At 39.6% G+C, this 144179-nt stretch overlaps 1 protein-coding gene, 1 long non-coding RNA gene and 2 pseudogenes across 3 annotated transcripts; 1 reads left to right on the top strand and 3 right to left on the bottom strand.

The window, feature by feature from the left end:
- Positions 1 to 978: 978 nt before the first annotated feature.
- LOC119515306 lies at positions 979 to 50529 on the bottom strand (annotated as a pseudogene).
- Positions 50530 to 71864: 21335 nt separating this feature from the next.
- LOC119515650 lies at positions 71865 to 73991 on the top strand (annotated as a pseudogene).
- A 4727-nt stretch (positions 73992 to 78718) lies between these two features.
- Positions 78719 to 79160, bottom strand: LOC119515740 (40S ribosomal protein S24-like). Its single transcript, XM_037811880.1, has one exon. The coding sequence runs from the start codon at positions 79130 to 79132 to the stop codon at positions 78734 to 78736; it is 399 nt and encodes a 132-aa protein (XP_037667808.1). The 5' UTR covers positions 79133 to 79160; the 3' UTR covers positions 78719 to 78733.
- A 26817-nt stretch (positions 79161 to 105977) lies between these two features.
- On the bottom strand, positions 105978 to 115887 carry LOC119515736. Of its 2 annotated transcripts, none has more exons than XR_005213134.1 (3): positions 115289 to 115887; positions 114879 to 114970; positions 105978 to 106906 (listed from the first exon to the last, which is right to left on the bottom strand). It is a non-coding gene; the product is annotated as an uncharacterized LOC119515736 (long non-coding RNA). The 2 variants fall into 2 exon arrangements; XR_005213133.1 differs by having other exon boundaries at positions 114879 to 115025.
- Between the last annotated feature and the right edge of the window lie 28292 nt (positions 115888 to 144179).

The raw sequence follows: 144179 nt of genomic DNA on the forward strand, positions 1-144179 counted from the left end.
ATCTGTTAGATGTAATACTTCTTTAAAAAGAGAAACTTTCCCTTCCCAATTATTTGGCAACCACAAAGAACAGTTCATATGGAAAAGGCATAATTAATGCTTGATTCTTTCTCATTATTTTCCAGTTTTCAAAGCAGCCCCCAAAGATGACCGGTGATTTTTTTTTTTAAATTCAGTTTTATTGAGATATATTCACATACCATCCAATCATCCATGGTGTACAATCAACTGTTCCCAGTACTATCTTATAGTTGTGCCTTCATCACCCCAATCTATTTTTGAACACTGGTGATTTTTTAATGGTTTTTTTTTTTTTTTTTTTTTTTCATCCCTGGAAGAATCCCTACTGATTGTGATTATTATTCTTTCAGTGTATTTTTGGATTATATTTCCTGGAGCTTTATTTAAGTGTTTCATCTATATTCATAGATGAAATTGATTTATGGCAGCTTCCTGTTTTTACACAAGTACATGAATGCACACACACAGGTTGTGTGTAAAACCAATCTAGTTAATAATCTCTGTGGGTAATGAAAGAATCATGCATTTATGGGGCAGGAAAAATTACCTTGGATAGCAAGCATTCAGTGCACTGGAACCTTTGCATAATCACTGATAAAGAGGCCACAGAGACTCATGGGATGTGGAGTCTTGCATTACCCAGAAGAAGTCACTAGGAATAGATGTCCAGCAGCTCTTTCTGCACATGTGAAGTTCCATTTTGGGGCAATAGGCTGCTCTTGCTTTGGGGGGAGATTCCACATCTTTGTGGTCCAAAGTATGGCCCTAGGAACCAAACTGGAAAAAAGGGGGGTTGAAAAGGACCTCTGCAGAACTTGGGGGCCAGAGAAGAGTGGTGGATGGGACTGACTTATGCCCCTGTAAGGTTGAGACAAAACAATGAGGATTCTTAGCACATGCTTGTTAGGCTGTCCTGGAGTTGGTCTCAGAAAAAGGCAGGAAAGAGCTGTCTTGGCTCTAGCCCTTCTGGTTGTAGGACTGGGTGGTGAAAAAGGGTGGAATGGGCTTAAACACTTAAATAAAACTCCAGGAAACAGAATCCAAAAATACATTGAAAGAATAATAATCACAATTAATAGGTTTGGATTTGTTTCTTTCTCTGAAACAGGGTAATAGTAGGAGCCCATGAAGGTGCATCAAAAGGCGTAAGAGATGATTCTAGAAATCCTGCTTTTGCTACTGTGGCCTGGCAACATGCAACCGGGTCCTCTTAAAGGTAGAGCAGCTTGACTGTGTGTTAAAACTTCGACTTCCATGTGAGACCAAGGGAATAGATGTTTATTTGGTGTACGATCTATATTTTCTAAACAGTTTAACTTCTGCAGTCAGTTTGTACAAACACCACAATTACATGGAACTTTGAATAGGAAGTGAGATATGGTGGGTTTGTATAGGATAGAGGGAAATAGCAGCACATCCCAAAGTAATCTGGGCAGAGAATAAAAATACATATGCAGAGTTCCCCCGAGGAGCTGGGGGAAAATGTGGGAGTGTTGGACTTCCTCACCTGGACTGCTCCTGATGTTCTCACAAATATTGGGGACTGACAGCTTGGTATGCTGAGCCCTCTATCTTGGGACTTGCCCTTATGAAGCTTGTTACTGCAAAGGAGAGGATAAACCTGCTTATAATTGTGCCTAAGAGTCTCCCCGAGTGCCTTTTTGTTGCTCAGATGTGGCCCTCTCTCTCTCTCTCTCTCTCTAACTGAGCCACCTTGGCAGGTGAACTCACTGCCCTCCCCTCTACATGGGACCTGACTCCCAGGGGTATAAATCTCCCTGGCAACACAGGCTATGACTCCCGGGGATGAATCTGGACCCGGCATCGTGGGATTGACAACATTTTCTTGACCAAAAGGGGGATGCGAAATGAAATGAAACAAAGCTTCAGTGGCTGAGAGATTTCAAATGGAGTTGAGAGGTCACTCTGGTGGACATTTTTACATGCTATATAGATAATACTTTTTAGGTTTTAATGTATTGGAATAGCTAGAAGTAAATACCTGAAACTACCAAACTCCAACCCAGTAGCCTGGACTCTTGAAGACGATTGTATAACAATGTCGCTTATAAGAGGTAACTGTGATTGTGAAAACCTTGTGGTTTGCACTCCCTTTATCCAGTATATGGATGGATGAGTAGAAAAATGGGGACAAAAACTAAATGAAAAATAGGGTGGGATGAGGGGATGATTTTGGTGTTTTTACTTTTATTTTTTATTCTTATTCTGATTCTTTCTGGTGTAAGGAAAATGTTCAAAAATAGATTGGGTGAAGAATGCACAACTATATAATGGTACTGTGAACAGTTGATTGTACACCATAGATGATTGTATGGTATGTGAATATATCTCAATAAAACTGAATTTAATTTAAAAAAAAAATGACCTGATTGTATACTTCTGATGGTTTGTATGGTGTGGTGTGTGAATACATCTCAATAAAACTGCAAAAAAAAAAAAGTAGGGCAAGAATGTTGGCGCCAGAGACATGAGTTTAACTTCAGGGTCTGCCACTTGGCTCTCCTACAACTGCCGTAATTAAGGAACATCTACAAGCTTTGTTTTCCTCCTCTGTAAGATGAACATGGAAATAGAACTTACCTCATAGGGCTGTTTTGAGGATTAAATGTGATATGGCACATACACTCTGCTTGCTACATAACAAGATCCTAAAAAAAAGGCCTTGCTAGTACTACTACAAGGTACTTTGCTTGATTCTTTTATTTAAGCATCCCAGTGAACCCTCATATCTGCTGTGAGGTTGGCATCACCATTCTTATTTTAACCACTAAGGAAAATGGATGCTCAGAGGGGAGAAGTAAGTCACTTAACATCAAAAAAGTAGCTGGGGGAAGTGCTGGGATTAGATCCACCTTCTTAAAAATTTCAATCTCCAACCTTTTTTACATACATACGCTATGCTTCCTTCATTGTCCACTCACTCTTTCCAGGTTGACCTGGCCCCATGCCCATCCCATCTTCATCCTTAACTTTGGCTTCTAAGGAGATGCTGGTCACCCTGAAGATTGACATATAAAAGTTTAAAATGATAGTACTGGAAAAGCATTTTACTATTATCTAAATATACCTCTTCATAGTAAAGATTAATAAAATTGGGGTGGACTACATCATACAGTGAACTTTATATAAAGTGAAATAACACTGTATTGATATTTTTGGATTTCATTCAACATTGTGGTTTTAAGGTATAATCATGTTAAGGTGTTTAACTGAGGTTTAATTTTCACTAGAGCATTTTATTCCCACTGTATGACTCTATACCAACACTTACTTATCTAGTCTATTGTTATTGGATATTTGGTTTTCTGGTTTTTTTTTTAAGTTGCTATTACAAAAAATATTGTAACAAACATTCTCATACAAGTCTGTGGGTACAAATGTAAAAGAGTTTCTCTAGAGCAGTTCTCTGTGGTGGAGCTACTGGCAGCCTGGATGAGACCCTCTCCTGCCCCTTCACTGACACCTTGCAGGACACATGGCATCTTTGTGCCTCCTACCTACTAAATGACCACAGCACCCCCAGTCATGGTGACAACCAAAATATCCCAATATTTCCAAACACTCTTTAGGATGCCCAGTTGAGAACTATGTTTTAGGTTATATATCTTGCAGTAGAATTGTCAGGCCACAGGCTGTGTGATTGTTCAGTCTCATAATTTATATAGTATTGTTGAGATTCAGAGAGAGTGGTGGGTTTCCATATGCAAATCCAACATACACATAATTCATGTTACATAGCACACTCATGCATTATTTACCTATATACAGCCCAATACATCTCAGGAACTCTTCACATATATTTTTAGTGCTGTTGGGCCAATAGTTTAAGTTATTCATGCTTTAAAAAAAGCTTCACGTTTCACAGTTTATTAAGAACAGAATATTTTCTGTTATCCTTTTTATAATAAATTTGGTATCACATCTGAATAATTCTAGAAGAACATTTTAATACACATTCCCTAAAATGAATATATTTCCCGTCAGTAACTTTGAATAGTTGTTGAAAGCTTTCACACATTCAAAGTATTCATAGGGTTTCACTCCTTTATCAATGCCCTTCTATCCAATTAGTTATAACCTATCAAGGAAGACTTTCAACATGTGCTATAATTAGGGTTTCCGACCTGTGATTCTGCTGGTATTCAGTGAGTTGGCTTGTTGATGAAGCCTTCTGCACTTGGACAGTATTGATAGGAGTTTTTTTCTTGTGTGTTTTTCTTTGATGTTTGGTGAGGGCTGACCTCTGGCTGAGGATATTTCTACATTCATTACATTCATAGGGTTTTTCCCCAGTGTGAATTCTCTGATGTTTTGTGAGGGTTGACTTTTCATAGAAGGTTTTCTCATATTTGGGACATTTGTAGGGTTTCTCTCCTGTATGAGTGCTCTGATGCACAATGAGATTGGATTTCACACAGAAACATCTCCAGCATCATTACATTTATAGGGTTTCTCTCCTGTGTGGGTCCTTTGATGTTGAGTAAGGTTTGATTTCACATGGAAAGTTTTCCCACATTCATTACATTCATAGGGTTTCTCTCCTGTGTGAATTTTCTGATGGTTTGAATGTATTATGTCCCCCAAAACACCATTATCTTTGATGCAGTCTTGTGTGGGCAGATGCATTAGTGTTGATTAGATTGTAATTCTTTGATTGTTTCCATGGAGATGTGACCCACCCAACTGTAGGTGATAACTCTGATTAGATAATTTCCATGGAGGTGTGGCCCCGCCCATTCAGCATGGGCCTTGATTAGTTTACTGGAGCACCATATAAGCTCAGACAGAAGGAGTGAGCTTTCTACAGCCAAGAGGGACACTTTGAAGAACCCACAGGAGCTGAGAGAGGAGCTGCAGCTTACAGATACATTTTGGAGATGGCCTTTGAAAGCAGACTTTTTCTTCAGAGAAGCTAAGAGAGGACAAATGCCCCAAGAGCAACTGAGAGTGACATTTTGAAGAGGTGCTATAGCCTAGAGAGGAACGTTCTGGGAAAAAGCCATTTTGAAACCAGAACTTGGAGCAGACGCCAGCCACATGCCTTCCCAGCTAACAGAGGTTTTCCAGACGCCATTGGCTATTCTCCAGTGAAGGTACCTGACTGCCGATACATTACCTTGGACACTTTATGGCCTTAAGACTATAACTGTGTAACCAGATAAACCCCCTTTATAAAAGACAACCCATTTCTGATGTTTTGCAAAAGGACAGCATTAGCAAACTGAACATACGGTGAGGGCTGATTTCTGGCAGAACTTTCCGCATTCTTTACATTCATATGGTTTTTCTCTTGCGTGTGTTCTCTGATGCTCAGTGAGGTTAGATTTCACAAAGGAAGACTTTTCACATTCATTACATTCATAGGGTTTTTTTTCCTGTGTGTGTGCTCTGATGTTGAGTAAGGTCTATTTTCTTACAGAAGCTTTCCCCACATTTATTACAGTCATAGGTTTGCTTTCCTTTGTTAGCTCTCTGATTTTGAATAATATGTGATTGCCTATTTAAGTTCCTCCCACTTCCATTATTCTCATCAGGTTTTTCCCCAAGTGTGTTCTCTGATGTTCAGCGAGATTTAACTTCTTGCAGAAGAATTTCTATCTTTTATTACCTTTTCAGGTTTTCTCTCCTGCGTGAATTATCTGATTTAGAGTGAGGTGAGACTTGTGCTTTAAGGCTCTCTTGCTCTCATAATCACTGGGTTTTTCTCTTGCGTGAGTTTTCTGATGGTGAGTAAAGCTTGATATTTTGTGGAAGGATTTCCTACATTTTTTACAGTCATAGATTTTCTCTCCTGGGTGAGTTCTCTCATTTTGAGTATTGTCTGACTTCCTTGAGGCTTTTCCACTTTCATTAGTCATCAAGTTTTTCTCCTGTGTACATTCTTTGATGTTGAGCAAGGTTTGACTTCTTGCCAAAGGATTTCCCAAATCTATTTCATTCATTGTGTTCTACCCTAGGTGAATTCTCTGATGTACATGTTTTGACTTCATGCATGAGGATTTCCCACTATTACTAGATTCATGTGGCTTTCTCTCTTTAGGATTTCTCAGACAAGCACTGAACTTGAACTTCTGAATGAAGGCTTGTCCATATTCATTATTTTCAGAGGATTTCTCTCCTGTATGAGCTCTCCTGTGTGTAATGAAGGCTGTCTTTGTGGGAGGCTTTCCCATGGTCATTATATTCAAGAAGTTTCTCCAAAGCTGGAATTATCTGATGCTGAACAGTCCTCCTCATGACTATGGGGTTTCTTTTTTTTTTTTTTTTTTTTTTCTTTTTGGTCATTTTCACAGGGCTTGTTCCCCAAATGAGATTTCTCATGTTTGGTATCAAGGAAGCCACATCCATTGAAATCACCAGACTTTTTTCTTACATGGCTTCTATTCATAATATTTAATTCTGAAACACATTTCAGGTTTGTTCCAAATGAGTCACAGTTATGGGATTTTTTTTTTTTTTTTTGAGGGCATTGGATTTGTGGCCAGATTAAATGCTTCTCCTAAAGTCTTACTTTTCTCTGCAGTCAGTATTTTGTTGTTGAGGAATAAAGCTTGCTTTGAATGTTTGCCTTCATTTTCCTGGCTTCTCTCTTTCATGTTACTGGCATTCTGGACTTCCATAAATATGAAAATGTAACCATACACTATAAATCTTAACACATTTCTTAAGGAATGGAGTTGTACCCACGTGTCTTATGTTGAGTTTATTCTTAGATTTCAGACACAGTCTCCTAGGATGAAAGAAGTCCAAAGAAAACATTTCTCCTACTCTTCTGGGTTGGTAATATGAGAACAGACACAAAAACACTAACTGTAGTAGAAATAGGGAGAGAAACTTGCAAATTAACTCAAGTAACTTTGGCCTGTTACAGATAAGATCTCAAAATGGCTACAGAATTTGAAACAAAATATAAGGAATAGTGAGTGAGAACAAAAGATGTTTTGATCCAAGGATGACTGATTCAAGGATGGAGGACACTCAGAGAATGGAGAGAATCCTAATAAAACAGGGGGGCACTGAGTAGGGAGACAAAGACTGAAGGGTGATCTGGGGGTGTATCAAACCAAGGATTATGTTTGGAGTAGATCAGAAACTAGTTCCTTATTACTCTCTCCCTGTATCTTAATACTGCAGTAGGATTCCAGTTTTCACACTTCCAATCCCTTTTTCTTCTTTTCCATTCTGCATAGCAACCCCAAATTAAATTTATGAAATCAGTAATTTGTGTCTATATGTTGGTCCTATAGTTCAGGCTGTATCTCTCTGTTAGCTGTGATTTATAGAAAAACAGTCACAATACTATTTTTTTTTTTAATCTTCATTTTATTGAGATATATTCATATACCACGCAGTCATACAAAACAAATCGTACTTTTGATTGTTCACAGTACCATTACATAGTTGTACATTCATCACCCAAATCAATCCCTGACACCTTCATTAGCACACACACAAGAATAACAAGAATAATAATTAGAGTGAAAAAGAGCAATTGAAGTAAAAAAGAACACTGGGTACCTTTGTCTGTTTGTTTCCTTCCCCTATTTTTCTACTCACCCATCCATAAACTAGACAAAGTGGAGTGTGGTCCTTATGGCTTTCCCAATCCCATTGTCACCCCTCATAAGCTACATTTTTATACAACTGTCTTCGAGATTCATGGGTTCTGGGTTGTAGTTTGATAGTTACAGGTATCCACCACCAGCTACCCCAATTCTTTAGAACCTAAAAAGGGTTTTCTAAAGTGTGCGTAAGAGTGCCCACCAGAGTGACCTCTCGGCTCCTTTTGGAATCTCTCTGCCACTGAAGCTTATTTCATTTCCTTTCACATTCCCCTTTTGGTCAAGAAAATGTTCTCCGTCCCACGATGCCGGGTCTACATTCCTCCCCGGGAGTCATATTCCACGTTGCCAGGGAGATTCACTCCCCTGGGTGTCTGATCCCACGTAGGGGGGAGGGCAGTGATTTCACCTTTCAAGTTGGCTTAGCTAGAGAGAGAGGGCCACATCTGAGCAACAAAGAGGCATTCGGGAGGAGGCTCTTAGGCACAACCATAGGGAGGCCTAGCCTCTCCTTTGCAGCAACTGTCCTCCCAAGGGTAAAACCTGTGGTAGAGGGCTCAACCCATCAAACCACCAGTCCCCTATGTCTGTGGTCATGTTAGCAACCATGGAGGTGGGGTAGGCGAATACCCCTGCATTCTCCACAGGCTCCTCAAGGGAGCACTACATCTCTTTTTTTTTTTCCTTGTTTTTCTTTTCTTTTCTTTTTTTTTTTTTTTTAACTTTCCCTTCTTTTTTAAATCAACTGTATGAAAAAAAAGTTAAAAAGAAAACAAACATACAATAAAAGAACATTTCAAAGAGACCATAACAAGGGAGTAAGAAAAAGACAACTAACCTAAGATAACTGCTTAACTTCCAACATGTTCCTACTTTACCCCAAGAAAGTTACCTAATATAGCAACATTTCTGTGAACTTGCTCCTACTATATCCATCAGAAATTAACAGACCATAGTCATTCCTGGGCATCCCCAGAACGTTAAATAGCTTATCTGTTCTTCTTGGATTATTGTTCCCCCTTCCTTAATTGCTCTCTATTGCTAGTTCCCCTACAATCTACATTATAAACCATTTGTTTTACATTTTTCAAAGTTCACATTAGTGGTAGCATATAATATTTCTCTTTTTGTGCCTGGCTTATTTCGCTCAGCATTATGTCTTCAAGGTTCATCCATGTTGTCATATGTTTCACCAGATCGTTCCTTCTTACTGCCGCGTAGTATTCCATCGTGTGTATATACCACATTTTATTTATCCACTCATCTGTTGAAGGACATTTGGGTTGTTTCCATCTCTTGGCAATTGTGAATAATGCTGCTATAAACATTGGCGTGCAGATATCTGTTCGTGTCACTGCTTTCCGATCTTCCGGGTATATACCGAGAAGTGCAATCGCTGGATCGAATGGTAGCTCTATATCTAGTTTTCTAAGGAACTGCCAGACTGACTTCCAGAGTGGCTGAACCATTATACAGTCCCACCAACAGTGAATAAGAGTTCCAATTTCTCCACATCCCCTCCAGCATTTGTAGTTTCCTGTTTGTTTAATGGCAGCCATTCTAATCGGTGTTAGATGGTATCTCATTGTGGTCTTAATTTGCATCTCTCTAATAGCTAGTGAAGCTGAACATTTTTTCATGTGTTTCTTGGCCATTTGTATTTCCTCTTCAGAGAACTGTCTTTTCATATCTTTTGCCCATTTTATAATTGGGCCGACTGTACTTTTGTCATTGAGTTGTAGGATTTCTTTATATATGCAAGATATCAGTCTTTTGTCAGATACATGGTTTCCAAAAATTTTTTCCCATTGAGTTGGCTGCCTCTTTACCTTTTTGAGAAATTCCTTTGAGGTGCAGAAACTTCTAAGCTTGAGGAGTTCCCATTTATCTATTTTCTCTTTTGTTGTTTGTGCTTTGGGTGTAAAGTCTAGGAAGTGGCCGCCTAATACAAGGTCTTGAAGATGTTTTCCTACATTATCTTCTAGGAGTTTTATGGTACTTTCTTTTATATTGAGAACTTTGGTCCATTTTGAGTTAATTTTTGTGTAGGGGGTGAGGTAGGGGGTCCTCTTTCATTCTTTTGGATATGGATATCCAACTCTCCCAGCCCCATTTGTTGAAAAGACCATTATGACTCAGTTCAGTGACTTTGGGGGCCTTATCAAAGATCAGTCGGCCATAGATCTGAGGGTCTATCTCCAAATTCTCAATTCGATTCCATTGATCTATATGTCTATCTTTGTGCCAATACCATGCTGTTTTGGCAACTGTGGCTTTATAATAAGCTTCAAAGTCAGGGAGTGTAAGTCCTCCCACTTCGTTTTTCTTTTTTAGAGTGTCTTTAGCAATTCGAGGCATCTTCCCTTTCCAAATAAATTTGATAACTAGCTTTTCCAAGTCTGCAAAGTAGGTTGTTGGAATTTTGATTGGGATTGCATTGAATCTGTAGATGAGTTTGGGTAGAATTGACATCTTAATGACATTTAGTCTTCCTATCCATGAACATGGAATATTTTTCCATCTTTTAAGGTCCCCTTCTATTTCTTTTAGTAGAGTTATGTAGTTTTCTTTGTATAGGTCTTTTACATCTTTGGTTAAGTTTATTCCTAGGTACTTGATTTTTTTAGTTGCTATTGAAAATGGTATCTTTTACTTGAGTGTCTCTTCAGTTTGTTCATTTCTAGCATATAGAAACATTACTGACTTATGTGCATTAACCTTGTATCCCGCTACTTTGCTAAATTTGTTTATTAGCTCTAGTAGCTGTATCGTCGATTTCTCAGGGTTTTCTAGATATAAGATCATATCATCTGCAAACAATGACAGTTTTACTTCTTCTTTTCCAATTTGGATGCCTTTTATTTCTTTGTCTTGCCGGATTGCCCTGGCTAGCACTTCCAGCACAATGTTGAATAACAGTGGTGATAGCGGGCATCCTTGTCTTGTTCCTGATCTTAGAGGGAAGGCTTTCAGTCTCTCACCATTGAGTACTATGCTGGCTGTGGGTTTTTCATATATGCTCTTTATCATGTTGAGGAAGTTTCCTTCAATTCCTACCTTTTGAAGTGTTTTTATCAAAAAGGGATGTTGGATTTTGTCAAATGCTTTTTCAGCATCTATTGAGATGATCAATTGATTTTTCCCTTTTGACTTGTTAATGTGTTGTAATAAATTGATTGATTTTCTTATGTTGAACCATCCTTGCATGCCTGGAATGAACCCCACTTGGTCATGGTGTATGATTTTTTTAATGTGTCTTTGGATTCGATTTGCAAGTATTTTGTTGAGGATTTTTGCATCTATATTCATTAGGGAGATTGGCCGGTAGTTTTCCTTTTTTGTAACATCTTTGCCTGGTTTTGGTATTAGATTGATGTTAGCTTCATAAAATGAGTTAGGTAGTGTTCCACTTTCTTCAATGTTTTGAAAGAGTTTGAGTAAGATTGGTGTCAGTTCTTTCTGGAAAGTTTGGTAGAATTCCCCTGTGAAGCCATCTGGCCCTGGGCATTTATTTGTGGGAAGATTTTTGATGACTGATTGGATCTCTTTGCTTGTGATGGGTTGGTTGAGGTCTTCTATTTCTTCTCTGGTCAGTCTAGGTTGTTCATATGTTTCCAGGAAATTGTCCATTTCCTCTACATTATCCAGTTTGTTGCCATACAGTTGTTCATAGTATCCTCTTATAATTTTTTTAATTTCTTCAGGATCTGCAGTTATGTCACCTTTTTCATTCATTATTTTGTTTATATGGGTCTTCTCTCTTTTTGATTTTGTCAGTCTAGCTAGGGGCTTGTCAATCTTGCTGATCTTCTCAAAGAACCAACTTTTGGTGATATTTATCCTCTCTATTGTTTTTTTGTTCTCTATGTCATTTATTTCTGCTTTAATCCTTGTTATTTCTTTTCTTGTATTTGGTTTAGGATTGGTTTGCTGTTCATTTTGTAGCTTCTTCAGTTGATCCATTAGTTCTTTGATTTTGGCTCTTTCTTCCTTTTTAATATATGCGTTTAGTGCTATAAATTTCCCCCTTAGCACTGCTTTTGCTGCATCCCATAGGTTTTGGTATGTTGTGTTCTCATTTTCATTCGTCTCCATATATTTAGCAATTTCTCTTGCTATTTCTTCTTTAACCCACTGATTGTTTAGGAGTGTGTTGTTTAACCTCCAGGTATTTGTGAATTTTCTAAGTCTCTGATGGTTATTGACTTCTAATTATATTCCATTGTGGTCAGAGAATGTGCTTTGAATAATTTCAATCTTTTTAAATTTATTGAGGCTTGTTTTATGTCCCAGCATATGATCTATTCTGGAGAAAGTTCCATGAGCACTAGAAAAGTATGTGTATCCTGGTGATTTGGGATGTAATGTCCTGTATATGTCTGTTAAATCTAATTCATTTATCAGATTGTTTAGGTTTTCAATTTCCTTATTGGTCTTCTGTCTGGTTGATCTATCTATAGGAGAGAGTGATGTGTTGAAGTCTCCCACAATTATTGTGGAAACATCAATTGCTTCCTTTAGTTTTGCCAGTGTTTCTCTCATGTATTTTGTGGCACCTTGGTTGGGTGCATAGACATTTATGATTGTTATTTCTTCTTGTTGAATTGCCCCTTTTATTAGTACGTAGTGGCCTTCTTTGTCTCTCAAAACATCCCTGCATTTGAAGTCTATTTTATCTGAGATTAATATTGCTACACCTGCTTTCTTTTGGCTGTAGCTTGCATGAAATATTTTTTTCCATCCTTTCACTTTCAGTTTCTTTGTGTCCCTGTGTCTAAGATGAGTCTCTTGTATGCAACATATTGATGGTTCATTTTTTTTGATCCATTCTGCGAATCTATATCTTTTAATTGGGGAGTTTAATCCATTTACATTCAACGTTATAACCGTGAAGGCATTTCTTGAATCAGCCATCTTATCCTTTGGTTTATGTTTGTCATATTTTTCCCCTCTGTCTATTAATATCCTTTATTGTACCCATACCGAATCTCTTTAGTACTGAACCTTTCTCCAAGTCTCTCTGTCCTTTCTTTGTTTCTCTGTCTGTAGGGCTCCCCTGAGTATCTCCAGTAGGGCAGGTCTCTTGTTAGCAAATTCTCTCAGCATTTGTTTGTCTGTGAAAAATTTAAGCTCTCCCTCAAATTTGAAGGAGAGCTTTGCTGGATAAAGTATTCTTGGCTGGAAATTTTTCTCACTCAGAATTTTAAATATATCGTGCCACTGCCTTCTTGCCTCCATGGTGGCTGCTGAGTAGTCACTACTTAGTCTTATGCTGTTTCCTTTGTATGTGGTGAATTGCTTTTCTCTTGCTGCTTTCAGAACTTGCTCCTTCTCTTCTGTGTTTGACAGTGTGATCAGTATATGTCTCGGAGTGGGTTTATTTGGATTTATTCTATTTGGAGTTCGCTGAGCATTTATGATTTGTGTATTTATGTTGTTTTGAAGATTTGGGAAGTTTTCCCCAACAATTTCTTTGAATACTCTTCCTAGACCTTTACCCTTTTCTTCCCCTTCTGGAACACCAATGAGTCTTATATTCGGACGTTTCATATTATCTATCATATCCCTGAGGTCCATTTCAATTTTTTCAATTTTTTTCCCCATTCTTTCTTTTATGCTTTCATTTTCCATTCTGTCATCTTCGAGGTCACTGATTCATTGTTCAACTTCCTCTAGTCTTGTACTATGAGCGTCCAGAATCTTTTTAATTTGGTCAACAGTTTCTTTAATTTCCATAAGATCATCCATTTTTTTATTTAGTCTTGCAATGTCTTCTTTATGCTCTTCTAGGGTCTTCTTGATTTCCTTTATCTCCTGTACTATGGTCTCATTGTTCATCTTTAGTTCTTTGAGAAGCTGCTCTAGGTGCTGTGTCTCTTCTGGTCTTTTGATTTGGGTGCTTGGGCTTGGGTTATCCATATCGTCTGGTTTTTTCATATGCTTTATAATTTTCTGTTGTTTTTGGCCTCGTGGCATTTGCTGAACTTGATAGGGTTCTTTTAGGATTTGTAGACCAATTGAAGTCCTTATCTCTACTTTATCAGATCTACAGCTTCGTGGAGTACACTTTCTCTAACTAACCAGCAGGTGGCATCCACGAGCCACCTGTTCTCCACAAGCCAGTTCTCCCCTGCTTAGCCTTTTTGGTGAGTGGGGGAGTGAGTCTTGTGGGGTCCAATTGGTGTACCAAGCTTGCGTGTGTAGTTGGTGTTGCCTGCCCTGTATATGGGGCGTGTTTCTGGGCGGTCAGGGAGGGGGGGTGGCTCTAACAATCAAATCTCCCTGGTGATCCTGGAGTTTTAAAGCTGCTGCAATAGTCTAATCCTTCAGTTCAGTCCTGCCACAGTTTGTCTCTGCCACTGACCCACAAGTCCTTGGTATTGGCGTATGGCTCCTGAGACTTGCGAGTGGGCCCCTCTTCCAGGCCGTGCACCCCGGGTCCTCTGTTGAGGGATGACTGTGCTATGTCACAGGTGAGTGCCGTCCCCCCAGGGCAGTTCTGGGCTGCTGGGCTGTGTAGGGAGGCTCCCAGTCTGCTGAAATGATGGCTGAATGGGGCTTTGTTAATTCACACTGCTCTACCTTCCCAACTCTGGGACAATCAGCTGAAGTTGCAGGGAAGGCTAATGTCCACGCCCAGTTTTGTGGTGTGTGCCTGTTATTTGAAGCACTTCCGTCACACTGGGTTGTCTGGGGCAGTTCTGGGCTATGGGGCTGGCGTTGGGCAGGAGTGTTTCCTGTCCACCAGGATGATGGCTGTGAGTGGACACCCCCCTTTTCTTGGGAAGTTGTGGTGTTTAGTGAATTTTCTCAGCCACTGGATTATTGCGTTTTGTCTCAGAGCTCTCCTAGTTCTGCTCTTGACTTGACCTGCCCAAATAGTAAGTCTTTGAAGCTTTCTGTATTGGGCTTCTTAGAGCAGTTGTTTTAGAAAAAGAAAAAAGGATTAAAAAAAAAACAAAAACAAAAGCAAAAAAAAAAAAAACGGGCCCTCCTCAGAGATCTAATGGGTTATTGAAATGCTAAGAGACAAAGCAACCAGGACCATTAAGGAAAGGTCCACAGGGCAGAGAGATCAGCTTTTCTTCGGGATTTGCATATGCGCCTCAGGGCCCTTCCCCTTTCTATGTTCACCAGAACTCCAAAAATCCTCCGCTTTTATTTTGGAGTTTTTCGTGTTGTTTTTTTTCTATGCCTGTCTCCTCTCTGCTGGGCTGGCTGCTCTCAGATTCTCTGGTGTCTGGTCTCAGTCTATCTATGTTTGGAGTTTGGATCAGTAGAATGAGTTTCTGATAAGAGCTGCCACTGCAGTTCTCCTTTCTCCTTCCCGGAGCTGACAGCCCCTCCTCCCCCGGGACTGAGCCTGGCAGGGAGGGGCGCAGGTCCCCTGGCCACAAAAACTTACAGATTTTGCTGATCTCAGCAGTTCCACATTTTCATGAGTGTTGTATGAAGTATGCCCAAAGTCAGATTGCTCTGTGGTGTCCAGTCCACGCAGTTCCTGGCTTTCTACCTACTTTCCTGGAGGAGTAACTAAAACATACAGCTCACCAGTCTGCCATCTTGCCCCGCCTCTCACAATACTATTTTTTAATTCAGCATTTATAGCATGTTTTCCTCCTCTCTGATTTTTCTTTTCTGTGAGAACTAAAACATCTGGTTACTCAAGTTGGTCCTAGGATCTTTATTAAGTTTTTCTTTATTTGTCTTAAAACTTTTGGTGATGGGTGATTACTGTTCTCTTCCATACTCACATTTTATGCAGGAGCATCAGTTGTATGCTTAAACACTTAGGACTTTTCTGCAGTGGATGAAACAAATAGAAGAAAATATGCCAGCAAGGAAAATTTTATATTAGATTTTTATGCTTAGATTTTATACCTAGAATTTTTGCACTAAGATTTTTATACCTAGAATCACAATACATGATCAAGTGATCATCCCACAGGTTCACATTATCATTTAGCAACAATCAGGTCAGGCTATTTAACTCCATGAATTACGCGTTTCCAACCACAAGCCTACTCTCATGTTCTTTGCTTGGCATATATTTCATCCTTAACTTGACTCAGAACCTAGACATCGTTCAGAAAAATGCATCTGCCCCATTGTTAAAATCTCTTCACCACTTTAATTTCCATTTGTGGTACAACTGACAAATAAATACTATCTGTATAGTATGTTTTTTTTTTTTTTAATAGTTTTGGCTGCTCATTGATTTTTTTTAATTAAATTCAGTTTTATTGAAATACATTCACACACCATACAATCATCCATGGTATACAATCCAGTATGATAACATAGTTATGCGTTCATCACCACACTCTATCTCTGAACATTTTCCTTACATCAGAAAGAACCAGAACAAGAATAAAAAATAAAAGTGAAAAAAGAACACCCAAATCATCCCCCCATCCCACCCCATTTGTCCTTTAGTTTTTATCCCCGTTTTTCTACTCATCTATACCCTAGATAAAGGGGGTATGATCCACAAGGTCTTCACAATCACACTGTCACCCCTTGTAATCTACATTATTATATAATTGTCTTCAGGAGTCCAGACTGCTGGGTGGGAGTTTGGTAGTTTCAGGTATTTACTTCTAGCTATTCCAATACATTAAAACCTAGGACATGTTATCTATATAGTGCATAAGAATGTCCACCAGAGTGACCTCTCAACTCCATTTGGAATCTCTCAGCCACTGAAACTATTTTGTCTCATTTTGCATCCCCTTTTTGGTCAAGAAGATACTCTCAGTCCCACGATGCCGGGTCCACATTCCTCCCCGGGAGTCATATTCTGCATTGCCAGGGAGATTTACACCCCTGGGAGTCGGGTCCCACGTAGGGGGGAGGGCAGCAAGTTCACCTGTCGAGATGGCTCATTTAGAGAGAGAGAGGGCTACATCTGAGCAACAAAGAGGTACTCAGGGGGAGACTCTTAGGCACCATTACATGCAAGTTTACACTCTCCTTTGTGGTAAGGAGCTTCATAAGGGCAAGTCCTATGCTCGAGGGCTCAGCACATCAAACCGCCAGTCCCAATGTTTGTGACAACATGAACACCAGTCCAGATGAGGAAGTCCAACACATCCGCACCTTCCCCCAGATCCTCAGGGCTGGGGAGGGGGAGGCTGTAAATACATTTTTTATTATCTGCCCAAATTACTCTGGGATGTGTCACTATTTCACTCCAGCCTATACTAACCTACTGTATCTCACTTCTGTACAGTAGGTTTTAACACTATATTCCAAAGCATTGGGTTGTACTGTGCTTTCTCTCTAGTTCTTCTACCATGACAAAGCCTGATAACTGCTTTTGGCAGTTTTTGGGATTTCAGCAGACTCCAACTTCCAATGAAAATGGGGTTAGCATTTTAATTTTTTTTAACTTTCCTGGTGGCTTTTAGATAATTTGCAGGAAAAGAAAGGGGCAATGCTGACTTTTTTTGATTTTTCACATTGGAATTCACCCTCCTTGTTAAACCTTCTTAGAACATTTTGCTTGCACAGTTTCTCGAACCCCACTCTCTCCTGGTTCTCCCCCTCCTTCAGTGAGTGCTCCTCCTCAGTCTCCCTTACGAGCATCTCTACCTCTTCCTGACCTAAGGAAGCACTAAAGGTATAGTCCTTGACCTCTTCTCTTTCCTGTCATCTTACTGAGAATAAACTTCAAAATCTTAACAGGCCTATAAAGCCTTGCCCCCAGCAAGGCCACAACCTCCTGCCCCTTTCTCCTCACTCAATCCCTTCTGTTCCAATGAATTTCTTGCTGTTCCTTGATTACACCAAGAACAATCCTGACTCAGGCTTGGCAACTGCTGTTTCCCAACCTGGAAATCTCTCCAATAGCCCCATGGCTCATTCCTTCCCTTCACTCAAGGCTTTGTTCCCGTTTCTATAAAATGTTCAGCTCCTCAAGGGGCCTTCCCTGACCTCCCTTCCTAAAACAGCTCTTCTTGTCGGTCTCTATCCCCTTTGTCTCAGTTGAATTTTTCATAGTGCTGATTACTACTGGACATAATATGTATTTATTTGTTTACTGGATCTATTTATAGGAGTAGAGACTTTGCTTCTGGATCCCCTGTGCTTAGAATGTAGCTGGTACAATAGTAGGTGCTTAATAAGTTTTTGCTGAATAAAGGAACATACAAATAAATGCATTTTAAGAAACAGAAAGGAAAACAATGGCCATTGCTGAACAAGAGAATAACCAAAAAATAAAGGTCTAGGATGACGAATGCAGCAATTGAGTCTATAAAAATCAAGCAAACTTCTGCAGTGGATGAAGACAGGGATTATAGCATAAATATAAATATAAATGGTATAAATATAAATATAGTTATTTATATTTATATAAATGTATAGTTCTTTCATGAACTACAGTATAAATATAAATATATATTTATATGAGTATAAATATATAGTATAAGTATAAATATAGTTCTTTATATTTATATAAATATAAATATAGTTTTTTCATGAACTAGAACAAATATATGTCACTATTGCAAGGAGTTAGTAATAGAGTGATACATGGGAAAAAATGCACCTATTGCAAACTATGGGCTACAGTTAACAGTAATATTTTAATATTGTTTTATCAACAGTAACAAACGTACCACACCAATGCTAAGGGTCAATAATAGTGGGGGATAAGGGGAATGGGATGTTTTGTTTTTTTGTTTTGAGTAATGAAGATGTCCTAAAATTGACTGAGGTGATGAACGTACAACTATGTGATGATACTGTGAATCACTAATTGTATACTTTGGATGGATTGTATGGTATGTGAATATATCTCAATAAAACTTCTAAAAAATCAAGCAAACCTCACTCTATAAGTCAAGAAAAAACAAAGAATATACAAATGAGAGTGTTATTTGGAGGTTTGATGCCCAAGATATAGTGGTCATCTGTCCTCTGCCACTTCTAAAAGTCTGGGAGACTAAAAAACATTTCAAAGTTATAAACTCTGGAACTGGCCAACTGGGATCCAATTTCCACCAGCTTCATTCTGTCTGACCTCACTCACTCACCTGTGTGGCTCTGACTTTGGAGCTCTCTCTTCATAATCCATGGTTCTTCTCCTTGCTCCAGCTTGAATATCAGCTCAGGTTTGGTAACACAGTGCCCTGATATGCAAAAAGACACTGCATTTGGCAAAGCTGCTTAGGGTTCAGGCCCTTTGAAGGATGAGAAGGGAGATGCTTTACAGCTGCAGAGTGATGGGACCCAACTGTGCCTTATCTAAGCAGACCTTTTCACCAGGGAGGTGAGAACACAACATTCCTTCAAGTGCCTTAAATGGGTCCTTGAACCCAAAATCTTAAGCCTAAAGCTCAATACATTCTACAATAATGTGGTTCCTCAGAAAGGAAATGCACACTGTTGGGAGGTGCATGGGCAGCTGTGTTTACCCTGTGACGTCAGGTGCCTACAGTTCTCCAGCATCACATCCCTGTACAGGAGCCTCTGAGAAGAGTCCAGCAGCTGCCACTCCTTCTGGGTGAAGTCCCCAGATACATCCTCAGGCAACACTGATCCCTGTAACAACCCATTCCTGCTCAATCTGAAGTGCTGAGGACCAGATGGCATGGCAAATATGTATGGGAACTAGTTCCTATTGTGTTCATTGCTGTGAATTTACCAGAAAATGGTAAATTCTACCATGTGCCTTGCTTCACTTTTGGGAGAAACAGAAATCCCAATAGAAATACTCTGTCTCTATATTTACTTAATTCATTTATTAATCCATAAATCAAGGTGGGTTCCCTCTATTTGCCTGGAACTGTTCTAGTTGCCAACAGTACTAGAGTGAATAAGACACTGGTCCTGCTTCTAAGGAGCTTAGAGAGTGATGAAACATAACATAACACGCAATAATGAACTATGGGAGCTGTACGTGTAAAAGGTAGAATGAGGTCACAAAGGGGAAGGAAAGTTAATTCTTGTTTTTTCAAGCTCCCACTTCATTGAAGAGATAGAGATTTGATTGCACACCAAAAGTGAATTTCATGTGAATATGAGGCAAAAAATAAGCAAAGGCATAGAAACATTAACATGTTAAACTGAAGGAATTTCAAGTAGTACAATGTGATAGAATAAAGTTGGGGGCTTTGTTGAGATACACAGCAGTAGAAGTATTAAGTGATCAAAGACAGAAAAATTGTAAACTTTCTCCTTTAGACCAGTTACTTCCAAAATACTTAGTTGCTCCATCAGTAAAAATTCCTGAGTACTCCTCAATATATTTATTTATCAATTAAGGAAATGACTCTGAAGTCATATATCAAAAGTAAAGCGTAACAACTTTCTTAGTTTAAAAATTTTTTTCTTTATTAAAAATTTTTTTCTTATACCACTTGATTGTTCCTTGGGGTGTATACCCCTACTTTGGAGATCATGTCCATGGACAATGGGGACATATAAATAAGTAACATGATTAGATTTATATATTTTGAAAGTATTGCTCCAGAAGCAGAGTGGAGAATGTTTTAAAGCAGTAGTTTTCCATCAAAATTCATTTTGCTCCCCAGGAGTGCATTTGGCATTATCTGTAGACTTTTGATTGGCACAACCAGGTTGGGGGAGGGGTGCTCCTGGAATATAGTGTGTAGAAGTCAGGGATGCTGCTAAATATCCTACACTGCATGGGACAGTCCCCAACAACAAAGACTGATCAGTCCAAAATGTCAATAGTGTCAAGATTGAGAAGTGTTTTAAGGGGAAGTGACAGAGGAAGATAACAGCCTGGTATGAGAGATGCCTCCTACTTTAATGCAGTAGCTGTGGGGGATTTAGAGGCAAGAACTGATTGTACATGGAGTTAACCAGTAATTGGTTATGCAGTGAAGGACCAATGGAGAATTCTTCCCAGATCATCCGCAGAAGCAGCTGGGTAGATGCTGGTACTGTAAACTGAGCTTGAAAAAACAGGAGAATGAATAGGCTGGGCAGAAGGAGAGAGTCATAAATCTTGGACACATTATAGTCAAGGTATCTCTGGAACACACAGATGAGGAAGTCCTGGTCACAACTGGAGATAAGGTTTTGGTGCTCAGGAGGGAGGCCTAAGAGTAAAATAAATACTTGGAAGTCAGGATTCTGTCAGTGGTAGCTGAAGCCATCAGGAAAAAGAACTTGCTTTTTAACTTTCCTGGTGGCTTTTAGATAATTTGCAGGGAAGAACAACAAGGAGATTGAAGGGACAGAGCCTGAGGAACAGGAGAGAAGGACGAGCAGGCCATGGAGACCAACACATCTTCTAAGGCAGAACTCAACCAGGAGGAGCAGCTGTGTTTGCAGCACCTGGAACAGTCTTGATCCACAACACTGCCCAATAAGCAGCTGTTGAACAAATGAAGAAGCTCAGAAACCACTGGTGGTGACAATTTCAAGAATAAATGATGACACTTCTAATTCAATACAATGGACTGGGCATGCATTTTTTACCACCTGTGTCTCCAAAAATACAATGGGGAGAAACAGGAACACTCCTTTTGCAGAGATATGCAGGAAAGGGTGCCAGCAGCACAAGAGAAATTTCGAGAAGTTTCTGGAAGACGGAATAAGAATCAGATATCAGAAGCATTGTGCTCACTCCTTAGTAAAAGCATAGAATGTGCAAAAGTCTCAGGCTTCTCTTCAGAGCTTAGCAATATCTCCCAGCTCAAAAGCAGCTGTAGCTGAGAACTACAGTGAGCACTGGGCTGAAGAAGTGCAAGTGGAAGGATCGACTGAGCGTTAATGCTTAAGGGATGCATTCCCAACAAAACAAAACAAAACAAAACAAAACAAAACAAAACAAAACTGGGGACTATCTCTAGGAGTCTGGGTGAACTTTGAGACTAAAGCAAGAAGTGGGGTACTGCACTTAGTCCTCCAAGATGAGAATAGCTTTTCTTTTAAGGCAACTCTGGGGACATAGATGGACATGCTCTGCCATCAAGTAAGGTACTGCCCCCTTTGTCAGTTGAAGGGATCTCCTTCAGTTTATCTTCTTACTCTTCTCTGTACAGCCCGAAGAGAAGCCTTCCTGGACACATCTCCCAACAATTCAGCTAAAAGGCCCAGAAGTCTTTCCGTTCAAGGGAAACACTTGCCTTGGAAACAGACCTCTGCACTGTCTCTATCTATACTGATCAAATAAAGTTTCTACTTTCATATTGACATGGAAGACAAAAAACGGTCAGACACTAGAGGAAAAACAGCAGTCTGAAAAATAAGCATCAGGAAGAACAGCCTTGAAGACTGCTAAACAAATTTAATGTAAATGAAAAACAGATAAGCACCAAGATGAATCGATTGAAGACTATGAGAACAAATTTAAGGTAAGATATTGAAGGGCATAATTTTTAAAAATTCAAACTGGTGTCCCCAAATTGAGGTAAGGAATCTTCCATAAAATGAGAACAGTCTGTTATGAAAAAAGAAAAGGGACATAGGTATTAAATATTTTGTTGCTGACAAAAAACAAAACTTTCAAGAGGAGTCTCAAAAACAAAATGACAAATGGGTGACACAAGTGAGCAAATCTTTCCTCCCACAGAAAAATGGAAATTATGAAAGAAAAGAAAGGAACATAGATGGCAGATTGAGAAGAGGCCCTAACATTCTAACGGGATTCTAGACAGCAAGAACAGAGAGGAAGGAGGGAAGGAAATAATCACAGAAATAACTGAAAATCTCCCTGAGCACATGAGGTTTCATTTCATGAGGACATATCCAGTTACCAAACAGGCAAGCTGAAAAAAGAACAAATAACCAGCTACAGGCCAGTGTAATATCTGAAATCCAAGCACAAAGAAAAACTTACAAGAAAAATAAAAACAGGTTTCCTATAAAGGAATGAGAATCAAACTGCCATATGACTTCTCCTCAGTCTCTCCAAATCCTAAGAGATAGTGATTATCTTGTCCAAACATTTGAGGAAAAGGATTTATAAACAGAATCCTATAACCAATCAATCCCTCAAGTAAAAGGGCAGGGAAAAGACATTTTCAAATATCCAAAGGTTTAGAAGGTATACCAACCACACACCCATTCTTTAAAATACTTGGTTAAAACTCAGTAGAATCCAAGAAAGAGCACATGACTTACAGAAATAGTGGTGAAGGGGCAGAAGAGACCAGCAAGAACTGGTTTATGGTAAAGCCAAAGGGGGCCAACTAACTCAACAGGAAACACTGCTTTTTATTTTAAAGTTATTTATAAAGGGTATGTAAGCAAAGTGCTTACAGTCTTTGATAATGCGACATATTTTGGGTACGAAGCCTGAGAATTTCTGAAACTTTGGAAGAGGAGCTGTGAAGCTGAAACAAGTCACACCAGTTCACCAACGGCCCACCTGGAATGATAAAATAAACCATGGAAGACAAAGCCATCTGGTCCTCTGCCTTAGCCATGATCTCAGCCCTAATGGTCAGCAGAGGGAAACTTAAAGCCCCTTTCAACCTAAGTAGGGTTGCCAGATTTAGTAGACAGAAATATAGAACACCCAGTAAAATCTGAACTTCAGATAAACAATGAATAATTTTTTTAGTATAGATATATCCCATGCAAACATTTGTTTTATGTGTTCTGTGTTTTATCTGGCAACCCTATACCCAAGAGACCTCACATTCCAAGTTCTTGGGCAAGTTGGAACATAAGCAGATGATAACTTACTCCCGACAGTGGGTGGAAAGCTCACAGTGGACTGAGACTCGATGAGGTCTCCAACTGGCCAGACATCTAATGATGGTTCAACTATTCCAGCTAAAAACTCTTGAGAAGTTACTTAAATTTTTGTAGCCCTCAGGGTTCATCAACTGTAAAAATGGTATGATAAAATTACCTACCTCATAAAGTTGTTGTCAGAATAATAAGAGCTAGTCCAGGTAAGGAATTTAACAGTGACTGCAACATAATAAGCAGTCCTAAATTGTATGCAATATTATAGCTGACCAACCATTGTAATTTTGTCACTCTGTCTTCAAGCTTGGGACAGCAAATATACCCAGGAAATATATATTCAAATTTAAGTAATTATTGTCAAAGTAGATGGAAGTTCTAATGCGATTGTTAATAAAGGATTCCAAAAATAATATTTATTCTATGAAATGAAAAAAAGAAAAATGTTTGGGTTATTTCCACAAAACCTGAGATGAGGGGAGAGGGCATCTTGTTTAGGTGATAGAGATGAAAACGATTCTAAATATTGATAGAAAAATATGTCTAGAGATGTGTAAAACACATCAAGGGTAAAAACAAAGTAAAAGAGAGTGTAGACCTTCAAAATCACTGGAGGAGGAACAAAAGTAAAACAATAATGCTAAAAAAGGTCAGTAAATGAAAAAAAGGAGAAAAACATACAATTAACAAGAAAGCACGGTTAATAAAAATGCAAAGTAATTCTTAAATTTCACTGAAAAAGGTGAGCATAAACGGACAACTCACTTGGGCTGTGTTCATTTTCTTCCGTTCCTGGAAAAGTTTAGAAACTGTGCACAGAGCTGGAAGAGAAGAGCAAAGAAATCATGAGAAATACAGCTGACCTTGAAGGTCCTTGTAACACTTGCCTAGAATCCACACATACCAGTTTACAAACAGCCCCTGCCACCTGGTGGAGAATGTCTCTCCAAATGCGGGGAAGGAGGGTGGGGTAGAATGTAGAGGGGACTAACCCTGGTGTGACCATATGGAGCTAAGAGAGGCAGACTTTCCACTGGGGAAAGTAAATACTTTTTCTTACTGCTTTCTTAACAGTTTATAACCTCCTTTGATTTAGTAGCAGACAAATGTAAAATTACCTCAAATTTCAATGAACAAAGACACGGTTTAACAAATTATAATGTGGCAAAGGGTGAGAGGCCATGCCATGGTCCATCCATTACTATATATGTTACACACTAAACTTTTTGATGTCTGGAATTTACTTAAAAATAGTCTGATAGAGGAAAGTAGGAAGGGAGAAAGTGTGTGTGGGAGTATAGATGAAATAATATTGCCCATATGTTACTAAGTTCTGACGCCGAGTGATAAGTACATTTGAGTCATTAAATTTTCTTTACTTTGTGTATTTGAATAGTTCCATAATAAAACGTTTTAAGAAATGATGCAGAAATACCTGACAGAGAGCTGCTCGTTTACTTTTCTACTTATGTTTTTAAATCCTTGAAGTTAAACAATCAGTGGGAACCTCTGACAAAAATGAGTTTGAGTTTTTGTTTTAAATAAAGGTTTGTTCTCCTTTGGTTGCAGTGTCTCCAAAAGACTTTTTAGTAAGAAACTTGTTTTGACTTAACTGAGACACAGTGGTCAAAACAATGCCTGGTGGATGATTGTACGGTATGTGAATATATCTCAATAAAACTGAATAAAAAAAAAAAACAATGCCTGGGAGGCAGGGACCACTAACAAAGAAGGTAAACACAAACTAATAATCCCATTGTAATAATATTAACGATACTGACAATACCTGTACAGTGCTTAATTACAGGCATCGTTGTAAGTACTGCACATATATTAAGTCACTTAAAACTTAAACTAAGATAAGAAGTAGGAACCGTTATTATTCCCATTTTATAGATGAGGAAATTGAGGGAAAGAAAGTTAGTAAACTGGATGCACTTAACCACTATGCTAATTACTCTCTCAGGTCCATATTTTTCACCTTTAAAATGATGAACCACATAACCCCCAAAACCCTTCCTATGCTCCTATAAAGGTAGGATGGGGATTGGTGCAGGTGGAGAACAAGTGCATTCCTGAAGGCATGGTTTGAGGGCTGCACAGAATCTGGGAAGTGGGACTGGAGAATTAAGGGCCAGAGGAGGAGTTTTGGGGGAGGAGTAGAGATAGTGTTTTCTTGGCTGTGGCTGGTGACCTCTTTCTCCTAGACCATGTCCTTACCAACCCTCCAGAGAAGTCCCCCTTCTGGGCCTGCCACTTGCCCACCACCCCGTCCCGTCTCATCTCTCTTTTGAATACTGACCCACACCTTTCACTGACTCACTGTTCTTGACAACCTCTGGATGTGGTGACATGACTCAGGACAGAAGGATCAGGAATAGCTTCAGACCATGCTTCAGACCATGCTTCAGACCAAATCAATAAAGAATCTGCTTCTTTCCTGGACTCTGCCCGGCCACTCTGATGAGTTGTATCTGGGTAGGGTGGGGATCTTCCGGGTGGGATTCCTGCTCCTGGCATCCGCTTTTCTTTCCTCACAAGAGCTGAGTGAATCAGGAAATTTGGATCTGGCTTGAGGGGATAAATTCAAACTGGAATCTTCAGCCAGGGTCCCCATTCTCTTTGGATTCACTCTAGAAGAGTGGTTCTCAAAGTGTAGTCCCGAGGTGAGCAGCAGCAGAAGCACCTGGGAATGTGCTAAAAATGCAAATTCGCAGACCCCTCTCAGACCTAGGTAATCAAATTCTGGCAGTGGAGTCTGGCAGTCTGTGTTTTAACAAGCCCTCTGAGTGATTCTGATGCATGCAAGTCTGAGAACCACTGCCAGAAAATTAGGCTGGGAGACTGTAAACTGCTATGGGTACATATGGAATAGACAATGAAGGAGACTAGCAGCGTCAATTATGTAGTAACCCAAGGGTTCTGAACAGATACAAAGAAATCCCCAAGAGCCACCACCTCAAGAAAAGATTCAGTCCTCACACACCCCATCTAGGTATTTCCTGTGGCTCTTAGGGAGGAGTCTCTCTGCCAAGTGCTGTTGGATAAAACCCAGCATGAGATTTGGAAATAAAACTCTTTGGGGTTTGCATCCCACTCCTTCCTTGCTAGCCTTGTGACTTCACCTCCAGAGTCTCGGTTTTCTTCTCTGTTAAATGGTATTGGTAAAACCAACTTTACAGCAAGTCTTTGAGAATTAAATGATAATACTTAATGAAAAGCACAGTGATAAAGACAGCTAACATTTCCCAAAAAAAAGCCAAGACCCGTGCTAAGTGCTTTATAGGCACTATCTCATTCAATTCTCAGAACAACCCTGCGGAAGGATTTAGGAAATTCATTTTACAGATGAGAAAACTGAGTCTTAGACGTTAATCATTTTGCCCAAGGGAGACTCAGTGTCAGAGCTGGAATTTGAACTCACTTATCTTGCTTCCAAACTCAGGCTCTTAAATCAGTCTGTTTTACTGCAGATCCTGGGTCCGCCCTTAGTCTGCAGACATATAATAAATGCTATAAAAATTCATTTTCGTCCCCGTGTGGACTTGACACGTTCCTGAATGAATGGTCGGTCAGGGCAGATGCATATTTGAGGAGCTTCTGGAAACAGCGCTTTAACATTTGGATGGCTCTGCCTAGAGCGCTTTATTCTGACCAAGAAACCCGTGCCCTCTCCCCCTCATCCTCTTCGTGGAACGTGCAGATACCGAGCTAAGCTCCGCTGTTGCCTGACTTTCTCTCCAGGGCCAATGCAGGACAGACTTGGAAACAAGTGCCATGGGGTCTCGGTCTGCGTAGAATTCGCGTAAGTTTTTGCTTCCAACAGGTGTGGGCACCAACCAATCCCAAGCCCGGCAAAGCAAGCCTCTCACCTGTAGTGCACATCTTCTGCGCAGGATCCCGTCACTGAGCGATGTCTAGACAGACTCCACGAGTATCTGCGGTGCAAAGCTGGAGACCAGGGCAGGGGCGGAACAATGGGGGAGAAGTGCACAGGCGCAGAAGGAGCAGCGAAGGCTCAGTTTCCAGGACCCTCCTCAGGGTAATCCATCAAATTCGGGACTCCGTTTCCCATAAGTCTCCGCGTCCCCTTCCTTAGGGAATGTCTGAAATGTCTGAAGAGTATCTGCTTGATTTGGTGAGTTGGGTGATTTGCAGTACAAAATCACTTCTTTGTAGTACTAGTTCCTTCACTAACCCTCAGGGTTGGGGATTTGAACCGGGTTTCACCTGCAACTTGTGTCCATTTAGAGGCAAAGCTGCCGCAAGAAGGAAAGTTGCATGTCAACTGCATATATGAAAACATAAAAATTTTTTTTTACAAAGTACTAGAAAATAAACCCAACAATATAGTAAACAATTATTACTTGCAATCAGCCACTTTTTCTCTCAGGAATGTAAACAAAACCTCCACCCGAAACTGGCTTTTCAGAATTTCAAAAATAATACACTAAAACTATAGATAAAACAGCAAAAACACATGAATCAAAGGAAGAAAACAGAGAGCATTCATAATCTCCATTCCCAGAGATGAAAATGATCAATGTTAGGTGATACTTTTATAAAAATAGACCTAAAGTCTCAGTGTGTTATTTTCATCTTTTCATTAAACAAATAATTAATTAAACAAATTAATAAGTTCCTTTCTTTTTTTAATCTTCTGTTCTGAAAAATTTCAAACCTATAGAAAAGTTGGAGGAATGATTCATTCTCAATGAGCAACTGTAAACCCCTCACTTAGATTCACCAATTCTTAATATTTGACCACATTTGCACATAGACTCCCCCTCCCTCCCTTCCCCCCCCCCCTCGTCCTCCCCACCATTTGAGAGTAAGTTGCAAACATCATGAACTGTCACCCCTCAAACTTAAGCATTTATCTTCTAAGAACAAGGGCATTGTTTTACACGACTAACCACACAATTATCAAATCCAAGAAATTGAACACTGATGTAATATTCCGATATGTGGACCATATTCGGATTTCGTCATTATCTCAATAATATCCTTTATGACATTTTTCTTTCTGATCCAGTTTCCAATTGAGGATCATTCATTACATCTGGTTATCATGTGTGTCCTTTTTGAGGGGGTGGGTTTGTCTGATTGTTTCCTCACAATTAGACTCAGGTTGTACATTTTTGGCAGGAATTCCACTTAAGTAATGTTATATCTTTCTCATTAAATCACACCAGGAGGCACATGATGCCAGATTGTCCAATTTTTGGTGATACTAACTTTGATCCGATGATTAAGATGATGTGCCATTCAGTATACTTTTATAATATCAATTATTTCACTTATGCCAATGATAAAATAGGAAATAAGTTCCATTTGCAGTAGCTTTCAATATCTAAGACTAAATGAACAAGAATTGGGCAGAACTTACACAAAAGAAATTATGACACTCTGCCGCGTGGCATTAAAGAAGAAGTAAGTAGAGACACATACCACTTTCCTAGGTGGGGAGACTCAATATTCTTTGACGAAATTCCATTCAAAACCCCAGGAAGTTGTGTGTGTGTTTCCTTTATTTTTTGTTTTATTTATTTATTTTGTACTTGACAGAATACATCCAAACTTCATTTGTATGGAAGAATAAAAATCTCTAGGATAATAATCAGGACTTTATTTTTTTAAATCAGAGTGTTTAAAGAAGACAGTAATGTGTTAAAATATTAATATAATATTTCAGAAGTTTGCCATTGGCTCCATCGAGGAAGAGGTATAGACCCAATATTTCATAAGAATTTAGAGTATGATAAAAAGTGGCATTTCCAAGCCAGGGTGGAGAGGGGAAGATGATATCTATAGCATTTACATGTAATAACAAATAAATTTCACTTGGACTCTTGATTTAACATTTTAACAATAAATCACTAAGTACCTAAAGAAAATATAACAGAATTTTAAAAATTTAATTTCTGCATAGGGAGGCAAGACCTCAAATTTTTCTTTAGAAACATAGAAAAATCTTACTTTCAGGAAAAAAAATCAAGTAAAAACACACTTGGCAAATTTATTTGCTAAGTTTATGAGAGGAAGAGTTTATTAACTTCATTTAATCATCTCTTACACATTATTAAGATTGCACTTCCATAAAAATGATTTATGGATATGAAGGAGCATTTCATAAAAGGGAAAATGCAAATGAGGAATAAATATGTGAAAACTGCCTATAAACTATAAATAAAAGTGCAAATTATTAAACATATTTTTTGGCCTTCAAAGTTGACAAAGGTTATAAGGAAAAAATGATTTCCAGGGAAGGCATAAGTTAAGGAAAATGTTCATTCTCATAAAATTCTATTTTAAATATAATATTGAAAACTATTTGGAGGCCACGCTGCATCAAGATTTAAAAAGAGCAAGCACTTTAACATACCCACTCTATTTCTAGGAACATAACCTAAGGAAATAATTGTCCAAAGATATATGATAGGTATGTTTCCCACAGTTTCTGTTGATAGCAGCAATAAATTGTAAAAAAGCTAAATGTAAAAAAAAGATAAAATAACTTGTGTGAAGCCATAAATTGGGATATTAGGTAACCATTAAGTTATAATGCAAAAATATACTAATTAACATGGAGAGGTTTTTTTATATATGTATATTTTATGTGTATATAAATTTAACAATATATTTTTAAATAAAAGCCACTTTACACAAGAATATAAGGCATTAAACTATTCTTTTTTGTAAAAATCCCATACATATCTCTTAAGGGTTTAAAAACAAATGTGAAAAACAAATACAGGAACAAAATCAAACCAAAAATAAATTAATCCACTTCATTTTCACATCTAACAACAGAGTTGTCCAGGCAAGGATTTTGTTTATAAAAACCTGGAAAGTTTCAAACCTTGCATCAATCATTCAATAGAAATATCCACAGGGAAATACTATAGATGTAAAGTAGGAAGGACACATTCTTAGGGAGCACAAGTTTTCATCCTTTGTGGAATATTTCTGCTTTAATGCAGCCTTCTGAAATTTTCTCAGCATTAGCTCTGATGTTGCATAAAGTATTCTCCACCAGCCTAACTGCACGATATGTTATGATGTTTGTTTAAGGGTCTTTGTAACATATTATAACACCTAATTTCCACCTCAAAGTCATTGATTTTCATGAATTTTTTTCAGCTCCCTACTAGCACTACCGTTTATTTAAGATTTAGATGCTAAACTTGTAGTAATTAGAAGATTTTAAATTTAAATTTTTAAATTTTAAATTTTAAAATTAATTGCTGTTATAGTAACTGCCCAAGCTACAAAATCACTGAAAATAGTCTAAAGTATTAATAACAGTGTGTTCATTCACATGACACTAACAATCATGAACTTGATTGTTAAATGGATTACTTTTAGTTTATCTGCTAAAGTGACACTGCCAAGTGGCAATAATATAAAACACAATTCAGTGACAATTCACTGAATTCACAGTTCAGTGCTTTTTACTGCTTAGAAGTTATGTGGCTCCTTACAATTTTTAGAAATTTTGGAAGACATGCCTTATTTTGAAACTTGTACCTAACATGAGGCATTATTATTAATATCGTCATTCTCTGGCTTCATTTCAAATTTGCATAATTGAAATTCTCATATCTAAGTGGCACTGTACTAAATATTTTCTCTAGTTTCATTTCAAATATGGATATAAATGCTTGGAAATAAAAGTCAGGAAGACTATATACTGACCTGATTATGGTACTTATTTCTGTAGAGAAGATTGACATTAGTGGTGGTCAAAGGGGGCTTATTGCCAGTATTTCACTTTTTGTTCAACAAAGATAAATGCATTCATTTATTTGATGTATAATTTAAAATTAACCATGTAAAAATAAAGAGGACATTACTAGACAGCACCCTACCGTACTTGCTTATCTATGTTAAGGATAGCTCAGAGAATGTCTGCTGTCTTTTTCACTAGACAGTGACTTCCCATATTTGGTATTCACAATTTATAATATTCTCAACACTTGGGATTCTCTATATAAAATATGAGCACTTCTAGCACAAGATTTATCTAATATATCGAGGTGCTCCATGAAAGAACGAGCTCCCTCTGATGTACAGAGGAAGAAACCAGGGTCAGAGGGGAAAAGAGAGTTTCCCCAGGCCCCAGAGCAATCTTGATCAGCTATGGCTGCAGTCTAGGTCTCCTGGCAGAGCTGCCCCTCCCGTCTCCACTAGAACATCACTCCCTGCCCCTCTGCCCCAGGTGGCCCTTCCAGGTGAGAAGGCTAAAGCAAGAGCACTTCTTTCCAGGTCTCAGTTTTCTCCTTCCCTGTCCCACTCTGTGACCCATTGAGGTGTCCCAGCTGTCTGCATTAGTGATCCGAGCTGGAGGAAACTGCTTTACAAGCTCTGACCCCTTCACCTCTGCCCTGAGGCCTTGAGCCTTCTGTGAGAGAGGTAGAGGGGACATCTTACTACCAGTGGAGTCCTGAGTGTGATCTCAAGGTACATTGCAGATGGGACTCGCTGTACTCATTTCACAGGAGAGGAAACCAGGAGACACAATGGATTGAGGCAGGTTCAAAGGTTAACACTGTCCTGACTTTTATGGTATTGGATTCTTGCTTGTCTTTATACTTTTACCACCTGTTCTGGTTTGCTAATGCTGCTCTTATGCAAAATACCAGAAATGGATTGGCTTTTATAAAAGGGGTTTATTTGGTTACAAAGTTACAGTATTAAGGCCATAAAGTGTCCAAAGTAAGGCATCAACAATAGGGTACCTTCACTGGAGAAAGGACATTGGCATCTGGAAAATCTCTATTAGTTGGGAAGGCACGTGGCTGGCGTCTGCTTGCTCCCAGGTTGCGTTTCAAAATGGCATTCCCCAAAATGTCAGTGTCAGCTTTCAAGGGCCATCTTCAAAATGTATGTCTAAGCTGCAGTAGCACTGAGCTCCTTCTGTCTGAGCTGTTACAGGGCTCAGGCTAACTAATCAAGACCCTCGTTGAATGGGCGGGGCCACACCTCCATGGAAATAATCTAATCAGAGTTATCACCCACAGTTGGGTGGGTCACATCTCCATGGAAACAACCTAATCCAAAGCTTCCAACCTAATCAACATTAATACATCTGCCCCCACAAGACTGCATTAAAGAACATGGTGTTTTGGGGAACATAATACATCCAAACCAGCACACGACCTAATTATGCATTGTTAAATACTATAATTTAGCTTTGCCTGTTTCTTTGAACTCTATATAATGGAAACATACTGTATTCTTATGCTTAATATTATATTTGTGAGATTTCTCCATGTTGTGTTTAACTACAGGATGCTATTTTCATTACTGTACAATATTTCAGTATATGAATATACTGCCATGTATTTATCTAACTCTTGATGGATGTTTTGACTTTCCCAGTTTATGGGTATTATGGCTATGAACATTTTTGCACATAAATTCTGGTGCATAAAAGCATGTATTTCTGTAATATATTACCTAGGAGTATAATTGGTAAATTATACTTCAACTTTAGTGGATAATGTTAAAATATTTTCTAAAGAAATTGTAAAAGTACACTCTCACCAAAACTATATGTGATTTCAGGATGTCCTCTCTATCCTGCTCATATTTATGAGTTTCTTCCTCCTACATGTTCAAAATTAGTGTCGTCAGAGTTAGGGTGTCTCCTGTGGCAATCATGAGGGACCAGGCTTCAGTCAGTTAGAATTAACCCCTGGGCATGTTGATAAACAATGGCACTTAATTGAATCCTAAATCTTTGTTAGTCTGTTTTACAGTCATCTAATAGGGTGATGGTGTCCTCTGGCCCTTTAAGAGTGGTGGGGGGAAGCATTCAGGGTTGCTTTTCATAAGGGTCTGTGCCATGGGGGTGCCATGGGTATTTTTCCCTATAACTCTGAGGATCAGGATCTGTTTTGGCGACATTGACATATAGGGCCGGCCCAGCAAAGGTTTTCCAAAGAGTCCTAGTGAGCCATCTGCCTTTAGGGATGTGGCCCTCAGCATGCCAGATGGTAACTTCTTTTTCTCACTCAATGGGTCCCTTTGCTGCACTGGGTGTCTTTCTTCCCTAAGTGCTCTGTAGAACAGATTGAGAGAAACAACTGACAGTCACAAGCTGGGAGCCATTCCCGTGAACCTGTGCCAGACATGGGTTATGCTGGAATGAAGGCACAATTCAATCCAAGGCACAGAGAGGTCTGGGCTGAGACAAATGACCCAGGAGGGCCCCGATCCCATACTCTTGTCGTTAAATGCACTTCCAATTTAGGCTGATTAAATTTATAACGGAGGCTCGATAGGACTCAGCAAATACAGCACAAAGCAGCACAGCTCAAAGTGTGCACTAGCCAGCAGGCAGCAGCTCGAATGCATGCTCACCAGGAAGCAGCAGACCAGCTAGCAAGCCAAAAGCAAGAGAAGAAAACTCCCCACGGTGGTCATTGCCTGCACCATACTGCTCACAGTGCCAGCTGCTTTGTGGTTGCCTGTGGACAGCGGGTTTAACCCCACTACCCAAATTTGGTTCAGATGTTGACATTGATGACGCCACACGAACACCAAGAAGGTATGAATAAGATTTCTTACTCACATAATGAGGATTTCTGGGGAAAGCAGAACAGACACCCATCTGGTCCATTGGCTTGAACCATGGGAAGAGGGAGTGGCTGGTTTTTATTATGGTTGGGGCTGGGAGTGAGGTAGGTCCTGCCGGCCAGTGTTCACATGGTTTGAATTTCCCCAGCAGCACGAAAGGAGGGGTGCACGTACTTTCTTATCAGCTTCTCCAGATGTGGGCAGAAGGGGAAAGGGTTTCTGTGGACAAACATCAGAAAATGGAGTCAGACTCTTTATTACAACATGACACAGGAAGGGTAACTGAAGGAGGCTAATAATGTAATCTTCTACATTTTTTACTGCTTTTTACAATTGTGTGTACTATATTTTCATGTTTTATGAAAATTCTTTTATACACATTGGGCTGACCCAAATCCACCTGAAAATAGTGCCGTCTTTACTAAAGAGGTAGATTTAAAGTATATGAAAAGGCAAATAATTATACTTGTTAATTACTACTTCAGTGATTCTTCAGTGTGTTAAGATATCAGAAACCAACTTGGAGTTGAAACTGTTGGTATTAAGTCCTACAGAGGGTGGGAATATCATATTTACAGTTATGTTATAGTTATAAAAATTCATAAAATTCATGCAAACAAATCTACATACATACATATTTTGTGGCCTGATCTCTTATATATCTAGTAGACTGTGTGTAATATATTCATGAGTTAAAAATGCTTCATGTCACACCAACTTACAATATAATATTATTTCTGTGAGAATATGTTTATTTCATATTTTTTAAACTTGTCAAGTGAATTATCAATATGAATTATGATGTACGTTCAATATGTTCATAATTTTTTATTCCTGTATAAAGTCTCAGAAATGGAGGCTTCTTGATAAAGGTGTTCCCTAATTTGTCACATTCTCAAGGTTTCTCTCCAGTGTGAAGTCTGTGATATAAAATGAGAGTTGAACTCTTACTGAAGGTTGTTCTACTGATAGGATATTCATAGAGTTTCAGTCCTATATGACTTCCCAGATGAACACAGAGACAGAATTTGGGCTGAATGGTTTTCCAAATTCAGTACACGCTTAGAATTTCATTCTTGTATATCTGATCAGATATTTACTGAGGACTGACATCTGGCTGTATCTTTCCCCACATTTAGTACTTTCACTGGGTTTCTCAACTGTACGAATTTTCTAAAGTGCAATGAGTTGTGACTTCTGGGTAACACTGATATTACATCAGAAAATGTACTTATGATATTACATCACATTCATTACATCCATAGAGTTTTTCTCCTTGTGAATTCTCTGATGTACATTGATAGCTGATTTTGTCGAGAAAGGATTTTTTACATTGATTGCATTCATAAGGTCTCTCTCCTGTATGAGTTCTCTGATGTCTAAATGACTCGTGATCTGTGGGCAGATGCCTTCCCACGTGCATTAGGGCTTAGTTCCTGTGTGAATTCTGTGATGTTTGACAAAGGTTAATCTGTAGGTGAACTTTTTCCCACATCTGGATATTCATCAGGCTTCTCTCCACTGTGAATTCTTTGATGGTTAATGAGATTTGACTTATCAAAGAAGGCTTTCAGACACTCACTACACATAGAGGTTTTATCTCCAATATTCATTCTCTTATGAATGATGAGGAGGGACTTAGAGAAGAAAGCTTTGCCACATTCATAACATCCATAAGGATTTTTTTATTGTAGAATATAACATATATACATAGAATTGATAACTTTCCAAGTGCAATTTACCAAGTAGAGAGAAAATTTCAAAGAATATTATGGGTTACAGCTCCACAGTTTCAGTTATTTCCTTATTGTGAAATGTAACACATATACAAAAAGGTAATATCTTTCAAAGTATGATTTAACAAGTAGTTATATAGGAAATTTCCGAAGTTGTTATGAGTAACAGTACCATAGTTTCAGTTATTTCCTTATTGTGAAATATAACATATATACAAAAAGGTGATAGCTTTGAAATTACAATTTAACAAGTAGCTATAGAACAGCTTTCAAAGGATGCTGTGGGTTACAGTTCCAGCATTTTAATTCTTTCCTTCTAGCTATTCTAATACCCTAGCAACTAAGAAAAAGAAAATTATATAGAGATTCAGTATTCACAATCCTTTGTTAAATTCCATCTTGTCTGTGGCTACCTCTTCCTCTAGTTTAATTGCTTTCCCCATCTTTAGGGATGTCTAGGCAGTGACCACCCTAACTTGTTCATGTTGAAAAGGGGTGTCAATTTTATTAGAAAAGGGTACACATTTAGTTGATGTTCTTGAAGAGGCTGTTGCCTCTGGGTTTGGGGACTTAGTTGGCATAGGAGTTCTCTGAAGGATTTAAGTTTCTGAAGAATAAACTTAGTGAGGGATCTCAGGTAGGGATCTGGGTATTCTTTAGGGTTTTCAGGACTACTGTTGACTTGGGCTTATCATACTGTGGCCATTTAGCATATCTAGCTGAAGCTTGCATAGAAGTAACCTCCATGACAGCCTCTCAACTCTATTTGAATTCTCTTAGCCACTGAAACCTTATTTTGTTGCCTTTGTTTTCCCCCTTTTGGTCAAAAAGGCATTCTCAGTCCCTTGATGCCAGGGTCAGGCTCATTCCCAGAATCCATGTCCCACATTGCCAGGAAATATAAATGCCAGTACCATTATATTTTTGCTTTGTAACCCCACTTTTTACTTCCTACAAGATCTAAAAGAAAAATGCCTAAAATGTAAAGATAAATCAATGGTTTTGGACTAATAATATATAAACGTACATAAAGGTGGGGGACAGAGGTATAGAAATATATTTTGTGTATACTGTTGAAGGTAAATTGGTATCAAAGCAAATGGGATTATTATAGGTTTGGGATGTCAAATGTATGCTCCATGTTAACTACAAAGAAAATATAGGAGAATATGCAAGCTCAGAGAGAGAGAAAATAGAATACAGGTTGCCAGGGGTGCAGAGTGCGGTCGCAGTTGACTCGTCTGGGGGAGGGTGGCGGCCGGTTGCTAAATCCTAGGCTCTCAGGATTGCTCCGAGGGTACCGGCGGCGGGGGCTCTTTCCCGGAGGCGAGGGCGAGGCGGGGGACTTGGCCAGGTCCCCGGCGGGAGGCGTGCAAAGTATGGAGGGCGGCGAGAAAGGAACAGGCGGGACACGGTTCTTTTAGGGTGAAGAAACCAAGAGAGTTTATAGGGGAGAGTACAAGCTTATATCGGGCGTTTAGAGGGCGGGGTAGCTGTAGAGGTTAAAGGCTTGGATTGGTTCTGAGAGGGCGCGGAGGTTGATTGAAAAGGGGCGAGAGTTGCTCCCGTAACGGTGTCCGGCAACAATGTATGCGCACTGGTGGTAATGGGAGTTGCACTGGGAACGGGGAGTGTCCGGGCAAGATAAGGGGGTGGGGAAAAGGCGGTTCCCTCCGGCAAGCCTCCCCTAACATTGGTATTTTGGGTGAGGAAATGGGGCCTGCCTCCGGCCTCACTTTCCCAGGCCCGGGGGGCTGTAGAGGGCGCTGTCGCCCGTGCCCACTACCCTCCCCAGGGGTGGATCCGGTCCCCCAGCCCAGGCCCGCCAAGTTGAAGCACGTAATCAGTGTCCCGCACAGAGTAGGGGGACAGGGTGTTAATGCATAATGGGTGAAGGATTTCTGCTTGGGGAGATGGGAAAGTTTCAGTAACTGTAATGGAAGGTGGTGAGGGTACTATATTACTGTGAATGCGATTAATCCCATTGAATGGTATGCTTGGGAGTGGCTGAGATGGGAAAGTTTATGTTGTATAAATTTTCCCACAATTAAAAAAAGAGAAAGAGCAACTAAAAAGACAATGACAATTAAATGCAATACCTGATCCTGGATGGGATCTAGCAAGGGAGGAGAAAAGGCTCAAAGGGACATTTTTGGGACATATGAAAAAACTGGAATACAGACTTTAAGCTTTATATCAATGTTATATTTCTTGAAGTTGATAAGTGTACTTAGGCAGTTACATAAGTGAGCATCCTTGTTCTTAGGAAATGCACATGGCAATATTAAGTGTTCAAGAAGCATGATGTATACATCGTACACTCAAGTGTTCAGAAATGGATTGATAAATAGAAAGGAAGGAAGAAAGGAAGGGAGGAAGAAAGGGCAAACATGGCAGGATGTTAAAATTGTTGGATCTGGGTATCTGGGGTGGGGTGGGGTAGGTGTATGTTGGAGTGTTGGAGTTCTCTGTATGGAGTTTGTACTATTTTTGTAACTGTCCTCTAAGTATCAAAGTATTTTAAAATAAAAAACTAAAAAAGTTAAATATAGAATTACCATATGGCCTGGCAATGCTGTTAGGTATATACCTAAATATATAAAGACAGAAAATGAAGACAGGGTCTCAAACAGATACTTGTACACCAATGTTTATAGCAGCACTATTCACAATAGCCAAAAGGTAGAAACAACCCAAGTGTCCATAACAAATGCATAGATAAAATGTGGTACATACACACAATGGAATATTATTTGGATATTATTTGGAATGAAGTTCAGAGAAATGCTGCAACATGGAAGAACCTTGGAAACATTATGCTCAGTGAAATAAGCAAGGCACATATGGACAGAAATTACATGATATCACTTATAAGAGGTGACTAGAAATAGCAAATTTGCAGAGACAGAAATCAGATCAGAGGTTATAGAGGGGTGGATAGGAGGGGGAATAGAGGAATTTATATTTGTAAAAAAAAAAAAGTCCACGATGATAGAGTTTATAATGATAAAAAAAAACAACAAACAAAAAGTTATTTATCACCATTGGGAAATGCTAGGAAACCAATTCTTTATTTTAAAAGCTGATTTTAAAAAAGGAGAAAACAATGATGAGGTGATATGAGAAAAATATCACAACGTATCCTTTCACTTTTTTATTGCCATTGGATATTGTTTGCAGATTTAAATTTCCAATCCTTATGCCTTTTATTTCTTTTTCTTTCCTTTTTGTATTGACTAGGACATTCATTATAATGTTGAATAGAAGTGATGATAGCAGGTGTCTTTAACTCATTTCTGATCTCAAGGGGAGAATTTTTGATATTTAACCATTTCTTATTTAGAAATCAAACTGTTTCATTTCATGTTTTCAATGTGATATTAAGCGTCTTTTTTCATGGAGTGTTCTTCACTTCTCCCTTTCTTGCCTCAGAAATTAGTTTTTAAACAGGTCTCTTAATCATGGAGCAGGGGAGAGGTGTTTGTCTGGTGCCACCTCCCAGGCCTGGCTGACTTCTGCTGGGCACAGCTCACCCTGCTTGGTCTTTGGGTTTGGCTTTTTTCCTGCTGGTGTCACTTGGTCACCTTGGCCTTTGGGCACAAGTGAGCATCTGGGCCTGATAGCCCTTCCATGGCCTCCAGTCCAGTCCAAACCCTGTGGCCATTCTCAGTCTGTGGCCCTCCCAGCACTCTCAAACCTGCTCTGGGGCAGGTGGCACATGCTGGATCCCCCAGGCCACAGATGAGCCATGGGAAAAAGGAGGTGCTATTTTACACACCTCCCTGCCTAAAGGTGCCAAGTTGCCCCTTCTTCTCCACTGCAGCTGCCTCATGTGGGTAAGGACCGCCAGGTGACATCTCTCCTCTCAAAGATTCTAGTGGGAAATGGGTCACAAACCTCACTGGGTCTATGTATTGTAGACATTATAATTGAGACACATATCGGGCATTACTAAAGAATAATCTTAATTTTTCATCCTACACCTTGTTTAGTCCCTTATCCACTGGTTTTCAAAGTATGAGCCTCAGCATCTCCTGGCAACTAATTAGAATTGCAAACTCTTGGGTCCCACCCCAGAGCTACTGAATCGGAAAATCCAGGTGTGGGGCCCAGCAATCAATAGCTTAAAGACCCCTCCAGGTGATTTGGATGCATGCTCAAGTTTGAGCACCACTGCCTTCACCCCCCTCTCCTCACTACCCTGTGGGGCCAGAAGCGCCAAGCGATGTGCAGGCAAGTGATTGGCCCTGATTGAGAGACGAGATCTTGGGTGTATGTCTCTAAGCTCTATTTAAACAGGTTCAGGTGTGGGCTGCTCTTGCCGTAGCTGGGTTTCTATATCCGAGAAGGTGAGTTCACTTCCTGGTCTGTTGGGTACTAGAGGAGGTGTCATTTTTCAGGGCAGGTTTGGTGAGTACGATTTCAGACTCTGAATCTTCAGGGCAGCCTGCTGTACCCCAAATCCTGGCTGCTGTAGGAAACCCTGTGAGGCCATTATGAAGACTGTTTGAAGAGGTGAATCAGACAAAGTTGGGGAGGCTGTTGCACATTCTCACTTTCCTCTCTGTGTGTTGGGGACGGGGAACTGTAATTCCTGGTCTCATATGATTTTGTTTTCAGTTCCAAGGTGTGGCTTCTCAGTGTTCTGCTCTTCTCTAGTAAGGGAACTCAGAAGAAGAGGAGGAACAGAAAATGGCTGTTTCATTTTTAAAAATCATATCCCAGGTGATGTCCCAGGTGAGTTAACTTCTAATTCCCTTTCTGAACTACTGACATCCAGTTCCTATTCCAGTAGCTTTTGGTTTCCTGAGCTTTCATATAGGGCCGTGTCTGGTGGTATGTTTCCCAGGTCTATCTGTTCAGGTGAAACTGGTCCGAAAGCAAAAGTTCCTTTCCATTGCCCTCTCCTCTCTATCGGTATTCACATGTTCATTTGACAAACTACTCAAGGAGTTACTGACCAAGGAGGTCAGAAGACAGACGACTAAAGGTCAGCAAAGGCAGAGAATTTATTAGGATGCCCACTGCAGAGCTGCAGCAGAAAACGAATGAAGTATTGGAATTGGGAATGAAGCTGGACAGCAAGTACTGGTCAGAAGCATCACTTGGGAACTTGTTAGAAATGCAAACTAATGGGCCCAACTCCAGACCTACTGAATCAGAAACTCTGATGGTTGTGGCCAAGCATATGTTTTAACAAGTCCTCCAGGTGATTCAGATGCCTGCTAAAGTTTGAGAATCTTTGTTTTAGGTTGGCTGTTAAAGTGTGGTCCCAGGACCGGCAGCCTCACCAAGGAACTGGTTAGAATTCTTAGAACTCGTTAGCATTGCAAATTCCCAGGCCAGAAGTTGCATCTGTTGCTCCGAAATTTCCCGTTTATCTGAAGCAAAGCAAATGGTTAGTTAGGAGTCATGGAATGGACATATTCTCATGCCAGGATACATCTGGATAGGAAGAGAAATTTAGGGATTACGTGCACTACCAAATTCTTTTATATGCATCACCAAGGAACAACAAAATAAAGGAGTGTAAAATTGGCCATAATGGTGAGAGCTAAATACAGCAACAGTGAAAGTTTAGACACTAATCAATGTAGGACAGAAAGATTAAGTAAATGATTAAATGAAGAAAGTTGCATTTAACATAAGAAGACAAAGCTTAGTCAATGCATGATATTAAAGAATTGGAAACAAACCCAATATCTTAATGTAGAAGATAGGACTCTGTTTCATCATACTTAATTTGTTCAAAATATCCCTTAAAATGTTTAATTGATTTTCACCAATAATATATACTTGACATTTTTGAGGAAGTATTATGTAGAGGTTATTAAGCTGGTCTTGAGAATCAGACACAGCTAAGTTGGGATATCACACTTCTGTTTTTCAATTTCCAAATAGTAAGAAACTTACAAATTCATTCTTGTATCAATGGAAAAATGCAGGATAAAAAGTGAAATTCCTTGTTAATCCATAACCCTTGTTTTGATTTGCTAAAGCTGTCGGAATATATCAGAAATGGGTTGGCTTTTTCAATGGGGATTTAATATTACAAATTTACAGTTCTACAACCATGAAAATGTCCAAATTAAGGCATCAAGAGGGAGATACCTTCTCTGAGGAAAGGCTGATGGCATCTGGGGTTCTTCTGTCACATGGCAATGTCTACTGGTCCTTTTTCTCCTAGCTCTGGTTTCGATGGCTGTCTCCAAATGTCTCTGGGCATTTTCTCTCTAAGTGTCTCTGAGCTTTCTCCGTTTCATCTGGATCTGGCTTTTATCCTCTTGTAGAAGACTCCAGCAAGGGAACTAAGAACCACTTTGAATAGGCTAGGTTACATCTCCATGGAAACAAGCTAATCAAAAGGTCCCACCCAACAATAGGTCTGTCCCTCAAGATTGGATTAAAAGGATATGGCTTTTCTGGGGTTCATAACAGATTCAAACCAGCACAACCCTATCTTATTCTCTCCAGAGTTCTATGGACTGTGCATTTTTATGCATTTACAAATGTATATGGGCATAATTTGTAACACTTTCAGGTTTTCATATAAAAGTGGAATTATCTTATATGTAATATCCTATTATTTTATTTACCCTCAAAATGTTCTGGAGATATTGCTATGGCTATCCATAGAGATCTCCCTAATTCCTGTAATTTTTGCATGGAATTCCACAGTGTGATTATCCCATAGTTAAACTATTCTCCAAGTTATGTCCCTATATGATATCAACAATATTTTACTGTTGCAACCATCTGTTGTAGGTGTCCTGTGTGTGAGCAAATATTTCTCTAGTATCTAGAATTGGAATTCTGAATCAAAAGACATACGCTGTTACTGTCTTCAGAGGTATTGTCAAGTTATACTCTGAAAAACATGGGCCAGTTTTTAAACCCATCCCTAGTGTTGGAGAGTTCTTGTGTCTCACGGCCTTGACAATAGTAGATATTATCTGTGTTCAGGTATCATGTCTTTTTTGCCAAGAAATTACAACTCTTGGATAATTTATCTGCATTTTCCTGATTTCTGTTGGATCTGATCATCTTTCCCCTTATGAATCCTTTGCATTTTAAAAGTTAATTGTTCCTGCAGTCTCATTCATTTATAAATGAGCAGCTTCTCCCTCTCTAGGTTATTTGAGATTTGCATATATTCTGGATATTAACTTCGGCTATACCCTATGCAAAGACTTCTCCAAATTTGTTGCTTATCACTTTGCTTCCAGAAAACTTTTCCAACTTGAATGCAATCAATTTTATTAGTCATCTCTGCTTTTTCCTGAACCTTGAATTTTGCTAAAGAAGCTCTCTACTCTGTGACTTTTAAATGGTATGATTTATTGAAACATTTGTATACTCTTCTCCATGTTAGCTTCTTTTTCACCTGGGATTGTTTCTGTGGATGACACCAACAAGGGGCTTTATTATTTTTCCTAAGGATCTTCAGTTTTCTCTTTGTTGTCGATGGAATCATTTTACAACTAACATGTGAGTCTCTGGGCTTTGTTACCAGATTGCTTTGATCTGCTCATCCATTTCTATGCCCATATCACACAACTTTAATGACTCTAGTTTTATAATATGCCGTGCATGCAGGAACCCCTTCCTTATTCTCTTTTTAAAAAATTCATATCCCACATTCTCTTGCATGTGAATTTCAGCATCTGTTTTTCAAGTTCCATTAAAAATCTTTATTTTTATTGGCACTTCATTAAATTTATGGACAAATAAATGAATTTCATATTTCCAGTATTAATATTTGCTTCCAAGAAATTGACTGTTAATATATTCAGATCTTCTACATTTTCTTCAGATCTTCTACATTTTCTTCAGATCTCACTTTTTGGTCTCTCCATCGGTTTTACACAATTTTAAAATTTATCAAATACTTAATAAGGTATAATGGGGGGCTTTGCTGTTGAGAATGGCAATTTTTTTCTTCTCAGATTGCTCATTTTTTTTCATGCACAGGGAAACTCCTGACTTATGCAGATACATCAATAAATCTGCTTACATTTTAATTTTTTCTGTGTTGTCCTGGGTTGGTTTTGGTTGATTTTTGATTGTCAAATTATAAATACGATAGTTTATTTCCTTCATCATTTTATTTTGGTGTATACATATGTGTTTCTTGTTGCCTTGGCCAAGACTTTTCAAAGAAAGCGAAATGACAATTTAATTGCATTTGGGAGCAGCCTAAATGTTTTTGCCACAATAATGAAACTATTCCCAGTATTCCATCAGGATGTCAGATGTTTCTTGTAGGAATGTTTGTTCTCTAGTTAAGGGATTTTCCTTCCATATTTGCAAATAGTATTATTTTTAAAAGTGGCTAAATCTTATCATATTTGTATTTTGCTATCCATTGAGAGTTTTTTCCTGTTAGTGTGCTAAAACTTCAGTAACAGATTTCCTTATATAATTTGATTATTATAATCAAATAAACAACCTTAACATTCCTCCCAAGGGCAGAGTTTATCAATTATATAGCAAAATAATTTAGCTAATACTATATTTAGAATTTGTATATATGTGATATTCTTGTTCTGTTTGCTTTGGGAGTGTGTCTCCTAGAATACTGTGGAAAGGTTCCCATTTATTCTTCTATTTTGTGTAATAGTGATTTATGTGTGAAGTTTTGTTTGAAGTTTTGATAGGATTAATGCATAAATGGTACATGGCCATGAGTCTTATATATATTTATATACATATACCACTCTTCCTGCCTTAGAAAACCATTATTGACAGTTTGTATATTACTTTCTTTCTTTTTTTTTTTTTAGAGAAGTTGTAGTTTTACAGAAAAATCATGCAGAAAATTCAGAGTTCCCACATAGCCCCTCCTCCATTATTAACACTTTGCATTAGTGTGGTAGTTTTGTTACAACTGATGAACGAATATTATTAGAATTGTACTATTAACTATAGTCCATGGTTTACTTTAGGGTTCGCTGTGTTGTACAGTCCTATGTTTTGTGAATACAACCTTTTATTTCCCCTTTTAACGGCATTCAAATATGTAATTCAATGCTGTTCATTACATTCACAACGTTGTGCTGCCGTCACCGCTATTCATTACCAAAACTTTTCCATCAACCCAATTAAAACGCTATACCAATTGAGCATTAATTTCCTTTCCCAACCCCCTCATAGCCTCTGGTAATCAATATTCTAATTTCTGACTCTATATGAGTTTGCTTATTCTAATTATTTCGTATCAATGAGATCATACAATATTTTCCTTTCGTGTCTGGCTTATTTCACTTAACATGATGTCTTCAAGGTTAATCTGTGTTGTCACATGTATCATAACGTCATTCCTTTTTTTAAAAAATTCAGTTTTATTGAGATGTATTAACATCATACAATCATCTGTGGTGTACAATCATCTGTTCACAGTACCATCGTGTTGTGCATTCATCACCCCAATCTATTCTTTGAACATTTTCCTTATACCAGAAAAAGTAAAAATAAGAATAAAAAATAAAAGTGAAGAACACCCAAATCATCCCCCCTACCCACCCTATTTTTCATTTAGTTTTTGTCCCCATTATTCTACTTATCCATCCATATACTGGATAAAGGGAGTGTGATCCACAAGGCTTTTACAATCACACTGTCACCCCTTGTAATCTGCATTGTTATACAATCGCCTTTAAGAGTCAAGGTTACTGGGTTGCAGTTTAGTAGTTTCAGGTATTTACTTCTAGCTATTCCAATACATTAAAACCTAAAAAGTGTTATTTATATAGTGCATAAGAATGCCCACCAGAGTGACCTCTCAACTCCATTTGAAATCTCTCAGCCACTGAAACTTTATTTTGTTTCATTTTGCATCCTCCTTTTGGTCAAGAAGATGTTCTCAATCCCACGGTGTTGGGTCCAGATTCCTCCTTGGCAGTCATATCCTGCGTTGCCAGGGAGATTTACACCCCAGGGAGTCAAGTCCCACGTAGGGAGGAGGGCAGTGAGTTCACCTGCTGAGTCGGCTCAGCTAGAGAGAGAGAGGGCCACATCTGAGCAACAAAGAGGTGCTCAGGGGGAGACTTAGGCACAATTTTAAGCAGGTTTAGCCTCTCCTTTGCAGTAACGAGCTTCATAAGGGCAAGTCCTGTTATAGAGGGCTCGGCACATTAAACCGCCAGTCCTCAATATTCGTGAGAATATCAGCAGTAGCCCAGGTGAGGAAGTCCAACACTTCCACATTTTCCCAGGGGGGCCCTGCATATATATTTTTATTCTCTGCCCAAATTACTGTGGGATGTGTCGCTATTTCACACTAACCTATACGAACCTACCGTTCTCGCTTCCTATTCAAAGTTCCATGTAATTATGGTGTTTGAACAAATTATGTGAGTTATATTGTTTAGGTAATATACATTCTGCACCAAATAAATATCTCTTCTCTTGATCTGACATGGAAGTTGAAGTTTTAAAACATATTCAGTGTCATCCTTTACCCTTTGGCCCGATTTGCCCTAGTCCTAACCAGATCTGCTTCATTCATATCTCTAATTGAAGTGTGGACATTTTTCAGCTTTTTAAACAGTTGCTGTATGCGGTAATACTGACATTCATATCTGCCGAGCTCTAGCTCTGAGTTTCAGGTTAGCTCAGTTGGTTAGAGCGTGGTGCTAAGAACGTCATTCCTTTTTACAGCCAAATAATATTCCATTGTATGTATATACCATACTTTGTTTATACATTCATCAGTTGATGAACACTTACTTGGGTTTCTTCCATCTTTTGGCAATTTTGAATGATGCTGCTATGAACATTGGTGTATAAATCCCTGTTTGAACACCTGCTTTCAGTTCTTTTGGATATATACCTAGAAGTTGATTTTCCAGGTCATAGGGTAATGCTATACTTAACTTTCTGAGGAACTGCCAAACTGTTTTCCATAGAGGCTGCACCATTTTACATCCCCACCACCAATGGATAAATGTTCCTATTTCTCCACATCCTCTCCAACACCTATAATTTTCCATTTTTTATTGGAATATTAAACATTTTAGTAGGTGTGAAATGGTATCTTATTGGGATTTTGATTTTGATTTTGCTAATAACTAATGATATTGAGCATCTTTTCATGTACTTTTTGGCCATTTATATATCTTACTTGGAGAAATGTCTATTCAAGTCCCATATTTAAAAAAAATTGGGTTGTTTGTCTTTATGCTATGGAGTTGTAGGATTTCTTTATATAGCCTAGATATTTAACCCTTATCAAATATGTGGTTTCCATATATTTTCTCCCATTTTGTAGGTTGTCTTTTTACTTTCAAGATGAACCCTTTTGCACAAAAGTTCTTAATTTTGATGGAGTCCCATTTATCTATTTTTTTCTTTTGTTACTCATGCTTTCAGTGTAAAGTCTAAAAAACCATTGCCTGACACACAGTCCTGAAGACACTGCCTGATGTTTTCTTGGAGTTTTATAGTTCTAGTTCTTATATCTAGATCTTTGATCCATTTTGAGTTAATATTTTATCATTTTTTTATTGTGGAATATAACGTATATACATAGAATTGATAACTTTCCAAGTACAATTTAACAAGTAGCTAGAGAGCAAATTTCAAAGAATCTTATAGGTTACAGTTCCACAGTTTCAGTTATTTCCTTATTGTGAAATGTAACATATATGCAAAAAGGTGATATCTTTCAAAGTATGATTTAACAAGTAGTTATATAAATACATAGGAAATTTCCAAAAATATGAGTTACAGTAACATAGTTTGAGTTATTTCCTTATTGTGAAATACAACATATATACAAAAAGATGATAATTTTCAAATTACGATTTAACAAGTAGCTATAAAGCAAATTTCAAAGAATGATATGGGTTACACTTCCACCATTTCAATTTGTTCCTTCTAGCTATTCTAATACTCTAGCAACCAACAAAAAGAAAATTATATAGGGATTCAGTTATTTGTAATCCTTTGTTAAATTCCATCTTGTCTGTTGCTACCCCTTCCTCTAGTTTAATCACTTTCCCAGTCTTCATGGATGTCTAGGCAGTGACCACCCTAACTTGTTCATGTTGAAAAGGGGTATCAACATTATGGGAAAAGGGACACATCTGGTTGATTTTCTTGAAGAGACTGTTTGGGACTTAGCTGGCATAGGAGTTCTCTGAGGATTTAAGTTTCTGAAGAATAAACTTAGTGAGTGAAACTTTTATAGATCTCAGATAGGGACTCAGGTATTCTTTAGGGTTTTGGGGACAACTATTGACTTGGGCTTATCATACTGTGACCATTTGGCATATCTAGCTGAAGCTTGATAAAAGTAACCTTCATGACAGCCTCTTGACTCTATTTGAATTCTCTTAGTCACTGAAATCTTATTTTGTTGCCTTTCTTTTCCCCTTGTTAGTCAAAAAGCATTCTCAACCCCTCTATGCTAGGCTCAGGCTCATTCCCAGAATCAATATCCCACATTGCAAGGGAGACTTACTCAGCTGGGGGGTCCTGTCCCACATTGGGGGGAGGGTGATGAATTTATTTGCAGGGTTGGGCTTAGAGAGAGAGAGTCCACATTTGAGCAACAAAAGAGGTTCTCTGGAGGTGAATCCTAGGGGTAATTATAGGGGGCTTAGCCTCCCCTTTACAACCGTAAGTTTCACAACAGCAAGCCTCAAGATTGAGGGCTTCACTTATGAAGTAGGGGGTTCCTAAGTTCACACAGCGTATGTTATGTCCATGATAATCTATCCATATCTTATATTATCATCACTTAGTTGTACAATCCTCATCACTCTCCATTTTAAACAATTCTCATGACCCAAAACACCACATAGCTCTTTTCAGCCCTTAATTATTTGTCTCTAGTATTTGGGTGGTACTAGTAAGGTATTCCTATCAATTATAGTCCCTAGTATGCAATAGGTAGATTTTACCCATATACTATTTTGTTGTCAACTCTCTGTACTAGAGTCATACTTTAGAAGTATATCATGCAAACAGCTATCTATATTTGTAGTGCTGATTTGTGGGATATATGCCTTTAAACAACCCCTTTCAATCCTATTCACCTTCAATACAGCTCTGATACTCATAATCCCATTAACAAACAATCATCACCCCTATCCATTCCCCTACCTTTGAATTCACCCTCATTAACATATCTGAACATATCAGATTATCATTCCCTCTCCACTAGCTTCTGTCTATCACTAGTTCCCAATATTCTACATTATAAGACATTGATTTTACACTGTTCAGGGAGTTCAGAGTAGTGGTAACATACAATATCTCTCTTTTTGTGTCTGGCTTATTTCAATCAGCATTATGTCTTCAAGGTTCATCCATGTTGTCATATGTTACACAGCCTTGTTCCTTCTTACTGCTGTGTAGTATTCCATCATGTGAATATACCACATTTTGTTTATCTACTCATCAATTGAAGGACATTTGGATTGTTTCCATCTCTTGGCAATTATAAATAATGCCACTATGAACATCAGTGTGCATATATCTGTTCGTGTCACTGCTTTCAGATCTTCTGGGTATATACCAAAAAGTGAAATTGTTGGATCGTATGGTAACTCAATATCTAGTTTTCTAAGAAACCTCCAGAGTGGCTGTAACCATTATACAGTCCCACCAGCAATGAATAAGACTTCCAATTTCTCCACATCCTCTCCAGCATTTGTAGTTTCCTGTTTGTTTAATGGCAGCCATTCTAATTGGTGTGAGATGGTATCTCATTGTGGTCTTAATTTGCATCTCCCTAATAGCTAGTGAAGATGAACATTTTTTCATGTGTTTTTTTTAAACTTTGTATTCCTTCTTCAGAGAAATGTCTTTTCATCTCTTTTGCCCATTTTATAATTGAGTTGTTTATACTATTATCATTGAATTGTTGGATTTCTTTATATATGCAAGATATTAGTCTTTTATCGGACATATGATTTCCAAATATTTTTTCCCATTGAGTAGTATATTTTTAATTTGATCAACAGTATCTTTCATTTCCATAAGATCTTTTACTTTATTTACTCTTTCAAATTCTTCTTTATGCTTTTCTAGAGTCCTCTTGATTCCTTTATGTCTTTAGCTATCTCACTGAATTTGTTTTGGATATTTGTGTGTACCTCTTTAATTAATTGCTCCAAATTTTGTGTCTCTTATGGCTTTTTAATTTGTTCATTTGGCTTATACATGTCTTCTAGATTTTCAAGTGCTTTATGATTTTCTGTTGGCTTCAGGGCATTTGCTTATCTTGATAAGGTTGTTTTGGGAAATGCAGGATTATTTGAGCATTTATATATAATTTGGCAGAGCTACAGTTTGCTGGAGTTCAGTTTCCCTATCCTTCCAGTAGGTGGCGCTCTTGAGCCACCTTTTACGCTGAAGCTAGTTTTCCCTGAACCTTTCCTATGTGCTGGACAGGATCCAAACTGGGTGGGTAACCAATCAGTGCACCAGTTCTCCATGTGCACCGGTGACTGCCTGTCCCGGTGGTGTGATTGGGCCCTGTGCAGGTCAGCAGGGAGTCCATTTAAGGACATCCTCCAGATCAAACGTGCCCTGTTCCCTGCCTGCCGTGTGCTCTGAAGCCTCTGGGGTGTGGGATGCATCCGTATAGTGCCCTTTCCTATCCCCACTTCTTTCCGGTGTGCCCTCCAGACTTCGTGTGGGGTGGGGGGAGTAAAGGCTGCCTCCTGGGTTCCATCATGGGAGCTGTCAGCTGTGTCGATGTGGTGGATCACCTCCCCGGCTAACTGCCAAGGTGGGTGCACAGGAGTGGAGAGCTGCTGTTCTCTCCCTTACTTGGTGGCTGTCTCGCTGCTGCCAGCCCCGGGAGGCATTCCCAGCCTCAAAAAACTCACCCTGTCCCTCGGGGTGCTGTCTCTCCACATTTTTGTCCACATCTCCACCACGTATTGTAGAGGCCCCACTATGGCCAACTCTGAAACCATGGTCCCGGGCTTCCTCTGGTCTCTCTCTAGTTTGTTTCATGGAGGAGAAACCCCTTCCCCTCACCCTCTCTGCCATCTTCCTGGAAGTCCTCTTGAGTTAATTTTTATATATGATGTGAGGTAGGGGTCTACTTTCAGTAGTTCTCCCAGCCCCATTTGTTAAACAGACTATTATTTCCCAATTGAGTGATCTTGGCAGCCTTGTGAAAAATCAGTTGGCCATAGACATGTTTATTTCTCAACTTTCAATTCAATTCCATTGGTCTGTATATATGTTCTTGTTCCGGTACCATGCTGTTTGGTTTTTTTGTATTTTTGTTTTTTAAATTTTATTTTGAAATAAATTCAAACTTACAGGAGCAGTTGCAAAAACAATACAAACCCCATACACAGAACTCCAGCATACCCTGACCCCCCTTCCCCAATAACCTGATCCACCAACTTTAACATACTGTACACCACCATTTCTTTCTTTCCCTCCCGCTCTCCCTCCCTCCCTCCCTCCCTATCTATCATCCATCATCTATTGCTCTGTCCTCTGAACATATGAGAGCAAGCTGCACACATCTTTGAAGAAACAATATAATTCACACATACATTTCCCATGAACAAGAACATTCTTTTATGCAATCCCATTAAGCGCAGCTAAGAAGTTCAAGAAATTCAACATTGATACAAAGCTTATATTCTGTATTTCCTTTTTTTTTCTTACATCCCATCTGTGTCCCTTTGAGCCTCCTCTCTTCCATCCTCAGATCCCATCAAGGATCATCCTTGGCATTTAATTGTCATCTATTTAGACTGTCTTTTTTTTTTCAATTGTGGAAACATATATACAGCCTAAATTTTCCCATTCCAACCCCTCCCTAGCACTCCATTAGTGGGATTAATCACATTTAGAATGTTGCAGTGCTATCACCTTCCCACCATCCATTACTAGAAATTTCCCTTCATCCCAAGCAGAAACCCTACACTCATTTCTTAACTCCCCATTGCCCCTTCCCCGACTTCTCGTAACCCCTACTCTACTATTCATCTCTATGGTCATATTCTCTGATACTTTCTTTGTGTTTACCGTGGGGCTTAAATTTAACCTCTTAAATCTATAACAATCTTGTTTTTCTTTGATACCAACTTAAATTCAATAGGACACATAAACTATGTTCCTATACTCCATCATTCCCCCACCTTTATGTAGTTCTTGTCAAAAATTACATATTTTACATTGTGTCCCAAACCACTGATTTCTCATTAAAGTTTATGTATTTTAGATCCTGTAGGAAGTAAATAGTGGAGTTACAAATCAAAAATACAGTAATATTGGTATTTATATTTACCATGTGATCTTTACTGGAAATCTTTATTTCTTCATGTAGTTTCAGTCAATTGTTTAGTGTCCCTTCCTTTCAGCCTGCTCAGCTCCCTTTAGCATTTCTTATAGGACTGATCTACTGGTGATGAAGTCCCTCAGCTTTTGATTATCCAGGAATGTTTTCATCTCCCCCTCATTTTTACCCTCCAGGTGTTTGTGAAGTCTCTGATGGTTACTGACTTCTATTTGTATTCCACTGTGGTCAGAGAATGTGCTTTGAACAAATTCAAAATTTTTTTTTTTAATTTATTGAGGCTTGTTTTATGTCCCAGCATACGGACATAAAATTCTGGAGAAAAGATCTGTGATCACTAGAGAAGAATGTGTGTCCCGGTGACCTGGGATGTAATGTTCTATATATGTCTGTTAAAATTCTCTATATCTCTCTCTCCTTTCTTTGTTTCTCTTTCGGTAGGGCTCCCTTTAGTATCTGAAGTAGGGCAGGTCTTTTATTAGCTAAATCTCTCAGCATTTGTTTGTGAAAAATTTAAGCTCTCCCTCAAATTTGAAGGAGAGTTTTGCTGGATAAAGTATTCTTGGTTGGAAATTTTTCTCTTTCAGAATTTTAAATATGTCATTCCATTGCCTTCTCACCTCCATGATGGCCGCTGAGTAGTCACTACTTAGTCTTATGTTGTTTCCTTTGTATGTGGCGAATTGCTTTTCTCTTGCTGCTTTCAGAACTTGCTCCTTCTCTTCAGTATTTGAGAGTCTGATGAGAATATGTCTTGGAGTGGGTTTATTTGGATTTCTTCTATTTGGAGTTTGCTGGGCATTTATGCTTTTTGTATTTATATTGTGTAGAAGGTTGGGGAAGTTTTCTCCAACAATTTCTTTGAACTCTCTTTCTAGACCTTTACCCTTCTCTTCCCCTTCTGGGACACCAATGAGTCTTAAATTTAGACGTTTTATTTTATCTATCATATCCCTGAGATCCATTTTTATTTTTTTATTTTTTTCCCCATTCTTTCTTTTGTTCTTTCATTTTCTATTCTGTGGTCCTCGACGAGGCTGAGTTGTTGTTCACCTTCCTCTAATCTTGTATTATGTGTATCCAGAGTCTTTTTAAATTGGCCAACAGTTTCTTTTATTTCCATAAGATCTTTCTATTTTTTTATTTACTCTTGAAATTTCTTCTTTATGTTCTTCTAGGGTCTTCTCTATGTCCTTTCTATCCTGTGCTATGCTCTTCTTTGTGTCCTTTATATCCTGTGCCATGCTCTTGTTGCCTGTCTGTAATTCTTTGATTAATTGAGCCAAGAACTGGGTATCTTCTGATCTTTTGATTTGGGTGTTTTGGTTTGGGTTCTCCATATCGTCTGGTTTTATCATATGCTTTAAGATTTTCTGTTGTTTTTGGCCTCTTGGCATTTGCTTTACTTGATCCCTAATTTGACAGAACTGCAGCTTGGTGGCGTACACTTTCTCGAACTAACCAGCATTCGTGAGTCACCTATTCCCCTCAAGTCAGTTCTCCCCCACTTTGTCTTTGTGGTGTGTGGGGGTCTGATTCTTGTGGGGTCCAACGGGTGCACCAAGTCTGGGTGTGTTGCTGGTGCTGTCCACCCTGAATGTGGGGCATGTGTCTGGGTGGTTAGGCAGGCAGGGCAGCTTTAATAATCAAACCTCCCAGGTGTTCCCAGAGATTTAGGGGTGTTGCTGGAGCCTAAGCCTTCATTTCAGTCTTTCCACTGATTGTCTCTGCCGCTGACCCACAAGTCCTTGGTATTGGCGTAGGTTCCCTGGGATTTCCAAGCGGTTCCCCCTTCCCAGCTGTGCTCTTCCAGGACCTCTGCTGAGGGAGGGCTGCGCGACGTCACTAGTGCGCGCTGGCCTGCCAGGGAAGCCCTGGGTCACTGGGCCGTGCAGGGGCACTCCCAGCCCGCTTCAAAGATGGTTGAATGGGACGCTTTAACTTCCCCCTTTTTGCACAGCTCCGCCCTCCCAGCTCCGGGACAATCAGCCGTGGGTGTATTAAAAGCCACTGTCCACGGCCGATATTGTGGCTTGTGTGTAGTGCTGCAGGAAAGATTCCCTGTCACACTGGGTTTCTTGGTGCAGCTCTGGGCTGTGGGTCTGGCCCTGGGCAGGAGTGTCCCCCACCCACTGGGGAGATGGCTGCAAAGAATGTGGTTTTTTTTTTTCTCCTTTTGGCTCCCCTCTGCCCCTCTGGTCTCCAGACAATCAGCAGCAGGTGTGGGAAGGGGTATCCTCCACACCAGACACCGAGGCGTTAGCCCAGCCCGCTCCCGCCATGCTTCACTGCGTGGCTCTCCCCGTCGTATCTGCAGCCGCTCCCGGGCTTTTTTTTTTAAAGAACTAGTCCGTCTCCAAATGCCAGCCCACCGTTTCCCCACACCGCAGCACAGTTGCGGGACTTTCAGCCGACTCACTCATTTCAGAATGCAGGCTCCTGGTTTCACTGAATGCACGTTCCCTGTGGATTTAGCAGACTTTGTCCGGCTGGTACATCGCTGGCAGTGGTGTTCTGGGTCACTTTCTGGTTTTTATCTAGTATTTTTCACGGAGGTGTTTTTTTACCCTGTCTCACCTAGCCACCATCTTAGATTCTCCTCTCTAATCGTATCTTATATTGCATTACTACTATTTAAGTTTGTTAATTCAGCTTAAGACTATGCATTTCTTCAGATACTTCTTTGACCACATCCCACAAATATTGATAGGTAGATCTCATATTTAACCACCATTTCTAAATAGTTCATATTCTGAGTTAATTCTTCTCTAGCTGTAGTTTTTAACATTTTTCCAGATAACATTTTTCATTATTTTGCTCTCTGGCTTTTTAAAAAATGTAATTGCTGTTTGGGCAGAGTATCTGGTTTATAGAATTTCTGCCTGTGGAATTTGTATATATTTTCTTTTGTTTCTAATACATAGCCATGTTTAAAAAGATAATAATTAACTGATTTTTGGACATAAACTTTCTTTTGTAACATTTAGATCAAATTTGTCACATTCTTGCTTTGTGCTTGTCTGTTTGAACTGTTTTCTGAGATAGATGTAAAATTCTCTCACAGTGATTGTTTTTAGTTTCTCGGCTGCTAAAACAGATAATATATAATGAGTTGGCTTAATAACAGGAATGTATTGGCTCATGGATTCAGAGGCTAGAAGGGTTCCTCCTGGGGTTGGTATCTTCTGGCTGGCTGGCAATCTCCGGGGTTCCTTGGCCTTTCTATCACATGGCAATGCACCTGGCAGCATCTTCTTTCTCTACCAGGTTCTGTTGACTTCCAGCAGCTTGCTTTTCTCATTGCTTTTCTTTCTGCATGCAATCTCTTTTGCTTATAAGGTCTTCAGCCATGTTGGACTAAGGCCCACCCTCATTTGGTTGGACATACCTGAACTAATAACATCTTTATAGGTCCTAATAACAAATGGGTTCACACTCATAGGACCAGGGGTTGGAACCTGTGCATACCTTATGTGGGGGACATGATTTATTTTCATTCCCTAAAAGTGATTTTAGGTTTTTCATGCTGTTTCTATTAATTTTTCAATGCAATTTTATTGAGATACAGTCACATACCATACAAACCAACCAAGCAATGGCTCACAGTATCATCACATAGCTGTGCATACATCCCCAGGATCAAATTTAGAACATTTTCATTACTCCAGAAAAGATGTAAAAATAAAAAAACCCAAATCCTTCCATACAACCTACCCCCCCCATTACTAACCCATAGTATGTGGTACATTTATTACTGCTGATGAAAGAATTCTAAAATATTACCATTAACTATAGTCCTTAATTTGCAATAGGTACATTTTCACCATATATCCCTCAATTGTTAATTCCTTGCAGTAGTGTCATACTTTTGTTCTAGTTCATGAAAGGACTTTTCAATATTTGTACAGTTAATCACAGTCATTGTCCAGCACAGAATTCACTGTGTTATACATTCTCATGATTTAACCTCCAGCTTTCCTTCTGGTGACATACATGATTCTAAGCTTCCCCTTTCCACCACATGCACACACCATTCAGCACTATTAATTACTCTCATAACAATGTGCTACCATCACCTCTATCGATTTCCAAACATTTAAGTTCGATCTAGTTAAACATTCTGCACATTAAACAACCACTCCCAATTCTTTAGCTTCATTCTATATCCTCATAACCTACATTCTATGTTATGCCTATGAGTTTACATATTATAATTAGTTCATATCAGTGAGATCATACAATATTTGTCCTTTTATGTTTGACTTACTTCACTTAACATAATGTCCTCAAGGTTCATCCATGTTGTCACGTGCTTCAGGACTTCATTCATTTTTACTGTTGAGTAATATTGCATTGTATATATATACCACATTTTGTTTATCCATTCATCTGTTGATAGACACCTGAGTTGTTTCCATCCTTTTGCAACTGTGAATAATGCCACTGTGAATAGCAGTGTACAAATGTTTGCGTCCCTGCTTTCAGATATTTAGGGTATATCCTGAGTAGCGGGATTGCCGGGTCATAAAGCAACTCTATATTTAGCTTCCTGAGGAACTGCCAAACCATCCTCTGCAGTGGCTGTAACATTTTACATTGCCACCAGCAGTGAATAAATGTTCCAATTTCTCCACATCCCCTCCAACGCTTGTAGTTTCCTATTTGTTTAACAGTGGCAGTTTTACTAGGTGTGAGTTGAAATCTCACTGTGGTTTTGAAAAGCTGAGCATCTTTTCACGGGCTTTTTGGCCATCTGTATCTCCTCTTTGGAAAAATGTCTATTCATTTTTTTTTTTTTTACCAGTTTTTTAAATTGGCTTGTTTGTCTTTTTATTGTTGAGCTGTAGGGTTTCTTTGTATATTCTGGATATCAAACTTTTACCAGGTATGTGGTTTCCAAATATTTTCTCCCATTGAGTTGGTGACCTTTTCAAGCTTTTGACAAAGTCTTTTGAAACACTGAAGTATTCAGTTTTGAGGAGGTCATATTTATCTATTTTTTCTTTTATTGCTTGTGCTCTGGGTGTAAAGTCTAAGAAACTACTGCTTATCACTAGATCTCGAAGATGTTTCCCTACATTTGCTTCCAGGAGTTTTATGGCACTGGCTCTTATATTTAGGTCCTTGATCCATTTTGAGTTAATTTTTGTATAGGTTGTGAGATAGGGTCCTCTTTCATTCATTTGGATATGGATATCCAGTTCTCCCAGCACCATTTATTGAAGAGACTCTTGTGTCCCAGTTGAGTAGACTTGGCAGCCTTGTCAAAAATCAATTGACCATAGATCTGAGGGTCTATTTCTGAACTTTCAGTTTGATTCCATTGATCAAGATGTCTATCTTAATGTCAATACCATGCTATTTGACTGCTGTGGCTTTATAATATGCTTTAAAGTCAGGAAACATGAGACCTCCTACTTCATTCTTTTTCAAGACATTTGTGGCTACTCAAGGCCCATTACCCTTCCAAATAAAATTGATAATTATCTTTTCCATTTATGCAAAGTAGGCTGTTAGAATTTTAATTGGTATTGCATTGAATCTGTAGATCCGTTTGGGTAGAACTGACATCTTAAAATTTAGCTTTCCAATCCATAAGCACGGAATGTCTTTCCATTTATTAGGTCTTCTTTGATTTATTTTAGCAATGTTTTGTAGTTTTCTGTATACAAGTCCTTTATGTCCTTAGTTCAGTTTATTCCTAGATATTTGATTCTTATAGTTGCTATTGTAAATGGAATTTTTTTCTTGGTTACCTCCTCAGATAGCTCATTAATATTATATAGGGTTTCTATTAATTTTTTCTTGATTTCAAGTATATAATTTTGGTGCATAAAGTTTAAGACTGATGTTTATCAATGTAAAATTCTTCTTTGTGTCTTTAAATGACTTAGAATATTTGCCCATTAATTTAACTTCCTGAACTCTGGTTTTATTACCATACATTGGCATTGAAGGGTGGAGGGAACTCTGACAGGGAAGGAGATCGTGCAAAAGGAGTATTTTAACAAGAACTTAACTAGTGTTTATAAGTTACATTTAGCAGAAAAGGAAGAAGTATGTCCTTATTCATAATGAATTCCTACAATTACGCTATGACTGCAATATTTAACTTACTCTGTATGGGCCATCTAACTGTGTAGTGATTTTTTTTTTTCTGGTCTGGCAATTAAAAGTGTTCAGTTGTGTACCTTGAATACTTTAACTGCACCAGAAAGAACATTCCAAAAAATGTAGTTCTGGGTAACTTCCTTCCTAAAACACAGCTGTGTCAGTTACCCCAGGCTCAAGAATTTGATCCTTTCTCTTAACCAACCCTGAAAGTCCTGGACAACTGTTCTGCTTCCATTAAAATAATACTTTAAAGAAAAAGTTAATACCTATTCAGCAGCAAACATTGGAGTTATAAAGAAAAATGCATCTTTATGGCCACAATTTCAGACAGCCACTATTAACATTATATAATTTTTCCTATGACTCTATATATTTTTCTCAAAATCATATCACAAAATTTATAATTATACTTATCAGTTTAACATGAAAAATTTTACAAGTCATTAAGTATTCTGTACCACTAATTTTAATGACTGTATAGTACATCCTATGAATAAGTAAAATTTAGCCAATCCACCAAGGCAGGTAGTTTTTCACTTTTTTCACTTTTACAAAACACTGCTATGGACATTCTGCTAGCTAACTACTTGTGTATTCATTATCTTAGGGTACGATTCTGGGAATTTCCCTTTTGTTTGGTCTTGCTTTCTTTTTTCATTTATGATGCAATTCAAATTGCCTTCCTCTCTGAAGGCACTCCCTCCTACACAAGTTTGTGGTCTTACTTTTTTGACATCCCTTTCCCAATGGTAACATAGCATTTAGCACTATTGTCATGTTATTTTAAAATGAAAACAAGTAATTCACCTTCCAAAAACCTTAAATTTTATAAGGGTAAAATGTTCTTATAGTTTTCAGTTTATGTCGTAATTTGACAAGTTAGGGGCATTTATGCTACCTAATAATCCAATGCCTCAAGACTCTTAACATGTCTTTATGTTCATATTCAACTGCATATTCTTTAAATTTTTAGTTTGAATTACAGATTCACAGGAAGTTACAAAGATAGTACAGAGAAGTCTCTTGTCTCCTTCACCCAGTTGCTTCCATTGGTTACATCTTATTTAAGTATAATATAATATCAAAACCAGGAAGAATGTAAATGTATAGTTCTATGCCATTTTATTACATGTAACCACCATAGCATCTCGGATACAGAACTAGTCCATCACCACAAAGATCTCCCTTACAAAACCTTTATATACACACCCACGTATTTCCCCCACTCCATCTGCAGTGATAGCCCCTATTTCATTCTAGATACTGATAATTTGTGTCTTCTTTTTTTTCTGAGTCAGTCTTGCTTTATAGTTTATGCTCACTTTCAGTGTTGTATTCTTTTATATCCCAAATAACTGATCTCTCTAGGACCACTTTGCTTTTTGGACAGTTGGAGAATCGTGACGTATTTGTTATTTCAGGGGTCAGTGAGATTTGAAGAGGTGTTTGTTGATTTAACTCAGGAGCAGTGGGAATGCCTAGATTCCGATCATGGAGACCTGTACAAGAGGGTGATGCTAGACATCTACAGACACGTGATGACTTTGGGTAAGAATATCTTTATTAGTTCCTAAGCTGCCCATTTTGAGATTTTTCTTCATCTTGTACAAATATCTAAAGAACTCTTTAAGTGCTTGTCTAAATTTCAGCTCCCTGCTCTTAAATAAATTGTTGGAACTTTCTGAAGGGAGAAATGGCCAAACTCATGCTACAAACACTGAAGCTTAATATTTCCTAGTCTCCTCAATTTTTTATACCTTTCTCATTGATAATAGTCCTAGAGCTAAGATGGAACCAAAATTGATTGGTGAATCATTTTTTAAAGATAGGTGGTTTGTGGACAAAACTGTGAAAGGACATTCCTCTTGGGCTTCCTGTGCAATCTCCTCTTTCCTTATCTAGTGTCAATATCTAACTTATCTTTCATACAAATGGTACTTGAAAGTGAAAGGGAATGTTACAGGTAATTATGTTGGGATAACCAAGGCAAACTGACTGTTCCAAGCAAACTGGGACCTACGGTCACCTTGCTTATGGTCAAAAGATTGGGTCTAAATTCTCTAATGGCCACAACATTGACAAGATCAGTTTATTTTTCTATATGCAGGACAATGGGCTTTCAAAGCAGATGTGATGTCTTCTTTAAAGCAAGGGAATGATCCCTGGATGCTGATGAAAGAGGGGACAAGAGCTCCATGCTCAGGTAATTGAGAAGCAGTGAGCAGGTAAAAGCCATTAAAATTCACACACCAAATGGTCAGGGTAACCAGGACACCTGGGAAGATGAAAGCTGAGCTTTCCTAATATTTTTTTTTTGTTACAGTATATATAGATCAATGGAATAGAATTGAGAGTCTAGAAATAAACCCTTATATTTATGGTCAATTTATTTTTGGAAAATATAAAAAAAATCAGTGGGGAAAGGATAGTCTTTCTTTAACAAGTGATGCTAGGACAATGGGATATCCACATGCAAAAAAGATTAATTTAGACCCTTACATCACATCATACACAAAAATGATCTCCAAATGGATCATAGATCTAAATGTAAGAGCTAAAACTATAAAACTCCTAGAAGAAAGCACAGGAAAAAATCCTTGAATTTGGGTTAGGTAAAGAGTTCATAGATAAAATACGAAAAGCATGATTAATACAAAAGTTTGATAAAGTGGACTATCAAAATTTAAAACCTCTGCTTTTTGAAAGATGCTACTAAGAAAATGAGAAGACAATCTATGGACTAGGGAAAAATATTTGCAATTTTTTGCAAATATCAGATAAGACATATCCAGAATATATAGATAAATTTCAAAAGTCAATAGTAAGACAACCCAATAAAAATTTAAAGTATCCATAAGATTTGAATAGACATTTTGCCAAAAAATATGCACTTCTGACTTAAAAGCTCATGAAAAGTTGGTGGTCAACATTATTAGTTGTTAGGAAAATACAATTTAAAATAATGAGATACCACTAGACACAAATTAGAATGGCTAAAATTCAAAAAACTGACAATTCAAAGTTGTGTTAAATCAACACTTGAAAAGATTTGTCTGGACCTCATTGTACTTTTGTCATTTGTTGTTTTATGTCTTATCCATATGTTTGAGACTTCAGTAGACTCTCCATGGTTGGGATGCAGGAAAGTAACAGGATCCCAGGCTAGTTCCACTTCTTGTTAGTGGTGGAGAGTTTTATATTTACTTCCTTAGAGCTTTATAATTTATTTTGTTTTATCTCATTAGGCAAAAAACAAAAATATTTTTAGCAGCTGAATCAATACAAATAAAAAGGGCAATGATAAAACTTTGTATCAGATTAGCAAAAAATAAAATATTAGTAGAACCAGGGCTGTAGAAATAGTTAAACACAAGTGCTAGAATTTCAAATATAAATTGGCGAGAGCTTACTTGAGTATCGTTCCTTAATATTCAGCAAATAGATAACTGGCATTCCTCGTTCAAAGGAGACCTTCTGTCTTTCCAAATACGGAATTGGGATTCCTCTTTAAAAGGGTCTAAATTCATTCCAGGACATTAAATATAATATGGTGGTGGTCAAATTCATAAAGGTCTATATACAAGTTAGATCCCTATTTGCATTAACAAATGAACACAATGCAAAATCCTTGTATTAGATCAACGGATAAACCAACGATGGCATCCTAATGTTAGTATTCAAGTAGCTTTAAAATCAGTGTACTATATTTCTATTTAATCACATGTTAACTTGTCCTAAAATCAGTGTACTACATTTCTATTTAATCACATATTAACTTGTACAAATTTGTGGCTAAAATAAAAATTTGAGAGTATAACCCAATTAACACTATCTGTTGTGTCAAGAACTTTCAATGGGCAATTCTTAGGGAAAATTATTTTCAGTTCAAAGAAATAATGACATCAGTACCTTCTTGTTTATTTAAAAAGTATTGATGTAGGTTGTTAATGATATCTATAAAATGCATAGTTGCACCACTCACTTTTCATGCCCATGCACTGCCACTTCCCAACCACATATTGCTACCTCGCCAACCCACAACCACTATATTCTTATGTCTCCCATACATATGTGCGTACACAAAAAATACTTATCATGATACATATTGTGATATAAGAGTCTAATTTTATTATTTTCTTTTATTGTCTTCCCATTAGCATGCCAACCAACTCTGAATTTTTCTTCTGACAATGAATCTGCAAATGCATTCAGACAAAACTCACACCTGGCTGAACAGCAAAGACTTAACACTGAAATTCAAAGCCATGAATGTGATGATTGTGGGATGGCATTTAGCCATATCTCATACTTTACACGACATAAGAAAATTCATACAGTAGAGAAACCATACAAAGGTGATGGGTATGCAAAGGCCTTTAGGCATCTTTCATCATTTACGAGTACACACCCAAAAATTCATGCACAAGAGAAACTTTTGGAATGTAATAACTGTGGACAAACTTTTACCAGAGCTTCAAAGTTTATGCAACAGCAGAAAACTCATATAAGACCAACGCTATACAAATGTGATGCATGCAACAAGGTCTTTAAGTTTTACTCACTCCTCATTAAACATCAGAGAGTTCACACTGGAGAGAAACCCTTTCAATGTAATGAATGTGGAAAGACCTTTCGCCAACAGTCAGTCCTGAAATGACATCAACAAATTCATACTCCCGGGAAACACTTTGAATGTAATAAATGTGGAAATACCTTTCACAAAGTTTCAAAGCTTACTGAACATCAGGCAACTCATACTGAACCAACACCATGCCAATGTGATGAATGTGAAAAGTCCTTTAAGTTTTACTCGCAGCCTAGGAGACATAAGCGAACTCATACTGGAGAGAAACCCTTCAAGTGCCATCTATGTGGAAAGGCCTTTAGTCAAGAACCAGTCATGAAACGGCATCAAAAAATCCACACTGGAGAGAAACCCTTTCACTGTCAAGTGTGTGCACATGGTTTTAGGAATAACCATGAACTTGCTCAGCATGAAAGAACTCGTACTGGGGAAAGACCCTATGAATGTAGCCAGTGTGAAAAGACCTTTAACAGGGCATATAATCTTAATAATCATTTGAAAAGTCATTCAGAAGAGAAACACTTTGTTTGTAGTCAATGTAATAAAGCTTTTAAGAGAAGATCATACCTTGTTCAACATCAGAAAACTCATAAGCAGTAGAATTTCTAAAATCATGGTAACTGTGAAGAGGTTTCCAGGTATCACATCGCCTTCACTAAACATCAGAGCATTAAATCCAAAGAAACCCCATCTGTGGCTAAAAGCTTTCCGTGTTGATTATAACTCTCTCCTTGTTTACCAGAATGCATACTGTATGGAAAATCTTAGAATAAACTAGTAGATGAAACTTAAAATCATACTTGGCAAGGAAACAGCATTATATGATTAGAGATGTATCTTCTGTCTTACTTTGACAGTGATTCTTCGAAAGATCACCAGAAAATTCACTGATAAGATTCAGCCTAGAATTTGAAATTGGCTAAGGCCTCGCCTCTATCATAGTCCCTATGTTGAGAATAGATTGCTAAGAGGAATAGTATAAGAAAATTGACTTAATTTTATTTACAGTTTTCATTCAGTGAAACAAGGTCATGAATCAATTTCTTTTAATAAATAGAGGTGATATGGTAAATGATGAAAAGATGTGTGAAAAACTGCAAACCCAATACAAGTAATTATGAATAAGTGATGTGAAATCTATATTGCTGGGATTAGAGCTATCAAAGAAAATTCCTTTCACACAGAAACAAAACCTTATTTGACTTGCTCCTTATTTTTGAAATCAGAACCAAAAGAATGATAGTAATATAAATATAAGTATCCATATTGAGGTGGCAAAATGCTTCTCCTGACTTGTCTGAATGGATATATCCTCTAGTGCACCTGGTCTCATGGGATTATTACCCTTCTTAGATATATCTAGGGAAAAATGTTGACTTGTTACAACAGAAGGCTGCTGGACTTCTACTTAGAATATGGAAAACCTACTTATGACTTATTTGAAAGTAATTGCCTTCCTTAACAGCTTGATACATAAACTTGAACTTTCTTATATCTGCTACTTAATGGATTTTTGACACAAGGTCCAAATCTATCTTACATTGCTGGATGGGTTCCTTCAACCATGAGTGACAAAGTTCCCCTGTCCAGCCCAAGACTGAAGGGTATAGTTTAACAAGTCTCCTGGACTTGACCTCAGTGCATAAACAATTTTGGGAATATTACATTCAATTTCACTCTCTTGCTGGTTGCTCTTTTTCAGGGATATCACAGTGTATTCTCCAAAGAAAATTTGGTTTTGGGTTCCCAGATGAGCCCTATATGATCAATTCACTAAAATCCTGGAAGTATATGTATGTTTCTCTAACTTAAAGTTGGTCTAGATGCTCACTTCTTGTGCCTGTACAGGGCCTGTTCTAGAGTTGAGTTAGAAGAGCAGAAGCTATCACTGCACTCAGCTGAAAAGCAACCAGAATATCTTTGAAAAATAGCTGAGAAATTAGAAGTGAGATTACAAACAGTTACGACAATAAAGAATTTGTTGGCCTAAGAGAGTTCATAACTTCCTAAGTTGATGAGATAAAGGAAAGATTTAACACTAAAATGCATCAGACTCACTTTCTGTTTTAGTTCGCTAAAGCTGCTAAAATGCAATATACCAGAAATGGGCTTTTAACAATGGGAATTTATTAGTTTACCAGCTTATAGATCTGAGACTGTGAAAGTGTCCAAATCAAGGCATCAATAGGTGATCCAGCGATCCTGGGATCCTGTCACATGGCAAGGCACATGGCTGGCATCTGCTGGTCCTTCTCACCTGGATTTCATTGCTTTCAGCTTCTGGCTGCTCCGTGTGTGGCTTTCTCTCTCTGCTTCTGGGTGTGTCCTTCTCTTTTAGCTTGTGTGTGTTTTTCTTATAAAGGACTCTAGTAAGAGGATTAAGACCTACCTGGGATGTGCCTCAACTGAAAAAACCTAATCAAAAGGTTCAACCCACAATTGGTCTATACCCACAGGAATGAATTAGCTCTAAGAACATGATTTTCTGTGGTACATACAGCTTCAAACCACCACACTTTCCTATCTTACTCTAAAATACAGGGAAAAGCAAATAAAATGGCAAATATATAGTAATGTCTCAAGATCACGTCCACCAGTCCATCACTCCAATATGTGAATCCAAATGTTAGGAAGGAAAGTAAAGAAACCGAATAGAAAAGATTAGGAAATTTGTTGTGAAAGATCTGGCATCCCAAATAGACCATCACCAGACTAGTTATAGTAAGCCTCTCAATTTAAAAATGCCAAGACTAATATTCTCCTGTCCCTATATGTTGACTCATTTTGCTTGAGGCTTTCACTAACTGTAAGCCAATCTCAGCCTCTGAATTAACTTTTTGAATTTATTTAAAGATGGAAGTAAAACAAATTGGTTCCTCATGAAGTTTTGGCAATTCAAAGAGATCCTGATTGAAGAACTATCTGAAAATTGTTCTCTGTTGTATTTTTTTTCCCAATTTTTAACATATCCATATATAAATAATTTGCTACATATAATAGCATGGTATTTTCAATACAATAAAAATGAGTGATTTTCACATTTATCTTGAACATCATCTGAATATTAGTGTATTATATACATCTCCAGTTTTTTTTTTAAGTCACAAAATCCTTTATATTAGATATTCTTGGTCACCTTTTTGTGGATTTATTAAGCTATTACCCAATAAAATTGCTCTAGTGGGAAGAGTTGGCCTGAACTTTAGGAAGAGTAGATTCAGTCCAGTAGACCCAGTTCCAATACCAATAAAAGGGAGCCTGCACAATGTCACTTGACTTACACATCCCAAAACATTCATGTAAAAAAAAAAAAGTGACATCAAGTAGTAGTCTTCCTTCCAAGCAACAAGAACATGTCATGCTATGATTTGAAAGAACTGCAGAGAAATATCTTTCCAGGTTCTGAGAGTCAGCTTCAACTTTTCAGTGCCCTCCAACTCCAGCATCTGGTCTCTTGTAACTTCTTCAGCCAAAGGATATGGTATTTGTTTGATGCGTGATCTCACCTCCATTCATGCTGCCCCTGCTCTAATCCAGACCCTGTCATCTGTAGATTGGATGTTTGCAAGAATCACAGACTTCAAACTTCATCTGAGAAGTTTCATTCTCTCCAGTTCCTTTTCCCATTCTCTTTAGGAATTATTGTAACTTTTACCATATTTCACAAGCTACTTTCACCCCATGAGGTTTCCTCCTCTTCCACAGAAATTCACAGATCACGAACCCCGGCAGCTCCACATGATATGACCTCATTCTCCCGTTTCCAGCCCCACCTCCGTCTTCAATATCCTAATCTCTAACTTTTCCACCAGATGAAGGGCTTGTTCCTCTTCTTGTTTTCTATTGTATTTTTTTGTAAAAAATCTCACAATCACAAAAAGAAACATATGAGGAATGTGAATTTATTTCCTATAAATTTCTGATACTGACCTCTCATTTTACCTACTGTGATAAAATACAATTTAACCACTTCCACGACAATTACGTCTAATTCAGAGAATGCTTGATCCCTTTGGTGATAAAGGTCACATTCAAGATCATTTCTCCATCTCCTCTTATTCCCTCCCACCCCCAGATTTTGATAATACATTTAAAAATGTTAAAGCATACCTTCTATAGGGCATGCATGTTCCTAGCTGCTGCAGATATATCAATGAACAAGACAGACAAATTCTCTTCCTTCATGGAGTATACATTTTGGTGAGGAAGACAAAGCAAACAATTATGAATCTACTGGGTGGCCATAAAATCTTGATATATGGTTGAATATTTGACTTATGTAACCCTGTTAAGTAATCAGTGCCTGTACTTGATGGTGTAGGGCGAGGTCACCCAGACTGAGTCCAAACGGATGGTGAGCCCAGAATGGAGAGGGACTGGTTGGACGATGATTTCCAAAACTGGGTTGGAACTGATATGGCCATGTGGAACTGGCTACACATTCTCCAGATATGAAACTCCTTGCTGACGACTTCTGACGGCTGCTAAATGTGAATCCTGTGGAAATCAGAGATTCAGATGACATGAGGCATACATCCTATATGCAAGTGGACAGGCTGATGGAAGCAGTGTTAATGTCCCACGTTCAATGCAATTTTGCAAGCACATGAACCGCACATTACTAATGAGGGATAAGAAATTGACTATCACATATGCCATTGAATATATCATATAATATTAAACAATTTATGTATACTTACCTATATTCAAAATTTATGGCCACTATGTAGATTGATAGGAAAAGGAGTTACTAGCCAGAATAATTAGATTAAACTGGTGCAAGTCCACAGCTGTGGAAGTTCAAAGTCTTGTTTGGAGTCCCACTGCCTCTATATAGGTTCATGCAGGTCTTTCCACACGAGCACTGGTGTCCCTGCTGAGTACTGTTAATTAGAGTTAGCCCAGACATTCTGTCCTATCTTTAAAAACTCTTTTTGTTCAAATTATTAATTTATATATCAGGGCTAAAACATACCTAGATCAAAGTTTTATTGTTAAAGCTAAGGGTAGAGTGTGTGAAGTGTAAAAAGTGAAGTGCTGGGCAGAGAAAGTCTTCAGTAAAAAAGGTGAGCAATAATCTATTGCTCTAATTAGGACACCTTTGAGGGAAAATGAGGGGCACTGTTAAAAAATTTGCCAATTAGTATGAACTTTTTATCACCTTGGTTAAATCAGAACCTATGGTAACCCTATCATTTAATGGTAGTTCAGTGTGCACATGTGAGAGAAATACAAAGAGATAGGAAACTGAGAGGTTGGGAGGGACAGAGAGACAGAACAGAGAGATAAATGGATTATCAGATTATCAGAAGTGGCAGAAACTTCCAATGTCTTCCAATACTTATTCTCTCACATGCCCTAAGAAGGGATTCACATGCCCTAAGAAGTCTATAGATCTATGCCAAAGAGTAAAACAAACTGCACAATTAATCTGACACATCTTCTTGGAGCATCAGTTTTATTTTGTCACATAATGTAAGCTCTTATTCTTTTATGAAAAATATAAATTTGGAGTAAATCACAAAATCAGCATGCATTTTTAAAATAAAAGTTAGCTTTTTCAACAAATGGCAGTGGAGCAATTGGACGTCCATAGGGGAAAAAACAAACTTTGACCTAAACCTCATACTTTCTACAAAAATTAACTCAAAATGGATCATGAACAACAACATAAAACTACAAAACTTTTAGAAGGAAAATAAAAGAAAATCTTCACGACTGAAGTCTAGGCAAAGGGTTCTTAGATGTGACACGAAAAGCTTAATCCACAAAAGGAAAAACTTATTAATTGGACCCCAACAAAATTTTAAAAGTTTAATCTACCAAATAATATATGAAAAGGATGAAAAGCACATGCTGAATCCCCCCAAATCCCTGATGGGCCATGGGAAAGACGAGGTGCTATTTTACACCATCTCCCTGCCTAAAGTGCTGAGCTGCTTCTCCGCCTCCAGGCAGCTGCCTCCTCTGTGAGGGGCACCAGGTGAGACCCCTCCTCTCAAACATTCAAGTGGGAAGTGTGTCACAAGCTGCTCTTGGGTGTGCATTATATGACATCATGATTGGGGTACATAGTAGGCAAGAATAAAGAGCCCCTGGGATTTTCCAGCCTAACCTTGATCAGACAATCCTGCATTCCCTACTCCTCCTTGCAGGACCAAAAGAACTGGGAGTCCTGCAGGCAGTGACAGACCTTGATTGGGAAATGAGAAGATTCCGGGTATGATTATCTGGCCTCTATATAAAAACAGGCTCAGGTGTGTGCTGGGCTTGTCAGCCATTTCTGGAGTTTGCACTCACTCCTCGTTTGCTTCCCGTTCTACTGGGCAGCGGAGGAAGTTTGGTTCCAGGCAGATCTGGGAAGGAGTCTTGCACCTTGACAGGTGGGTAGAGCCCCATCTACCCTAAATCCCAACTGCTCCAGCATCAGGCAGGGGCTCCTGGTAGGGCCCTGGAGAAGAGGGGAAGCTGAAGGCCAAGGCTGGAGGGCCGTGGTGTGTTCCCGGGCTCCTGTGTGTGCGGTGGAGGCTGTAGTGATTTGGGTGTGGGGGATCTGAAAAGAAGGCCTGGCCTCACAGTACTTCTGTCCTCAATTTTAAGGTGTGGCTTCTCAGGAATCTGCTTTTCCCTGACAACCGAAAAAGGAAAAAAAAAAAAAAAAATGGCCCTTTCATTTCTAAAAGTGATATCACAGGTAAGTGGCTTACTTCCAATTTCCTTCCTAAAATACCAATTTCCAGGTCTAAAAACATTTTGCTTTTGTTCATCAAGACTGTGGTTTCCCATTCTGGTGATGAGATGACAGCTGGAGGCGCAGTAGAGAGCATCCAAACAACCTAGCCTTCTTTCGTGACCCAGGGTGCGTCTATTGGTTCAACAGACTGCTCATGGAGTTACTAACCAGGGGGCGTCCACACAGTTCTACTCAAAGCAGGTCACCTGAGGCATCACTTTGTTAGGAAATATCTTTTGGCTGGAGAACAGGAGACCCAGGGGGCAGCGGAGTTCAGTTTGAAGTTGGGCGGCTGGTAGTGGTGGTGGGGACAGTGATTTGACTGGTAGCTCTCAAAGCTTTGGGAGAGCTGGAGCAGAGCACATCGTTGGGTAGATGGAATAAACACGGAAGAACGTCCCTGTATTTCTGGGTGGTAAGAGGGCACTTGTGTTACAGACTTAGTGTACCTCATTATAGTAATTGAAACAACAGAGCAATGGTAGTAAATTGACAGGCAAATAGAAGAAACAGGTGTGGTAGGCCAAATATTGGGTCCCAAGTCATTACCCTAAACCTCAAAACCTGTGAATATGTTACCTTCTGTGGCAAAAGGGAGTTCACAGGTGTGGTTAAGTCACAAACTATTTGTACTTTGCTGAGTGATTTTTTTTTTTTCATGAATAGGTGTGGACTTTTGTCAAATGCTTTTTCTGCATCAGTTGATAGGATCATATGACTTTTCTCCTTTAGCCTGTTGACCTGATGGATTACATGAATAGATATTTGAATGTTGACCCAGCCTTGCATACCTGGAATAAACCCCACTTGGTTGTAGTGTATAATTCATTTTGTGCATTGTTAGATTGGATTTGCTAATATTTTGTTGAGGTTTTTGCATCTCTGTTCATGAGAGATACTGGTATAGTTTTTCTTTTTTTTGCAATGTCTTTATCTGCTTTCGCTATAAGAGTAGTGTTGGCCTCATAGAATGATACAGAAAGTTTCTTCTCTGCTTCCATCACCTGGAAATGATTGAAGAGAATTGTATTCTTTCTTTCTTTAGTATTTGGTAGAATCCACCAATGAAACCATTTGGGCTTGGTGCTTTCTTTTTTTAGAAGATTATTGGGGGCCGCGGCCAGCGCCGCTACCCGCGAGTCCCGGGCCGGGGGTGTGGCGGAGGCTGCCGAGCAGCCCGAACTGTACAAAAAAGGCCGGAGGATGGGGACGGGCGCCGCGCCGAAAACAATGAGGCCGCGGGCGTCGCCACCTGCCCCGGGCCCTGCGCGCCGCGGCTGCACCTGCCGGCGCGACGGTCCCTGCGCCTGAGCGGCAGCCGTGCCACCCCACCCAGCTCCGGCCCCGCCGGCCCATGGCTCGGCGCCCCGGAGCCCCGCACTCGGGCCGCGCCGCAGCAGCCGCGCAGAGGGCGGAGGGCGCCAGGTGCGCAGTCCCGGTCAGCTGAGCGCGACCTCGGCTGCGAGCGCCCACCCCCGGGCCGGCAGTACGCCCGGCCTCGCTGGGCTCCGGCCTGCGCGTCCCGCCCTCCCGGCGACATGTACCTGTTGGACGGCAGCGGCGAGCCCGCGTCCCCACCCGCGGACGCCATGCCGCGCGGGGCGCCCTCCAGGAAGACCGTCTTCCGCATCTCCGTGACCATGGTCAGCCAAGAGCTGTTGGCCGCGGCGGGTGACGGCGGCCCCGGCCCGCACGCTCCCCTGACGCGCCGGGAAGACTCGAGGAAGAGGAGGAGGCCGAGGAGGCTGCAGCGGCTGGCAAGGAGGACGCCGCGGGCCGCCCACCCCGCGCCTGGGACTTCCACACCTTCCGCACCCGCAGCACCGGGTAGCTGGAGCTCGTGCGGCTGCGGCTTGCGCACTCGGCGGCAGCCCGGAGCCTGCGGACTGCAGGGGCGTCACGCCGGGGCCCGGGGACCTGGCCGTCAGCCCCACGGCCGTCGAGGAAGGTTTCGGGGCCGAGGGGCCTGGATCGCCGAATCCCAGCAGCCCTGAAGTGGAGGCGACGCGACCCGCGCCCCTGCGGCGGAGCCTCGGCTTCAGGCACTGGAGCGGGCCCGAGCCTCCCCGGGGCCGGGCCCTGGGCCGCGGGCGGCGCCACAGCAGCTCCGGGAGCCTGGCCAGGGCGCCGAGCGGGTAGACCGGGGCCGGACCCGAGGTCGCCCTGGAGCCCGGGGTGGCCGTGCAGCCCACCTCGGTGAAGCGCAACACCCTGGACGTGGGTGAGGTGCTCAGCCAGAACGACGCGCTTTCGAACCTGGAGCGCTGGGAGCGCAGCAAGAGCAAGAACCGCACGCTGGACAACAGCGACCTGCAGCGGCTGGAGCGGGCGCGGGCTGCGGGCGCCGGCCCTGGCGCGGCCTCCGAGCACCGGCTGCTGCACTTCTTCAGCGGCATCTTCGCGCGCAGGGATGGCGCATTCAGAGGCGGCCCTGGCGATGCGCGGGCCCCCGGAGCGGCACCTCGCGGCCGCGGGGCTACTTCAGCCTGCGCCGGGCCCCGGTCGACACCCACTCGTCCAGCGCTGAGAGCATCGACGGGTCCCCGCGCAGAGATGCCTTCGTGAATAGCCAGGAATGGACGCTGAGCCGGTCTGTCCCGGAGCTCAAAGTGGGCATTGTGGGTAACCTGGCCAGCGGCAAGTCCGCCCTGGTGCGCCGCTACCTGACGGGCACGTGCATGCAGGAGGAATCGCCCGAAGGTGGAAGGTTCAAGAAAGAGATTGTTGTTGATAGACAAAGCTATCTGCTGCTGATTAGAGACGAAGGGGGCCCCGCAGAGGCGCAGTTTGCCATGTGGGTGGACGCTGTTATCTTCGTCTTCAGCCTGGAGGATACGTTTACAGACTGTTTACCACGACTACAGCCGAATGGCCACCTACCGGAACACCAGCGAGATTCCGTTGTTTCTGGTGGGAACGCAGGACGCCATAAGCGCGGAAGCTCTCCAGTGACCTCAAGCGCTGCACCTACTACGAGACCTGTGCCACCTACGGGCCTTGCAAGTCCTTAGTTCACCAAGCCACTCGTCCGTCTGCTCCGCGCAGGTGTCCGCCGTGCACATCAGCCAGACGAGTAGCGGCGGCGGGAGCCTGAGCGACTACTCCTCCTCCGTGCCCTCGACACCCAGCACCAGCCAGAAGGAGCTGCGCATCGATGTGCCTCCCGCCGCCAACACGCCCACCCCCGTCCGTAAGCAGTCCAAGCGCCGGTCCAACCTCTTCACCTCTCAGAAAGGGAGTGACCCAGACAAAGAGAAGAAAGGCTTGGAGGGCCGAGCGGACAGCATCGGGAGGGACCGCGCAATCCCAATTAAACAGGGTGTGCTGCTGAAGCGAAGTGGCAAATCACTGGACAAGGAGTGGAAGAAGTACATCACCCTGTGTGACAACGGCGTGCTGACCTACCATCCAAGCCTGCATGATTACATGCAGAACGTTAACGGCAAAGAGATCGATCTTCTGAGAACCACCGCGAAGGTCCCGGGGAAGAAGCCCGCCCCCCCCCCCAGCCACATCAGCCTGCGCACCCATCTCCAGCCCTAAGACCAACAGCCTCTCCGAGGACGTGAGCAGCTTGCACATCTCGCCCAGTTCAGACACGGGGCTGGGTAAGTCCGTGTGCTCCATCCCAAGTGTCTCCAGCAGCACCAGCCCCAAACTCGACCTGCCCCCCTCTCCCCACCCCAACAGAAAGAAGCACCGTCAGAAGAAAAGCACCGGCAACTTCAAAGCCGACGGCCTCTCGGGCACCGCAGAAGAGCAAGAGGAAAACTGAGTTATCATCGTGTCCCTCACCGGCCAGACGTGGTACTTTGAAGCCACCACATATGAAGAGAGGGACGCGTGGGTCCAAGCCATCGAGAGTCAGATCCTGGCCAGCTTACAGTCCTGTGAGAGCAGCAAAAACTAGTCCGGGCTGACCAGCCAGAGTGAAGCCATGGCCCCGCAGTCTATCCGAAACATCAGAGGGAATTCGCACTGCGTAGACTGCAAGACCCAGAATCCTAACTGGGCCAGTTTGAACTTGGGAGTCCTCATGTGCATTGAGTGCTCAGGGATCCACCAGAATCTTGGCACCCACCTTTCCCGAGTCCGATCACTGGACCTTGACGACTGGCCCATTGAGCTTATCAAACTGATGTCGTCCATTGGGAATGAGCTGGCCAACAGTGTCTGGGAAGAGAGCTGCCAGGGGCGGACAAAACCCTCACTGGACTCCACAAGGGACGAGGAGGAGTGGTGGATCCGGGCCAAGTACGAGCAGAAGCTCTTCCTGGCCCCGCTGCCCTGCACAGAGCTGTCCCTGGGCCAGCACCTGCTGCGGGCCACGGCCGACGAGGACCTGCGGACGGTCATCCTGCTGCTGGTGCACGGCTCCCAGGACCAGGTGAACGAGACCCGCGGAGAGGGCGACGGGCGCACGGCCCTGCACCTGGCCAGCCGCTGGGGCAGTGTGGTGCTGCTGCAGCTCCTGATCTGGTACGGCGTGGACGTCATGGCCCGGGATGCCCACGGGAACACGGCGCTGGCCTACGCCCGGCAGGCCTCCAGCCAGGAGTGCATCGACGTCCTGCTGCAGTACGGCTGCCCCGACGAGCGCTTCGTGCTCATGGCCACCCCCAACCTGTCCGGGAAAAACCACAACCAGAACAACAGCAGCGGCAGGCTGCCCACCGTCATCTGACGCCCACCGACACTCGCGCCGCCCACGGCCTCCGCGCCCTCTCTCCCAGAGGTTGCCACACGTGAGTCCTGTCGTGTCCCCCCTCTCTGCCCGGCGGTTACCTCCCCACCCACCCCCGCCCACCCCCCACATGAAATCATAAAACCTGGACAGTCCGAGGGGGCGAAGAAGAGGCCCGGAGGCCTTTTCGTGAGATTTCCTAAGTGATGCACAGGGGGGACGGACGCCCCCATTCCTGGATGATAGCACACGCCCGAGGACCCCGGCCCCCGGGCCTGCAGACAGAGTGGGGCCAGGCGCCAGGGCAGGCAGGGGGAGGGAAGGCGAGGAGCAAGGAGAAGGGGAAACTTTCCTTAACTGGCACTTAAGCACATCCGTCCATTTCACCTCTACCAAACGGAACACGCGGATCTCATTTCTTCGCCGAGGAGCTTGACGGCATAAATCAGAAGCAAGCACAGAGTTTGTCAGGTTTGAAGCCCCTATGATGGTATGTGTCAAATCAGTTGTAGCTAATCTGTCCGGGGAGAATACTGGCTTCATTACACTTGTATAATTCTTTACACTTGTATAATAATACACTTGTATAAGAATAATGCAGTTCTTCCAGCATTACCGCTGTTTAATAGAATATGATTAGTCATCACCGGGAAGAAAGCATATTAGCTGAGGAGGTAGCTACGCGGCACGCTCTGGTGATTGCCGGGATGTGATTGCAATATTCTTAGAAGCATCATATTATCCCAGACATGTTCTTTTGAGCCCTCGGAGCCCTCCTTTCTAAATTCACTGCCATAATTTAGTATCTGTTTAATTTTTCAGCCCAAAGAGAGAGAATCCGTTGCTGAGTATTATTTGACTGTGGTTTCCTTGGTGTAAAAACAAAATGGAAAAAATAAATAAGGGTAACTCTGGAATTCAGAGGGAAATAATGAATTCGGCTCCTAGGAACACTTTGAGTGCATTTTGCAAACTAAATGAATGTAGAAAAGGCTATTTTTTTTTTTCCCCTAGCAGAAGAGATGTTTTATGTCCTTGGGCCAAGGCGAACGTGTTGGGTCACAGTCACCCCCGGGGCTGCACTGCCCAAGTTCCACAGGACTTTGCATTTGTGTCTTTAGATAAGATGTGTGAAAATCTATTTGAATAAAAGAAGTTCATAAATTTGAAAAAAAAAAAAAAAAGATTATTGATTCAATTCCTTTAATAGACATAGGCCTATTAAGATTCTCTCTTTCTCCTTGTGTGAGTTTTGGTAGGTTTTCAAGGAATTGGTCCATTTCATCAAAGTTATCAACTTTGTGGCAGAGTTGTTCATAATGTTCTATCCTTTTAATGTCCATAGGATCAATGGTGATGGCCACTCTTCAGTTTCTGGTACTAATAATTTTGTCTTCTTTGTTTTTATTCTTGGTTATCCTGACTCAAAGTTGATCAATTTTAGTAATATTTTCAGAGAATGAGCTCTCAGTTTCATTGATTTTTATCTTCTGACTTCATTTAGTTCTGCTCTAATTTTCATTTCTTTTCTTATGCTTTCTTTAGGCATAAACTGCTCTTTCTCTAGTTTCTTAATGTGGAAGCTTAGATTATTGATCTTACATAATTCTTATTTTCTAATACATGCATTCAATGCCTTAAATTTACCTTTGAGCACTGCTTTCTCTGCATCCCACAAATTTTGATAAGTTGTATTTTCATTTAGTTAGAAATGTTTTTCAAATTAGGGTTGTTTTTGGCTCCTGGAATACATTTCCTGGATCTATCTTCTTCTATACTTTTTGTAAAATAAGAATTGTGTTTTTTGGGGTTGATAGGGCTGATACATAAAATTATCAAAATGTGTTTCTTCTGGGAGAGAAGTTTATATTTACATTTATTGGTCATTCAGTTTTTTCAGTTCCAAATAGATTCAGTTTTGAAGGAAATCTTCTCTAGGTTTAGAATTCTAGGTGCGTGGGCCTCAGCTGAATGCCTAGTCATGACGTCTCTCCACTCTACTACTATGTGACCCCCAAAGTCTCTTATGAGCTCAGTCTCCCAGCAGCTGTTCTCCCGAGCCTGACCCTGGGCATGTGCTGTTGCAAAATCAGCCAAAACCCTAATGGGAATTTCCATACAGGCATGTAGGGCTCCTTCTCTATTCTTTCCTCTCTAGTACCCTGCTCCCCAAATTCTCTCCCTCCACCCAGCAAGACCACCTCTGTCTGCTTGGGTTTTATGTGGCTCTGGACATGCCATCAAGAAGAATGCCAGGATAATGTGTGCTTTTTTTCTTTCAAGGATTATACAGCCCTGCACAAGTTTACCAGTGCCCAAAATTGATTGTTTTGTATACTGTGTCTAGATTTTTTAGTTGTTTCACAGTGGAAAGATAAATCAGACTAGCTAGTGTATCATGGCTGGAAACAAAGATGTCTACCCTTTCATTTAAACTACAGTTCAAATTTAGCTTGTTTTTGAAGGCACCCCTAGATGCGTCAGCACCTATAATTTCAACCTTTAACAACTCTTAGGTACACACTGCATGGCAGTTAGTGATTATCTATTTTAGTTTTCTTACACTATTATTTTTTCATAGGGATAAATATTTTTGCCTCCCCAAACTCTACAAGAGCAAAACACATTTCTTAGTTTCCACTTTGCATTCTTTTTTGGCCATGCTACCTAAAATGTCTTATACCCCTCTGTGTCTCAGTTATGGCCAACTTGAAAAAACCTCTGAGGGCCACATGGAGGCATGAATATTTGGAAAATATAAATTGTTATTTCAGGAGTCAGTGAAATTTGAAGATGTGGCCGTGGTCTTCTCTTCAGACCAGTGGGATCACCTGAGCCCCGACAACAGAAATTTGTATAAGGATGTGATACTGGATAACTGTGATTACCTTGTGTCTTTGGGTAAGGAGATCTTTCTTCATTGATTCACAGCTGCCCATGGTGGAATTTTTCCTTCTGTGTGACTATCTGCAACCCCCACCCCCTGAAATGCTTGACTGAATTTCAACTCCATGTTCTTCAATAAGTATTGGAGCTCTGTGATGTTAGGAAAGGGCATTTTTATCTTATGATGATTCAAGCTTCATATTTGCCTTTGTCCTCAAAAGCCATACTATTCAGTCTATTATGTGCTTTAGAACTGCCTGGGTAACTGTTTAAAATGTAAAAGGTCTTTTTAATAAAAACACTGCTTTGGGGGTTCCTGAAAGATCCTGAGGAGATAATGAGATTCCTTTATCAACTAAAGTGTGGGTTTACATTCTGTAATAAACACAGTATGGTCAAGGTTATTTATTCTCCTTAGGACACTGGACTTTTAAGGCAGAAGTGATGTCCTCTTTGGAGCAAGAGAAGGTGCCCTGGATGGTGGAGAGAGAGGTGACAGGTGCTGCATGCCCAGGTAAGTGAGAAGCGGTGAACAGGTGGAAGCTCATCACAGCTGACACCTCAACTGACCTTTGATGACAGGAGAGGTGCTCTCCCATGGATTTCTGTCCATGAGCTGCCAAATGAATCTTATCTTTACTCCACGTGTCAATTTTTCTGTATCCCTTTTGTTATTATCTCCAGCCTTATAAAGGACAACAATTGTGCTGGTAAAAGTTTGACCACCAGGTTTGGGATCGGGGGAAGCCCTGGTTTGTAGTATTTGCCGAATTCCATGAATTCTCCCATGCTGGCCAATTTCAAACTACCAGTGTGAGGTGAATCAATTCTCAAATTCCAGAAGATTGACAAGTGGTTCCTGTGAGCCAATACTAGCCAGCACAGGCAGGTCTCCTTTACCCTCTAGTAATTACCCATGGGTCTCTATTTTGAACCCCATCCTTTTAAAGCTTAGCTTTTTAAAAAAAATTGACATTCAGAGATGGATAAAACTAATTATTACTGTTTTTATTTTTAAATTAATTGTAATGACTAGTTGAGCTGATCAAATAATTTATCAGTGATTAGACTGAATAAGTAGTGCAGAAAATTTAAAGTGTCATGAAAAGTTTCTTTTTTTTTTCCTGTCTAGATTAAGATAACAGGTTAATTAGACCTAGAATAACAATCACATTTACTATCTAGTTGGAGAGCGATTATATGTCTATTAACAGAAAGTAAAAATTACTAGAATGCATATCAAGAAGGGGTTCAGAGAAACTTGTTTCTCAAGTTTCAGTGCTGAGAATAGAGAAGGCAGCTCAATAGACTCCTGAAAGTCAAAGGATTAAAAAGTTAAAAGTTAGGATTGAGGATGATGACTTTGGTTTGGGAAATCATTAGATCTGAAGAGTAGAATAAAATACCAAGTACCTTTTAAGCTGTAGGCATTTTGGAAAGTGGTCCTGGAACCCAGGATAAAGTCAAAAGCTTTATGAGAATCATTCACAAGAGTTCCAAGTAAACTTAAGCCTTCTTGTTCTTTAAAAACTTAACTTGGCCCCAAGTCCTCTCCTTAGTCCCCAAGCTAGTTCATTCTTCTTTCTCCTTTCATTCTTTGTTTACTTCTGCATGTTTTTCTATCAAGTTGTATCCACTTTTTTTTTTTTTTTTTTTGAGTTTTCATGATGGAATGTTTAATGGGACAATGTGAACCCTGAGCATCAATCTAAATCTGTCATAACAGCAGAACTGATTTTGTAACACTTCCAGTAAACTTCAAATATATTTCAAACAACCAAACATATCAAAGTTTTTAGTTTTATTAATCCTCTGGTAAAATCTGCACAATCACGGATCAAGTCATTGAAGAGTCTTTACTCCTCCTTTTTGCCAGCACCAACATTGGCCTTTGCAGTCCCCCTGACTTTCTTCATTCTGTTCTTGCGTTCCTTTCGCTGTTTTCTGAAGGTCTTTTTCTTCTCATACAGACCATGTCTTACAAGTCTGTGTTTGGGTTCATTTTTCTTTGCATAATCTAAGGAGTCATAAATCATGCCAAAGCCAGTTGTCTTGCCACCACCAAAATGGGTTCTGAATCCAAATACAAAGATGACATCTGGTGTAGTCTTGTACATTTTGGCTAGTTTTTCCCGAATTTCTGTCTTAGGTACTGTTGCCTTTCCAGGGTGAAGAACATCGATGACCATTTGTTTCCGCTGAAGTAGTCGGTTGGTCATGAATTTCCTGGTCCGGATGGTTACCGTGTCATTCATGATGGCCGGTGATCCTCAAGCAACCAGAGAGGAAAAAAACTGTATCCACTTTTGTAGTTACTGCAAGATCTTGTCTACTCTCTCCATTGCCTGGTAGTTTTAGAAAACCAATCTGTTTTTGTTTTGTTTTGTGTTCACTGCTTCTAAATACATATCTAATTGAATAAGACAACTTGGACTGCTTGTGGTTGGCAACAAGGTGGTGGAAAGAACTGGAAATCATGTTCAGAGAACTGAGTTGATCATATTGCTGTTCATAGCCAATTGTCACTGCTGTTTTATGCAAGGCCCTGTAAGTAGTGTGTATTCCCTTTATCTAATTGTGACCTCTTTCTTCTCTCTGCCCCACTACAGCCAGTCTAACATCTTTTCTGTGTTAAGTATGCATGTATCAATTATACAAATGCACTGTTTTATATATGAATGCATTTATTTAAATGACATGCTACAAAAATCTCATTTCTTACCTTTCCAACTGTATTTCTAAGATTGTCAAGTGCTCTTTTTTCGTACTATCTAATACTCTGTAGTGTGTCTCCACCATATTTTACATATTCATCAATAGGGGAAAAGATACCTAAATTTCTACTAACTCTCCAGTGCCATAAACTTGCATATTCTCTTAGGAATCTATGTAATTAACTTCTCTGGGCCACAGGACACACATGAAAATGGTTTCATAAACAATCCTGGATTACTTTCTGGGTATCTATGAGTTTTACATCCCTCCAACATTACTTATTCCTGTTTCTCCACATATGACCATTGCTTGGTATTGTCTCCATTTTAATTGGTTCCATTTTATATTGAGGTAAAATTCACATTAACATAAAACTTAAAATTTTAACCATTTTAAAGTGTATAATTCAGTGGCTTTTTACTACAATCACAATGTTCTGCAACCATCCTCACTATCAAATTCCAGAACATTTTTATCACTCCAATAAGAAATCCGATGCCTGTGAAAGAGTCACTCCCTATTCCACCCTCCCCCAGCTCCTGGCATCCACTTATCTGCTTTCTGACTATGGATTAGTGTATTTTGGACACTTCATATAAATGAAATCTTACAATATGTGGTGTTTGGTCCGTGACTTCTTTCACTTAGCATAATGTTTTCAAGGCTCAAGCGCTTATGGCATGTATCAGAACATCATCCCTCTTGATGGCTGAATAATATATGATACGAATACATCACATTTTGTTTATTCAAAAGTTGGACATTTGTGTTATTTCTACTTTTTGGCTATTATGAATACTGCTGATATGAATAGTCATGTTCAAGTTTTCAGGTGGATATTTTCAATTCTCTTGGGTTCATACCCAGGAGAAGAATTCTCACATCAAGTGGTAATTCTATGTTTGACATTTTTTAAAAGCAGTTCTATTGACATATATTCATATAACATACAATCCATCCAAAGTGTACAATAATGGCTTTTAGTATAATCAGAGTTGTGCATTCATTACAACAATTTTAGAACATTTTTATTACTCCAGAAAGAAGAACCACATACACCTTAGCAGTCACTCTCAATCCCTCTATCCCTTCCCAGCCCCACATAACCACTAATCTAATTGTCTCTATAGACTTATTTATATTTACATTTTATGCAAATGGAATCATACCATATGTAGTACTTTGTGTCTGGTTTCTTTCACTTAGTGTAATGTTTTAAAATTATTGTGTTTTTTTTTTTAAGTTGTAGGTTTATATAAAAGTCATGTAACAAATCAACATTCCTATATACCCTCCCATTGTTGACACTTTGCGTTGGTGTTGTACCTTTGTTACAACTGATAACAGTAATATTGTAATATTCCTTTACCTATAGTCTATTGTCTGCATTAGGTATATTTTCCCCATATACCACCCTAGTGACATACATTTGTTATAGTTCAAGAAAGAACATTCTTGTATTTGTACTACTAACCTCAGTCATCATCCACAGCAGGGTTTACTGTATTATACAGTCCCATGTTTTATCCTCTGGCTTTCCTTCTTGTAGTAATGCTACCCAAAACTTACCCTTTCAACCACATTCACACACATAATTCAGTACTGTTAATTACACTCACAATGTGCTACCATCACCCTTATCCATTTCCAAACATTTACAATCAACCTAATTAGCAGTTCTGCACAAATGAAGCATCAGCTCCTCATTCTCTACCCCCATTCTATCTCCTGGTAACCTATATTCTAGATTCTAACTCAGAGTTTGCTTATTATAATTAGCTCATATTAGTGAAATCATATAACATTTGTCCTTTTGTGTCTTACTTCACTCAACATAATTTCCTCAAGGTTCATCCATGTTGTCACATGCATCAGGGCTTCATTCCTTCTTACAGCTGAATAATATTCCACTGTATGTATATACCACATTTTGTTTATCCATTAATCTGTTGATGGACACTAGGGTTGCTTCCATCTTTTGGCAATTGTGAACAATGCCACTATGAACGTCTGTGTGCAAATGTCTGTTTGCATCCTTTCTTTCAATTTTTCTGGGCATATAACTAGTAGTGAATTGCCACATCACATGGCAGTTCTACACTTGGCTTTCTGAGGAATGCCAAACTGTCTTCCACAGTGGCTGCACCATTTTATAGTCCCACCAGCAGTCAATGAGAGTTCCTGTTTCTCCACATCCTCTCCAACACTTGTAGCTTTCTAGTTTGGTTTGGTTTTGTTTTTTAATAGTGGCAATTCTAGTAGGTGTGAAGTGATGTCTCATTGTGGTTTTGATTTGCATTTCCCTAATAGCTGGTGATGTTGAGTATCTTCATGTGTTATTTAGCTATTTGTATGTCTACTTTGGAAAATCATCTATTCAAATCTTTTGCCCATTTTTAAATTGGGTTGTTTGTCTTTTCATTGTTGAGTTGTAGGATTTCTTTACATATTCCGTATACTAAACCCTTATTGGATATGTGGTTTCCAACTGTTTTCTTCCATTGAGTAGGTTGCCTTTTCCCCTTTGACAAAGTCCTTTGAAGCACAGAAGTTTTTAATTTTGGGGAGGTCTCACTTACCTTTTTTTTTTTGTTTTCTTTATCTTGTTGCTTATGTTTTGGATGTAAAATCTAATAAACCACTGCCTAACACTAGGTCCTGGAGCTGCTTCCCTATGTTTTCTTCTAGGAGTTTGATAGTTCTGGTTCTTATATGTAGGTCTTTGATCCATTTTGAGTTAATTTTTGTAGAAGGTGTGAGATGGGGGTCCTGTTTCATTCTTTTGGACAGGGATATCTAGTTATCCCAGGAAACTTTTGTTTTGTTGAACAGACTATTCTGTCCCAGCTGAGTGGAACTGGCAGCCTTGTCAGATATCATTTGGCCATAGAAATGAGGGTCTATTTCTGAACTCTCAATTGTATTCCATTGGCCAATATATCTACATTTGTGACCGCTCCATACTGTTTTGACCACTGTAGCTTTGTAATAGGCTTTAAAGCCAGAAAGTGTGAATTCTCCAACTTTGTTTTTCTTTTTCAAGATGGTTTTGGCTATTCAGGGCCCCTTTTCCTTCCAAATAAATTTGATAATTTGCTTTTCCATTTCTGCAAAGTAGGCTGTTGGAATTTTGATTGGGATTGTGTTAAATCTATAAATCATTTTGGATAGAATATCTTAATGATGCTTAGTCTTCAAATCCATGAACATGTTAAGTCTTTCATTTATTTAGGTCAGCTTTGAATTCTTTTAGCAATGTTTTGTAATTTTCTTGGCATGAGTCCTTTACATCACTGGTTAAATTTATTTCTAGATATTTTATTTTTAGTTACTATTGTAAATGGAATTTCTTTCTTGATTTCCTCCTCCGATTGCTCATTACTAGTGTATAGAAATGCTACTGATTTTTGGGTGTTGATCTTGTACCCTGCCACTTTGCTGAACTTATTAGTTCTAGTAGCTCTGTTGTAGATTTTTTTGGGACTTTCTGTATATAGGATCATGTCATCTGCAAATAGAATTTTCTGTCTTCCTCTCCAGTTTGGATGCCTCTTATTTCTTTTGCTTTTCTAACTGCTCTGGCTAGAACTTGCAGTACAATGTTGAATAACAGTGGTAACAGTGGGCATCCTTGTCATGTTCCAAATCTTAGAGGGAAAGCTTTCAGTCTATCACCATTTTACTGTGATGTAAACAGTAGGTTTTGTGTGTATGTTCTTTATCATGTTAAGGAAATTTCCTTCTATTCCTATTTTAGTGTTTTTATCAAAAAAGGATGCTAGATTTTGTAAAATGTCTTTTCTGCATTAATTGAGGTCATCATGTGGTTTTTCCCCTTTGTCTTGTTAATGTGGTGTATTACATTAATTGATTTTCTTATGTTGAACTACTCTTGCATACTTAGGATAATACCCACTTAATCATGGTTTATAATTCTTTTAATGTATTGTTGAATTCAATTTGCAAGTATTTTGTTGAGGATTTTTGCATCTATATTCATTAGAGAAATTGGTCAGTTATTTTCCTTTTCTTGTAGAATCTTTATGTGGCTTTGGTATTAGGGTGATATTGGCCTTTTAGAATGAGTTAGGTAGTATTCCCTTCTCTCCAATTTTTTGGAAGAGTTGGAGCAGGATTGGTATTAATTCTTGGAATGATTGGTAGAATTCACCTGTGAAGCTCTCTGGCTCTGGGATTTTCTTTTTGGGGAGTTTTTGATGACTGACTCAATCTCTTTACTTGTAATTGGCCTGCTAAGGTCTTCTATTTCTTCTAGAATCAGTGTATATTGTTCATGAGTTTTTAGGAATTTGTCCATTTCATCTAGGTTGCCTATTTTGCTGGTAGACAGTTGTTCATAGTATCCTCTTATGAGCCATTTTATTTCTATGGAATGTCACCTTCTTATTTCTGATATTATTTATTTCCCCCTCCCCCTCCCCTTCTTGTGAGTATAGCTAAGGGTTTGTCAATTTTATTTTTGGTTTGTTAATGCTCAATTTTTTTTCTATCATTTATTTCTGCTCTAATCTTTATTTCTTTCCTTCATCTTGCTTTGGGTTTAGTTTGCTATTCCTTTCTAGTTCTTCCAGGTATGCAGTGAGGTCTTTGACTTTAGCTCTTTCTTCTCTCTTAATGTAACAATTTAGGGCTATAAATTTCCCTCTCAGAACTACCTTTGCTGCATCCAATAAGTTTTGATGTTGTGTTCTCATTTTTATTCATCTTAAGATATTTGCTGATTTCCCTTGTAATTTCTTCTTTGACCCACTGAATGTTTAAGAGTGTGTTATTTAATTTCCATATATCTGTGGGTTTTCCAGTTGTTATTGAGTTCCAACTTTATTCCATTATGGTCAGAAAAGATTCTCTGTATACTTTCAGTCTTTTAAAATTTATTGAGACTTGTTTTCTGACCCAATATGTGGTCTATCCTGGAGAATGATCCATGTACACTTGAGAAGAATGTATATCCTGTTTCAGGGTGCAATGTTCTGTATATGTCTGTTAGGTCTAGTTCATTTAACATATTATTCAAGTTTTCTGTTTCCTTATTGAACTTCTATTGGTTTCCTCTGTTGATCAGAGTTTTTGGTTACTACTTGCATGGAATATCTTTTTCTATCCTTTCACTTTCAGCCTATTGTGTCTTCTGGGACTAAGGTGAGTTTCTTGTAAGCAGCATATAGTTGGATCATTCTTTTTTTATCCATTCTGCCAATCTGTATCTTTTGATTGGGGAGTTTAATCCATTAACATTCCATGTCATTACTGTAAAGGTAGTACTTATTTCATGCATTTTGTCCTTTGGTTTTTTATGTCCCCTCTCTTCCTTTATTGCAACCTACTTTTCTGTATAGTTGATCTTTTGTGATGTATCTGACTGATCCCTTTCCCATTTCTGTTTATGTATGTATTTTAAATACTTTCTTTGTGGTTATCCTGGGGTTTGTATTACACAACCTGCATCTATAACCTACTAATTAGAAAAGATACCAGTTTAGCGTCAGTAGCATACATGTTCTATCCTCCAGTACCCTTAAGTTTCTCCTCTTTATGTTGTCTTTGTCCCATATTACCTCTTTATATTTTGCATGTCTATTTTCAGGAAATAACCTCTTTCTTCAATAAATATTCTGACTCTTATAGAAATTAAAGAGCAAAGTTGTATATTGAGGATACATACCATTGGGTTTTGCATTTACCCTTACTGAAGATCATTTCTTCACTCACTACTCCAAGTCACTCTTGCCTGCTATTTCCTTTCAACCTGCAGAACACCCTTTAGTAACTCTTGTAGGGCAGATCTTTTGTTGACAAACTCTTGGTTTCTGTTCATTTGTGAATATTTGCAACTCTCCCTCATTTTTTTTTTTATTTTTATTGGGATTGTTCAGATACCATACAATTATCCAAAGATCCAAAGTATACAATCAGTTGCCCCTGGTACCCTCATACAGCTGTGCGTCCATCACCATACTTAATTTTTGTTCAATTTTTAGAATGTTGTCATTATTCCAGACAAGAAATAAAGTGAAAGATGTAAAAATAAAAAAAAAAAAAAAAAAAAAAAGGAAACTCGAATCCTCCCATATCCCTAACCAACCCCCCTCAATTGTTGACTCATAGTGTTGGTATAGTACATTTGTTACTGTTTATGAAAGAATGTTGAAATACTACTGACTATAGTATATAGTTTGCAATAGGTATATATTTCTTCCCTATATGCTCCTCTATTATTAACTTCTAGTTGTATTGTCATACATTTGTTCTAATTCATGGAAGAGTTTTCTAATATTTGTACAGTTAATCAAGGACATTGCCCACCATAGGATTCAGTTTTATACATTCCCATCTTTTGACTTCCAACTTTCCTTCTGGTGACATGGATGTCTCTGAGCTTCCCCTTTCCACCTCATTCACATGCCATTCGGCACTGTTAGTTATTCTCACATCTTGCTACCGACACCTCTGTTCATTTCCAAACATTTAAGTTCGTCCTAGTTGAACATTCTGCTCATACTAAGCAACCACTTCCCTTCTTAAGCCTCGTCCTGTATCTTGGTACCTTACATTTCATGTCTATGAGTTTACATATTATAATTAGTTCTTATCAGTGAGACCCTGCAATATTTGTCCTTATGTGTCTGGCTTATTTCACTCAGTATATTGCCCTTGAGGTTTTGTCATCAACCCATTTTTTAAAGATGGTTTTGTTCACACCCCATCCTAAGTAAACAATTGGTGGTTCTCTGTATGGTCACATATTTATGTGTTCACCACCTTCACCACTATCTATATAAGGGCATCTACATTTCTTCCCCAAGGCAGGAAGGAGCATCAAAAAGAAGGTAGAGAAGGAAAAGAAAGAGGAAAAAACTGACAGCTAGGAAGTAGCAAAAGAAAAAGTAGTCTTAAATCAAAGTAGGGTAAAGACTCAGACAGTACAACCAATGTCAAGTGTCTATCATGCTTCCCCTGTACCCCCTTCTTATCTGCATTCACCTTGGTATATCACCTTTGTTACATTAAAGGAAGCATAATACAATGATTCTGTTGGTTAAAGTCTCTAGTTTACATTGATTGCATCCCTCCCCCAATGCCTCCCCATTTTTAACACCTTGCAAGGTTGACATTTTCTTGTTGCCCTCGTAAAAAAACATATTTGTACATTTTATCACAATTGTTGAACACTAGATTTCACCAAGTTACACAGTCCCATTCTTTATCTTTCCTCCTTTCTTTTGGTGTCTCACATGCTCCCAACTTTCCTCTCTCAACCGTATACATAGCTATCTTTGTTCAGTGTACTTACATTGCTGTGCTACCGTCTCCCAAAATTGTATTCTGAACCACACACTCCCATCTTCTCCTATCACTCTGCAGTGCTCCCTTTAGTAATTCCTGTAGGGCAGGTGTTTTGTTCACAAAGTCTCTCATTGTCTGTCAGAAAATATTTTGAGCTCTCCCTCATATTTGGAAGACAGCTTTGCTGGATATAGGATTCTTGGTTGGAGGTTTTTCTCTTTCAGTGTCTTAAATATATCACACCACTTCCTTCTTGCCTCCATGGTTTCTACTGAGAGATCTGCACATAGTCTTATGACGCTTCCTTTGTGTGTGATGGATTGCTTTTCTCTTGCTGCTTTCAGGATTCTCTCTTTGTCTTTGACATTTGATAATCTGATTATTAAGTATCTTGGTGTAGGCCTATTCATATCTCTTCTGTTTGGAGTATGCTGCGCTTCTTGGATCTGTAATTTATGTCTTTCATAAGAGATGGGAAATTTTCATTAATTATTTCCTCTATTATTGCTTCTGCCCCCTTTCCCTTCTCTTCTCCTTCTGGGACACCAATGATACGTACATTATTGTACTTTGTTTCATCCTTGAGTTTCCGGAGATGTTGCTCATATTTTTTCATTCTTTTCTCCATCTGCTCCTTTGCGTGTAGGCTTTCAGGTGTTTTGTTCTCCAGTTCCTGAGTGTTTTCTTCTGCCTCTTGAGATCTGCTGTTGTATGTTTCCATTGTGTCTTTCATCTCTTGTGTTGTGCCTTTCATTTCCTTAGATTCTACTAGTTGTTTTTTTGTACTCTCAATTTCTACCATATATATGCCCAGTGTTTCCTTTACAGCCTCTATCTCTTTTGTGAAATATTCTCTAAAGTTTTTGAATTGATTTAGCATTCAAAATCAATTCCTGTATCTCCTTTGAAGTGTATGTTTGTTCCTTTGACTGGGTCATAGCTTGGTTTTTGTTAGTGCAGGTTGTAGTTTTCTGTTGTCTAGGCATCTGACCTCCTAGGCCACCCCAATCAGGTTTTCCCAGATGAGAACAGGTTCAGGTCACAGAAGGAGGAAATATTCAGTATCTGTGTCCCCTGATGGTTTTCCTTAGAGGATTAATATACCTGTGCTTTTCTGTTTGGCAGGTGCAGTCTGTTGCCGCCTGTGTAAGGGGGTGTGGCCTGCAGCTCTCCTCCCCCAGGCTTTGGGGTCTGGTTCCGGAAAGGCGGACGGTAAAGCTGGGCCCCTCCCTTTCCTTTGGGAAGCTATGCCCCCTCCAAAGAGGTAACTGCCTATCAGGAAGTTCTTTGTTTCTTTGACTCTCCTGATCAAAGTATTTTGATTTTAAAATAGCTGAGTCTGTCTTTACTGCAAAGCGCTGCAGGCTGAAAGCAGCTGCAGTTTTCTCCACAGAAAGCAGAAGGGACAGAAAAGCTCCCAGGTTACCCGTCAGCCTCTGGGCTCCTCGTCCTGAGACAGCTATGTCCCCCGACTCTCCCAAGGTCAGTTGTCCCCAAAAGCCTCGGTCTGCTCATTGAGGATTCACTGTCTGTATTTAGCAGTTAACATTAAAATCCCAGATGGAGCTGGGCTGCGGTATGCTAGCTTGTTCCGAGAGTGCTGTTCTCTAGCACCGCACGGCTTCTGTGAGGGAGGGGCTCTCGGCTCTCTGCTCTCAGCGCAGGGCCAAAGTTTTACTTACAGATTTTATGCTGTGATCTTGGGCATTCCTCCCAATTCAGGTTGGTGGATGATGAGTGGGCAGTCACGTTTGTCTCCCCACAGTTATTCCTGGTTATTTACTAGTTTTTTGGTCATTTATGAATTGTTCCCAGGGGGACTAACAGTTTTCCACTTCTGTCTATGCCACCATGTTGTCTCCATCTCCGCAGTTCACTTTTTAAGATTGTACTTTTCGTGTAATTGTTTTACCTCCAGGAGAAAGCTTCCTTTCCTTGGTTCCTTTTCCGGAATCTCGATCCGTGCTGGTGTGTGTATGTGTATGCATATGCATGCACACACAGGATTTTGCCCCCAGCTCCTATGATTTGTTTAAATTGTCTCCCTTACTCAGCATCCCCCTTTCCTCACAACTTTTCAGTTCTGGGACCCATCCTTTCTTACAGCAGTTTGGCACCCCCCACTTTTTTTTTTCTGTGAAGCTTTTCTGCCTCTGATTTCTTCCCCAGAGGGAGCCAGATGGGGTCAATCCAGAAAAGTGAGTCAATTCCAAAAAAGTACATTTTGCATTTGGGTGGTCCGGTCAACAGAGACTGGGTCGAGTGTGCACACTTCTTGCCATCAGTTCTGCCAGTCTCTCTTTCTCCCCGCCCTGGGGGCCCTTTTGTATGTGGCCCTTCTCAGCTGCCTGTGTTCCTCCCTGGGCCTCGGTGGATTTTGGGTGCCTGTGCCTGGATACACGTGGGGTCCTAACTCACTGCTGTGAGTGGCTCTGTAGTTTGCATCTGTAGCAAGAGGCACCTGGGGCTGTGCTACTTATGAGTGAGGGGGAGAGGCCTGGGCTAGCAGGTCCAGGAAGAAAATCTCTTACCTGATCTTAGAGGTTGTTTTTCTTTTTCTTCATTCCAGCATTTGTGGAGCCCTTCTCCAGTTTCTGTTATCCTCCAGAATTTGAAGCAATTTGGATTTGTCCTTTTATTAGTTGATTCTGAGGGGAGACTTTTCCAGGGGATGTCTTATGTCACCATGTTGATGACATCACTCCCGATATTCTCTTTTTGATTTATATATTTTGAAGTTCTGTTATTAGATATATAAACATTGAGGATTGTTACAGCCTTTTGATTAACTGACCTCTTTGTTATTATGAAATGACTTTCTTGATTCCTGGAAATATTCATTACTCTAAAATCTACTTTGATATTAATATAGCCAGCTTTCTTTTGACTGGCGTTCTAGTTTGCTAATGCTGCCGGAATGCAAAACACCAGAAATGGATTGGCTTTTATAAAAGGGGGTTTATCTGGTTACACAGTTATAGTCTTAAGTCCATAAAGTATCCAAGCAATCTGGTACCTTCACTGGAGGATGGCCAATGGTGTTTGGAAAACTTCTGTTAGCTGGGAAGGCACGTGGTTGGTGTCTGCTCCAAAGTTCTGGTTTCAAAATGGCTTTCTCCTAGGACGTTCCTCTCTGGGCTGCAGTTCCTTAAAAAATGTCACTCTTAGTTGCACTTGGGATATTTGTCCTCTCTCAGCTTCTCTGGAGCAAGAGTCTGCTTTCAACAGCCGTCTTCAAACTGTTTCCCATCTGTAGCTCCTGTGCTTTCTTCAAAGTTTCCCTCTTGGCTATAGCTCCTCTTCAAAATGTCACTCACAGCTGCAGCTGCACTGAGTTCCCTCTGCCTGTCAGCTCATTTATATGGCTCCACTGATCAAGGCCCACCCTGAATGGTGGAAATTATCTCATCAGAGTTATCACCTACAGTTGGGTGGGGCACATTTCCATGGAAACACTCAAAGAATTCCAATCTAATCAGCACTGATAGGTCTGCCCACACAAGATTACATCAAAGATAATGGCATTTGGGGGGACATAATACAATCAAACCGGCATATTCCACCCCCTGGACTCCAAAATGACATTATCTTTCCATATACAAAATACATTCATCCCACAATATCACAGAAACTTAAATCATTCCAGTAACAATAGTTAAGTACAAGATCCCATCAAAATCAATTATAGGCGTGGTCAGTCCTAAGGCATAATTTTCCTTTAGCTGTGGATCTGTGAACTTAGAACAAGTTATGTGCTTCCAATATACAAAGAAGGGACATTCATAGGATAAACATTCCCATTGCCATAAGGAGAAAGAGTAAGGAAAACAGGGTTAACAGGACCAAAACAGTTCCTAAAACCTGCAGGGCAAACTCCATTAGATTTCAAAGTCTGAGAGTCATTAACAGAATGATGTTGCATTCTTGGGGCTTGAGAGAGCGGGAGTCTAACCCTTCCTAAGGGCCTTTTCGGCAGCCCTTTCCTCTCCAAACACTTGGGTGAGTGCTCCAACATATCCACACATTGGGGAGACCACCTTCTCGTCCCCACCCTCCTGAAACATCTGGGCAGCTCCTGGATTCCCTTCCATCTCCGGGGCACATGCTCAACCCCTTCAGAATAGTGTGCTGGCAGCCAGGCTCTCCCCAATTCCCTGGAAATGTGCTCCACCCTCTTTGGGACCTGAGGTGGCAAAACTCTTCCAGAGCACCGAGGCAGAAAGCCCGCCCTCGACCTCCAGGGCAAACTCACCCTTTCCATGCACGTGGACTGCTCCACTCTCCCAGCCCGAGACCTCTTGACTCCAGACCTTAACCTCCATGACTCCTTATACATGTAATGAGTGTAAAAAGACTTTTGTCCACTTCTCAGATCTAGTTGGACATCAAAGAACTCATACTGGAGAAAAACCTTTCCAATGTAATGATTGTGAAAAAGTCTTTAAGTATCAAGCAAACCTTACTGAACATCAGAAAATTCATCCCGAAGAGAGGCCCTTTATGTGTAATGAATGTAAGAAGACTTTGCGCCGTAACTCAGACCTCAGTCGACATCGAAAGAGTCATACTGGAGAGAAACTCTATGAATGTAGTGAATGTCGGAAGCGTTTTAACGACCACTCCAATCTTAATAGACACAAAAAAATCCATACTGGTGAGAAACCCTTTGTATGTAATCAGTGTGGGAAAGCTTTTAGCCAACGCACAAAACTTTCTCGACATTGGAGAACTCATGATAAAGAAATCCTAAAAATATGGAAAATGTCAAATGACCACAAATCAGATATTTAAACCAAAAAGATCAATGCGGAAAGGTTTTGAATCAAAGCTCAGTTCTTTTACATAGGAGTCCATACTGCATGGAATATCTTCAACATAGATATGTTGAAGAAAGTGGGAGATATGATTAGAAATGTACTTACTCTATTGCATTGACTTGTTCTTTGAGCAAAAATGGTTAAAGCTCTTCACCTAAAATTTGAAAGTGGATAAGACAGTACCTATGGCAAGCAGCAGGCTGAGAGGCAGCTAGAAAAGCATGGCGAGAGAGACACATTCATTTTGCTGTTTGTGCATAAAGTACTTTCACGGAATGAAATCATATTTTAAATAGAAGTACCTCTCTGAAGATAAACTTTTACAGGTAAAGATGCAACTCCATCTTATCTGAGCATAAATCAGGAAAGCAAAAGTCATCTCTCTGAAATTAGAACTATTAGAGAAGAAAAGGCTTTGCCAGCAGACAGTGAGACAAGAAGCTGATTGTGAATCAAGGAACTAAAGAATAAAGGGCTAGGAGGGTAGACATAAGAAATCCAAAGGACATGGGCAGTGGGTGATAAGATGGTCTCTGATGCCTTGTGTGAATGGTGTGACTCTGATCTACCCTGCCCCCCCCGCCCCAAACAAATAGCCATATTTTGAAGAGGACCAACTAGAATGGACAAATTACAGACTTAGACTTAAATTGCAGGACTTAGATTAAAAACATGGAGAACCTACTACTTATTGTTTTGTTTGAAAAAATATTACTCATATATTTCAGTGAGTAAATCTTAGCTTTCTGGTATATGCTAACACTGGTGTCGAGTGCTGAATACATTGGGGCCTTGTGTCAGAAATCCAACTACGCTTTCCTGAATCTGTCCTCCAAACCATTGATGGTGACTTATTCTTGTTCAGCCAGGTGGAATGGGAATTGTCTAACAATTCTCTTTAGAACTGGCCTCAATCCATAGGAAGAGATGGTAAAACGTCACTCAGGTTCTCCTTTAGGGTCGTTCTTTCGTATTTCTACTTTCTCTGCTTTCCCAGTCGTTACAGTGGCTGCCGCAGACCTAAAATGTGTAATCCCCAGATGTGGCTCCTCCAGGCCTGCTTCATTACATGTTTCAAGTGTCAGTATTTGTATCTCTGACATATAGCTCATATTTTTGCAAATAAGACACATAGTTTTAAAGGTTTCAAGTTATGTAGGAATTGAAAATGCAACTAAAGTTTACAGATGAGTATATGTTACAAACTGAGCTGTCAAATGTCAGAAGTATATTATATTAAAACAAAATGCAAGTAACAAATCATTAATCATTTACTGTGATCGTATAAACAAAGGCTGAGCCGGAGGAGGTGCTGGCTTCCCCACTGTTTCATCCACCCCCCCACCCCCCCACTTTTCCCACCTGGCAATGGTCAGATGTGGGGAATCATCTCACTGCTCATGGAACCCCAACCAAAAGGCTCTTGATGTTTCATGGATCCAGGAGCTTGGGGAAGGGAGGGAGAGGAAGGGCTAAGAGTGGAAAAGTCCTGCGTAGTAAGAGCGGAGAAAAGCGTCAAGGTCTCCTCCCACCCCTCTTCCCCACCCCAATAAGGAGGTCTCAGTAGAGAACCCAGAGGAAGCTTTGAACCGTCCCTGGGGAAGCCTCCAAAGGAAGGCACCTGGGCAAGGAATGCAGGTCTGCATAAGAGCATGACTGTCCAGGGGGGCCTGTGTCCTGGACCCATCTCCCTTCAGAGACTGCAGTGCTCTCGCTGAGCACCGGTCTGATGTGGGGAGGGCAACTGCCCCCCACCCCCACCCCCCAGCGAGGCCTGCCAGGGAAGCCTTTGTAATTGCCCATGGCTGGACCTGAAAGATCACACGAAGGATTTTGGCCAGGAGCTGGACTCCTCGCAATAGAAATAGTATGTTATCAACACAACTGTAAAATGGAAATGGTTATTAAGAGGAAGCGAAAGAAAATGTGCACTGGACACCTCATTCTAACTTTGGTCCTTAAAATCCTGGGTTAGAGCAAATGAAGTAGGAGGTATTTTATACGTTGCAAGTATATTTAGACTTTCCAATATGGTTCCTATCAGCATCAAGCTGCTAATTCTCAAGTCCATATTATAAGGGAGAAGATAAAAGAAAGAAGCTTAATAGGGAACACTAGAACAACTTGTTCTGAGAAGTCTAGTATTCCAAATCTGCCATCACCAGACTTGATACAATCCTAAATCCCAGTAAAAAAAAATTCATCAACATTTTTTTCTCCTTTCCATATCTGTTGCCTGTTTCCTTGGGGCTATTGCTAATTCCAAGCCAAAAGTCTCCAATTATATGAAAAAGGACAAAAGGATAGCTGTTATGCAAAAGTTTGGCTATTTGAGACAGTCTCATTAGAAAGTTCCTGGAGAAAATTTTTTTTCTGTTTTAGATTATTTCCTGTTGGGTTTTAATATTAAAACCACATAATTGCTTTGTTGACACGAATAGCCCTGAGTTTTCAGTATGATAACTGATGGAGAGAGCTTATAAATGTTTCTGTTAATTTAAGCTTAAAAATGTCATCTGTACACTAAGACAGTGAACATGAGTTCAGTACCATTTTCTGCTTTTAATCATTAAATCCTTATACAGAGTTTTCACTGGCACACCTGTGAGGAGATACATAGCAGGAAAATCTGGGAAGAGTTGGCCCAAGTTTCAGGAAGAATGGATTCAGGTACCAATTCAATTACACACACACGTGGGGTAAACGTCACCATACCAGCAATTTCTCTCCCAAGTTTATCTAAGAAAAATCATATATTATTTTCCCCACTCAGAATGAGTATGAGCTTATCATATGATTTGAAGGAATTTTGAAGGAATATCCTGCTAGGTGAGCACAAAAACCTGACAATTTTGTTCAACTTCCAATATTTTTAACTCTCACATCCTATCTGCAGTCATGACCTCTTAGTCAAGGCATCCGACTGTGCTCTATCTCCCACTCACCTCACACAGTCCCACCAACAATGAATAAAAGTTCCAATTTCTCCACATCCCCTCCAGCATTTGGAGTTTCCTGTTTGTTTAATGGCAGCCATTCTAATTGGTGTGAGATGGTATCTCATTGTGGTCTTAATTTGCATCTCTTGAACAGCTAGTGAAGCTGAACATTTTTTTCATGTGTTTCTTGGCCATTTGTATTTCTTCTTCAGAGAACTGTCTTTTCATATCTTTTGCCCATTTTATAATTGGGCTGTCTGTACTATCGTCATTGAGTTGTAGGATTTCTTTATATAGGCAAGATACCAGTCTTTTGTCAGATACGTGGTTTCCAAAAATTTTTTCCCATTGAGTTGGCTGCCTCTTTAACTTTTTGACAAATTCCTTTGAGGTTCAGAAACTTCTAAGCTTGAGGAGTCCCCATTTATCTATTTTTTCTTTTGTTGCTTGTGCTTTGGGTGTAAAGTCTAGGAAGTATCTGCCTAATACAAGGTCTTGAAGATGTTTCCCTACATTATCTTCTAGGAGTTTTGTGGTATTTTCTTTTATACTGAGCTCTTTGATCCATTTTGAGTTCATTTTTGTGTAGGGTGGGAGGTAGGGGTCCTCTTTCATTCTTTTGGATATGGATATCCAACTCTCCCAGCCCCATTTGTTGAAAAGACCATTATGACCCAGTTCAGTGACTTTGGGGACCTTATCAAAGATCAGTCGGCCATAGATCTGGAGGTCTATCTCCGAATTCTCAATTCGATTCCATTGATCAATATGTCTGTCTTTGTGCCAGCACCATGCTGTTTTGACAACTGTGGCTTTATAATAAGCTTCAAAGTCAGGGAGTGTAAGTCCTCCCACTTTGTTTTTCTTTTTTAGAGTGTCTTTAGCAAATTCAAGGCATCTTCCCTTTCCAAATAAATTTGATTACTAGCTTTTCCAAGTCTGCAAAGTAGGTTGTTGGAATTTTGATTGGGATTGCATTGAATCTGTAGACGAGTTTGGGTAGAATTGACTTCTTAATGACATTTAGCCTTCCTATCCATGAACATGAAATATTTTTTCATCTTTTAAGGTCCCTTTCTATTTCTTTTAGTAGAGTTACGTAGTTTTCTTTGTATAGGTCTTTTACATCTTTGGTTAAGTTTATTCCTAGGTACTTGATTTTTTTAGTTGCTATTGAAAATGGTATCTTTTTCTTGAGTGTCTCTTCAGTTTGTTCATTTCTAGCATATAGAAACATTACTGACTTATGTGCATTAATCTTGTATCCCGCTACTTTGCTAAATTTGTTTATTAGCTCTAGTAGCTGTATCGTCGATTTCTCAGGGTTTTCCAGATATAAGACCATATCATCTGCAAACAATGACAGTTTTGCTTTTTCCTTTCCAATTTGGATGCCTTTATTTCTTTGTCTTGCTGGATTGCCCTGGCTAGCACTTCCAGCACAATGTTGAATAACAGTGGTGACAGCAGACATCCTTGTCTTGTTCCTGATCTTAGAGGGAAGGCTTTCAGTCTCTCACCATTGAGTACTATGCTTGCTGTGGGTTTTTCATATATGCTCTTTATCATATTGAGGAAGTTTCCTTCAATTCCTACCTTTTGAAGTGTTTTTATCAAAAACGGATGTTGGATTTTGTCGAATGCTTTTTCAGCATCTATTGAGATGATCATTTGATTTTTTCCCTTTTGATTTGTTAATGTGTTGTAATACACTGATTGATTTTCTTATGTTGAACCATCCTTGCATGCCTGGAATGAACTCCACTTGATCATGGTATATGATTTTTTTTTTTAATGTGTCTTTGGATTCGATTTGCAAGTATTTTGTTGAGAATTTTTGCATCTATATTCATTAGGGAGATTGGCTGGTAGTTTTCCTTTTCTGTAGCATCTTTGCCTGGTTTTGGTATTAGATTGATGTTAGCTTCATAAAATGAGTTAGGTAGTGTTCCATTTTCTTCAATGTTTTGAAAGAGTTTAAGTAAAATTGGTGTCAGTTCTTTCTGGAAAGTTTGGTAGAATTCCCCTGTGAAGCCATCTGGCCCTGGGCATTTATTTGTGGGAAGCTTTTTGATGACTGATTGGATCTCTTTGCTTGTGATTGGTTGGTTGAAGTCTTCTGTTTCTTCTCTGATCAGTCTAGGTTGTTCATATGTTTCCAGGAAATTGTCCATTTCCTCTACATTATCCAGGTTGTTGGCATACAGTTGTTCATAGTATCATCTTATAATTTTTTTAATTTCTTTGGGATCTGCAGTAATATCACCTTTCTCATTCATTATTTTGTTTATATGGGTCTTCTCTCATTTTGATTTTGTCAGTCTAGCTAGGGGCTTGTCGATCTTGTTGATCTTTTCAAAGAACCAACTTTTGGTGTTATTTATCCCTCTATTGTTTTTTTTTTTTGTTCTCTATGTCATTTATTTCTGCTTTAATCCTTGTTACTTCTTTTCTTCTACTTGGTTTAGGATTGGTTTGCCGTTCATTTTCTAGCTTCTTCAGTTGATCCATTAGTTCTCTGATTTTGGCTCTTTCTTCCTTTTTAATATATGCATTTAGTGCTATAAATTTTCCCCCTCAGTACTGCTTTTGCTGCATCCCATAGGTTTTGGTATGTTGTGTTCTCATTTTCATTTGTCTCTATATATTTAGCAATTTCTCTTGCTATTTCTTCTTTAACCCACTGATTGTTTAGGAGCGTGTTGTTTAACTTCCAGATATTTGTGAATTTTCTAAGTCTCTGATGGTTATTGACTTCTAATTGTATTCCATTGTGGTCAGAGAATGTGCTTTGAATAATTTCAATGTTTTTAAATTTATTGAGGCTTTTTTTATGTCCCAGCATATGATCTATTCTGGAGAAAGTTCCGTGAGCAGTAGAGAAGAATGTGTATCCTGGTGATTTGGGTTGTAATGTTCTATATATGTCTGTTAAATCCAATTTATTTATCAGATTGTTTAGGTTTTCAATTTCCTTATTGGTCTTCTGTCTGGTTGATCTATCTATAGGAGAGACTGATGTGTTGAAGTCTCCCAGAATTATTGTGGAAACATCAATTGCTCCCTTTAGTTTTGCCAGTGTTTCTCTCATGTATTTTGTGGCACCTTGATTGGGTGCATAAACATTTATGATTGTTATTTCTTCTTGTTGAATTGCCCCTTTTGTTAGGATATAGTGGCCTTCTTTATCTCTTATAACATCCTTGCATTTAAAGTCTATTTTATCTGAGATTAATATTGCTACACCTGCTTTCTTTTGGTTGTAGCTTGCATGAAATATTTTTTCCAGCCTTTCACTTTCAATTTCTTTGTTTTCCTCTATGAGTCTCTTTATGTAACATATTGATGGTTCATTTTTTTTATCCATTTTGTAAATCTATATGTTTTAATTGGGGAGTTTAATCCATTTACATTCAACGTTATAACCATGAAGGCATTTCTTGAATCAGCCATCTTATCCTTTGGTTTATGTTTGTCATATATATTTTTTCCTCTCTTTATTAATATCCCTCAATGTACCCATAGTGAATCTCTTTCGTACTGAACCTTTCTCCATGTCTCTCTCTCCTTTCTTTGTTTCTCTATCTGTAGGGCTCACTTTAGTATCTCCAGTAGGGCAGGTCTCTTGTTAGCACATTCTCTCAGCATTTGTTTGTGAAAAATTTAAGCTCTCCCTCAAATTTGAAAGAGAGCTTTGCTGGATAAAGTATTCTTGGTTGGAAATTTTTCTCTCTCAGAATTTTAAATATGTCATGCGACTGCCTTCTCACCTCCATGGTGGCTGCTGAGTAGTCACTACTTAGTCTTATACTGTTTCCTTTGTATGTGGTGAATTGCTTTTCTCTTGCTGCTCTCAGAACTTGCTCCTTCTCTTCTGTATTTGACAGTGTGATCAGAATATGTCTCGGAGTGGGTTTATTTGGATTTATTCTATTTGGAGTTCACTGGGCATTTATGATTTGTGTATTTATGGTGTTTAGAAGATTTGGGAAGTTTTCCCTAACAATTTCTTTGAATACTCTTCCTAGACCTTTACCTTTCTCTTCCCCTTCTGAAACACCCATGAGTCTTATATTTGGATATTTTATATTATCTATCATATCCCTGAGGTTCATTTTGATTTAAAAAAGTTTTTTTCCCACTCTTTCTTTTTGTTCTTTCATTTTCTGTTCTGTCATCTTCCAGGTCACTGATTAGTTGTTCAGCTTCCTCTAGTCTTGTACTATGAGTATCCAGAATCTTTTTAATTTGGTCAACAGTTTCTTTAATTTCCATAAGATCATCTATTTTTTATTTACTCTTGCAATTTCTTATTTATGCTCTTCTAGGGTCTTCTTCATGTCCTTTATATCCTGTGCCATGGTCTCATCGTTCATCTTTAGTTCTTTGATTAATTGCTCCAGGTACTGTGTCTCCTCTGATCTTTTGATTTGGGTGCTTGGGCTTGGGTTATCCATATTGTCTGGTTTTTTAATATGCTTTAAAATTTTCTGTTGTTTTTGGCCTCTTGACATTTGCTTAACTTGAAAGGGTTCTTTCAGGATTTGTAGACTGATTAAAATCGTTATCTCTAATTTATCAGAGCTACAGCTTTGTGGCATACACTTTCTCTAAGTAACCAGCAGGTGGCGTCCACGAGCCGCCTGTTCCCCTCAAGCCAGTTCTCCTCTGCTTTGTCTTTGTGGTGAGTGGGGGAGTGAGTCTTGTGGGGTCCAATTGGTGTACCAAGCTTGTGTGTGTAGTTGGTGTTGCCTGCCCTATATATTGGGCATGTGTCTGGGTGGTCAGGGAGGGGGGGCAGCTCTAACAATCAAATCTCCCTGGTGTTCCTGGAAATTTAAAGCTGCTGCAATAGTCTAATCCTTCAGTTCAGTCCTGCCACAGTTTGCCTCTGCCTCTGACCCACAAGTCCTTGATATTGGTGTATGGCCCCTGAGACTTGCGAGTAGGTTCCTCTTCCAGGCTGTGCACCCCCAGGTCCTCTGTTGAGGGATGACTGTGCTATGTCACAGGTGAGTGCCATCCCCCCAGGGCAGTTCTGGGCTGCAGGGCTGTGTAGGGAGGCTCCCAGTCTGCTGAAAGGATGGCTGAATTGGGCGTGTTAATTCACACTGCTCCACCTTCGCAACTCTGGGACAACCAGCTAAGGGTGCAGGGAAGGCTAATGACCATGCCCGATTTTGTGGTGTGTGCGTGTGTTATTGGAAGCACTTCCATCACATTGGGTTCTCTGTGGCAGCTCTAGGCTATGGGGCCAATGACGGGCAGGAGTGTTCCCTGTCCACCAGGATGATGGCTGTGAGAGGACACCCCCCTTTTCTTGGGAAGTTGTGGTGTTTAGTGAATTTTCTCAGCCACTGGACTTATTGTCTTTCGTCTCAGAGCTCTGTTGGTTCTGCTCTTGTCTTGACCTGTCCAAATTGCAAGTCTTTCAGGCTTTCTGTATTGGACTTCTTAGAGTAATTGTTTTAGAAAAAGAAAAAAAAAAAGATTAAAAAAAAAAAAAGGGCCCTCCTCGCAGATCTAATGGGTTATTGAAATGCTAAGAGACAAAGCAATTAGGGCTATTAAGGAAAAGTCCAGGGGGCAGAGAGATCACTTTTTCTTTGGGATTTGCATATGAGCCTCAGGGCCTGAGCTCTGCCCTTCCCCTTTCTGTGTTTACCAGAACTCCCAAAAGCCTCCGCTTTTCTTTTTGGGCTTTTCTTGCTATCCCTATCTCCTCTCTGCTGGGCTGGCTGCTCTCAGATTCTCTGGTGTCTGGTCTCAGTCTATCTGTGATTCAAATTTGGATCAGTAGAATGAGTTTCTGATAAGAGCTGCCACTGCAGTTCTCCCTCCTTGTTCCCAGTGCTGACGGCCCCTCCTCTTATGGGACTGAGCCTGGCAGGGAGGGGCGCGGGTCCCCTGGCCACAAAAACTTACAGATTTCACTGATCTCAGCAGTTCCACGTGTTCATGAGTGTTGTATGAAGCATGCCCAAAGTCAAATTGCTCTGCAGTGTCCGGTCCACACAGTACCTGGCTTTCTACCTCCTTCCCTGGAGGAGTAACTAAAACGTACACCTCACCACTCCGCCATCTTGCCCCACCTCTCCCTCTCCCTCATTTTTGAAGGAAGTTTTGCCAGATATAGAATTCTTGGTTGGCAGTTCTTCTCGTTCAGTATGTTAACTATACCACTGTCTTCTCATCTCTATGGTTTCTGTAGCGAAATCTGTACATAGTCTTTTCAAGCTTCCCTTATATGTGATGGATTGTTTTCCTCTTGCTGCTTTCAGAATTCTTTCTTTTTCTTTGACATTGGACAGTCTGATCAGTAAGTATCTTGGAGTAGGTCTATTGGGGTCTATTCTGTTTGTGGTGTGCTGTACTTCTTGAATCTGTAATTTTCTGTCTTTCATAAGAGTTGGGAAATTTTCAGTGATTATTTCTTCTATTATTCTTTCTGCCTCTTTTCCCCTCTTTTTTCCCTGTGGGACACCCATAACAAGTATATTTGTGCGTTTCATGTTGTCACTCAGCTCCCTAAGACCCTGCTCATATTTTTCCATTCTTTTCACCAACTGTTCTTTCATGTGTCTGAATTCAGATGTCTGGTCTTACAATTCACTGATCCTTTCTTCTGCCTGTTCAAATCTACTGTTGTATCCCTCCATTGTCTTTTTCATATCCTCCATTATGCCTTTCATTCCCATAAGTTCTGTCATTTGCGTTTTCAAGTTTATGATTCTTCCTTATGGTCATCCAGTGTCCTCCTTATATCCTTCATCTCTTTTGTATGTTTTCCTTCAGTTCATTGACTTGATTTTTGAATTGATTTAGTTTTGTTTGAACATCTCCAATTAATTCTTCCTTCAGTTCACTGAACTGATTTAGCAATAATGGCTTCAATCCTCTATTTCAATTGAACTATTAGTTTGTTCCTTTGGCTGACCCATATTTTCATGTTTCCTAGTATGGCTCATTATCTTAACTGTCTGGGCATCTGACTTTCTTGATTAGTTTATTCTGGAGCTTGTTTTCACTCTTCTACCTAGGGCTTTCTTGTTGGTTGCCTTTGTTCTCTAACCCTTGGTGTTCAGTTCAGCTTATTCTAGACCTTTAACTTAGATTCTGTTTAGTTGACAAGTTTTTCACCTCTTGTTTTTCTGTTTCTTGCCCTGCCTCTGTGTAGCCTTTTTGTTTGATGGTTTCCTCAGATATGGTCAACACCAGTCAGGTTTTCCCAGTCCAGAGAGGCCCAGGTCTCAGGAGGAGGGTATAGAGTTTCCTTGAGAATGAGACCCTCCTGTGAGGCCTTTAGACTCTGTGCTTCTCCTATGCTGTCCAGCAGGTGGTGCTTGGCAGCCCACAGCTCCCCCACCAGTGTGCAGAGGTGTGGAGCCTTTTGTTCTCCAGGTGACCCTGACCCTGTTGGGGGTGTGGCTGACTGAAGGTGGTTTCTGAATTCCAGCCCCTGAGATCTGAGTTCCCAAAAGGAGGGCTGCCACTGGAGCTGTGCCATGCTCCCCTTTTCTTGGGAAGTTATGGTGGTTAGCAAATTTTCTCCACCACTAGACATATTGCTTTGTTTCTCAGAGCTATCTTAGGTCTACTCTTGCCTGGGCCCAAATTGCAAGTCTTTGAGTCTTTCTGTAATGGGCTTCTTAGAACAATTGTTTTACAAAAAGGGAAAAAGATTTAAAAAGAAAAAGAAGGGCCCAGTATGGACTATTTACAGTTCTTACAGATCTAATGGGCTATTGAAATGCAAAAGGACAAGGAGTTGAGGGCAATTGAGGAATAATCAAGAAAGCAGAGAAACTGGATTTTCAGGCAAGGGCCCTCGCCCCCTGGATTTGCGTATGTGCCTGATTCTGTTTGAACCTGGCCCTTCTCTGTATTACGTTCACTGGAACTCCAAAAAGTCTCTGTTTTTATGTTTCATTTTTTTTTTCTTTTCTGTTTTTGCTAGCCCTATCTCCTCTTCACTGGGCTGACTGCTCCCAGATTCTCTAGTGTCTGGTCTCAGTTTATTTATGGTTGGAGTTTTTGTTTTCCCTCCTGTTTCCCAGCACCGATGGCCCCTCCTCCCACAGGATTGTGCCTTGCAGGGAGGGGCATGGTTTCCCTGGCCTTGAGAACTTACAGATTTCACTGATACCAGCTGTTTCATGCATTTGTGAGTGTTGTATGAAGTATGTCCAATTTCAAGTTCCTCTGCAGTGTCTGGTCCACGCATTTCCTGGCTTTCTACTGTTAGAAACAAGCATTATACCTTAAAAATGCTCACCAGGTTGTGGAGGAGAAAAGAATTTATTCATGATCTTGCAAGAATGGATGCACAGCCAGACACATGGCAGGGATGCCAAAAAAAAGAACATGGTGATAGTTACATCCTACACCTAATGTGCAGGTCCCTCCCATTTCCCCATTGGCTGGGTACTCCAAAGGTTACGGCCTATCTGAGAGCTAACTAGCCTGTCTTTATTTTGAATTGTACAGCCTATCCAAGAGAGCTCATCCAGTTTAAATTTCCCGCTGAGAGTTCCCGCCTTTGATTATAGCTAGCACCAACTCTGGGTTTATGTCAGGGGCTCTCTCCTTCCCTTTAACCATGGAGCCCATTTGAGCCAGTCTTGTTTAGTTCCATTTTCCCTACTCCATGTTGCCTTTACATGAAAGCTAAACTTACTCCTTTCTTACACTACCAACTGCCCTGGAGGAGTAACTAAAACCGACACTTCACTACTCCACCATCTTGCCCTGCCTCCTCTCTAGTATATTTTTAATTTGCTCTACACTCTTTCATTTCCATAAGATCTGTTATTTTCTATTTACTCTTTCAAATTCTTCTTTATGCTATTTTAGTGTCTTCTTGGTGTCCTTTGTCTGTAGCCAACCCATTGAAGTTGCTTTGGAGATCTGTATGTACTTCTTTGATTAGCTGTTCTAAATTCTTTGTCTCTTCCTGCTTTTTAATTTGGTCATTTTGCTTGGCAATAGCTTCTTAGATCTTCATTTGCTTCTTGATTTTCTGTTGCTTTTGTAGCATGTGCTTATCTCGATAAAGTTATTTTGGGAAATGCTCATTTCTTTGGACATCTGTATAAAATTTGGCAGAAACACAATTTGTCAGAGTGTACTTTCCCTGTCTTCCCAGCAGCTGATGCTCTTGGGCCACCTCTTTCCTTCAAGTCTGCTTTTCCCTGACTGTGGCTGCCTTCTTGGAGGGGTCCAAACCAGGTGGAAATCCAATCAACACTGCAGTTCTCCGCTGCACTGGAGACTGTCAGCTCCAAGGTTGGGGAGTGGGCACTGCACAGTTCAGTGGAGAATCCGCTTAAATTCACAGTGGGTCTGGTGACTCCTAGGCCTCAAGTCAATCAATCTCGGGTTGTGGGGCTGCAAGTTTCACCTTCCCCAACCCTCAGCTAACTCAGAGGTGTGCTTTTAGTTGGCCCACAAGATTCCTGCCCACTGTGTGCGTATGTCCCTCTGGGGTGTGGGAGGGGTGCTTCCATGTGGCACCTTCCCTTGTCCTCACCTCTCCACCCATAAATGCCCTGGCCTCTAGGGAGAAGGGAGATAGGCAGAGCTTAGACTGTCGCTCTCACCTGCCGATTGTCAGATCAGCTCTGCTTTCCCTCTCCTCTCGAGGGGTGGGCCCCCCAGCCCTCCCCAGAGTCACGCCCCTGCAGCAGCCCACCTCAGGGCTGAGGGTAGGCACTGCATGCTGCACCAAGGTTTCTGTGTGTGTGGCTGCTGGTTCCTGAGTTCCCTCACAGGAGTTCCTGGCTTTGGGACTGAGTAGGATTATCTCACCAGCTGGTTGCTGAGATGGGAGTGTGGAGCTCCTCTCTCTCCCACTCTGGTCTGCATGTAGCTGCCAGCCCCGGTGGTGGTCCTGAGTCAATAAACTCGCCTCATCATTTCACTCGTAATTTCTCTACTTTTTCATCCAAGTCCCTGCTATATATTGTAGAGGTCCTTCTCTGGCTACTTGTACCCTGGAACCACTGTCTTGGTCATTTTCTGCCTTTTCTCTAGTTATTCCAAATGGAAGAGTTTGCTCTGCCTCTCCTATTCTACCACCCTCCCTAGGATTCATTTTTATATTGCATGCATAATCTCTTCTTTCTTGTGCAGAGATGATTGTCTCAGAAGCAGGCTTTAGTGAACCAATGACTTGACAATCAACTAGTCCTAAATGCACAAAGATTTCTAAATGACAGGGTGCCAGGAATTAAAAATTTTAAAGCATAAATTGTAAACAAACAAACAAACAAAAAAAAAAAAGGGGGATATTTTATCCTTTTAGAATTGAGAGTGTTCGCTTAGGGGAAACCAGTAGGGGAGAGAAACAGCTCATTTCCTTTCTAATCAAAGCTGTTTATATGGTAGTTTTTAAAAGTTATACTTTTTTTCAAATTAAATATAGAATATAGCAAAATATGAGTTCACATAACTAGATTTGTTACTTTTAAACTAAGGAATTCTTTTATCTGATAATTCTGATTCTCATGGAGTAAAATTTTATAGGATAATTGGCTATTAATTTGGCTTTAATTTCATTTAAGATTATCTCTGTGGGGGCTATTCAACTTCCATAGATTGCAAAATCAGAATAAGTACACACCATACTATAGTCCATGTACACCATGTAAACAGTGATATTTGTGTGAAATCAATAGTTACATCTTTGCCTATGTTTTTTGTTTTTGTTTTTGTTTTTTGGTCTAAAACAGTTTAAAAATTATCCAGCCTAGATTATATTATCATGGAGTGCAAGAGTATTGGTATGTCTCTCCTTAGTCTGAGAACTAAAGTGGAGATTCTTCCAGTTACTAAGTCTTCCTCTACTATATTCTGTAACTAGAAAGATAACCACAGCATGGGTTTGTGGTCCCAGTGACTGAACCAAACCCTCTGTGAGATAGATTCAGATTTCAAACTCCTTCTATCTCAACTTTGATAAGAACTCACTGTGAACCTTGTGGTGGTTGGGAATTCTAAAAATTATCTCAGAGCCAATATCTAATTACCCATGCAAGGTCTGGGTATTCTCCTTTCTCCAGTACACAGTCACACTGGTAAATGACCATAGTTCCTTCTGGGACATGTTTTAGGAATATTCACACTATGCTCCTATGGCAACATTACAGGGACCTTATGCAAAAGTTTTCCTGAAGCCATTCTGGGTTTAGGAATTGGATTAAGTCTGTTTATGTTGGGTTCTCTGAGAGGGCTGCAAATAAAAAGCACCATTCTTTCCCACCTGTATTCTAAACAATCAAAAATTAAAACAAGCAGTAGCAGACGGGGATTAAGATGCCACCTTTATTACTGATCAACACTGAATTGGAGGATGCAACTTAGTATGTCCACCGAATGGCCAATTAATTGCATGATGGAATCAGACTAATTTACTAACCCAATTATAGATAATGCTGATCAGGATATGTTTCCCAGCAGATGACTTTAGGTACACAGGATTAGAGAGGACATCAAATTGTAGTTCAGTCGCAACAAGAGGAGAAAGTGCTGAGCTGGGCAAATCCGGTTACTCTTCTCAGTTTTACAATTAGATAAACTTCCTCCATCTTACCTGGGGCAGAATGCATAGTGAGGCGGAGAGAGGCCAGAATTGGGTTTCGGGAAAATCCCACACATGGAAATCAAGACTCGAAAGAAAAACATTTCCTACTAATGTTAACCTCATAAAAATGGCAGTCCTGCCTAATAATCCTGCCTGTGTGTGTGTATATATATATACACACACATATATGGATAATGTAAGTCTAAACAGAATTACAGAGACCTTTTGTTCCCAGAATTTGATCAAAGAACTCTAAAGAACACCTTGGTGAGCATGTCTATTAGAAAATCCAATAAATTTTTGTAAACATATTAGATAATATAAACCACTGAAGGAATAGGGGTGAGTGGATATAAGGGAATACAAAAACCAAGGAGACAAACACTTTCTGGGTTTAAACACCATCAGAATTCTCTTTGCCGCTCAAGTCTGCTTATCGCTGCATCTTTTTCCTTCAGTAATAGCTGTTTTCTTGACTTAGCTGCTGGAGGGTCTAGGATCACATATTAGCTCTCCTGGACTTAGCTCCCATTACATTATCTCAGGAAGGGTTCTCACTGGCCCAGCTTTCTCAAATGTTCATCCATGGTGTCATCAGTGTGCAGTCAGGAGGATGGGGGCACCATGGGTAACAGCCACTTCTGTAGATAAAGTAACTGGTCTCAGTCACTAAAAGATATGGAGACAGAATGAGAAGACAAAAACCAAGTTACCTAATTTGAGAATTTAATAAACCATAAGACAGAAAATTGTTAATCAGCATAGGAACAATTGGTATTAATTCAGAATGAACTCACACATCATAACACACCATCAAGAAACAGAAGAAAGGACTATTAACATTTTAATACCTGTTTCATTATTTTAAAAGGGAGGCACACTTGACATAATGTTTGAATTGTTGCTGAACATTTTCACCATTTATACTGAATGTTCTACCACATTAATAATAATTATTAAACACACTGTATTCCTCTCCTCTGAGTTCCCAGCATATAGTAAATATTGAGTATGGCAGAAAAACTTCCCACATCCAATACATTAATGAGATTTCACTCCTTCATGAGAATTCATAGGATTTTAGCCTCATGTAAATTATTCAATTTGTTGACTTATTGTAATTCATTGCTTTCTTGGAAATTATTCTTTGTGAGTTTTCTGATGCAAAAGGAGGTTTGATTTGTGGTGAAATGTTTTTTTCACATTTGTTACATTCATAAGGTTTCTCCCCTGTGAATATTTTCTAGGTTCAGTGAGAGTCCACAACTGATGACAGGTTTTCCCATATTCATTACATTAAGGTTTCTCTCCTATGTAAATTCTCTGATGTACACTGAGGACTGACATATGGCAGAAGGATTTCCTACATTCATTACATTTATATGGTTTCTCCCAAGTGTGAATTCTCTGATGTTCAATGCAGGAGAACTCCTGGTAGAAAGTTTTCTCACATTCAGTACATTCATAGGGTCTCTCTCCAGTGTGTGTTCTCTTATGGTGCGTGAGACCTACCTTCTGGTGGTTGTTTTCCCACATTATTACGTTCATAATATTTCTTCCCTCTGTGTGTCCTGAAATGTTCAGTGAGGGCTGACCTCTGAAAGAAAGTCCACATTCAATACACTTATATGATTTCTCCACTCTATGCATTTTCTGATGTAAGAAAAGAACTGACTGTCAGTGAAGGTTTTCCCACATTCACTGCAATCATAGGCTCTCTCTCCAGTTTGAGTTCTTTGGTGTCGAGTGAGGTGCGTCTTCATATGGGAAGTTTTCATACAATCATTGAAAGCATAGGGTTTCTCCCCTGTGTGAATTCTGATGTACAATGAGGGTGGACTTCTAAGAGAAGGTTTTCCAACATTCATTACATCCATTTGGTTTCCTTTCAGCATGTACCCTCTTCTGTGTAATGAGGACTTTTCTCGAGGAAGGTTTTTCCACACTGATTATAGTCAAAGGGTTATTTCAAAGTCTGAATATTCTGGTACAGAATAAGATCTTCATTTTGAGTTCTGGCATTCCTAATTTGATTATATTTGTACTTTTTCATTTCAGAATGACTTTTCTCGTGCTTAGTATACAGTTTTGATTTCCACATTAATTGTATTTATCAGGAATCTTTTTTTTTTTTAACCTTTTTCCTTCTAGTTTATTATTACAGGAGAAGAGGAGAAGATTCGTTTCTCTCAACATGCTAAAATGGTTCCTTCCCAAGAAACTCATAGAAAATTATGATAAACAAAGGGTGTTACTATTTGTGAGCTTTATCTTTCAAGATTTTGATCCAGTGGGTACAAATAATTGGCTCTGAAAGTTAACCTCACTATCTAGCAAATAAGAGCCCTTAGGTAGCTAAGATGCCTAAAATCCAAGAGTTTTTTTAAAATTCAATTTTATTGAGATTATTCAAATACTATGCAGTCATCCAAAGTGTACAATCAATTGTTCATGGTACTATTATACAGTTGTGCATCACCACAATTATTTTTTTTTCAATTTTAGAACATTTTCATTACTCCAGAAAAGAAATAAAAATAAAAAAAAGAAAACTCAAATCCTCCCATATCCCTAACCCCCTTCCATTACTGATTCATAGTATTGGTATAATACACTTGCTACTGCTGATGAAAGAATATTAAAATATTACTAACTATAGTACATAGTTTGCAATAGGTACATCTCCCCTGTTTACCCCTCTATTATTAACTTACAGTTACAGTGTCATACATTTGTTCTAGTTCATAAAAGAAATTTCTAATATTTGTACAGTTAATCACAGACATTGTCCACCACAAGATTCACTGTATTACACATTCCCATGTTTTAATCTTCAACTTTCCTTCTGGTGACATACATGACTCTAAAGTTCCCCTTTCCACCACATTCACACATCATTGAGCACTATTAGTTATTCTCACAATAACTGCTACCATCACCTCTGTCCATTTCCAAATGCTTAAGTTAAATCTAATTACACATTCTTCACATATTAAGCAACCGCTCCCCATTCTTTAGCCTCATTCTATGTCCTGGTAACCTATATTTCATGTCTATGAGTTTACATATTATAATTAGTTCAAATCAGTGAGATCATACAATATTTGTCCTTTTATGTCTGACTTATTTCACTCAACATAATAACATAACATAAATACTAATAAAAAGCAACAAAAGAAAAGATAAAATTAAAATCAAGTACAATAAAAAAGTCAGATAACATCACCAATGTCAAGAATCCCATACGTCTCCCTTATATCCTCCTCTTATAGGCATTTAGCTTTGGTATATTGCCTTTGTTACATTAAAGGAAGCATAATACAATGTTTCCATTAACTACAGACTCTAGTTTGCATTGATTATATTTTTCCCCAATACCACCCCATTTTTAATACCTTGCAAGGTTGACATGCATTTGTTCTCCCTCATGTAAAAACATATTTGTACATTTTATCACAATTGTTGACCACTCTAGGTTTCACTAAGTTATACAACCCTAGTCTTTATCTTTCCTCTTTTCTTCTGGTGTCCTACATGCCCCAAACTTTCCTCTTTCAACCATACTCACAGTCATCTTTGTTTAGTATACTTACATTATTGTGCTACCATCACCCAAAATTGTGCTCCAAACCTCACTCCTGTCTTTTCCTGTCTGTAGCACTCCTTTTAGTATTTCCTTTAGAGCAGGCATCTTGTTCACAAACTCATTGTCTATTTGTCAGAGAATATTTTAAACTCTCCCTCATATTTTAAGGACAGTTTTGCTGGACATAGGATTCTTGGTTGGTGTTTTTCTCTTTCAGTATCTTAAATATATCTCCCCACTTCCTTCTTGCCTCCATGGTTTCTACTGAGAAATCCACACACAGTTTTATCAAGCTTCCCTTGTATGTGATGGATCTCTTTTCTCTTGCTGCTTTCAAGATTCTCTATCTTTGATGTTTAATAATCTGATTATTAAGTGTCTTGGCATAGATCTATTCAGATCTATTGTTTGGGGTATGCTGCACTTCTTGGATCTGTAATTTTATGTCTCTCATAAGAGATGGGAAATTTTCATTGATTATTTCCTTTATTATTGCTTCTGTCCCTTTTCCCTTCTCTTCTCTTTCTGGGATACCGATAACATGTACATTCATGCACTTCATGTTGTCATTCAATTCCCTGAGTTGTTGCTCATATTTTCCCAATCTTTTCCCTATCTGTTCTTTTGTGTGTAGGATTTCAGGTGTCTTGTTCTCCAGTTCCTGAATGTTTTCTTCTGCCTCCTGAAATCTGCTGTTGTATGTCTCCATTGTGTTTTTCATCTCTTGTGTTGTGCCTTTCACTTCCATATTCTGCCAGTTGTTTTTCAAACTTTCAAGTTCTTCCTTATGTTTGCCCAATGTTTTCTTTATATCCTTCACCTTTTTTGCTGTATCTTCCCTCAACTCATTGAATTGGTTTTTGAATTGATTTAGCATTTTTATTTGAAGATCTTCAATTAGTTGTTTTAATTCCTGTATCTCAGTTGAAGGGTAAGTTTGTTCCTTTTACCGGGCTGTATCTTCCTTTTTCCTAGGGTCATCTGTAGTTTTCTGTTGCCTAGGCATCTGGTTTCCTTGGTTACCCCAATCAGATTTTCCCAGACCAGAATGGGTTCAGGTCTCAGGAGGAGGCTGTATTCAGTATCAGGTTTCCTTGAGGGTGTGTCCTAGAAGATTGACAGACTTTCCTGTGAGGCCTCTAGATGCTGTGCTTTTCCTAAGTGGCACCTGTCAGCCCGTCACTCCCCACTGGTGTAAAGAGGTGTGGTCCCTTTAATTCTCAGCTTAAGTTGTTTATGGTTTGATTGTTTGTTTTCCCCCAGGCCCTGGGGTCTGAGTTCTGAAGGGAGGGCAGCCACTTGAGAGCCCCACCCCCATCCTCTTAGGGAATTTAGTTAGTCCCCCTCCTCTTAGGGAATTTAGTTAGTCCTCTAAAGCATCTTCTGCACTTGAATTACTCTTTTGTCTCTCTGATGCTGTTAACTCCACACCTGCCTGGGTCAGCACACAGAGAACTGAAAATGCCTGAGGCGTTTTCCACTGAGCAACTCAGATTGAGAGAGAAAAAAAGCCCCTTTTTAGAGCCAGTCCCCATCCCCCTAGTTTCGCCTGTCAGCCAGAGATAGTACTCAGTCCTCTGTGCTCCTTTTCTTGGGGCACAGCCGTTTTCCAGTATTCTAAGCTCAGCCATCTCCAAAAGCCTCTATGTTTTTTTTTCCATCAGCCCCACCTCCTGGGAGCAACCTCAGGGTACTTTGCTGCTTGTTAGGGGTTTGTCTGTGTTTGAAGCTTGTATTCAGCAGTCCACATTTGTTAATTAAAATCCCAGTTGGAGATTGGTTGAACTGTATTCACTTGCTCCTGGCAGGGACTGCTTCTTTCTCCCACAGAAAAGTTTTGCAGCTTAGCCTGCCACGGGGGGAGAGGCGCCAGTTTGCAGTTTTTACTTACAGTTTTTGTGCTGTGATCGCAGCTGTTCTACCCATTCCAGGCTGTACAATGTGTGGACAGTCACGGCTGTCTCCCAGCAGTTGTTCCAGATTATTTACTAGTTGTTCCTGGCTCTTTACTAGTTGCTCTAGAGGACTAACTAAATTCCATACCTCTCTATGCCGCCATCTTGCCCAGCCTCCCAGGGATCTTTTTAAAATGGCTTTTCTTTGCAACAATTACTTCTGAATTATTTCTCCAACTGTTTTCACAAGAATCATATTTAGAGAGTATTTTTCTTGAGGGAACAATATTTATGCTGGATTAAAGGTTTTCCCAAATACATTAGCTCTCTCTAATCAGAGTTTTGTTGCTAAAGAATATGATTTGCCTCAAATGTTTGTCTTGAATTTTCTTGTCATTCTCCAAGGCATCATCAACTTCTAGAAAGGAGTACAATTAACAATAACTTGTGAGTCTTTATACTTCTGTCAAATGAGGTATTTACAAATATTGTGTTGTTGGGGATTGGAATTGAGGTCCAACCTCCCAGGATTAAAGAAATTTTAAATGCAAATATTCCCTACCTGGCTGATTTGGGGGGTGGGGGGATGGGAAGCATACCCACCCACATCGACTTCTTTTACTAAAGGGTGAAGGGAAGAGGAAACCGGAAAATAATAGTACTTTTGACACTTCTGTCAACCTATTTTTTATTATGTATTTATAAAGAGAAATAGTCATAAAAAACAGTAAGCACAAAGTATATTGGAAGTACAATTGGCAGAGAATTAAATAAGACATACAAGATGCAAGCACTTAGAGACAGACATGAGACAGTGAGACCAGGAAAAACGGACTTCAGAGAGACAGTTGATATTATCAAAAAGAAACCACATGTTTATGGAGGCTGTATTCATGATTTGCAATGGGTAGAGGTGGCCTAAGGGTACATTGACTGAGGAAAGAATGGTGAACTGTGGTGTATGCATACAACGGAATATTGAGCAACTGCGAGAAGGAGTGAAGTTATGAGACACGCAACAAGGTGAATGGATCCTGTAGACAGCATTTTGAGTGAACTACGCCAGAAACAAAGGCAAACACTATAATGCCTCACCAATATGGACTAACTACAATGTGTAAACTCAGAATTGAATCTTAGAGCACAGCTTATCAGGGGAACGATTATTGTAATGATCCTCAGATAGTAAGCTCTTACAGCAGACGCATCTATTCCTGAATCATAATGGCTATCTCCAAACTCTGAGATGTTGATACCTTGGTGTATAACCTGATTGGTCTCTGGAACATTGGGTATCTGTGTGACACCTGAAACTCAGAGTTAGAGTTTGGCAGATATGAATGTCAGTATTAACACATACAATAACTGTTAAAAAAAAAAAAAAAAAAGCTGAAAAACAGCCCAGACTTCAGTTAGAGACGTGAATGAATCAGATCTGGTTAGGACTGGGGCAAATCAGGTCAAAGGGTAAAGGTCGAAACTGACTGTGCTTTGGAACTTCAACTTCCATGTGAGACCAAGGGAAGAGATGTTAATTTGGTGCAGGATCTATATTTTCTAAACAGTATAACTTCTACAGTCAGTTTGTTCAAACACCATAATTACATGGAACTTTGAATAGGAAATGAGATCTGGTAGGTTTGTATAGGTTAGTGTGAAATAGTGACACATCCCAAAGTAATCTGGGTGGAAAATAAAAATATACATGCAGGGTCCCCCTGAGGAGCTGGGAGAAAATGTGGAAGTGTTGGACTTCCTCACCTGGATTGTTGCTGATGTTCTCACAAACATTGAGGACTGGCAATTTGGTATGCCGAGCCCTCTATCTTGGGGCTTGCCCTTATGAAGCTTGTTACTGCAAAGGAGAGGATAAACCTGCTTGTAATTGTGCCTAAGAGTCTCTCCCAGTATCTCTTTGTTGCTCAGATGTGGCCCTCTCTCTCTCTAACTGAGCCACCTTGGCAGGTGAACTCATTGCCCTCCCCTCTACGTGGGACCTGACTCCCAGGGGTGTAAATCTCCCTGGCAATGCAGGATATGACTCCCGGGGATGAATGTGGACCCAGCATCATGGGATTGAGAATATCTTCTTGACCAAAAGGGAGATGCAAAATAAAACGAAATAAAGTTTCAGTGGCTGAGAGATTTCAAATGGAGTTGAGAGGTCACTCTGGTGGACATTCTTATGCACTATATAGATAACCCTTTTTAGGTTTTAATGTCTTGGATTAGCTAGAAGTAAATACCTGAAACTACCAAACTGCAACCCAGTAGCCTTGACTCTTGAAGACGACTGTATAACAATGTAGCTTACAAGCGGTGACTGATTGTGAAAACTTTGTGGATCACACTCCCTTTATTCAGTGTATGGATGGATGAGTAGAAAATTGGGGACAAAAACTAAATGAAAAATAGGGTGGGATTGGGGGGAGCAATTTGGATGTTCTTTTTTACTTTTATATACGATGGTACTATGAACAGTTGATTGTATGGTATGTGAATATATCTCAAACTGAATTTAATTAAAAAAAAAAAAGAAACCACAAGGAAGGGCAATTCTGAAATGTTGTAAATGGCATGGGAACTCTGGAATTTGCATGAATAAAGAGAAGAATGGAAAGTGAGACTGTAGGCTAAACTGAGGCACCCAGGACACCTAGACAACACCGTGAGTACATGTCATCTTAAATTTTATGCTCTAGGCCCCTTGCTTGCCTCACCCTAGCTCCAACCCTGGGACTGAGAATGGAAAGTGAGAATGAGTTATTTCTCTATTAAAGGATGAAGAGAAAATGGGAAGGTAACCAGAAAGAGCAGACCATGAAAGTCAAGCAAGATTTATGTTTTTTTATGACGGGCCTATGAATGCTCGAATATAAAACATATCTATAACAATAGGGACGAGGTGAGATAGGCAACAGAAAAACTGAATTCTAGGGATAGGTAACTTAGCGGCAGGAGTCTTTATAAAAAAAGTTTTCTTCAGGGAGAATGATTTAGGTATCTATGGCATGGCAGTTAACTGAACCCCATTGCTTCCAAGGGTCTGGAACTATAAAAAGAGATTCCTGAAAACACTACAAAGATACCAATATGATATTGTTCACCTTGGAACTCTCATTTCCATTGGTTTCTACCTGCTCAGTTATCACTTACTTACCTGGGTAGTTCTGACTTGAGAATTCCTCCACTCTCCATGGTTTTTCTCCTTGCTCCAATTTGAAGATCACATCTGGTTTGCTAACATGGTCCCTGTTAATGGGAAATGACACATAAGCTGGACCAAGCTCTTTGGACTTCAGGGACTCTGAAGAATGAAGAAAGTACAGCTTCAGAAACTGAACAATGAAGATGCTCAGCCATAGCTCCATAAAGGTAGAACCTTTTGGCCAGAGGGTTGGGCAGAGGAGACGGGTCATTGAGTAAACACATGCATTTCCACTGCTTAAGAGGGTTTAATTACCTTTCTCTCTGATTCTCAAAGCTAAATAATTAAAGTCAGAAATTCAATATGATTTTATGACAGAGAAAATGCATGCTCTTGGAGTTATACAGGGAGGCTGTACTTACCACTGAGACTCGGTGGCTGTACTTCCCCAGCATCACATCCTTGCACAGGATTATCTGATCAGGGTCCAGCTGCTGCCACTCATCCTGGGTGAGGTCCACAGTTAGCCTTGAATGAAACCGATCCCTGACAGAATATGTTTAATATGAAGTGATTAGAATAGTGTGGCATCAAGTACAAAGAGACCACTGTTACGGATGATGGAAAACCATAAAGAGATATACTTTGTGGGAAGGTAAAAAGTATTAGAAACATCCTGTCACTGTACTCACTTTTGAAGTTCATTATTTCGTGGGTCACTAACTCACAACACCGATCTTGCTCTCAAGCCGCGTAGGTTCTGAGAGAGTGACATACACAGAAATGTACATGTGCAATGAGGGACAATGACGGAAACGCATATAAGACAAAGGGTAGTTATAAAAGGAGAAAGCTCTTTCCATTTTGTGTCATCAGGCTTCTTTGAGGGGGTAATAATTTTAGTCCTGAAACATAAATAGGGTGTTTTATAGGAATGGGAGCAGTAAGAAATACATGAAGGCTATTATGGATTGAATCATGTCCCCTAGAAAGACATGCTCAAGTCCTAATCCCCAGTCATGTCAATGGGAACCCACTTGTAAAAAGGATTTTTGAAGCTGCTATTAAGCCAAAATGAAGCCAATGACTTGAGTCCTTTTAAGCACAGGAAATGTGGACACAGGAGAAGGAGAAAACAGGAGCCAAACGGAGATAGATGCCTGGGACAGAGGCAGAGACTGAGTTGTGGGTTGCCCACAAGCCACAGCCAGAAGCCTACAGACTTCAGAGAAAGCATGCCTGCCAACACCTTGATTTTGACTTTCAGCCTCCAAAACTGTGAGACAATTAATTCCTATGATTTAAGCTGACTAGGTCTGTGGTATTTGATAAAGCAACCCCAGAAAACTAAGACACAAGCATAAAACAGGTGGGAAGTTCAGAGAACTACACATATCTTAGTATGAAAAGATAATAAGGAGCTGGGCTGTGATGAGACAAATGGCTAAATATTGTTCAGAGGTGAGCAAATAAAGGGACATTTTTCTACAGTTAGTAGTCTTGAAAAATTTTAGGTGGTATAACACATCAGTAAAACCTGCTTGCACATATAACTAACATGTACATTTGCTTAGAAAGTATAATGTGTTCCTTTAGTAATAAAGCTTACTTATTTCTCATTCTTTGCATCAAAATGCCAATGTAAATGGAAGCCCAATGGATTTCTAGGGTGCACCCTGTCTTCCATGTGGGAGACCATTGTGAAAAACGGAAAGTCAGAAAGAGGTATTAACAAGCAAGGACTGGAGTTTTGTGATCAAAATTGAATTTTAGAAGCAATGCTCCTATATGAGGGGTTGGCAAACTACAGCCTGTAGGCTAAACCCAACCTACTGCAAGCCAAATCTAGCCATGCCCATTTGTTTAAACATTATCTATGACTGCTTTCATGCTACAAAAGCTGAGATGAGTAGTTTTGACTGAGACCGTCTGGCCAGTAAAGCCAAAAAATCTATTACTTGATGCTTTAAAGAAAACATTTGCTCTCCCTACTCTAGAAAAATGAAAAATGACTTAAATGTCAATTAAAGAGGAAGAAAATTAGGACTCCAGTGTGAGACATGATCACAGGTAGCCAGTGGGGGAGGGATGGGGGAAACTAATCCTACACAATAAGAAGAGGACTTTGCCACTAACTGGCTGTGCAGTGGGAGACGTAATGTTCAGATCTCCTGCATGAGCAGCTGGGTAAATGCTAGTACTGTATGCTGAGATTGGGAAACATAACATTGAGCATAGGAGGGTAATGCATTGATCTTTAGGATGCTGTGCTTGCAGTATGTCTATGGTGGTTGGAAATATGTTCCAGAAATCAGAGGATGGAGGGGAGAGAGAATGGTGATCAAAATCAGTATTTAAAGTCATAATGGCTGATTATTTTCCAGAATTAATGAAAGACATTTCATCTTGAATCCACAGATTCAAGAGGTTCCGTGAACCCCAAGCCAGAAAAAACATTTCAGCAATTAAATCGCTAAAAGGCAAAGGCAAAAAGAAACTCTTAAAAGTGGCCAGAGAAAGAGATACATTACTTTCAAAGGAGAAAAGCAGGACAGCCAGATTCTCCACAGAAATGTTAGAGGGCAGAAGAAATATAAAAATTTTACATGCTGGGGGGAAAATGTGCCAACCTATGTAAAGGCAGAGAAAAACACCTTTCAGAAATGATGGCATCTTTGTCTGACATGTGAGCATCAGAAAATCATGACCACGATGCATCCCCATGGGAAATGGGGAGGTCTTGAGTGGAAAGCCATTTTCAGGGTCCTGTCTTCCTGATTTTTGTAAGGGTGAACTCCTTTGAATATTAAGATTTCTGCTATGTAATTAGAAATTTTCAGGGCAGTAAGCTTCACATAAAATCAAAAGCTAAATAAAGCCTAAAGTGGTATAATATAATTTATGAACTTTTAGAGACTGATGTAAAAATTTAACTGATATTTTTGCTTCAGTTCAGATAATTTGCAACTAGACGAAATGTCTGGCAGGAATCTACCTTTTCATTCTAATGAAAAAATTTTGTAAAGCCATCAATTTATTCACCATGAACAAAAGAAATTTTGATAAGAAATAGAATTATCAAGCTTTCAGAAACTATTGTACAGAAGGAATAAGCTCATGAAATTTGAAAAATTAAATACTGTCACAGTTTTAAGCAGTTTAAAGATTGTTGGATGAAACTGTCATTCATTCAAGTAATAAACATTTAATTAAAACCTATAAAAATGATGGCAGAGAGACGATGTCATCAACATGGTGTCAGAAGACATCACCTAGTGAATAAAAGGACAAATCTCACTTGTGCAGAACTCTGGAGGATGGTAGAAACTAGAAAAGGACTACACAAATGCTGAATTGAAGAAAGAGCAAAATATCAGATAGGAAACTTCCTTCCTCAACTGGCCAGTCCTCTTCCCACCCCCTCACTCAGTCCTACGCAGCTTGGGATGTACCCTGAGGCAACAGCCTGGATCCTTCCTACCTCCCACCAGGGACACAGCCTATAAAGCCACTCAGGTAGTTAGTTAGAATCCCACGTATATCCAGACACAGGACAGTCTTATAAAAGACTTAAATATGCACACCCAAGAAGCCCAAAGAACTCCAAACAGAATAAATCCGAATAGACCCACTCCAAGACACATACTAATCAGGCTGTCAAATGCCAAAGAGAAAGAATTCTGAAAGCAGCAAGAGAAGTGATCCATCACACACAAGGGAAGCCCAAGTAAGACTAAATGCTGATTTCTCATCAGAAACCTTGGAGGCAAAAAGGGTAAAGGACAATACTGCATTTTAAAACTTCAAATTCCATGTGAGACCAAGGGAAGAGATGTTTAGTTGGTGCAAGATCTATGTTTCCTAAACAATTTAACTCATATGGTTTGTTCAAATACCATAATTACATGAAACTTTTAATAGGAAGTGAGACCTGGTAGGTTTGCATAGGTTAGTGTGAAATAGTGATACATCCCAAAGTAATTTGGACAAAGAATAAAAATATACATGCAGGGCCCCCCTGAGGAGCTGGGGGAAAATGCAGAGGTGTTGGACTTCCTCACCTGGATTGTTGTTGATGTTCTCACAAACGTTGAGGACTGGCGGTTTGATGTGCCGAGCCCTCTATAACAGTACTTGCCCGTATGAAGCTCATTACTGCAAAGGAGAGGCTAAACCTGCTTATAATTGTGCCTAAGAGTCTCCCCCTGAGTACCTCTTTGTTGCTCAGATGTGGCCCTCTATCTCTAGCTAAGCCACCTCGGCAGGTGAACTCACTGCCCTCCCCCTTACATGGGATCTGACTCCCAGGGGTGTAAATCTCCCTGGCAATGCAGGATATGACTCCCAGAAATGAATCTGGACCTGATGTCATGGGATTGAGTACATCTTCTTGACCAAAAGGGGGATGCAAAATGAAACGAAATAACGTTTCAGTGACTGAGAGATTCCAAATGAAGTCAAGAGGTCACTCTTGTGGGCATTCTTATGCACTATATAGATAAACCTTTTTAGATTTTAGTGTATTGGAATAGCTGAAAGTAAATACTTGAAATATCAAACTCCAACCCAGTAGCCTTGACTCTCAAAGACAGCTGTGTAACAATGTATCTTACAAGAGGTGACAGTGTGCTTGTGAAAACCTTGTGGATCACACTACCTTTATCCAGTGTTTGGATGGAGGAGTAGAAAAATGGGGACAAAAAACTAGGTGAAAAACAGGGTGGGAGAGGGGCATGATTTGGATGTTGCTTTTTACTTTTGTTTTTTATTCTTATTTTCACTTTTTCTGGTACAAGGAAAATGTTCAAGAAATGGATGGGTGATGAATGCACAACTATATGATGGTACTGTGAACAACTGTACACTTTGGATGATTGTATGGTATGTGAATATATCTCAATAAAATTGAATTAAAAAAAAAACCATGGAGGCGAGAAGTCAGTGGTACAATATGTTTAAGATACTGAAAGAGAAAAATTGCCTGCCTTGAATTCTTTATCCAGTAAAGCTGCCCTTCTAAAACAAGGGAGAGTTTAAAATATTCACAGAAAAATAGAATCTGAGAGAGTTCATTAACAAGAGACCTACCCTATAAGATACTAAAGGGAGTTCTGCTGGCTGAAACGACAAGAGAGAGAGGCTTGGAGGAGAGTATAGAAATGAAGATTATTGGTAAGGGTAACTAAAAAGATAAAGAGAGAGGAAAAAAATAGATCTGACAAAAGTCAAAGGATAACATAGTTGAAATACATACTGCTTTCACAGTAATAACACTGAATGTTAAAGGATTAAATTTCCCAATCAAAAGACACAGGTTGGCAGAAGGGTGTGCCAGTTTGAATGTATTATGACCCCAAAACACCATTATCTTTGATGCAATCTTGTGTGGGCAGAATTAGTGTTGATTAGATTGTAATTCTTTGAGTGTTTCCATGGAGATGTGACCCACCCAACTATAGGTGATAACTCTGATTAGATAATTTCCATGGACACATGGCTTTGCCCATTCAGCATGGGCCTTAGTTTACTGGAGCACCATATAAGCTCAGACAGAAGGAGCAACCTTGCTACAGCCTAGTGGATCACTTTGAAGAAACCACAGGAGCTGAGAGAGGAGCTTCAACTTACATAGAGTGTTTGGAGACGGCTTTTGAAAGCAGAGTTTTGCTCTGGAGAAGCTAAGAGAGGAAAAACACACTAAGACCAATTTAGAGTGACATTTTTGAGGAGCTGAAGCCTAGAGAGGAGTGTCCTGGGAGAAAGCCATTTTGAAACCAGAACTTGGAGTAGACGCCAGCCATGTGCCTTCCCTGGTAACAGAGGTTTTCTGGACACCATTGGCCATCCTCCAGTGAAGGTACCCGATTGCTGATGTGTTACCTTGGACACTTTATGGCCTTAAGACTGTAACCGTGTAACCAATAAACCCCCTTTTATAAAAGCCAATCCATCTCTGGTGTTTTGCATTCTGGCAGCATTAGCAAACTAGAACAAGTGGATTAAAACATATCCATCTATATGCCATTTACAAGAGACTCATTTTAGGCCCAGAGATACAAATATGATGAAAGTGAAACAGTGGAAAAACAATTCTGTGCAAGCAGTAACAACAAAAAAATTGGGGCAGCTATATTACTAACAAACTTTAAATGCAAAAAATGTTCTAAGAGTCAAAGAAGGACATTATATATTAATAAAAGGGAGAATTCACCAAGAAGAAATAACAATCATAAGTATCTATGCCCCTATTAAAGACGCCTGAAAGTACATAAGGGCAAACATTGGCAAAACTGAAGGGAGTAACATACATCTCTACAATAATAGTGGGAGCCTTCAACATGCCACTCTCTTCAATAGATAGAATATCTAAACAGAGGATCAATAAAGAAACAGAACCTAAATGATATGATAAATGAACTAGATCTAATAGACATATATAGAACATTGCACCCCAAAACAGCAGGATATACATTCTTCTCAAGAGCTCATGCCACATTCCCCAGGATAGTCCACATGCTGGGGCAAAAAACAGATCTTAATATATTTAAAAATACTGAAATTATATAAAGTGCTGTCTCTGATCGTAACAGAATGAAGCTGGAAATCAATAACAGCCAGAGAACTGGAAAATTCACAAATATATGTAGGTTAAACATCATGCTCTTAAACAAACAGTGGGTTAAAGAAGAAATTGCAAGAGAAATCTGTAAATATTTCAAGACGAATAAAAATGAGCAGACAACATACCAAAACTTAGGGGATGCTATGAAGGCAGTGCTAAGAGAGAAATTTACAGCCCTAAATGCATACATTAAAAAGGACGAAAGAGCTAAAATCAAAGACCTAACTGAACACCTAGAGAAACTAGAGAAGGAACAGCAAACTAATCCTAAAGTAAACAGAAAGAAAGAAGAAATAAAGATTAGAGCAGAAAAAAATGAAATTGAGAAGAAAAAACAACAATCAGTAAAACCAAAAGTGGGTTATTTGAGAATATCAATAAAATTGACAAACCCTTAGCTAGACAACAAAGAAAATAAGAGAGAAGGCACAAATAAAATCAGAAATGAGAGGGGAGGTGATTACCACAGACCCTGAAGAAATAAAGATGATCATAAGAGGATACAATCTGAGGAGGAAATAAAAAAAGAAATTCCATTTACAACGCAACTAAAAGAATCAAATATCTAGGAATAAACTTAACCAAGGATATAAAGGACTTGTACACAGAAAACTGTAAAACATTGCTAAAAGAAATCAAAGAAGACCTGAATAAATGGAAAGACATTCCATGTTCATGGATTGGAAGGTTAATGTCATTAAGAAGTCAATTCTACCCAAATTGATCTATAGATTCAGTGCCATACCAATTGAAATTCCAACAGCCTATTTGGCAGAAATGAAAAAGCTAATTATCATATTTATTTGGAAGGGTAAGGGGCCCTGAATAGCCAAAAACTTCTTGAAAAAGAAGAATGAAGTGGAAGGGCTCATGCTCCCTGACTTTAAGGCATATTATACAGCTACAGTGGTCAAAACAGCAGGGTACTGGCATAAAGACAGACATACTGATCAATGGAATCAATAGACCCTCAGATCTATGGTCAACTGATTTTTTTTTTTATTAAATTCAGTTTTCTTGAAATACATTCACACACCATACAATCATCCATGATATACAATCCACTGTCCACAGTATGATAACATAGCTATGTGTTCATCACCACAATCTATCTCTGAACATTTTCCTTACATCAGAAAGAACCAGAACAAGAATAAAAAATAAAAGTGAAAAAAAAACACCCAAATCATCCCCCCATCCCACCCCATTTGTCCTTTAGTTTTTCTCCCCATTCCTCCACTCATCCATACACTAGATAAAGGGGGTGTGATCCACAAGGTCTTCACAATCACACTGTCACCCCTTGTAATCTACATTATTATATAATTGTCTTCAGGAGTCCAGACTGCTGGGTTGGAGTTTGGTAGTTTCAGGTATTTACTTCTGGCTATTCCAATACAGTAAAGCCTAAGAGGTGTTATCTATATAGTGCATAAGAATGTCCACCAGAGTGACCTCTCGACTCCATTTGGAATCTCTCAGCCACTGGAACTATTTCGTCTCATTTTGCATCCCCCTTTTGGTCAAGAAGATACTCTCAGTCCCACGATGCCGGGTCCACATTCATCCCCGGGAGTCATACTCTGCGTTGCCAGGGAGATTTACACCCCTGGGAGTCGGGTCCCACATAGGGGGGAGGGCAGCGAGTTCACCTGTCAAGATGGCTCAGTTAGAGAGAGAGAGGGCCACATCTGAGCAACAAAGAGGTACTCAGGGGGAGACTCTTAGGCACCATTACATACAACTTTAGACTCTCCTTTGTGGTAATGAGCTTCATAAGGGCAAGGTCAACTGATTTTTGACAAGGCTGCCAAGTCTACTCAACTGGCACAGAACAGTCTCTTCAATAAATGGTGCTGGAAGAACTGGATATCCATATCCAATGAATGAAAAAGGACCCTATCTCACATCCTGTACAAAAATTAACTGAAAATGGATCAAAGACCTAAATATATGAGCCAGTACCATAAAACTCCTAGAAAAAAATGTAGGGAAGCAACTTCAAGATCTAGTGATAGGTGGTAGTTTCTTACACCTTATACCCAAAACACAAACAACAAAAGAAATATTAGATAAATAGGACCTCCTCAAAATTGAATACTTCTGTGCTTCAAAGGACTTCATTAAAATGGTGAAAGGGCAGCTGACTTAATGGGAGAAAACATTTGGAAACCACACATCTGATCAGTGTTTGATATCAGAATATATAAAGAAATCCTACAACTCAACAATAAAAAGACAACCCAATTTAAAAATGGAAAAATGACTTGAATAGACATTTTTCCAAAGAGGAAATACAAATGGCTAAAAAGCATATTAAAAGATGTTCATCTTCACTAGCTATTAGGGAAATGGAAATCAAAACCACAATGAAACATCATTTCACACTGACTAGAATTGCCACTATTAAACAAACAGAAAACTACAAGTGTCAGAGAGAATGTGGAGAAATAGGAACACTCATTCACTGCTGATGGGAATGTAAAATGGTACAACTGCTGTGGACTTTGGTTTGGCGGTTCCTCAGAAAGCTAAGTATAGGCTGCCATATGATCCCGCAATCCCGCTATTCAGGATATACCCAGAAGAACTGAAAGCAAGGACATGAACAGATGCTTGCACACTGATGTTCATAGTGGCATTATTCACAATTGCCAAAAGATGGAAACAACCCAAGTGTCCATCAACCAATTAACGGATAAACAAAATGTGTGTGTGTGTGTGTGTATGAAGTTTAGGACATTATACTGATGTCCTCAAGTCAGGCACAAAAGGACAAATATTGTATGATCTCACTAATATGAACTAATTATAATATGTACACTCATAGAGATAAAATCAAGAATATAGGTTACCAGGAGATAGAATGAGGCTAGAGACTAGGGTGTGGAAGCTTAATATGTGCAAAATTTTTAACTAGGTTCAATTTAAATGTTTGGGACTGGATAGAGGTGATGGTAGCACATTATGGCAAGTGTGACTAACAGCACTGAATTATGATTGAAAGGCAAAGTTTAGGGTCTTGTGTATCACTAGAAGGAAAGCTAGAGGTTAAAACATGGGACTGTATAACAGTGAATCTTATGGTGGATGACGACTGTGACTGACAGTACAGATAACAAAAGTTCTTTCATGAAGTAGAACAAATGTGTCACTATTACAAGAGTTGACAGTAGAGTGGTATATGGGGGAAAATGCACCTATTGCAGGCTATGGACTAGAGTTAACAGCACTATTTTAATATTCTTTCATCAACAGTAACACAGGTACCACACCAATGCTAGGGTCAATAATGGGGGGTGTGTGTGATAATAAAGGGCGTGCAATGTTTTGGGCTTTTATTTTTTTGAGTAATGAAAATTCTCTAAAATTGATTGTGACGATGAATACACAACTATGTGATAATACTGTGAGCCACTGATTGTATACTTTGGATGGACTGTATGGTATGTGAATATATCTTAATAAAATTGCATTAAAATAATGACAGCAAAATTCAGACAAACACCACCATGCAGAAATTAACCACCAGCAGAATTTCCCTTAAAGAAATTAAGAGTGTTTCAAGCAGGACAGTATTCCCAGATGGAGACACAGAAATGCAGGGGGAAAATCTACAACAAAGCTCCTAGAGCTAATAAATGAATTCAGTAGTGGCGTGGTACAAGATCAACACCCAAAACACAATTGCTTGTGTTTCTATACACAAGCAATGAACAATCAGAAGAATAAATCAAGAAAAAATTCCATTTACAATAGCAACTAAAATAATCAAATATCTGGAATAAATTTAACAAAGGATGTAAAGGATGTACACAGAAAGCTACCAAACACCATAACACAAATCAAAGAAGACCTAAATAAATGGAAGGACATTTAGTGTTCATGGACAGGAAGACTAAATATTGTTAAGATGTTAATCTTTCCTGGAGTGTTTTATAGATTAAATGCCATCCCAATCAAAATTCCAACAACCTTCTCTACAGAAATGGAAACGACAATCAGGTTTATATGGAAGGGTAAGGAGTCCTGAATAGCCAAAGCCATATGAAAGAGAAGAATGTAGTAGAAGACTCAAACTTCTCGATCTTAAAACTTATTACAAAGTCACAGTAATCAAAACAACATGGTACTGGCATAAGGACAGATATATTGTCCAATGGAATCAAATTGAGAGCTCAAAAATTAACCCTCATATTTACAGCCAACTGATTTTTGACAAGGGGGCAAAGACCACACAATTGGGAAAGAATGATTGGAAAACTGGATCTCCATTTGCAAAAGAAAGAAGGACAGTTGTCTCATATTTTATACAAAAATCAATTCAAAATGGATCAAAGACCTAAATTTAAGAGCCAGAACTATCAAACTCCTAGAAGAAAACATAGAAGCCTCTCCAGGATCTAGTTTCTTAGACTTCACACCTAAAGCGTAAGCAACAAAAGGAAAAATAAATAAATGAGACCTCATCAAAATTAAAAACTTTTAAGCCTCAAAGAATTTTATCATGAAAGTAAAACAACAATCTACACAATGGGAGAAAATATTTGGAAACCACATATCCAATAAAGGTTTAATATCCAGAATATATAAAGAAATCCTTCAACATCATAACAAAAAAACAAACAGCCCCATTAAAAAGTAGGCAAAAGACGAATAGATGGCATCTCTCCAAAGAAGATACACAAATATCCAAAATGCATACAAAAAAGATGCTCAGCATCATTAGACATCAGGGAAAATCAACACCACAATTAGATACCATTTCACAAACATTAGAATGGCTACTATTACAAAAATGGAAAATTACAAGTGTTGGAGAGGATGTGGAGAAATGGGAACACTCATTCACTGTTAGAGGCAATGTAAAATGGTACAGCCACTGTGGAAGACAGTTCAGTGTTTCCTCAGAAAGTTAAGCATAGAATTACCATATGACCTGGCAATCACATTGCTAGATATATGCTCAAAGAATCAAAGGCAGGGACTCAAACAGGTATTTGCATGCTGATATTCTGCCAAAATAAACTGCCAAAAGATGGAAGCAATGCAACCCAAATGGCCATGAACCAATGAATGCATAAACAAAATGTGGTATATACATACAATGGAATATTATTCAGCCATAAAAAGGAATGAAGTTCTGATATATGCAACAACTTGGATAAACCTTGAAGACATCATGTTGAGTGAAATAAGCCAGAAAGGACAAATATATGATCTTACTGATATGAAATAATTAGAATAATCAAACTCATAGAGTCAGAATCTAGAATATAGGTTACCAGGGGATGGGGTGAGGATAGGAAATGGGAAGTTAAGGCTTCAAATGTACAGAGTTCCTATCTGGAATGATAGAAATGTTTTGGTAATGGATGATGTGGATGCTAGTACAACATTGTGAATATAATTAAGAGTACTGAAATATATATCTGAATGTAGATAAAAAGGGAAATGTTAGGTTGTATATATGGTAATAGAATAAAAATGTTAAAAATAAATCCATGGAACTGCTCTACATAAACAGTGAACCCTAAGTTAAACCATGGACTATAGTTAATAGTACAATTATAAAAATGTGCTTTTATCAACTGTAACAAATGTACCATAGCAATGCAAGGTGTTAGTAATAGGGTGGTGTGCCAGTTTGGATGTCTTATGTCCCCCAAAATGCCGTGTTCTTTAATGCAGTCTTGTGGGGGCAGACATATTAGTGTGGATTCGGTTGGAACCTTTTGATTGTTTTCATGGAGACATGACTCACCCAACTTTGAGTGACATCTTTGATTAGGGTGTGACCTTTTGATTAGATTATTTCCATGGAGGCGTGGCCCCACCCATTCAGCATGCGTCTTGATTAGTTTACTAGAGCCCTATAAGAGCTCAGACAGAAGGAGCTCACTGCTGCAGGTGAGAGAGACATTTTGGAGACAGCCATTGAAAGCAGACTCTTGCTGATGCTTTGGAGATACTAGCCCAGAGTTTGCCCTGAGAAGCTGACACAGAGGCATTTTGGAGAATGTCATTTTGAAATGCAACCTGGGAGCAAGCAGACACCAGCCACATGCCCTCTGAGCTAACAGAAGTTTTCCACACAGCGGTGGCCTTTCTCCAGTGAAGCATTAGCAAACCAGAACAGGTGGTATATGGGAATCTTGTATTTTATGCATGATTGTTCTGTAAATCCACAAATTCTCTAATTTAAAAAAAAAAAAAAAAAAAAAAAAAAAGGAATGTAGGAGTTCTAGTTTGCTATTGTTGCCGGAATGCAAAACACCAGAAATGGATTGGCTTTTATAAAAGGGGGTTTATTTGGTTACACAGGTACAGTCTTTTTTTTTTTTAATCATCATTTTATTGAGATATATTCACATACCACACAGTCATACAAAACAAATTGTACTTTCGATTGTTTACAGTACCATTACATAGTTGTACATTCATCACCTAAATCAATCCCTGACACCTTCATTAGCACACACACAAAAATAACAAGAATAATAATTAGAGTGAAAAAGAGCAATTGAAGTAAAAAAGAACACTGGGTACCTTTGTCTGTTTGTTTCCTTCCCCTACTTTTCTACACATCCATCCATAAACCAGACAAAGTGGAGTTTGGTCCTTATGGCTTTCCCAATCCCATTGTCACCCCTCATAAGCTACATTTTTATACAACTGTCTTCGAGATTCATGGGTTCTGGGTTGTAGTTTGATAGTTTCAGGTATCCACCACCAGCTACCCCAATTCTTTAGAACCTAAAAAGGGTTGTCTAAAGTGTGCGTAAGAGTGCCCACCAGAGTGATCTCTCGGCTCGTTTTGGAATCTCTCTGCCACTGAAGCTTATTTCATTTCCTTTCACATCCCCCTTTTGGTCAAGAAGATGTTCTCCGTCCCACGATGCCGGGTCTACATTCCTCCCCTGGAGTCATATTCCACGTTCCCAGGGAGATTCACTCCCCTGGGTGTCTGATCCCACGTAGGGGGGAGGGCAGTGATTTCACCTTTCAAGTTGGCTTAGCCAGAGAGAGAGGGCCACATCTGAGCAACAAAGAGGCATTCAGGAGGAGACTCTTAGGCACAAATATAGGGAGGCCTAGCCTCTCCTTTGCAGCAACCGTCTTCCCAAGGGTAAAACTTATGGTAGAGGGCTCAACCCATCAAACCACCAGTCCCCTATGTCTGTGGTCATGTTAGCAACCATGGAGGTGGGGTAGGTGAATACCCCTGCATTCTCCACAGGCTCCTCAAGGGGGCACTACATCTTTTTTTTTTTTCCTTGTTTTTCTTTTCTTTTCTTTTTTTTTTTTTAACTTTCCCTTCTTTTTTAAATCAACTGTATGAAAAAAAAGTTAAAAAGAAAACAAACATACAATAAAAGAACATTTCAAAGAGACCATAACAAGGGAGTAAGAAAAAGACAACTAACCTAAGATAACTGCTTAACTTCCAACATGTTCCTACTTTACCCCAAGAAAGTTACATAATATAGCAACATTTCTGTGAACTTGTTCCTACTATATCCATCAAAAATTAACAGACCATAGTCATTTCTGGGCATCCCCAGAACGTTAAATAGCTTATCTGTTCTTCTTGGATTATTGTTCCCCCTTCCTTAATTACTCTCTACTGCTAGTTCCCCTACATTCTACATTATAAACCATTTGTTTTACATTTTTCAAAGTTCACATTAGTGGTAGCATATAATATTTCTCTTTTTGTGCCTGGCTTATTTCGCTCAGCATTATGTCTTCAAGGTTCATCCATGTTGTCATATGTTTCACCAGATCGTTCCTTCTTACTGCCGCGTAGTATTCCATCGTGTGTATATACCACATTTTATTTATCCACTCATCTGTTGAAGGACATTTGGGTTGTTTCCATCTCTTGGCAATTGTGAATAATGCTGCTATGAACATTGGCGTGCAGATATCTGTTCGTGTCACTGCTTTCCGATCTTCCGGGTATATACTGAGAAGTGCAATCGCTGGATCGAATGGTAGCTCTATATCTAGTTTTCTAAGGAACTGCCAGACTGACTTCCAGAGTGGCTGAACCATTATACAGTCCCACCAACAATGAATAAGAGTTCCAATTTCTCCACATCCCCTCCAGCATTTGTAGTTTCCTGTTTGTTTAATGGCAGCCATTCTAACCGGTGTTAGATGGTATCTCATTGTGGTCTTAATTTGCATCTCTCTAATAGCTAGTGAAGCTGAACAGTTTTTCATGTGTTTCTTGTCCATTTGTATTTCCTCTTCAGAGAACTGTCTTTTCAGATCTTTTGCCCATTTTATAATTGGGCCGTCTGTACTATTGTCATTGAGTTGTAGGATTTCTTTGTATATGCAAGATATCAGTCTTTTGTCAGATACATGGTTTCCAAAAATTTTTTCCCATTGAGTTGGCTGCCTCTTTACCTTTTTGAGAAATTCCTTTGAGGTGCAGAAACTTCTAAGCTTGAGGAGTTCCCATTTATCTATTTTCTCTTTTGTTGCTTCTGCTTTGGGTGTAAAGTCTAGGAAGTGGCCGCCTAATACAAGGTCTTGAAGATGTTTTCCTACATTATCTTCTAGGAGTTTTATGGTACTTTCTTTTATATTGAGATCTTTGGTCCATTTTGAGTTAATTTTTGTGTAGGGGGTGAGGTAGGGGTCCTCTTTCATTCTTTTGGATATGGATATCCAACTCTCCCAGCCCCATTTGTTGAAAAGACCATTATGGCTCAGTTCAGTGACTTTGGGGGCCTTATCAAAGATCAGTCGGCCATAGATCTGAGGGTCTATCTCCGAATTCTCAATTCGATTCCATTGATCTATATGTCTATCTTTGTGCCAGTACCATGCTGTTTTGGCAACTGTGGCTTTATAATAAGCTTCAAAGTCAGGGAGTGTAAGTCCTCCCACTTCGTTTTTCTTTTTTAGAGTGTCTTTAGCAATTCGAGGCATCTTCCCTTTCCAAATAAATTTGATAACTAGCTTTTCCAAGTCTGCAAAGTAGGTTGTTGGAATTTTGATTGGGATTGCATTGAATCTGTAGATGAGTTTGGGTAGAATTGACATCTTAATGACATTTAGCCTTCCTATCCATGAACATGGAATATTTTTCCATCTTTTAAGGTCCCCTTCTATTTCTTTTAGTAGAGTTATGTAGTTTTCTTTGTATAGGTCTTTTACATCTTTGGTTAAGTTTATTCCTAGGTACTTGATTTTTTTAGTTGCTATTGAAAATGGTATCTTTTTCTTGAGTGTCTCTTCAGTTTGTTCATTTCTAGCATATAGAAACATTACTGACTTATGTGCATTAATCTTGTATCCCGCTACTTTGCTAAATTTGTTTATTAGCTCCAGTAGGTGTATCGTTGATTTCTCAGGGTTTTCTAGATATAAGATCATATCATCTGCAAACAATGACAGTTTTACTTCTTCTTTTCCAATTTGGTTGCCTTTTATTTCTTTGTCTTGCCGGATTGCCCTGGCTAGCACTTCCAGCACAATGTTGAATAACAGTGGTGACAGCGGGCATCCTTGTCTTGTTCCTGATCTTAGAGGGAAGGCTTTCAGTCTCTCACCATTGAGTACTATGCTGGCTGTGGGTTTTTCATTTATGCTCTTTATCATGTTGAGGAAGTTTCCTTCAATTCCTACCTTTTGAAGTGTTTTTATCAAAAATGGATGTTGGATTTTGTCAAATGCTTTTTCAGCATCTATTGAGATGATCAATTGATTTTTCCCTTTTGACTTGTTAATGTGTTGTAATACATTGATTGTTTTTCTTATGTTGAACCATCCTTGCATGCCTGGAATGAACCCCACTTGGTCATGGTGTATGATTTTTTTAATGTGTCTTTGGATTCGATTTGCAAGTATTTTGTTGAGGATTTTTGCATCTATATTCATTAGGGAGATTGGCCGGTAGTTTTCCTTTTTTGTAGCATCTTTGCCTGGTTTTGGTATTAGATTGATGTTAGCTTCATAAAATGAGTTAGGTAGTGTTCCATTTTTTTCAATGTTTTGAAAGAGTTTGAGTAAGATTGGTGTCAGTTCTTTCTGGAAAGTTTGGTAGAATTCCCCTGTGAAGCCATCTGGCCCTGGGCATTTATTTGTGGGAAGATTTTTGATGACTGATTGGATCTCTTTGCTTGTGATGGGTTGGTTGAGGTCTTCTATTTCTTCTCTGGTCAGTCTAGGTTGTTCATATGTTTCCAGGAAATTGTCCATTTCCTCTACATTATCCAGTTTGTTGCCATACAGTTGTTCATAGTATCCTCTTATAATTTTTTTAATTTCTTCAGGATCTGCAGTTATGTCACCTTTTTCATTCATTATTTTGTTTATATGGGTCTTCTCTCTTTTTGATTTTGTCAGTCTAGCTAGGGGCTTGTCAATCTTGTTGATCTTCTCAAAGAACCAACTTTTGGTGATATTTATCCTCTCTATTGTTTTTTTGTTCTCTATGTCATTTATTTCTGCTTTAATCCTTGTTATTTCTTTTCTTGTACTTGGTTTAGGATTGGTTTGCTGTTCATTTTCTAGCTTCTTCAGTTGATCCATTAGTTCTTTGATTTTGGCTCTTTCTTCCTTTTTAATATATGCGTTTAGTGCTATAAATTTCCCCCTTAGCACTGCTTTTGCTGCATCCCATAGGTTTTGGTATGTTGTGTTCTCATTTTCATTCGTCTCTATATATTAGCAATTTCTCTTGCTATTTGTTCTTTAACCCACTGATTGTTTAGGAGTGTGTTGTTTAACCTCCAGGTATTTGTGAATTTTCTAAGTCTCTGATGGTTATTGACTTCTAATTGTATTCCATTGTGGTCAGAGAATGTGCTTTGAATAATTTCAATCTTTTTAAATTTATTGAGGCTTGTTTTATGTCCCAGCATATGATCTATTCTGGAGAAAGTTCTATGAGCACTAGAAAAGTATGTGTATCCTGGTGATTTGGGATGTAATGTCCTGTATATGTCTGTGAAATCTAATTCATTTATCAGATTGTTTAGATTTTCAATTTCCTTATTGGTCTTCTGTCTGGTTGATCTATCTATAGGAGAGAGTGATGTGTTGAAGTCTCCCACAATTATTGTGGAAACATCAATTGCTTCCTTTAGTTTTGCCAGTGTTTCTCTCATGTATTTTGTGGCACCTTGATTGGGTGCATAGACATTTACGATTGTTATTTCTTCTTGCTGAATTGCCCCTTTTATTAGTATGTAGTGGCCTTCTTTGTCTCTCAAAACATCCCTGCATTTGAAGTCTATTTTATCTGAGATTAATATTGCTACACCTGCTTTCTTTTGGCTGTAGCTTGCATGAAATATTTTTTTCCATCCTTTCACTTTCAGTTTCTTTGTGTCCCTGTGTCTAAGATGAGTCTCTTGTATGCAACATATTGATGGTTCATTTTTTTTGATCCATTCTGCGAATCTATATCTTTTAATTGGGGAGTTTAATCCATTTACATTCAACGTTAAAACCGTGAAGGCATTTCTTGAATTGGCCATCTTATCCTTTGGTTTATGTTTGCCATATTTTTCCCTCTCTCTATTAATATCCTTTATTGTACCCATACCGAATCTCTTTAGTACTGAACCTTTCTCCAAGTCTCTCTGTCCTGTCTTTGTTTCTCTGTCTGTAGGGCTCCCTTTAGTATCTCCAGTAGGGCAGGTCTCTTGTTAGCAAATTCTCTCAGCATTTCTTTGTCTGTGAAAAATTTAAGCTCTCCCTCAAATTTGAAGGAGAGCTTTGCTGGATAAAGTATTCTTGGCTGGAAATTTTTCTCACTCAGAATTTTAAATATATCGTGCCACTGCCTTCTCGCCTCCATGGTGGCTGCTGAGTAGTCACTACTTAGTCTTATGCTGTTTCCTTTGTATGTGGTGAATTGCTTTCCTCTTGCTGCTTTCAGAACTTGCTCCTTCTCTTCTGTGTTTGACAGTGTGATCAGTATATGTCTCGGAGTGGGTTTATTTGGATTTATTCTATTTGGAGTTCGCTGAGCATTTATGATTTGTGTATTTATGTTGTTTTGAAGATTTGGGAAGTTTTCCCCAACAATTTCTTTGAATACTCTTCCTAGACCTTTACCCTTTTCTTCCCCTTCTGGGACACCAATGAGTCTTATATTTGGACGTTTCATATTATCTATCATATCCCTGAGGTCCATTTCGATTTTTTCAATTTTTTTCCCCATTCTTTCTTTTATGCTTTCATTTTCCATTCTGTCATCTTCCAGGTCACTGATTCATTGTTCAACTTCCTCTAGTCTTGTACTATGAGTGTCCAGAATCTTTTTAATTTGGTCAACAGTTTCTTTAATTTCCATAAGATCATCCATTTTTTTATTTAGTCTTGCAATGTCTTCTTTATGCTCTTCTAGAGTCTTCTTGATTTCCTTCATATCCCGTACTATGGTCTCATTGTTCATCTTTAGTTCTTTGAGTAGCTGCTCTAGGTGCTGTGTCTCTTCTGGTCTTTTGATTTGGGTGCTTGGGCTTGGGTTATCCATATCATCTGGTTTTTTCATATGCTTTATAATTTTCTGTTGTTTTTGGCCTCGTGGCATTTGCTGAACTTGATAGGGTTCTTTTAGGGTTTGTAGACCTATTGAAGTCCTTATCTCTAATTTATCAGATCTACAGCTTCGTGGAGTACACTTTTTCTAACTAACCAGCAGGTGGCGTCCACGAGCCACCTGTTCTCCACGAGCCAGTTCTCCCCTGCTTAGCCTTTTTGGTGAGTGGGGGAGTGAGTCTTGTGGGGCCCAATTGGTGTACCAAGCTTGCGTGTGTAGTTGGTGTTGCCTGCCCTGTATGTGGGGCGTGTTTCTGGGCAGTCGGGGAGGGGGGGTGGCCCTAACAATCAAATCTCCCTGATGATCCTAGAGTTTTAAAGCTGCTGCAATAGTCTAATCCTTCAGTTCAGTCCTGCCACAGTTTGTCTCTGCCACTGACCCACAAGTCTTTGGTATTGGCGTATGGCTCCTGAGACTTGCAAGTGGGCCCCTCTTCCAGGCCGTGCACCCCGGGTCCGGTGTTGAGGGATGACTGTGCTATGTCACAGGTGAGTGCCGTCCCCCCAGGGCAGTTCTGGGCTGCTGGGCTGTGTAGGGAGGCTCCCAGTCTGCTCCAATGATGGCTGAATGGGGCTTTGTTAATTCACACTGCTCCACCTTCCCAGCTCTGGGACAGTCAGCTGAGGTTGCAGGGAAGGCTAATGTCCACGCCCAGTTTTGTGGTGTGTGCCTGTTATTTGAAGCATTTCCATCACACTGGGTTGTCTGGGGCAGCTCTGGGCTATGGGGCTGGCGATGGGCAGGAGTGTTTCCTGTCCACCAGGATGGTGGCTGTGAGCGGACACCCCCCTTTTCTTGGGAAGTTGTGGTGTTTAGTGAATTTTCTCAGCCACTGGATTATTGCCTTTTGTCTCAGAGCTCTCTTAGTTCTGCTCTTGACTTGACGTGCCCAAATTGCAATTCTTTGAAGCTTTCTGTATTGGGAGATTTCGCTGATCTCAGCAGTTCGACATTTTCATGAGTGTTGTATGAAGTATGCCCAAAGACAGATTGCTCTGTGGTGTCCAGTCCACGCAGTTCCTGGCTTTTTACCTACTTTCCTGGAGGAGTAACTAAAACTTACCACAGGTACAGTCTTAAGGCCCTAAAGTGTCCAAGGTAACACATCAGCAATCGGGTAACTTCGATAGAGGGTGGCCAGTGGTGTCTGGAAAACCTCTGTTAGCTGGGAAGGCACATGTCTGGCATCTACTCCAGAGTTCTGGTTTCAAAATGGCTTTCTCCCAGGATGTTCCTCTCTAGGCTTCAGTTTCTCTCCAAAATGTCACTCTCAATTGCTCTTGGGGCATTTGTCCTCTCTTAGCTTCTTCAGTGTAAAAGTCTGCTTTCAAAGGCTGTCTCCAAAATGTCTCTGTAAACTGCAGTTCCTCTCTCAGCTCCTGTGCATTCTTCAAAGTGTCCCTCTTGGCTGTAGCAAGCTTGCTCCTTCTGTCTGAGCTGATATAGTGCTCTAGTAAACTAATCGAGGCCCATGATGAATGGGTGGGGCAACACCTCCATGGAAATTATCCAATCAGAGTTATCACTCACAGTTGAGTGGGGTGCATTTCCATGGAAACAACCTAATCCAAATGTTCCAACTTAATCCCCACTAATATGTCTACCCCACAAGAATGCATCAAAGAATATGGCTGTTTCTGGGGGACATAATACATTCAAACCGGCACAATAGGAAAGAAAGAAGAACAGTGGAAAAGGTTACATATATGAGAAAAATTAAATAAACAGTGTATAAAGCAATGATAGTAATAAACTGTAGGGTTTAAAATATATGGAGGATTAAAATGTATGAAAGCAATAACACAAGAGTGTAATAAGCCAGACACAAAAGGACAGATTCTGTATGATCTCACCGATATGAAATAATTAGAATAAGCAAGTTCAGAGAGTCAGAAACTAGAATATAGCTTACCAGGGGTTGAGGTAGGGTTAGGGAATGGGTAGTTAATGCTTAAATTTTAAAGTTCCTATTGGGTTTGATCATAAACTTTTGGTAATGGATGGTGGTGATGGTAGCATAACATTGTAAACATAATTAACAACACTGAATTTTATATATTTGAATGTGGCTAAAAGGGATAATTTTTGGTTGTATATATGTTAGCAGAATAAAAATAAAAAATACAAACAGGACTGTACAACACACTGAATCCTATTGTAAACAATGGAGTGTAGTTAATAGTACAATTATAAAAACATCCTTTCAGGAATTGTAACAAAGTACCACACTAATGCACGGTGTGAATAATAGGGTGGTATATGGGAACTCTGTATTTTATGCATGATTTTTATGTAAACCTACAACTTCCCTAATAAATAAAGAGAAAAAAAAATGACATCAATAACACAAGAGGCAGAAGGGTGGAATAGAGTCAAACATTCTAAGGTTCTAGTATTACTGAGTGAGTGGTGAAAGTAACCATTTGTATCAGACTATAAAAGTCTAGGATACATGTTTTAATCTCTGGAGTAACCACTTCAGAGTCTCTTACTCATCAATTTTTTTGTATTAGTTGGGTGTACTGGTTATCTACTGCTGTGTAACATTTTACACCAAACACTTAGGGGCTTAAAACAACAACTTTTTTTTCACACAGTATCTGGTGGTGTGGAACCCTGGCACAGCCTAACTGGGCTCTTTGCTTCAGCATCTGAGATGACTGGGGCTGCAGTCATCTCAGAGCTCAACTGTGAAAAATCTGCTTCCAAGCTCACTCACATGGTTGTCAGCAGGATTCAGTTCCTTGCAGGCTGCTGGACTGCAGGCCATGTCCCTCCCTGCCTGTTGGAGGGAGGCAGTTCTGAGTTCCCTGCCACGGGGGCCTCTCCATAGGGCAGCTCACAAGATGGCAGCTTGCTTCATTAACGCCAGCGAGCCAGAAAAGCCAGAGCCAATGTGAGCAGGACCTCAGCCAGGCTTCTATAACCTAATCTGGTAAATGACATTCCCTGGCTTTTGCTGCATTCTATTCATTAGAAGCGAGTCACTAGGTCCAGCCTGAACCCAAGAGGAGGGGATTACCCGGGGTGTGAATATAGGAGGTTGGGATCACTGAGAGCCATTTCAGAAGCTTCCTACCCTATCAAGCAACCAAAAAGTCGAAAAGCTAGAATATTTTATAAGAATAATAATTATAGTTATAATTATTGGTTTTATATTATTATTAATTATATAAATATAAATAAAATTATTGGGAGAGACTTTGCTGGTCACAGGTTTTTCTCTCTTATTGTAGCATTGGGTTATATTTCCTAATACTTAGTTAAAATTTTCCTAGATTAATACAAATAAAATAGCCTTTTCCTTTTCATGGTAATTTTGTGTCTAAAGCATACTAGTTGCAGGTCGATCCCAGTTTTAAACCATAACCTCTGGAGTTAATGAAAGAACCAGGTATTTGGGCAGCAGAACCAAATATTCAGGGTAGAAGATTGCCACTCCTTTATATGAGATAGAAATTCTTCATATCTGCCTAACCTTAAAGGAAGTGCACAGAAGTTTGTGAGGTTACGATAAAGTTGAGAAAAAGATTAATTCCTCTGAGAGGGTAGACAGAGGAGTCCTCTCGGCTCCTTGCTCGCATGCCCAGCAGCTGTTTTGGATTAAGTTACATCCCAGGGAATGTCCCGGATGCTACAGGTGAGGGGCCTTTGGGGTCAGCAGCCAATGTTGGGGGAAGCGGCCTCTACAAAGTTGTATGGTCAACATGGTTAGGATTAGCCAGTGCCTTCATTCATTGGAGCTGAAACTTCCATGGATCCCACCTAGATTGACATTAAAACCTGCAGGAACTTTGCCCAAGGAAAGACAGGTGAGGGGGGAGTTCAGCTGAGGATCTGCGGGTACCAGGGAACAAAGGGGGAGAGGTGGCCGATGCTTATGTGTATGTGTGTGTGTGTGTGTGCATGTGTGTATTTTTCAGAGCCAAATATACTATGCGAGAGGATAGTCTTCTGCCTTTAAATATCCAAGAGCTGATTCAGGAATCTCTGTGTGCCCTAAAGTACCTGTTAATGACAGCCATGAGGAAGAAAAAGGTTTAAAACATTTAGCATCAGCCAATGGCTAATGCCCTTTTCAAGAGAAAGCTTTGGAGACCTAAAGACCTGTACAAAATCATAGCTTAATCACTAGGATTATTAAACAAGATAATTAACATCCTTGCCTATAAAAAGTGAGGATTTTAAATGATCCTTACTTGCAGGGTCACTTGAGTATTAAATAAGATATATATAAAGCCCTTGCCCAGTGCCTGGCACACAATAAGTTTCCAGTAAATGTTCACTATGGTTATTTTTGCAAGGTACAGTATTTGTTTTTATTAAGTATCTCATTTAATCCTCACAATAACCCTATGAAATCAGGGTAACCCTCCCCATTTTAATAAATAGGAAAACTGAGGCTCAGAGGGGTGAGGTAACATAGCCAAAGTCACAGAGCTGGCAGGTGAATACATTCCGATTCTGAGTTTTCCTACATTCAAATTTCATGTTCTTTCTAATTTACCACTACCCTGAAACTCAGATTTGGATTATATCCAGTATCATACTGTCCAGAGCACTTATCTAGTGGAATGTTCCTGAGGGATCCAAGAAAATAATTGCAGAGTGTATCTCACCTGAATCTCTCCTTTTATTTATAGGACCTCTAGGTGTCTCTTTAGAGCTCCGTGGGTAAACATGGATAACTGAGTATCCTAGGCCTCCCCTCACCGTCCAGTTTGTCTGTGTCCTCAGCAGCCCGTAGAGTAGACCAACCTACTAGGGGAAGGGGATCACCAGGAAAGAGTCTAGGAAGGAGGTTCCAGCTAAACAAAACCACCCCCCCCCCCCCAGATCCAGGTCCTACCTCCGTAGGAACAAAACAGCTCTTGTAACTAAGAAGGAAGAGGTCTCAGAAGCCGGAACCCCACCAAGAAAGAGAGAAAAGGTCTAGAAAGGAACAGGTGTTGAAGTTGATCCTCCTAACATGAGTAAACAATGCTTGGGTAATGTCTCCACATTCAGTTCATCAGACTGAGCCGATTCTCCAAGAGCAGGGGCTTACATGGGTGAGCATGGAGAAAGCTGAAAAGGCAAAGGGCCTTTATTGGAGGGTTGGGAGAAAACTTGAAGTGGTTGGGAGACTGCTCGTCAATGACAGCTGAGAGAACTCTAGAATTCTATCTCCTTCCTTTCCTAGAAATATGGTCCATTTCTCTCCCTTCTTCACTTAAGTCTTTCCATGGTCCAAGCTGCTCACAAATGATGTCCAACACTATATTGGGTATGTAGAGACTGAAGATTCCCCCTCAATCCTGATTTTAAGTTTATCTATTTCTGCCTCAAAGATTTTTTTAAATGGGCCTACAAGTATAAATGACCTGTCCAGAGTCACATGGTTCATTGATGACTCTGAAACTAATTCACAAGAAAAGAAATACATTTGGAAAACCGTTTACTCTCCTTCCTAACCCTGTTCCTTCAAGAAAAATACCTAGAATATGTGACTCATGTGGAAAGAGTTTAAAATATATATCAGAATTAAATGTTAATAATAAGAACTATGCAAAATTGAAACATAACACGTGTAGAATGTGGGAAATCACTCTTCACCACTGAGCATCAGAAACTTTATACTGGAGTAAAATCCTATTCCATAATGGAAGAGCATTTCATCATAATAAAAAACTTATTCAACAACAAAAGTGTCAAATTTGACCCTTCCATTTCCAGCCCAGATGGAGGAAAGAAGACCACAGTTACTCTCCCACTTCAAACAACTGAAAAAACCCTGACGAAATGTATGAAGCAACAGTTTTCAAGACATTGGACTTCACTATATGAAGGACAATGATTCCTGAGATGGGGAAATACTGGGTGAGCCCTAGGATTGCCCCAATATACTGCCTTGAGGGAGTCTGCAATCGCAGTGCAAGGAGAGAGGACTGAGGCAGAAGCCAGTGGTTTCCCTGAGTTAAAGAGAGAGACAGAGCTGGGAGTCAGGGGAGGACGAGGTGGCTAAATACACAGGCGGAGTACTAGGGAGGAGAGTCTCCAGACTTCTGCAGAAGATTCCCTTCAACACCCAGCTAACTGATCAGTGCATGTGTGCAAGGAAAGGCCCACTGGGAAGCAATTCTCCATGGTGATTCAACATTCCTTGTGACAGCTTTTGTCCCAGAGATAGGGCGGGTGTCTCCCTCCAGGGCAAAGGGAAAATTTGTTTCCTGACTAGGATAATAAACATCTAGTCTCCCCCTTGGGCAAAAGCTGGGCAGGTTTGCTTTCAGCCCCTTATAATACGGCAGCTTCCTAAGCTCAGGGTTCCCCAGCTGTGGCGGACTCACCATGCACTTAGCATCCATCTGGGCCACTCGGCATCTCCCCTGTGGGATCTGGCAGGCAGGGCAAGGGGAAACCATGCACACATAAAGCCCATGCTGACTGCCTGTCCATGAGTAATAAACTGTCTTTTGTCTCTGACCCAGAAGACTTGTGTTTTCTGCCAGCATGCATGAAGCTGTGACTAGCCAACTTGTTAGCTTGGATGCAGTGCAAAGATGAGAGGGAAAAATGAGCTGAACACACATAGGACCAAGAATAGTTCCTTTTCCCCCAACCAGAGGGGCCAACTTCATATTCCTGGAGCACTGGTTTTTATCTCAGTAGTGGGGAAAATTAACTGTAGACTAAAGGCTCCTCTGGTTCCTCCTAACAAAACATAAAAGCAAGACTCAAAAGGATCACATGGTTTCCAAATAATTTAACAGAATTCCAGAGCAAAGCTCCAAAAGATTTATAGGAATACAAAAAAATCCAGCCCCCAACAAGGTAGAAGTCACAATTCCTGGCATCCAATCAAAATCTACCAGGAATGCAACAAAGCAAGAAAATATTACCATAAGGAGGAGAAAAACAATCAATTAAAACTGACCTAGAAGTGACACAAAGGGTATAAATTCACAAAGATGTCAAAACAATTACAACTATATTTCATATGTTCAAGAACCTAGAGGAAAGAAAGATTGAGCATGTTAAATAGAGACATGGAAGAAATAAAGACTCAAATTGAATTTATAGAGAGAAAAAGCTAAAATGTCTGAGATTTAAAAAAAAACCGCACTGGATGGATTTAATAGAAGATTAGGCACTAAAGAAGAAAAGATTGGTGAACTTGAAGACATAGCAATAGAAACCATGCAAAATGGAACACTTCGGGGGAAAAAAAGGCTGAAAATAAATGAACAGGCAGTGAGTGTGCTGTGGGACAACTTTACACAACCTAACAGATGCGTAATTGGATCCCTGAAGGAGAGGAGTGAAAAGGAGTGAATACAGAAAAAAAAATCTGAACTCAACAATAAAAAGACAACCCAATTTAAAAAACAGGCAAAAGAGGTGAATAGACACTTTTCCAAAGAGGAAATTCAAACGGCTAAAAAGCACACGATAAGATGCTCAACATTGCTAGTTATTAGGGAACTGCAAATCAAAGCCACAATGAGATATCATTGCATACCTACTAGAATGGCCACTATAAATTAAAAAAACAGAAAACAACAAGTTTTGGAGAGGATGTGGAGAAATAGAAACACTCATTCTCTGCTAGAGGCAATGTAGAATGTGCAGCTGCTATGAAAGACAGTTTGGTGGTTCCTCAGGAAGCTAAGTATAGAAATGCCATATGATTCAACAATCCCACCACTAGGTGTATACTCAGAAGAATTGAAAGCAGGGACTTGAAAAGATATTTGCACATCAATGTTCAAAATGGCATTATTCATAATTGCCAGAAGATAGAAATAACCCAAGTACCCATCAACTGATGAATGGATAAACAAAATGTGGTATATATATTTAGTGGAATATTTTTCAGCCATAAGAAGGAATGAAGTCCTGAAAGACAAGAAAACATGGATGAAACTGGAGGACATTATATTAAGTGAAATAAGCCAGACACAAAAAGACACATGTTGTATGATCTAACATGAACTAATTATAATAAGCAAACTCACAGAGTTACAATCTAGAATATAGGTTACCAGGAGATAGAATAGGGTTTGAGAGTAGGGAGTTGATGCTTATATTGTGCAGAATTTCTAATTTGATTGTAAATATTTGAAAATGGATAGTGGTGATGGTAGCACATTATTGTGAGTGTAATTAACAGCACTGAATTATGTGTGTGAATGTGATTGAAAGGGGAAGTTTTGGGTCATGTATGCTACTAGAAGGGAGGCTAGAGAATAAAACATGGGACTGTATAACACAGTGAACCCTGTTATAGATGGTACAAATATAAGAATGTGCTTACACAAACTAGAACAAATGTACATCACAATTACAAGGTATTAATAATTATTAATAATAAAACAACAAATGCGAACTATGGACTACAGTTAACAGTAATATTATAATATTCTTTCATCAGTTGTAACAAAGGTACTATACCAATGCTAAGGGTCAATAATAGAGAGGTATAGGGCTATGAGATTTTTCTTTTTGGAGCAATGAGAATGTTCTCAAATAGACTGTGGTGATGAAAGCACAACTCTGTGATTATACTGAGAGTCACTGATTGTACCCTTTGGATGAACTGTATGGTGTGTGAATAAAACTGTCTTTTTTTAATATCTGAAAACATAATGGCTGAAAGTTTTCCACATTTGGTGAAAGGAATCATACTTTTGAGCAATGCTTTGAATATAATGAATGTGGGAAAAACTTCCACAGGAAGGGAGTTCCCAGTACATATGAAAGAGCTCACTCAGGAGAGGAAACCTCTGAGTTTAAAAAAAGAGAAAAGAAAAGAAACCATTAGCAGTAAATCTGCTCCCGCTGTATATCAGGGAACTCAGAGAGGGGGGAAGGCTCACGAAGGTAGTGAATGTGGAAAATGCTTCAGCCACAACTGTGACCTCAAAGTACATCAAAAAATATATTCAAGAGAGAAATCCCATGAATGCAATAAATGTAAAACACACACACAGACACACATATACACACACATGCACACACAAAGCCTATATGAAATCACCCCTCATTCAACATCAGAGAATGCACAAAAGAGATAAATAGTGTGAGTGGAGAAACCTGCTGAAAATCACACCTCACCCAGCATCGAGAACTCACACAGGAGGGAAGCTGTGGAATGGAATGTAACATGTGCCTGGAATCCAATCCCACTCACCATCAGAAAACTCATGCTGTGGAGCAGCCCTCCAGACACTTCCAGCGTGGGAGAAAGCCTTCTGTATATCAGTGTCACAGAGCAGCAGTACAAAGAAAGTAACCAATACAGTAAAGCCATCACCTATTTCAGTGAATCCATCTAAATATTTTGAATGTTTGAAAACTTTCTAGGAGAATTCAAACTTTACTAGCTATCAAGTAAGAAAGAAAATCTACCACTGGAGAGTATTGCCTGGCTTGACTAGTTTATCAATGGCTTGTAAGGCACAATATTGGAAGATTAGAGGCAAAGAAATCTGGGGAAAAGGCATGTAGATGAATTTATGGGAGTGGGCACAACATGTGAATATCTTTGTGTTTGTATTAGTTTTCCATTGCTGCATAACAAATTAACACAAACTCAGAAGCTTAATGCAACACAAATGTATCATCTCACCATTTCCGTAGGTCAGAAGTCTGGGCATGGCCTGGCTGGATTCTCTGCTCAGGGCTTAAGTCCATGTATCATCTGGGGCCGTGGCCCTCAGCTGGGACTCAGGGATCTCTTCCAAGCTCTCTGGTTGTCGGCAGAATTCATGTTCTTGTGGTGGTAAAACTGGAGTCCCTGCTTTCCTGCTAGTTGTCACCCAGGAACCATTCTTAGCTCCCTGGCAGGCAGTCCCCAGCCTGGACGCTGCTTTCCTACGGGCCAGCGGGACCGTGCCTTCTGACTCCCTCTTTTGTGACCAAGTGCTTTTAAAGAGCTCGTATGGTTAGGTCGGGCCCTCCTGGGTGAGCTCCCTTTCTTAAAAGCATCTGATTTGGGATCTTCATTACATCTGCAGTCTCTTCAAAACAGTACCTAGATTAGTGTTTATTGAATAATTAGAAGAAGGTGTGGCATCAACCTGATGCAATCAGCCTGATAGAACTATGGAATGGCTTAAAGGGTATTTATAATATAATA

This window comes from Choloepus didactylus, chromosome 19 (assembly GCF_015220235.1).
Source record: "Choloepus didactylus isolate mChoDid1 chromosome 19, mChoDid1.pri, whole genome shotgun sequence".
Lineage (NCBI taxonomy): Eukaryota > Metazoa > Chordata > Mammalia > Pilosa > Megalonychidae > Choloepus > Choloepus didactylus.

Bases quoted from the DNA above. Each gene is read 5' to 3' on its own strand.
- LOC119515740 (XM_037811880.1), bottom strand. From the start codon at position 79,132: ATGAATGACACGGTAACCATCCGGACCAGGAAATTCATGACCAACCGA.